Source organism: Bubalus bubalis, chromosome 14, assembly GCF_019923935.1.
Source record: "Bubalus bubalis isolate 160015118507 breed Murrah chromosome 14, NDDB_SH_1, whole genome shotgun sequence".
Lineage (NCBI taxonomy): Eukaryota > Metazoa > Chordata > Mammalia > Artiodactyla > Bovidae > Bubalus > Bubalus bubalis.
In genome coordinates, this window is record NC_059170.1 from 52,939,547 (window position 1) to 53,083,725 (window position 144,179).

Genomic DNA, 144,179 nt, shown 5'->3' on the forward strand with positions numbered 1-144,179 from the left:
AGCTAGAAGTTCTCTCAAATATCAGATACTGAAGATGTATTTTTTTAACAGCCAATTTTCCATCTTGTATGTTTTTTTTTTAAAATATTAGTAATGTAACAGTACTATACATCAGTGAAAAGAATAAAATATCACTGCACACATCAATTTGGATGCATCTCAGAAGATATTATTAAGTGAAAAAATCAAGTTACAGAAGAATTCAGACAGTGATTCCATTTATATCAACTCAGAACATTCGAGACTAAATCACCCACTGTGTGAGAATATCAACATGTGTGTCAAAGCATGGTAAGGATAATTCAAAATTCAGGGTGATGGTTCCTTCTAAGAACAGTATGACATCATGGAGTGATACATAGAGGCCCTTAAAAGTGCCCCAAACACTCCATGTTCCTTATTTTGAGTGGTGGGCACATGGTGATCAGTTTTATTGTAACTCACTCTACCTTATGCACATATTGTAATTAAATTTTTGTATCCATTCAGTGTTTAATAAAAACAGCTAAAACTAAGTTGAGAACATGCATATCTGTGTAGAGTAAAATTTTCTCCATTGTATGGTGTTTCCATGTTCTTTCACTATTTCTTAACAGACTTTCATGTTTAAGTAAACAGATATTTCATGAGAAACATGAAACAGAACCTTGTACTTTGGGAGTCCTTCATAAAAAACAAAACAGCATCAACAACACAAGGTAAGAAAGCATCAACAAATATGTAATAGGCACCTTGGCCAAACCAGAACTGTATAAAGGTGGATTGTGGAAGGTATGCATTTCTGCAAACACAGAAATTTGGTGCCAGATTTCTAAAGCATCACTCTCTAGAGATATTATTAGCATCTTACCTTGGAGTAACACACATTCCTTTGATTTACAAATACTGAAAATTAGGGTTATTCTTTCCTATCTCCTTGATAATAAGTACAATTACTCATTTTTAAAATATCATTTTCCAGGCCCTGCCTTTTGAGAATTACTCTTCCAAAGAACACCAGGTTGTATGAGCGTTGAATCTGGATTTCTTGGCCTCACTGTTGAACCCAGGAGTCTATAGCTAGTTGATAGGTGACTTTTCAGGCTTTTGTTGTTGTTGTTTAGTAGCTAAATTGTGTCTGACTCTTTTGCTACCCTATGGACTACAGCCCACCAGGCTCCTCTGTCCATGGGATTTCCCAGGCCAAAGTACTGGAGTGGGTTGTCATTTTCTTCTCCAGGGGATCTTTTCAACCCATGGATCGAACCCACATCTCCTCATTCACAGGTGGATTCTTTACCACTGAGCCACCAGAGAAGCCCTTTCAGGCTTTAGAAAATGTTTAATTAGTCACTATCCCCTTCCTATAGTTGGTGAGGATTCTCAGCTCATAGGATATAAAATGTCTAATGAGGGAGGGAAAATAACCCAATAGCAGCAAAGTCTGAGATTTTAGAATTTGTGATCTTTATCCCAGCATGGGAAATCAACTTGGCTCATCAACAGTGGCCTCTATTTTCCCTGACATACACACACTCTACCTCACTGCTTCCTTTACTCACCAAATTACAGAATGATTCAAATCCTGGGGGTCATATAGGTGTACGTATAAGAGAGAGACAGAGAAACTGAGACAGAGAGAGAGAGAGATTAGCTTCCTTAATCACATTTCATTCCTCTAAGTATTGGAGCTTCAACTTCAGCATCAGTCCTTCCAGTGAATATTCAGGGTTGATTTCCTTTAGGATTGACTGGTTAGATCTCCTTGCAGTCTAACACTGGTCATAATTAAAATATGGTTTGAAAATAAAAATAATTGACTCAGTTGATTTAGAGGCAGACACAATAAATTTGGGGTATTGTCTCATCTGTGATTGTTGCAGGGGTGCATTTAAAAGGCCAGAATCCAAGTAGCTCATATGCATTTAGCCTAGAAAATGCAAAAGAAAGCTACACCCTTTCTTATATCTTGTTGTTATGGAAAGCTTCCCAGTCGGGATATGTACCCTAAACTGTTTTTAACAGCTGAAGAGACAGTGCAGTAAAAGTAAAATTCATCTTTGTTCTAAACATTTAAAACAGAGGTAGCATATGATAGGAAAAGTCATAGGATTTCTCTTCTACTCAGATGGAAAATATGTTGTCCCCATTTGTAATTTTTATAGAGGAAAGATTTCTTTCAGGGCCTTTGAAAAGGTCCATCTAGTCAAAGCTCTGGTTTTTCCAGTAGTCATGTATGGATGTGAGAGTTGGGCTATAAAGAAAGCTGAGCACTGAAGAATTGATGCTTTTGAACTCTGGAGTTGGAGAAGACTCTTGAGAGTCCCTTGGACTGCAAAGAGATCCAAGCAGTTAATCCTAAAGGAAATCAGTCCTGAATATAAATTGGAAGGACTGATGCTGAAGCTGAAGCTCCAATACTTTGGCCACCTGATGCAAAGAACCAAGTCATTAGAAAAGACCCTGAGGCTGTGAAAGGTTGAAGCAGGAGAAGGGGACAACAGAGGATGAAATTGTTGGATGTTATCACTGACTCAATGGACATGAGTCTGAGCAAGCTCCAGGAGATGGTGAAGGACAGGGAAGCCTGATGCTGCAGTCCATGGAGTTGCAAAGAGTTGGACAGGACTGAGTGACCGAACAAGAACAACAGCAATAACATACATGACACCTAAAAATGGATACAGAGATACATACATAGTAACTGAAAAGACATGCCTGAAAAGAGATGCACAGAATACCAACTTGAGGAACCCTGTTATTTCATTGGTTTCTTGCTGGATGTGCATTTGTTTAGACTGAAATAAAAGCATAGAATCATTGAAGTATGTATAGAACCAAAATAATACCTGGTAGGAATCCAACCTCTGTGCAAGTCAAATTAAAGGACCCCATGATCAACATGGTCAAAAGCAACTGATGATTCTAACACAAATAAGATCTGAACAGTTTGGTGGAACTGTTTATGTTTCTATTCAGACTCCTTGAAACAGACCCTATTAAGTCACACTAAATTGTACCAAGTGCCTTAAAGAGGTACCTGTCTGTTTTAATTTTCCTGACACTGCTAGCTAGGGCTTGGTCTAATAGTGGTTGTATACAGAGCTATTAGGACTGTATCTGGTAGAAAAATGCAATTGTCAGCTACTGCTGTATTTTTTTTGATCCTATACAATAATCTCTCTCATGACTATTGTTACCTAAAAGGAAATATTGGCCTACCAGCTCAGCCTCTAATTGAGCAACAGTGAAATTTTCTACTTATATTGGATTTAAAGGGAAGATTGTGAATGCATTTATCTTCAAACCTTCCTAATTATTGCTAGTGTATTATTCGGTACATAAAGAAACTACTAATGAGGTTTACAGTGCAATTCATTTTATGTTATTTTTCTGAAATTTTTCTAACTAGTTGGGGTTTTGAAACTTACTTTCCTTTTAAAATTAAGACTCCCAATGCTGGGGACCTGGGTTCAATCCCTATTGGGGAACTAGACCCCACAAGGCACAACTGAAAGATCCCACATGCCACAACTAAGATCTGGTGCAGCCAAATAAATATTTTTTAAATAAAAAATATAGACTAGAATTACTTTATTTGCAAGTAAGGCATTTTCAGGCACTTTTTTGCCATGTATTAGAAAAGTAGGTTCTATAGAAATGTCATATTTCATGAATAACATGTTTTGATTTTGATGTGATGAATCAATCAGAGAAACACTGAGCAGGTAAAAATTAATCTAAGGGAAATAGGGATTTCTTTTACAGACAGGTAACAACTTCCAAATTATCTGGAAAATCAGTGAGATGAAAATAGTTGACTAGTGAAACACAAGGAAACAAACCAAAAAAAGGGACCGATCACCTTGATTTGTTTGTATCAATTTTAGGCATGTGTAGTATTTTCTCTCCACAACAGCTATTTTCATTTCCATGTTTGTACACCATAATTTTATACTTCCTGGCCCTGACCTTCATAATCATTAAGTTGCTTGCAAATGCCCAGGTGATCTGTACCCATCTGTGTCCCTATTATTCTGACCACTCCTTCATTCCCAAGACACTGATGTTCATTCTTACGCTGTGTATGTGTGCTCAGCTGTGTCCAACTCTTTGTTATCCCATGGATTGTAGCCCCCATGGACTGTAGCCCACCAGGCTCCTCTATTATGGGATTTCTCAGGCAAGAATAGTGGAGTGGGTTGCCATTTCCTTCCCCAGGGCATCTTCCCGGCCCAGGGATCAAATCCGAATCTCTTGCACTGGTAGGCAGATTCTTTACCACTATGCTACCTGGGAAGTTAAAATACTGTGTCAGCTCCAGCTGGCCTCCTATTGTTACCCTCAAATTGTTTCTTTATGTCTAAGCAATGTATTTCCAGTTTTGTAAGCTATCATAAGATAAGTACATCCAGATGCTGATGGGGGCTTCACATAGAATATCATTTAATCAGCAGCATTGCTATCAGGTAGATATAATTTTGTTCTGAGTATGTGTGTGTGTGTGTGTGTGTGTATAAATATATATGGAGAGAGAGAGAGTGCCAAGATTCAGAAGACAAAATGACTTGTCAAAGGTTCCACAGCTTCTAAGTGGCAGAGGCAGACTTTGAACCCACTGCTCACCAGCTTTGCAACAAGTGCCTTTAAAGGCCTTAAAACAATTTAGCCCAGTGCCTAAGAAGGCAGTGAGGTCTGCACAAGGGCCCTCTAAAGAGGAAATAAAGGGTAGAGAGCTAAGTATAGAGTGGGCTAGCACATTTTGAATGAGGCCTGTGTCTACTTGAAAAATATTCACAGATTTCATTCTAAAAGTTGAGAGCTTATTCTGCAACAATTTTTAGGACTTCAAGCCGGGGAGACAACATCTCAGGTAACCCTGAGAGAACTGCTCCGAGGAGGTGAGAGGTTGGGGTGGGGAGCCAGGTTATATAGAAGTTTATATAACAACAAGGAGCAGGTAGTCTGAACATCAAAAGATTACTGTTAATGAAAGGAAAACCAGATATCTCAAGTTAGGAATTTAGCACTTTTCTATGTAGAAAGATGCAAGAGTCTGAGCTCACTGAAGTCCTTCCTTCGATGTGCACCTCAGCTGTCTGAGGCCAGTGTCCTGTGTTTTCACATCCAGAGTTTCCTCAGGGCTCACTCTAGGGAGTGGCTGCAGTCTGTTGGCTGCTAGATGGCAGGTATTCCTTTCTTCCTGAATTCCCTCAGGCTTACCAGCTCACCAGCCATTTGTGGTGACTCAATCGCTGATGACTGTAACATCCTTTTTTTTTTTTTTTTTTAAACTGATATGGCAGGGAATATTCCACTTCTCACCTGTGATGATTGGGAAATTGGTAATGATGTCAGATGAGTCTTATGTGGATATCTGAGTGGAGAGAAAACTATGGATCAATTAAAAAACAGACTGGGTTTAGGGCAGTGGTTTTCTACTGGGATGATTTGCCTTGCTGTGTTCCCCCTGCCCTGGGACCACTTGGCAAATGTCTAGAGATGTGGAGTTGGGGGGCTTCCTTCTTGCACTTACTGGTTAGAGGCCAGGCTTGCAGCCGAGCATCCCATGGCACACAGGGAAGCCCCCGAAAACAAAGAATTATCTGGTCCCAAATCTCACTAGTGAGAACCTTGGGCTGGGGCACTTTGAAGGTAACAGAGTGGGAGATACAGCTTCACTAGCTCATTTCTTACACTGGTTTTTCTTTGTGAAGCCAACAGTTTTCACTGAATTACTTCCAGTGAGTTTGATTTCAATTATTTCAAACTGAATGAAACAATTTTCAGCTTGTTCATTTCTGACAGGTTGATAGCTGATTCACTATTATGCTATAGGTGCAAAGTCTCTAGTCATCTCTCTTCCCTGGATGTCCTTCGACTCTAATGACTTTGAACTAACTACAACTTAAACATAGCCCTTGGCTACGTGATGGTGGAAACACTCTTTCCATTGTTTTTCAACCAGAGGTAAAACAGGGGGTGCTTTCTCTGCAAACCCCGCCCGCCCCCCCCTCCGCTTTGTGTCAAACCCTATAGAAATCTGGGATTTTATTCTAGCTAGTGACAGGAGACAAGTTCTCAGAATCTGATACACACCATTCAGTCTTTGAGTGGAGACACCTCCTCTTCATTCTCTGTATGTTTCTTTTCAAAACACCACAATGAAATCATTCTTCTTCCCTCCAAGATAGAAACTCAGATATAGTGAAGTATTAGCAGCTTACATATTCATCAGGCTCTTTTGGGGGGAAGATAAGATTTCTTCTGTGCCAAATACGAAAAGGCATTTAATGCTATCTCTCTGACTGTTCTCCCATGCTTTTCCCTTTACGTGTCCCCATTATTCATAGCAATGCCTGCTCTTCTTTCTTTTTAAATAGTGCAGCTTTGAAGCTGGGCAGACCCTGGTGGAAATAATCAGGGAGGATTTCATAGAAATATTGCTTCTATGGCAGCGTCTTAGTTCCCTTCCTAACAGACTGAAGGAGAGCAGTGTTTGTTGAGAATGTTTACCACTCTTCTTTATCAAAATCCCCTCCACTGCAGTTCTTGAGAGATGAATCAGGAATAAAGTTCTTTTTTTTTCCTCTCCATTTCAGCCATGGATAGGCTATTCACTGCTAAAGGATATTGATTATGATCTTGGATGGAGAATAGAGCAGAAGGACGGAGGGGAGCTGCCTTCACAAGACACACGTCTCACGGGACAGCGGGGTAGGGGGCTCAGTGCCCTCATTTGCCAGAAAGAACGTTAGGCACCCTCTGACCGCCACCATCTCCATACAAGGTACTTGATACTCTGCTTTAACAGTGCAGAACAGTTACAAGGTTATCAGGAAAATCAGCTACTCAACAAACATCTGTTAAGTGCTCACTAATAGCCAGAGTAAGGAGAATTTTAAGAGCGACTGAGCAACTGAACTGAACTGAAGGAGGATTGTGCCCAATGGTTCACATGCAAAGGGTGTGGTCTGCTCTGGATATATAGCCATTGTTATTGTCATCGTAATTAAGTTCAAAAGGCCAGAAGCAGTCAACAACATTTTAAGGATCAAAGGTCAAAGAGGAAGTGCAAGGCATTTAAGTCAAGATCAAACCCCAGGAACTGTAATTGACAAGAAGGAGCCAGAATTCACTGGTGAGGTGTGCTCTTCCTTTCAACTACTGAAAAGTCACCTCTCTGTACACTCTTAAAGACTTGCTCTAATCCAAACAAACCCCTCTCACTTTTTTTGTGGGGGTGGGGGGCAGGGCAGGCATGCTTTGCAGCATGTGGTATCTTAGTTTTGCTGGCCCAGGTTGTAGAATCTCATGCCCCAGCAGTGGAAGTGTGGAGTATTAACCACTAGAACACCAAGGAAGTCCCAGGCACTCTCTTCCTATATAATGTCTCCCCTTTGCTTCATTTTTCTCTAGCAGTGTTTCACCTTTGTTGTTTTATTTAATGAGCACTAATTGCACACCTGGCTTAAACATTCTGACATTTCCAGAAAGTAGGTACTGTGATTAGCTCTCATCAGCTGGCACTAGTGGTAAAGAACCTATCTGCCAATGCAGGAGACGTAAGGGATATGGGTTAGATCCCTGAGTCAGGGAGATCCTTTGGAAGTAGGCATGGCAACTCACCCCAGTATTCTTGCCTGGAGAATCCCATGGACAGAGGAAACTGGCAGGCTGTAGTCCATAGGGTCACAGAGTCGGACACGACTGAAGCTACTTAGCAGCCACCCATGCACACAGATAAGAGACTGATTTGGACAGTTAACCACCTGCACAGGGTCACACAGGGAATAAGTGGTGGTAGGTGGTACTCCACTTTGAATCCCTGTAGTTTAACTTCAGACTCAGTTGTGTCTACTGGCAGCCTGGCTTATGTGCTGCCCAACCAGAGATGTGAGTCAGTCTTTGATGGACATCTTGCTTCCGAACCATCCTGGTCATTTTTGCTATGGGGACCTAGAATTTAGTATAAGACACATCCCTACCTTCATGGATTGTTGACCTATTACCCTACCTATTAGAGTCAATGGCTAGTTCTTTGGTTTTTTTATTAAAAAAGAACTGAGCCCTGATTTAGAGTAAGGAGTCATGAAATTGGAATCAGAGTCAAAATTTAGGAAAAACACTAGTTTCTTTCTTTTTAAATATTTACTTTTATTTAGTTTATTTTTTGACTGCACCAGATATTAGTTACAGCACATGGGATCATCAGTCGTGGTTGTGGCACACGGGATCTTCAGCTGTAGCATGCAAAATATTAGTTGCGGCATGCAGGATCTAGTTCCCCGACCAAGGATGGAACCCAGGTCCTCTGCATTGGGAGTGGGAGTCTAAGCCACTGGACCATCAGGGAGGTCCCATGAGGTTCTTTTCTAAAACAGAGTCCACCATTAATAAATTAGGGATAATTCCATTTATTTACAAATTCACATTTAACGTTAGGTGTAAAAGAGGAACACAGAAGCAGTTAACAGAAGCTCAACTCCTCTGCTATTCCCATCTCTAAGAAAGAGTACAAGACAGCTTTCTTCCCTGCTCCCTAAGATGCCTTTCCAGTGGTTTCAACTTGTTATTTTCCAGGAATTTTATTGGAAACGCCTATTGTTTTTTTATACATGTTAGTTTCCCCATGGTGCTTAAATTAAATGAGTTTTTTTTTCCTTTCTTTGGTCCCTGGATAAGCCCTCATTGTGTTTAAAGAAAATTGAAGGCCCCTGTTGCTAAAAATAAGAGAGATGAATCGATAGTTAAACATATTAAGTAAAAACATTATACTTGGCTGAATGTGAGAATAGCAAAACATAAAAAGCACCATTATAATATATTCCACTTCCCATAATTTGACACTAAGCTGCTTCCTTGCCTTTATCCATAGTCAACATCAGCTTACCAGAAGGTTGGTAGTTAAGAAACAAGCTGTTAAATATTAAAGCTGTATCTATGTAATTGAATGTTTTGGTATGGCTGCGTTCTAAATATATGCTATTAAGATACTGTTCAGCAAAGATATTTAATTACTGACATCTAATCATGTTACTGCTGTTTCTTTAACTGAGAAAAAATATGAAGTGCTGGAAAGAAAACAGTTTCATTTTAAACAACAACATTTTATTAATCTCAACAATAAAACCAAACTCAAATCTCCAAATGAAATCACCCCATTTTTAAAGATAGCACTTCTCAGCTTGGTAATCCTTGGGTAATGCTGAGATAGATGGCTATACTTAACGTGTTAAAACATTCCCACAAATAATGTGCACAATAAAAGTTAATTATGCTAGTTTATTACATCAAAATAAAATCTAAACTATGAAATTCACAAGAAGAATTATTTCATAGTCAACTGTGGAGCACCGTTATAGATGTTTATGACCACAACATTTTTACTATCAGAGACAGTTTGGGAAGATGTTAAGGTGATAATCAGATAATGATAATATCTTTCATTTGTATAGAGTTTGTGCAAATTCACCAACATTACCTCATTTTATCATAACAGCAGTGCTATGAATTAAGTGAGGAAGATATTTTTATAATGATTTTGCATACAGGAAAGCTGAGGCCATGGAAATGTATGTGACTTGTAGTTTGCATGGCAAGTTAACGGCAAAACTGAAATCATGACCTAAGACTCCCAATTTCAGTTCCTGAGAATGAGAAAGTAGGGTAAATATTAGTAGTTTTATAATAGTGCTTGTTGATGTTCAATCTTAATTTTTTTTAATTAAAATTAAAGGGTTATCATTTAAAATGATACGGTAAAAATGGCCAATAAATATATTTTCTCAGACCAAATATATGAAAAATTCTAATTTCATACAAATACCACAAATAGTGGCTTGTTTATTCATTTGTTTAAAACTACAAAGCCATCTTTGTTAAAAGGTAATATTTTAGAAAAATATTTTTTTAGCTTCCTGAGTTTTCTTCTCATCCTCATTCTTTTTCTTTTGAAACAGGTTAATTTTTATCAAAGAGAATTGAGTGGCTATTTCTCCTTATTGCCTGTGAATGCATTCAAAAGAGGCAAGTAGGAAGTAGAAATGATGCATATTAAATATTTAATTTTCTAAGAGTGCCTCTGTTAAGCATGGGTAAGACAATTTAATCCACATTTATATAAGGATGGAAGTTTGATCATTGGATAAAAAATTGGATATAACACTATCTTATCTTGGCTATCATTAAGATATTCAAAATATATCAACTGACCAGCTTTATAATGTCATGACTGGATTAGAATGTCAGCCTACTAATCTAAGCAATAAGATGGAGTCCAGCTAAACAGTGGGATGTTCAACTGCCATGGTAGTTGAATGGGTGAATCTGGCTTTCAAAATTCCAACCTGCCTAGAACAAAATTCTGACTTAACCTTTCTCATTATCTAGCTCAGAAGTCAGCAAACATTTTCAATAAAGGGCCAAATACTAAATCTTTTCAGCTTGCAGGGCATGTAGTGTCTGTAGCAACTGCTCAACTCTGCCCCTGACTCACAAAATCAGCCTCAACCAATATATAAACAAGTGGACACAGCTGTGTCCCAATAAAACTTTATTTACAAATAAAAGGTAGCCATGAGCTGTTGTTTGCGTACCCCTGATTGAGGCCTTTTGGGTTTTGTTCTGTGATTACCTATGAGACACTATGCCAAAATACTGAATTGATTGTGTTTTCCCAACCATTTATTTTGGCATCCTGTCAATGCAAAAATTCGCTTATTATATTTTCTTGTCAAATAATAACCTTACAGTTAAATTGTCCTTACTATTTTTTCCACTGAGTTTCTTCTCTACAAACATTCAATTCGATTTATTGAACAACTGCTAAGTAATAAGCAAAATTCTAGGCATTGGAGAAACAACTTAAAAGACCAAGCACCCTCCAGGAGACTGTTAGGGTGACTTTTATCAACAAAATACGCTGGAATATAATGCAGCTAATGTGGACATTTTGAACCGGAGAGTGAGGCTTTAAAAGGATGTGCTGTATGCAGAATAACTGCACCCCCAAAGATGTCTAAGTCCTGATCCCCAGGACTTAGAGAATGGGGTGGAATGTGTGTGGAGGAGAAGAGGATACTTTTGTAATATATCCCCAGAACCTGGGAATATATTGTTGTTGTTGTTCACTCAGTCATGTCTGACTCTTTGCAACCCCATCTACTGCAGCATGCCAGGCTTCCTTGCCCATCACCATCTCCTGGAGCTTGCTCAAACTCGTGTCCATTGAATCAGTGAAGCCACCTAACCATCTCGGCCTCTGTTTGCATGTAAGGGAGTACATTACCTTATATGCAAAAGGGTCTTTGCAGTCATGATTATATTAAGGATCTTTTTCATTATGGTTTATCTCAGGATATTGAATATAGTTCCCTGTGCTACACAGCAGGACATTGTTGTTAATCCAGCCTATACCATACTAGTTCGCATCTGCTAATGCCACACGCCCAGGAACAACATTGTAAATCAACTACAATTAAAAAAAAATTTTTTTTAATATTAAGGATCCTGAGCTGAGGAGAGTAGACTAGCTTATCTAGGTGGGTTGCATGTAATTAGATCCTAATGAGAATCAGGTGCCTTAAGAGTTCTCCTGAGAGAGATGGGGATGGGAGGAAAGACGAGAGTAGAGTGCTTGGGGGAGGGGCCACGAGCCAGAAAGTGCAAGCAACTCTAGAAGATGGAGAAAGCAAAGAAACGAATTCTCCCCTCTGGTCTGCAGAAGGAAGGTAGTCTGGCTGACACCTTGATGTTTAGGACTTCTGACCTGCAGAACGGTAAGATCATCAGTTTGAATTAAGTCCCTCCAATGATGGTAATTGGTTTCAGCAACAATTGGCAACTAACAGGAGGGAAGAGTTCATTCCTCTGTGGTTAGAAAGATGGTAGAAAGGAGCTTGAGGAAGTGGTTCCTGAACTGGGTTTTTTAATTTTGTTTACTTTTGGTTGTGCTGGGTCCTTGTCACTGTGCAGGCTTTCTGTAGTTGTAGCGAATAGGGATCACTCTCTAGTTGTAGAGTGGCTTCTCATTGTGGTGGCTTGTCTTGTGGTGGAGCACGGACTCTAGTTGTGGCAGACGGACTTAGTTGCTCCATGGCATGTGGGATCTTCCCCGACCAGGGATTGAACCCATATTTCCTGCATGGGCAGGTGGAGTCTTATCCACTATGCCACCAGGGAAGTCCCTGAACTGGGTTTATGAAGGATAAATTGGTATTCTGGAGGCAGGAGAGGGTTAGGGAAGGAAGGGCCAGGCCAGGCAGAGAGAGGAGTCAGGAACCGACTCAGAGGCGCAGAAGTGCTTGATGCATTTTGGGCAATGTTGAGAATTTGCTGATTCACTTGTTAATCCAACGTGGAGGTTCTGTTGAAGCAGGGTAATGGAGAGAATGGGGTGGAATGTGTGTGGAGGAGAAGAGGATACATTTGTAAGCCACTACCATCACTAGAAGGCTTCCTTGGTGGCTCAGGCAGTAAAAGCATCTGACTGCAATGAGGGAGGGAGAAGGCAATGGCAGCCCACTCCAGTACTCTTGCCTGGAGAATCCCATGGACAGAGGAGCCTGGTAGGCTGCAGTCCATGGGGTCACTAAGAGTCAGACACGACTGAAGTGACTTAGCAGCAGCAGCAGCAATGAGGGAGACCCAGGTTCGATCCCTGGGTCAGGAAGATCCCCTGGAGAAGGAAATGGCAACCCACTTCAGTACTTTTGCCTGGAAAATTCCATGGACAGAGGAGCCTGGTAGGCTACAGTCCATGGGGTCACAAAAAGTTGGACATGACTGAGCGACTTCACTTTCTCTCACCGTCCCTAGAAGAGGGGACTAGCCCAACACCTCTGCTCACTGTTGCCAAAATTTGGTAGCTCATGGCAGCACTGGGTCCCTTGGTTTTCGCACCTTGGTTGTCTCTCAGGTGTGGCTTGCAAAAAAGTGGGGATTCAGAGAAAGGTTGCCAAAAAATGTATCTTTTTTTAACGTGGACCATTAAGGTCCCCTGTGGCTCAGCGGTGAAAGATTCTACTTGCAAGGCAGGAGACTCGGGCTCAATCCCAGGGTTGGGAAGATCCCCTGGGGGAGGAAATGGAAATCCACTCCAGTATTCTTGCCTGGAGAATCCCATGGACAGAGGAGCCTGGAGGGCTACAGTCCAAAGGGTGCAAAGAGTCAAATGTGACTGAGAAACTGAGCACATTTTTAAAGTCTTTATTGAATTTGTTATAATGTTGCTTCTGTTTCATATTTTGGTGTTTTTGGTCACAAGGCATGTGGGATCTTAGCACCCTGACCAGGGATCAAACCCACACTCCCTGCATTGGAAGGCAGGGAAGTGCCCCCAAAATGTATTCTGATGTTAGTGTTAGTTTATTTAACAAACTCTTTTGGACCAGAAAATGAAGCCTGGGAGCTAACTCTGAAAGAAGAGCCAGATACCAGGTGAGGAGGATGCACACAGGTGAACTGCTACTCTCATTCCAAGCAGAAAATGCAAAAGGGACAGGTGTTTTAGATCAAGCACATGATCAGAAATCGCTCTGTACCTTACCCTGCTCATTGGTGAGAGATATCCCACCAAAAATAAAAAGTTTTAAGTCTGATTGATTATTTGAGAAATGGCTTTGTTCTGATTATCTTATTTAGGAAATACAAGTGTATTTGAACTTTTGCTTTTCAAACCAGGGACCTGGTTCCAGGAGAAAACTTTTCAAGAGTGGGAAGCTCTGGTTTAGGCACACGTACTCAGTCACTTAGTCGTGTTCAACTCTGCAACCATATGGACTGTAGCCCGCCAGGCTCCTCTGTCCATGGGATTTTCCAGGAAAGAATACTGGAGTGGGTTGTCATTTTCTTCTCCAGGGGAGCTTCCCAAACCAGGGATTGAACCCATGCCTCCTGCATGGTCAGACAGGTTCTTTACCGTTCATCTACCTGGCAAGTCTCTGGTTTAGACAGTTACCATCAAAATAGAAGGATGATGAAAAAGATAATATATTAGTATTTAGTTCAGAAATAGACTCACTTCTTCTTTATAAAGGTGGAGTTCTGCTTCCCACAAGGGTTATTGTGGGAATGTTGTATCTTGAGTCTAAAGTACTTGAAAGTGAGAATCATATCTATTCTTTACTGTTACCTCTTCCATGATTCTTATTAATATTACAGTATCTTGCACAGTCTAAAGTGTTTAAGAAAGTGAATGAATGCTTGAAGAAATGAATTAATAAAGGTAAACTTGGAATGAAGAATGGAAACCACTATAGCATCTTAGCATTAATACTTAGTGCTATATTTTATCTATTCCAGATTATCTTGTTTAGTTGAATTTCTTTTTTTCCCTTGTTTTAAGACTAGCACCCTCATTTCTAGGGACCAGTGAAAACAAGATGAACCAGGTTCACACCAGGTTCGTAGGGCTTTAAACAAGAATTCCATCTGACCCTGGCCCACACTATTGAAATTCTGCTCTCTTTCTCTATCCATGTCTGTGCTGTCTGGGAGGATATCATATTGCTGAACTTGTAATAAGATTCAGTCATTCTGATAAATATAAATTATTTATCACTTCCCATTTTATGGCCTTGATGGTATTTAGAATTATATTACTTGGCATCAAAATGCTCCCTTTTCCACCGCTGACAGTATTGAGCCCCTCTGCTAAAGGGACAAGCTGGTACATGCAGCAGAAGAGTGACAGGGCTTTTGAACAGATAGATGACATGATTATATAATTTAATCCCGGCCACTTATTGCATAGAAGCCTTCGGGAAGGAGAGAATCACATTTAGCTACTCCCCCCCCTTCAAGGATAGAAGCAAAGAGACATTCATCTTGCATGATGGAGGTATTGGGTGGATTGGTCGGTCAGGTTGCAGCAGTTCCCTAGGAGTGCAGCAGTAGCATGAGCTATGTGGGTTGTTACTCTCCCTGAACAGCTTGATGAGGAGTCTTCGGATAGTTCAAATCTGAGACCGTCTGGCAAGAGGCACCCTGGCAGACAGCTGAGGGTCTAATTCCAGGGAGAGAAATATGAGTGCACTCGGAGGCTGCAGATCAATGCATCGTGGCTTGCTGAGGTTATTAACTCAAACACCCTCACCATTGACCTCCAGGGCCCAATAACTAACACTGTTCCTGAAGGTGAACAGAACTGAGCAGACACCAGAAACCAAAGCAGAGAGCAAATAGGGGGTTAATCTCATCATGGAAGGCTCTAAGAATTCAAGTCATTCACTGCCAGTGATGCCTGTGGGTCGTGAAGAGAGACTCTACCATAGAAGATAGGCAGGTACACTGAAGCAATCCTGGATTTGGAATTAGATAAGATGCAAGGCAAACAGAGCCAGGCAAGAAGATCACTAAGCCGGAGATAGAGAAATGGCAGTTATAAGAATGAAGCATCTGGTGATGCAGGTAGCCAATAGGGTCTTGGGGACATCAAATATGTGCACACTGATGGAACCAAGAATACATTAATTAGAAGGGAGGTTCTGACCAAAAGACAAGAAAAATGAAATAGCCAATATGTCAAGGGGAACTTGTTTGTAGTGATGGATGTAATATCTGGTAGGTGGTGACCTCCTGTAAAGAAATCAATATTGATAGAGTCAGATGGTCGTTTGGGGATGTTTAAAAGGCGAGTGCGGGCAGCCAGTGTGCCCTCTCTAAATGAACAGACTACAGTGCTTCAGAGAAGCCAATAAAATCTTAATATGGGATAGATTTCATTGATAAGCAATCTTGGGATTTATTTAGAATGAAAAGCATTCATTCAAGTAAGTCCCTCTTAGCACAATTATGCTCCCCAGTCCTTTTTACTGTATTTGGTGTTCTCATAGCAGGAGGAAATTGCCGAACACCTCTCATACATATATTCTATTCTTAATAGAGTATACGCTCTATGAGGACAGAAATTGAGGTTGGAATGTTTCTCCTGCTGTATCCCCATTGCCTGGAATAAGGTATGGCACTTAGTATGTGCTCCATACACACTTACTGAATGTCTGTATTCCGTTGTTGTTGTTGTTGTTGTTTTTTAATTTCCCTTGCTCCTAGTTGTTTTCTGCTCATTCTCCAGTCTCAGCTTGTAGCCCAAACACTGAGCTAGCTAAGATAAAGCAAATCATAGAAACTTTGCTATGGAGTTGGAAGCCTCTCAGATTTATCCACTCTCCTTTCCAAACAGTATCAAGAGAAAGAAACCATTTTTTTTTTTTAAACCAGTTCTGGCTCAGTCGTTGCTTAGTCTGTTTTTTGACTACCTTCACAACAGGGAGCTTACCTCCATTCTGGATTCTCCATTGAGTTTTTGGGAGATACTTAACTGTTTCACTGTATTTTCCTAAACTTAATACGTCTTCTTTTTTAAAAAGAATAATTTTATTTATCTATCTATTTATTTATTTTTGCTGTCCTGGGTCTTCCTTGCTGCATGGGCTTTTCTCTAGTTGCAGCAAGTGGGGGCTACTCTCTAGTTTGGTGCACAGACTTCTCATTGCGGTGACTTCTCTTGTGGAGCCTAGGTTCTAGGCATGAGCCTTCAGTGGGCTCTAGAGCATAGGTTCAATAGCTGTGGCATGTGAGCTTAGTTCTGTAGTACTTGGGATCTTCCCAGACCAGAGATAGAACTCATGTCTCCTGAATTGGCAGATGGATTCTTAACCACTGAGTTAGCACAGAAGTCCTATTAATATGCCTTCTTACATCCATCACAGAGTCATGATTTTGGAAGCACCAACAGCGTAAGTCTGCAGAAGGGAATGGCAACCCACTCCAGTATTCTTGCCTGAAGAATCCCATGGACATGGGAGCCTGGTGGGTTTCAGTCCGCGGGGTTGCAAAGAGTCAGACACAACAGAGCGACTAAAAGAGTAAGTCTACAGACAGTACATTATTTGAAGAAAGACAGGCCATTTTCCCTTCAAATTATCACATGGAGTATACATTAGGTGCTAGACTTCACCATCCTAGCCAACCCCCTTCTGCCTGCATAGTAATTTGAAAATTTCTCCTCCTAAAATATTATGCCCAGAAATGAATCTGTTCCAAAAAACAGTCTGACCAGCACAGAATAGAGTAGAACTATTTTCTTCCAAATACTAAAAATACATGCACATAGAAGAGTAGCAGCAACAGCATTAAATTAACAGCATTTTCCTGTTGACTTGAACAGAACTTGTATTCAAAATACCCTCCTGAGACAGTCCTGGTTTTCTTTTCTTTTCACTCATGCTGGCATCCGTTCCATGATCTGATTTGTTTTTGTTTCACATTCCGTCCTGTTTGGATTGTTCTGTAGCTTGATCATTATCCCCTCCCAGGCATTTATTCCTTCCATATTTTTTGTGTTGTCTAACTATTTGTAAGCATGCTTCTTAGGTTTCCATCTGTTATTGATAGCAAGGTTGAAACAGAACAACCCCAGAGAGCAGGCATTTTGTCCATCTACTAGAAACTTTGTTTCAGGCTTTTGTGGCTGTTAATCTACCATCTTCAGGAAGATTCTATTCCTCTGGACAGTAGATCCATATTTCAGCTAACATTAAACCATCTTAGTATATAGATACCTAATCTTACAAAAATCATGATTTATATCTGGATGGCATGCTCTTTAAAAAAAAACTCTTGATTTCAGTTTATTTCAGGGAAAACAGCTTTGACATCCTGTTAGATTATGGAGTTAGGAAAGTTTCGCTTTTAACATGATGTCTTTCAGCAATGACAAATTCAGGGCCACGTCCTCTAGGAGCTAAAACCAGAGTTTCTCAGCTTTGGCACTGTTATCATTTCAGACTGATAGTTTCTTTGGGGAAGGGTCCTCTTAGCAACATCCCTGTCCTCTACCTGTTGCTAGATGCCAATGGCAAACTTCCCATGCTCTTTATCTACAATTGCCGTAGACCTGTCAAGAGAGAGGGCTTCCCAGGTGGCTCAGTGGTAAACAGTCTGTCTGCCAATGTAGGAGCCACAGGAGACACAGGTTCAATCTCTGAGTTGGGAAGATCCTCTGGAGGAGGAAATGGCAACCCACTCCAGTATTCTTGCCTGGAAAATGCCATGGACAGAGGAGCCTGGCAAGCTACAGTCCATGGGGTCACAAAGAGTGGGACAGGACTGAGCACACACAAAGGCAATGCATCAAGAGACAAAATGTACAAACCACTCGCCTCTTACTGTGGAAGAGAAGGATTATACTGGCGGTAGAAAATTTCTTGTCTTCTGGGCCAGGCAGAAACATATACAGATTCCTGAAAAATATCCATCAGTTATCTATTTCATGTTTAATCTGTAAGCAAGTGTTGTCAAACTAACTGGAATTCAGAATCACCGGGGTGCGGTAGCTGGTTAAGAAAAGCAGACTCCTGACGAAGAACTGATACCTGCCACACGGTGAATGAACCTTTAAACATTATGTTAAGTAAGAGAAGCTAGACACTAAAGGCCACATATTGTATGTTTCCATTTACACAAAGTATCTAGAATATGCAAGTCCACAAAGACAGAGCAGTTGAGCGATGGTGCGAGATAGGAGAGGAGGCGGAGGGACAAAATGCTTACTGGGTAAAGGGTTTTACTTTAAAGTGATGGAAATGGTCTAGAACAATATAGAAGTGACTGTGAATGGACTAAATGCCACTGAATTGTTCACTTTTAAAATGGTTAATTTGGGGACTTCCCTGGCAGTCCATTGGCTAAGACTCCCCCTTCCAGTGCAAGGGGCACAGGTTTGATCCCTGGTCAAGGAGCTAAGATCCCACATGTTTCACAGTGGGGGCAAAAATTTTAAAAAGAAACGAAAAGGCAGAATCCTGAACTTCTCCTGCAGAGGTCCTGATTTCATGGGCAATGCTGGGGTCAAGGGAGTTGTGTTTTGATTGAGATTCCGTAGAATGTTATGATGCAGATGGAAGACAGACCATGTGTGGACAAACCATATCATACTGAGTCTCTGGAGAGGCATAGCCTGGGCTTCCCCACCTAGAACACTGTGAATCATTTACTCAAGACTTTTTTATGTTTGCTTCCTCATCATTTAAATTGACCATACTCCAGTATTGTTGCCTGGAGAATCCCATGGACAGAGGAGCCTTGTGGGTCGAAAAGAATCAGGCGCAACTTAAGTGACTTAGCACATACATCCTGGAATGTATTAGCTTAAAGCCTGACTTCCTAATATACCCAAATATGGTTACACATTTAATATTAGTGTTTAACCCAAGCATGTCACTAGAGCTTGGTTCTAGCATCTCGCCAAGTTTGGTGTGACATATTTTAAGATGAGTTAAATTTTTGTTTTAAGTTTTGTTTTATTTTGTATTTGCTTTTATTGTACTAAATCTTCGTACCCAGTAAAAGTTTGGGAAATGACTCTTAAATCAATGAACATTCTTTTGAATTTACTGATTCTTTTTAAATTTTATACCCCTTTATATTATACCCCTTTATATTTAAAACTATACCCCTTTACATTGGGGTATAGTTGATGAACAATGTTGTGTTTCAGATGTACAGCAAAGTGATTCAGTTATGCATATACATGTATCTATTCTTTTTCCAATTCTTTTCCCATTTATGTTATTAGGTTAAACTTTGTGTAACCTGTAAGCAATATCATTATGTGATAACCTATGCATTGGCTTAATATCAAATCCAGTCACTTGGCCTGTGAATCTGATGACAATAATACCATTTATTGGATAATTGCAAAGGACCAGTTATCGCATGTTTATTATCCTGTTTAACCATCATGCAAGTGTAGATCCAGGATTTGTGGAGCCTGATGTTTACACAAATTGAGAAGATCTGCTTAAGAAAAGGAATAAAAAGTAGAAATACATTATTAGCTAGAGGGCCTTGAAGACATCCATGCATGTGAACCGTCCTGAAAGTTGAGCTTAATTAGCTCTACCATAAATCCACCCAAGTCTTTGACAACACTTAAAGATAGCTGGGTATCGCTCATGGCATCAGTGAGGAAACTGAGACTTAGCAAGTTGGAACACTTTGCTGATGATCAACCAGCCAAATACAGTAGAACTGGAATTTGAACCAGCTCTGGCCCATGCCAAAGGTTACACCCCCGGCCCCTAAGGAACTAAGTAACAGTGGACCTCTTCAAATGAGATGCACCCCTGGCTCCAAGTTTGGTTTTGGTGAAATCTTATTTTAGGAGGTCTCTGCACACCCTGAATTGAGGATTATAAAAAGAATGAAGGCATTTGAAGTGAGAAAGGACACTTAGTTGATTAGAAAGAAATTTATGATGAGGTTTACGTATGGGTATGTTATGCCTTGGCTCCTCTAATTAATTTCACTAAACTATGCTTCAGAGGTTTTAAAATATACTTTTATAATTTTCTTTTTATGAAATAGCAAGTAGAATGAACATAGAACTTTATTATTTAAGGATATTTAACACAAAGTCTTCCCTAGTAGCTCAGATGGTAGTCTGCCTGCAATGTGGGAGACCTGGGTTTCATCCCTGGGTCAGGAAGGTCCCCTGGAGGAGGGCATGGCAACCCACTTCAGTATTCTTGCCTGGAAAAGCCCACGGATGGAGAAGCCTGGCAGGCTACAGTCCATGGGGTCACAAAAAGTCAGACACGACTGAGCTACTAACACTTTCACTTTCAACATAAAGTCTTGACAAAAAGATGGTTAGTAAATGGCAGAGAATAGTAACTTGTTATTCTGAGAAACTCTTACATGCCAAGAATGTAATCTTCATCACAAACCCAAGGGATATACACAGAAATCTCAATTTTTTCACCAATTGAGGAAACTGAGACTCAGAGATCAATAGGTTAACTCTTTACTACTGTCCCAGCAAAGAAGAGGCTGCTATTTATTTTAAATGGCAGCAATTTAAAGAAACTTTGTACAAAACGCCATGTCAAATCTACATTTATTTTAACATAGATTAATGCAAGATATTGGTTTCTTGAACAAGAAAAAAAAATGAGTTTTCACAGATCTGAAATATGATTTATCCTATATGGTATGGCATCACTGAGATTCTTTAATTGCAGCCTATTTAAGGGATTAGTCAAAAAGAGTATGAAGGACCTATTAACACCCAGTTGAAAAATGTGACAGAAAAGTAGGAGAACAGACAATTCCAACTTCTAATTGTGGAATCCTTTGGTGTTTGGGTTCAGTGCGATTTTCAGGAAGCTCATTAAAGTCCTGCAAAGGCCCATCTTTCTCCCCAGAGCTGATTGCAGGCAGTCCCCCGAGAAGCAGTCTGACTGCTAGCTCACATCTTCCTTGTCATAGGGAGCTAGGTGTCAGCCTCTGACCCCACAAAGAGGGGAACTTTCCATGAGGGCTTCACAAGTATTTCTCTTGCTCGATTATCTTCAGAGAACTGTCCCTAGATTGTTCTCAACACTAAAGAAAATAAAGGTTGTGCATGCATGTTTTGAAGGCCTTGGAATGCACAGAGTAATAAGGAAAAGTACATATGAGCCTTACAATAGGTAATTTTAAAAATGCATACATTAGCTTCTTTTTAAACTTTCCATTTTGTGTTGGGGTATAGTCGATTAACAATATTATGATAGTTTCAAGTGAACAGTGAAGGGACTCAGCCATGCATATACATGTATCCATTCTCCCGCAAACTCCTCTCCTATCCAGGGTGCCACATAACACTGAGCAGAGTTCCCTGTGCTACACAATAGGTCCATGTTGGTTATCCATTTTAAGTACAGCAATGTGTACCTGGGTACATGTCCATCCCAAACTCCCTAACTATCCCTTCCCCTCATCCTTCCGCCACCACGACTATAATTCTACATACATTAACTTCTCCTTGGAACAGTTTTTTTCCCAGCTTTGTGCAGTGCAAACATGCCAATTTCACATAAGAGTAGGAAACTAGATTTTTGGTCTTGTTTGGCCCACTAGGCATTTGTTACACTAGAGTGGCCAAAAAATTCATTTGAGTTCATCTGTAACATTTTATGGAAAGACCTGAACAAATTTTTGGCCAAACCCATATAACAGAATTTATGCAGTACTTGTGTATACTTTCTTTTACACTTTTCTCCTCATTTATACTTCAGCAACCATTCTTTTCAGAGGATGTCTCCACCAAAGATGCAAATCTATTTGAAGGCAATATAGCAGAAAAAGTATTGAATTTAGATGTAGTTCCTCTTGTAGTAATTATAGTCTCGGCAAAGGACTTGTAAAATCAAACAGTTTTTAATTATCAGAGGGTTTTGGTGTAGGCTTGTGTTACTTTTTCAAACGTTCTCATGGGTTCACATTTCCTGACTGTTTCTCCTCCTCCTGTATGGTTGGTGCAGTGGTTTCCGGATTCAGTCCAGTTCTATTTCTGCAAATATCTATCAGAGCTCTTTCCTGGGGCTGAGCAGGTCTTATGCACAGAGAGCTGACCCAGACCTCCTGAACAGAGGATGCTGGGCTGCATCAGAAGTTGGCGTGTTTCCCCCACTCAGTTTACAACCATATGCCTGCTTCCACATTTTGGCAGGGGTTGTGTGTATGTGTGTGAGTGTGAGTGTGTGTGTGTGTGTAGTGTAATTGGCAGCAGCAGCCTACTCCAAGGAGGCAGCCTTTCTGAAATAATCAGGTCTGCCTCCTCCATGACACTGTGGATTTTTACCTTGCCCTGCTATAGGGTGAGAGCCTCTGATTATTGCCATGGTGATCAATTTGTCCCCCAGGAATCAGCCAGAGACCATCCAACTGATTCTATGCAGGCCATTAGGTAATGCTGAGACTCTGGGAGAGAATTGCATTTTTGTATGAAAGGAATCCCTGTGGACAACCAGCGCGAGGTTTAATTGGACTGTATCGTTAATACTGACTGAGAGGGGACAAAGGGGCTGCAGAAATAGTCACAGAAGTGACCTGACGGATGGGTTAGTCACACTCTGCTCCATTGTCCTCTTCCTGCCTTTTGAGATATTCAGCAGGAAGGGGGTGAATCGCAGGGTTTTAGGCCAAAAGCGATAGGCTCTTTGCCAGTAATGGATTTGCAGATAACACATAGTTGGGACATTTTTAGAGTGCAGCATGTATTTAGGGCTTCATTGACAGGACACCTGAAAAGTAATTGTTGCTTCTTAGAGACCAATTATGGGACATCAGCCCAGCTGGAGAGCATATTCCCTCCCTCCCTCAGTTCTGCCGGTGGGAACACACCATTCATGAGGCTCATTGTGGGCCTTTGGAAACTGGGCCCTTTCTTTGCAGACCATTACCTAATCAGCCCTGTTCCAGAAAGTTCGTTGTGGATTTGGGCACCACAGCCCTCCTTGAGCTCCTACAGCAATCTTCAGAGAGTGATATTAGTGTGGATTCAAGACCTGATTGATTGATTAATTTCTCTGCTGTTAGAGTGCACGCTGTTCTGTGCTGAACGTAAGGGCCCTGAAGGAAAAGTTGTCAGTGACTTGCCCTGAATGGTCTTATTAGAGTTGGGGCAGGGGGGTAAGTAAGTAATACTCAGGTTTTTTGGCTTCACCCAAATGTACTTGATGATCAGCAGTGGTTTCTATTCTTTTCTGCTCAGATTTTCAGAATGCAATGTGGATTGGGCTAGTCTTAACATAGTTCTACCTATGCTGATTTCTATGTTCACATTTTTTTTTTTTCTATCACTGAAAGGAACTATGACTGTCAGCAAGGAAGAAGAGCATCATATTCAAAATATTTTAACCTACCATGCCACAGTATCCTTTCTCCTCATTGTGGATTTTTGCAGTCATCTTATCTCCATCTTACCTAATAGCTTTCCTTTTTTTATACATTCTTTTTTATTGATTTGCAATGTTGTGCCAATTTCCACTATACAGCAAAGTGCGCTGATGACTTTTCTACACTTCAGCCCATGCATCAGATCAGTTGCTCAGTTGTGTCCAACTCTTTGCGACCCCATGAATCGCAGCATGCCAGGCCTCCCTGTCCATCACCAACTCCCGGAGTTCACTCAGACTCACGTCCATCGAGTCAGTGATGCCATCCAGCCATCTCATCCTCTGTCGTCCCCTTCTCCTCTTGCCCCCAATCCCTCCCAGCATCAGAGTTTTTTCCAATGAGTCAACTCTGCGCATGAGGTGGCCACAGTACTGGAGTTTCAGCTTTAGCATCATTCCTTCCAAAGAAGTCCCAGGGCTGATCTCCTTCAGAATGGACTGGTTGGATCTCCTTGCAGTCCAAGGGACTCTCAAGAGTCTTCTCCAACACCACAGTTCAAAGCAGCAATTCTTTGGCCCATGCATGGCTTCTGCTTATCTCAGACCCATATCAATACATACATCAGGAGTCGGTCATTCACACAGCTACTTAAACTGGCCAAGGCTCTGCCTAGAGCCTGCCCTCCCGACTAGCCCCCTCTCCTGGACACTGAGCTGTTTCATCCATCACTAGAAATGCTCTTTAATTCCCTCCTGTCTTCAGGCCTCCCAGAGATAAGAACTGAACTCACCATTTCATCTCAAACTCAGTGGCTGCTTGATGCTGTCTTGATTATATATGCTAAAATTCTTGTTGCCAAGATGCAGTGACATTTGGACCATTTCTAATTTTTTCCCTATTCTATATTATACATGACCATTTTTGTCAGCATAACACAACAACCAGCAAACTTTTGTGTACTTAATGTGCTCCAAAGGGACTTGGTAGGTTAAAAACTAAGAATATGAAATTTTCTTGCCAAAAAACCCCAAGTCATGCACAATTTACATTTACTAGATGCTTGTGGAAGATGATGGTGATGGTTTATGACATTTGTGATTAATAAATCACAGCTGCTCACATATGATTGAGAAATTACCTAATTTTAGTTGATGGCCTAAAAACTCTTTGAGTTGTGGATTCTATTCCCTTTTACCCAGAAAATTATTCTCATTTTGTTTCATGTCTGTAAAGTTTTATTCTTTCTCCTAAAGGTCCAGATTTCTTGAGTTTTCCCTCTCCTTTCATTCTGTTTCATTTTTTTCCTTCCCAAGACTTCATTTCTGTTTCATATTCATTTACCCAGCTTCAGTACTTCTAGCAAAATGCTTTTCTTATTACTCGGCAACATCCTTCCATCACTTCTCTGTGTTCTGGTTGCCATAGCATTCCATCTAGGTGCAGACACTGTAAGTAGCAGAGGGAAAAACGTTTTTCACTCATTAGTCATTTGCTCAGTCTCTAAGTCAACTGAGCCCATAGCAGAGGTTAATCATGAATCTGGGGTCTGTCCATATGGGACAGTGCTTGTGGACTGTGGACACCAGTGAGTCATTTCTGAATCAAGAACTTCTGTAGATGATTATTTACTTTTCAAATAAAGGTCAACCGTGTGATCTGGGTTAAATGACTGGTTGTGTCAAATTGCAGAAAGTGGTGTACAGGTCAAAAAATGGATCAACAATTAAGTCAAATTAGTTTGCTGTGGTCTTGCAAGTTTCCACTTCCCAGTAAAGTTTTTTCCTTTCAGTGTGATTTTCTATTTATTTGCAAAGGATTCTTTGGACGAGGGTAATTTCAGATAGCCCTGAAGTTTCACTTCTAATAATTCATTAAATCATATTTGTTTGTTTTACACCTTATGAGAATCTCCATTTGATGAAAATTTCATTACTTTAAAGTGAATTCCATTACTCTTCCAAGTCATTCCTTGGCTTTCTTAGGATGTGAACTATTGTTATGAGTGCTTTTCTGTAGAGAAATATGTTTACACCTCTGTTTTAAATTCTTGGCTAATTTCCATTGGTGTATGCTGAAAATGTTAGGATGTAGAAAGAGACCATTATCTTATTTATTTTGAAAGAGCAGTCTATATCAGACAGAAAGCTATATTTGTTTGAACATACAGGCTTAAACATTGTAGTCAAATTAAAAATGACAAAAAATAATCTGAATGGATGAAGAATTGAAATAGAAATGGAACTAATAGAAACTTTGAGTAGAAAACAGAAGGGTCGTATAAGTCCAACAAGCAAAAAAAAAAAAAAAAAAAAAAAAGTGGGTGGGGTGGCCAAAGATTGAGCTCTGGAATCTAGCAGATATGATCTGGAGTCTTGGTGAAGCCGTTGACTAGCTGTGTGACCCTGGGCAGTTGACTGAACTGGTCCTTGTCTCTGTCTGGTCCTTCTCCCTTGTGAAACGGAGGTGACGGTCACAATGCTCATAGGCTGTGTAGGGTGGTTCTGAGAAATTACACAGTAGGACATTTTAGCAGTATGCTTGGCACGTGCCATTACTAAATACTTCATTTTGGAGAGTGGTTATTATTCACTGTCTGCTTTTGTTGATATTTAAAATCTAGATGAAAGCCTCTTGATTGTTTAGGGTGCTTATTAGCTGTCAAGGATATGACTCAAGATCTTCTCAGAGGTGGGGGGAAAAATGGAATAGGTACAACTCAGTCTCAAGCTGTAGCAGAAACACCATTTTCATCAACACTGAGTGAAATTTAATCTAAGCTAAACCTTGATTATCCTTGAATAAAGAAGTTTCAAAGTAAATCAGAAAAGGAATTTCCCCCTATGTCTGGAAATATAAACAGGATCAATACAAGCAGAACTTGCTAAGAGCCCAAAAATATATTTTTTAGTTTAAATTTTAGCCTAAATAGTGCCTTATACTATGTTAGATGAACTGAGGGTCATTGAAATTCCAAAAGATCTTATATTTGCTCTGTTGTGCTGTTTGGAACATGGGGTCCTAAGCTGGACGTTATTGCCCACCTGATAGTAACCTTCCTGAATTTCAGGGACAGTGACTATGAGAGGTAATAGACCCTGGGTAATGCCCTTAAAGTCAAATATACCAAATGATTTAAAAGATCCACTGGGTTGTTTTTTTTTTTCATTTTTCTGGAGTTAATTATCTAGATATACAATTTATAAATTATATGTGTATATAATTAGTTCCAGAAAAAAAGTAAATCTCTGTGTGTGATATATATAAACAGATCTGTTGAGACAAAGAAGGAAACTCTTATCTCAAAATTCAAGCTTCAGGGTTTACTTGAACTGTGTTTTTTCAGTTGGAATTGGGTGGGGGCTGGAAGACATTTCCTGAGTAGCTCCTATAAGCATTATGTCTATAACATACATATTTGTTGTTGTAGAACAAATTATTTGGTATAATTTGCTGTAGTCTCATAGGATGGATCACAGTGGTTTCAAATTTGGCCCCAAATTCTGTGTTTCTAGCTTTATTGAGTTACGATTGACAGATTAAAAAGTATATATATTTAGCATGTACAATGTGGTTTTTTTATAAGGTGCACAATGTGATGATTTTAAAAAAGTATACATTGTGAAATGCTTGTCACAATCAAGTTTATTACACATCTGTAATCTCACATAGGGCTTCCCAGGTGGTTCAGACAGTAAAGAATCCACCCGCAATGTGGGAAACCTGGGTTTGATCCCTGTGTCAGGAAGATTCCCTGGAGAAGGGAACAGCTACCAACTCCAGGATTCTTGTCTGGAAAATTCCATGGAAAGAGGAGCCTAGTGGGCTACAATCCATGGGGTTTCAAAAGAGTCAGACATGACTTAGCGGCTAAACAATAACAACAACAAATCTCAATAGTGACCTTGTGTGTGTGTTTGTGGGTGTCTGTTGGTGTGTGTTGAGAATACTTTAGAGTAAACCTTAAGTGTTCACAAATTGCCTTTGAGTTTGAATACGTACTTTAGGTAGTCCTGACCTTTCTAGTTTCTCACAGGCTCCACCTTTCCTACTGGATTAGCCTTTACCCAACACCCAGGTTTCTCCGACCTCTGATCTTTCATACAAAAATAAGTTGTGAATTTAGTGAAACAAAATGGTTTCAGCTTTTCTGGTGGGGTAGTGGGATAGAGTCCTCTAGTCTCTAGTCCTCTAGTCAAGGATTAAGCTTGCCCTGAGCTTTAGGGGGCCTCATACAATCACAAAAACCTACCATAAATGAACGCTGGTGCTTGGCATCCCCACAGCTACATTTATGGTCCTAAACATCCAGAGTGGTGATCAACAAACTTGAGGCCCCAGGGAAGGTTTAGCCGGGTTTCCTGCTCTCCCACTTTGAAAGAAAAGAGATCATCGATTTTGAATGTCTTGAAGGTTTGCTGACTTTGGAGTGGGTTGGAGAAAGCTGGGGCCTGGGAATGGACTTTTAATGTCCGAGACATTTAATAAAGTGGGCTTCCCTGGTAGCTCAGATGGTAAAAAACAAACAAACAAACAAAAAAAAACCTGCCTCCAATGCTGGAGACCCTGGTTGGATTCCTGAGTTGGGAAGATTCCCCTCAAGAAGGGAATGGCAACCCACTCCAGTATTCTTGCCCAGAGAATTCCATAGACAACCATGGGGTCACAAAAGAGTCGGACACGACTGAGCAACTCACACTAAAAGTGAAGACAAGTTACATCTTTCTTCTAAGATGGAAATAGATTTTGTGTAATATGAATTTCCCAGTAGAACCTGCACTCATTTTGATGCCAAAAACTTGACTTCTGTGTATCAGTGCCGAATTAAATCTCAGAGACAAAATTTGGGGTCAAGTAGAAAAGAGCTTTATTGCTTTGCCAGGTAAAGGAGGACACAGGTGGCTCATGCCCTGAGAAACTGTTTGTCCCAACCTGGGGAAATTTGGTGAGGAATTTTATAGCAGTGGTTCAAGGGCAGGCTTGCTGATAAGGCTCAGGATGTGTAAAGGGGCTTTAAGGAGAAGAGAACAACAGGAGTTGAGATGGTTGGATGGCATCACCGACTCGATGGACAGGAGTTAGAGCAAGCTCCAGGAGTTGGTGATGGACAGGGAAGCCTGGGGTGCTGCAGGCCATGGGTCGCAAAGAATTGGACACAACTGAATTGAACTGAACAGGTGATCTCCTGATGAGCTTTGAGGTTATCAAACTGTGACCTTCTCTCTAGGTCTTCTCTTTGGTGGGAGTTTTATTTTTGCAGAAGAATTTAAAGACATTGTGTATATCCTTTGAGGGGGACTTTGCCCCAAGGCTATAGTGTTGTTCTCGACTGCTCTTCCCTTATCTCTGCATCCCCTCCCTCTCCTGATTGGCAACTGTTTGAAAGACTTCCCTGCCTGGGAGCCCCAGGGTGTCCCGCTCAGTTTCAATTTTCCCCTTCCTTTTCCAGTCCCTGGTTTTTGAAGTACACAGTTTTGTAATATTCACAATAGCTATAGGTGTTGGCAGAGGAAAATTTGGTGACATCAAATAGTTCATGTGCGGTGCTTAGTTGCTCAGTTGTATCCGACTCTTTGGGACCCCGTGGACTATGGCCTACCAGGCTCCTCTGTCCATGGAATTCTCCTGGTAAGAACACTAGAGTGGGTTGCCATGCCAGATCCAGGGGATCTTCCCAACCCAGGGATCGAACCCACGTCTCCCAAGTTGCAGGTGGATTCTTTACTGTCTGAGTCACCATGGAAGACCACTCTTATTTGTAAATATGTAGGTCTAGGTGTGTGAAGTATGGTATCAATTCTTTATGTTGGAAATTAGATGAACATTGAGCCCTGGATTTACAAATAGTTTTATTTCTGTACTTAATTAAATTTTCAAAAAATAAATGGATGTCTAATTTTAGTTATAGTCAGCAACTTAAATTGATAAAAGTTTTGGTAAATCTTAAATGAAATTTGTATTTTACCTTTGTTTTAATTAATAACTCTATTATGGAAGAAAATATCTTTATAAAGTATATGAAATGATTTTGTATTTTTTGTGTAAACATTCATTTACATTTTGGATGAAATATAGTCACTTGATGTCTACTGTAAATAATTCTTTGGGTGATTACTGATATAATTGGGCAAATATATGTATATATATGTATCTTTATTATAACACCATAATTATTGATTTTGTGGAAAGGAACATATTAAAAATAAACTTCATGGAATTAATTATAATTTACAAATTATATGTCTTGTGACTTACTGATGCATCAACAAAACATCCTGATCTATACAAAAATTTAAATTTAGTCATTTGCTATTTTACTGATTTGCAATGTTATAAAAGCCACAGCTTTCTATACATTTTTCTACTTTGTCATTATAAAGGTAATTTGTTAGAGTGGTCAAACATATGTTTTCATAGTTTTTAGGCTGATTTTTAACGGGTAAATATTTCGACGCATGTAATACATGTTTGTACTTGTCATCTTAGCCCTCTGTCTCACAAATGTCAGAGTCAGGTCTACCCTGAATCAGAGTGAAGCACCCACAGGGAAATGATTACTTTCATTCCCCTCCTGAGTTCTAGAGATGACTTTATGGAAACATCCTTTATGGCCACATGACAGAAATTGCTTTCTCTGCATTGACCTCGTAGAAGCTGATCCACACATCTGTCTATGTCAGTTAATTATGGTCCCTTATTCAGGCTCCCTGGTCTCAGAAACTTCCACAGCTTCCCTTTGTAGCTTACAGTCTTTGTCTATGAGAAACAGTTCCTTTATAGTAGAACTATGTCAAATACTGATCAAAAAGAACGGAAAGAAATTAGAGAGTGGAATTAATAATACCGACGCTTCTAAAAAAAAAAAAAAGTGAAATTGATGTCTTATTGTTGGAAAAATTAGAAACACTTAAACATCATTTTATCCAAAGTCTTGCTTACATTTCATGTCATTGTGGGGATGAACGTATTTATGTACTCTTCCTAAACAAAAGCATTATGCGCCTATTTGCTGTGGTATTTAAATGAAAGGGAAGCATTGTAGCTGTGTTAGTAACGTCTTCTCATATGAGGTATGCATCATACTGTTATTACGTGAACTCAAGACAAAAATACATTCGAAGTGCATTCTTTACAGAATGTATATTGTAATTTCAGTTCTATTTTTTCCTTTTAAGTATTTTAAAAACACAGCTTTTTCTACTACAAAAAAAAAATCTGTAAAAATGTGTTTGTGTCTGTGCTGATGTTGAAGTTTGCTGTATTTTTCTCATCTTACTCTATTTTTTAAAAAAACTTTTATTTTATTTTTGTAGTATAGCCTATTAACAGTGTTGTGATAGTTTCAGGCGGACAGCAAAGGGACTCAGCCATACATATACATGTATCCATTTTCCCCCAAACTCCCCTCCCATCCAGACTGCCACATAACACTGAGCAGAATTTAGAGAAGGGATAGTTAGGGAGTTTCAAATCAACATGAACACACTGCTATGTTTAAAATGGATAACCAAAAAGGTCATCTTATTCTATTTTGTCAGTGAAATTAATCTGGAGAGTTCTGGTGCAGTCTCCATGACCTGCCATAAGGGAAAAGTCTTGAACTTTTTATCCTAACACCTGAGAGCAAGTACCTTTCTCCTCTCCTCTTTTGATTCTCATCTACGAAAAGGCTCCGCATAAAGAAAGGAACAATTGAACAACTCTGGGAAGTGAGTTGACCCCTCTTACTTATTCCTAGACCACCTCTTCCTTCTGCAGAAATAAGATAAAGTATGCCTGAGATTAACTGATCCCTTAAACCCAATAGCTGCTCCCTTTATGGGAAGATGCCCCTGCCCATGACTGATGACTCCGTCATCTTATTTGTTAAGCACTTGAGTACCTTGACCTTGCTGATTTCTTATGACCTTCAGGGCTCCCCTTGGGAATCTTCAAGGGTAACAACCAAGGTAGTAAAGCTTCTTAACTCTCAGAGAACAGGAAGTTGAATTCTTGTTCCTGTTCAAATAGTCACTGAAGTACCTTTGTAATGGCTTCCTTAGATTTCCAGAAAGCATATATTACAAATATTCAGTTTTTTGTTTTTTTAACATTCTTAGGTGAATGGAACCTACAAATAAGTATTAAAAAGTAATTACAAATAAAATCTCATAAAATTTGTGTCTGTGTCCATATTAAAATTTTACCTGTTGGTGATCAGTGCAGAGAGGTAGTTTTTATGCAGTGAACCAGTCACTTAAAGGTCATCAGGATTACCTGTACAGATTTTTTTTTAATTGGGGTAAAACTGCTTTTCAGTATTGTGTTAGTTTCTACTTTATAGCTAAGTGAATCAGCTATATGTATATACATATCTCCTTCCTCTTGAGCCTCCCCTCTACCCACCCCCATCCCACCCCTCTAGGTCATCACAGAGCACCTAGCTGAGCTCTCTGTGCTATACCACAGGTTCCCACTAGCTATCTATTTTACATATGATATTTTACACATACATGTCAATGCTACTCTCTCACCTGTACAGCTTTGAAAAATTCAAATACGGGGGGCAGTGAGAAGGATTGGAGGAATTAGAAGTTATGCTACATATATTCCACTTGCCTCTTGACATTTATGCTTCACTCTTTTCCAGTCTTTTCAGTGTTGTTATTGTTCAGTCGCTCAGTGGTTTCTGACTCTTTGCGACCCTATAATCTGCAGCATACCAGCTACCAGTCCTTCACTATCTCCCAGAGTTTGCTCACATTCATGCCCATTGAGTCAATGATGCCATCCAACCATCTCATCCTCTGTTGCCCCCTTCTCCTCAATCTTTCCTTGCATCAGGGTCTTTTCCAATGAGTCGTCTCTTCGCATCAGGTTGCCAAAGTATTAGAGCTTCAGCTTCAGTCCTTACAATGAATATGCAGGGTTGATTTCCTTTAGAATTGACTAGTTTGATCTCCTTGCTGTTCAAGGGGCTCTGAAGAGTCTTCTCCAGCACCACAGTTTCAAAGCATCAATTCTTTGGCACTCAGCCTTCTTTGTGGTCCAACTCTCACATCCATACATGAATACTGGAAAGACCATAGCTTTGATTAGATAGACCTTTGTCAGCAAACTGATGTCTCTGCTTTTTTCAAACACTGTTTAGGTTTGTCATAGCTTTTCTTCCAAGAAGCAAGCGTCTTTTAGTTTCATGGCTGCAGTCACCATCTGCAGTGATTTTGGAGCCAAAGAAAATAAAGTCTGTCACTGTTTCCTTTGTTTCCCCATCTATTTGCCATTAAGTGATGGGACTGAATGCCCTGATCCTAGTTTTTTGAAAGTTGAGTTTTAAACCAGCCTTTTCATTCTCCTCTTTCACCTTCATCAGGAGGCTCTTTAGTTCCCGTCTATCACTAGGGTGGTGTCATCTGCACAACTGAGGTTGTTGATATTTCTCCTGGCCATCTTGATTCCAGCTTGTGCTTTATCCAGCCCAGCATTTCACATGATGTACTCTGCATTGAAGTTAAATAAGCAGGATGACAATATACAGCTTTGACGTACTCCTTTCCCAATTTTGAACCAGTCCACTGTTCCATGTTTGATTCTAACGATTGGTTCTTGACCTGCATACTGGTTTCTCAGGAGGCAGTTAGGTTGTGTGGTATTCCCATCTCTTTAAGAATTTTCCACAGTTTGTGGTGATCCACACAGTCAAAAGCTTTAGTGTAGTCAAGGAAGCAGAGGTAGATGTTTTTCTGGAATCCCCTTTTTCTATGATCCAACAGATGTTAGCAAAGTCAGATTACAATGGAGTTTAAACAGAGACCTGAGTGAATCCCACAGAAACCTCCAAAACTGAGATGGTCTTAAGAGTCATCTTACCTTGAGGCAAAGGGTCAAGATTTTATACTCCTCTCAATCATACGGTATTTGCTACCTTCTGGAAGGATATGTGACCTGGACTAATGGCTATTCCTAGAGAGGGGCTGAGCTAAGAACTCAGTCTCCAAAATTTCAGGCCGTCAGGGAATGAGGGTGTTCATCCTGAAGGGGAGATTTGGACAACATACCATGGCAACTAGTACACTTCTGCATTTGAGAATATAGGCTGTGGAACCACATGATCTAAAATTGGGTTAATCCATTTTTTCCTGGTAATGTTTTGATTTTGTTTATATAGTGCCCTGCAATGCAGCTTCAACTGCATGATGATGAAAAGAGATGGATTTTGCAGAAAGAAGTCTGTTTTTAAGTTTCAGTTGGTGCTAGTGGTAAAGAACCTGCCTGCCAGTGCAGGAGACATAAGGTTTGCGGGTTCGATCCCTGGGTCTGGAAGATCTGCTGGAGGAGGGCGTGGCAACCCACTCTAGTATTCTTGCATGGAGAATCCCATGGACGGAGGAGACTGGCAGGCTGCAGTCCATAGGGTCTCTAAGAGTCAAACACAATTGAAATGACTTAGCATGCACTCTGCCATTTTGCAGCTCTTTGTATACTTTTAAGTAGTATCACAACTAATTTGCATCTCAGTTTCCTATTCTATTCAGAGAAAATTGTAGTTTACCATCAAGTTTAAAAGTATAAGAAATTAGTTGGTACACTGTTGCTTCATACATTCCTTTTGTGTTTTTGCTGAAAAACCTTCTATAGTCATTTGCAGCTTTATTTTAGCTATTCAGAAACCCAATCCCACGGAGTGACTTAAAATTATTTGATTGCACTATATTACAAATAGGGTAAAATGTCTGATTTGAAGGACTGCTGAATAAATTAATTAGTCTCACATAGACTTAACTTTCCCTAAAATAGATAGAACAATGGCCATTTCAATAGGACCCCATAAAGAGCTTGAACTTAATCCCCATAAAGAGCTCTGCCCTTATGATTAGCATTACATTGAGTTTCAAAGAAAAAGTGCATCTTGACTAAGAGAACAAATAGACTCTGAAAACTGATATTATTACTATTCAGTCAGGTATCTTTGTACTCAGACCCAAATGTTAATATAAACAAGGAGAAAAATGGTTAATACAAGCTAGTGAGTTACTAATTTCCAGAAAAAAAGTGCCCTCTAAAATTATCTTGTTGGAAACTTCATTGTCTCTCTTCTTTGAGCTGTCTTTTTCTTTGTTGCATGGATAATACAGTGATGGCGCTTTTCCAATAGGACATATATGGTCTTCTTTCTCTTCCTGTGACACAGATAATCAATTCATGAGCAGTGGTTGTTTGGAACTGAACTTTTATTTCCTCTGGACTAAGTTGGGTATTTTTCCTGTGTCTCATCCTTAAAGAAGACGCTGACTATGGAGACTCTAGCTGGATTCAGAGCAAGACATGCCATGAGGGAAACCTATCTGGAATTAAGTAACCGCTCATGGTCCAATGTGACGGCTGATGTTCTATGAGAGTGTAAGATGTGTTGTCTCCTAAAAACTTCACTATGCTGCATCTTTCTCATCCCCTCTCCCTGCCCGTGAAATGACATTATGTAATTTCCTCTTGTATGCAAGCTAGTTAATAGCTAAACTCAGTCAAAATCAATTTGCGAATAAGTAGACACCTCATAATTAATAACACACTTGCAAAGTACCTGTTTTGGGATTGATCTAACAATCATCTAGTGAGATCTGCCAGTATCATTTTCCATTAACTTCTGTCATGTTTAAATGCTTTTATAAGCTAATGGGGTGGTTTGTAATTGGGCCATACCTAGGCTGTTTCTCCGCTGTATGGCACGTGATGGATAAATAAGATGTCTGCAAAGGTATTTGTATCAAATGTTCACCGAGGGTTTCCTCTCATACTGCCCTCGCATGCGGAAGCCACCCTGGGAAATGAATGTGCCAGGATAAGTTATCTGGGACTCATAAAATCTTTTTCAGAAGATTGAAATAAAGTCAGTGCTTGCAGAAGACAAATCAATTGTGACATTTCTGAATAGAGTGCGATGCATTTAATTAGCACAAGACATACTGGCAAATGCTGAATTACCCAATAAATCACTAGATGCTGAAACCCATACCGAGCGGGGAATCAGCTGTCTGGTGAGATGTACAGCAAGTGATAATACAGAGATCTGGACATTTGTATTGTCACTTTGCCCCATTTTCTGCTATATTTTTTCTATTTTGACATTTGCCCACAGAGCCCCTTTAATTATTCTAAACTATCAGCGAACTCCGTGCCCATCCACTCGGAGAATATTTTACAAATATTTGCATTTGCAGAGAATATCCACCATGGTTGGTGTGATTCCACAGATGTGGCTTAAAAGGTCCTGTGTGGAGGGGGGTAAGTGCAGATAAAAACCCTCAACACAAGACATTCTGAAAGAGCTACAAACAGGGTCATTGTATTGCAGTTCATTGAAAATATGGGAGGTGTTACTTCAGTCATTTTTAAGTCTCACAAAGATATCAGTTTAGGCAGGAAAAATGAGTTACTTTAATGTTTGACACCTTTGGTTAAATTTTTTTTTAACCTGTAACTTAGTCTCTACTTCAATTCATCTTTGAAATGCTGCTAAAGAGCACCGGGGCTTAAATCCAGTGTTCTGGCTATTGACAACCTGAGAAAAAAATTTTAAAACGAATTTGAAATGAGTCTTGCTGGCTCTAAAAGACAAGACAGAACATCCCTTTCAGATGAGGGATATTTTATCCATAAATTGGTGGTTCTGCTAGTCAGCCTTTTTTTGACTGGCTTTCTGTGATACAGATAGCAAGGTAGCTTCCCAAATAAACACAAGATCATATGAAAGACACCTTTGCTTCTCCTCCAATACAGTGTTAGCAGTGACATTTCCAGCCCTTGATGGGAGATAGGTGCATTGTAAAGAAACAAATAGGTTTTTGTTGTTGTTGTTTTCTTTAAATTGTTTTATTTTTGGTTGTTCTGGGTCTCCATTGCTACGTGGGATTTTCTCTAGTGGTGAGTGGGGGGATACTTTCTAGTTGCAGTGCACAGACTTCCCATTGTGGTGGCTTCTCTTATTGCGGAGCATGTGCTCTAGAGCACTTGGGCTTCAGCAGTTGTGGCGCATGGGCTTAGTTGCCCTGTGGCATGTGGTGTATTCCTGATCCAGGGATTGAACAGTGTCCCCTTCATTGACAGGCAAATTCTTATAAACATTGGACCACAAGACAAGTCCACGGATAAATTTTTAGTGGTAAAGAATCTCAGGTCTGCAAAGCTGGAGTCCAATTTTCCTGGAGGATGGAAACTCTAGAAATATCAGCATTACTTGTCTGAGGTCATGGAAACCTAGCTTGTATTGCTATGGCTTATGATCACAGTGCAGAGAGGAGAGAAGGCATATCTGTCACCTGGGATGGTCTGACTCTTCCCATTTCCCGACATCCTAAAATGTGGATGGGGACAAGGGGACAAGATACCCTTTCCCCCAAGGAACCTATAGGAGCAGGGAGACAAACATACATTACAAAATAAAACCCACAAGCATCCAGCAATATCTGCTACATGGATGCTATTCGAATCTATCACCCCCCAGTACCCTTCTGCCTTGTTTGCCTCATGACTGTACTTAGGGAAGATGACTTTCCAACCTCAAGGGGCTGAGTCTAGATTGGGCTAAGCCTGTCATGCCAATTCCATTTCCTTTGCCAATGACTAGTTGGGGGGATGTGATGTTGTACAGTCCTGGCTGGTGGGATGTTGGGGAAGTCTGGAAGGACAATTTATTTGCTCTGATGTGGAGACATGGGAAGAGTCATAGCCTGTCCTGTCTCTGAATGTGTTAGAATGAGGACAACTAGAGCTGATGAAATTTTTAGCAACAAGAGCACAACCTGAGGAATAGGCTAACACTCTAAAGATATAAGAGTTAATAGGTAACCAGTCATCCCAGTTGTCTGGACCATGGGTGTTTCCATGACTTTGGACTTTAAATCCTGCAACCAGAAATGTTCCAGCCACATGGGGACAAGGCAGTTACCCTAGAAAAGAAAAGCCTGAGTGTTTAGAAATATCATCAAGCTGCTGAGCTAACCAACTTTGTGAAAGGTCTCTGGACTTTGATCATTTTGCTAAATGTACTTATTGCTCATGCTGTTTTGAATTGTGCTCTGTTTCATGTGGCTGAAAGTTCCTGAATGATCAGTATGGAAGAAATTTTATTCTAAATCAAACCTAACAAAAATGAGTGATGCTGTATCATAGGAAGACATGCTCTTTTTAAATGTGCTCTTCTTAGTCGAAAACCTTTCACTTGTAGTTAGTTGTTAACTAAGTCATGTGACATTAACATCCATTTAATAGGAATTAATCAGTTTATAACTAGCCATGTCATTAAAAGATTTGTTTTGCTTTCTTTATAATAAGAACATGAGAGTTTTATTCCAGCCAAACTGTAATTAATTGATAGCCCAGGAAGAATCCTCTCAGTATCTCTGAGGGGACTGATTTGAAAAGTCGAAGAAGAGTCAGCATTTATGAACTTTTTTTGGCCAGGGAAATACATGTAGCCAAGCATATGTCTTGGTAAAACATTACTGCTAATCACAAACAACAGATATCTCCAGTTAATGATTTTAGTGCCTTTCTTTTTTATTATTACTATTAAAGTTTTTATTTTGTGTTAGAGTATAGCCGATTAACAATTTGTGATAGTTTCAGTGGACAGCAAAGGGACTCAACCATACATATACATGTATCCATTCTCCCCAAATTCCCCTCCCATCCAGGCTGCCCTGCAACATTGAGCAGAGTTCCCCTGCTATACAGTAGGATCTTGTTGGTTATTCATTTTCATTAGAGCAATGTGTACATGACTTGGAGAAGGCAATGGCACCCCACTCCAGTACTGTTGCCTGGAAAATTCCATGGACAGAGGAGCCTGGTGGGCTGCAGTCCATGGGGTCGCTAAGAGTTGGACACGACTGAGTGACTTCACTTTTACTTTTCACTTCCATGCATTGGAGAAGGAAATGGCAACCCACTCCAGTGTTCTTGCCTGGAGAATCCCAGAGACAGGGGAGCCTGGTGGGCTGCTGTCTCTGGGGTTGCACAGAGTCAAACATGACTGAAGTGACTTAGCAGTAGCAGTAGCAGTACATGGCTTGATGTGGAGCATTTTTCAAGTCTTTATTGAATGTGTTACAATACTACTTTTTGTAGTTTCATGTTTTGGTGTTTTGGCCACGAGGTATGTGGAATCTTAGATCCCTGATCAGAAGTCAGACCCGAACTCCCTGCATTGCAAGGCAAAGTCTTAACCCCTGGACCATCAGGGAAGTCGCCCAGCCATGTCATTTTGACTTATCATTTTACATGGCCACTCCTTGCTGTTACAGTAAAGTGAATTCTTAGAAATATAAATAACTAGAAAACAGACCAACCATGGATTATTGTTCAAATGTCTTTTACATCAATAGCACTAAAAATTGAACAAGTGGATAAGAATTCAGCTACTGAAACAAAGTCTTGATTCAGTTCAGTTCAGTCACGCAGTCGTGTGCAGCTTCAAATGACCAAGATAGCAAATAGCAAAAACCCACCAAAAAGGGGGCCTTAATATTATCATTTTAAATTAATTAATTTATTTTTAACTAACTGTAGATTCACTATCATTTTTATCATCTGGAGCTATATTTATCATTCTGTGCTTCAGGAAGAAAGTTACATTAGAAATCTATCTCAAGTTTAAGCAAAACGTTAGACAAACAGAGGCCTGTATTCTTCAATTTGCTCCTTACTTGGCTTTACATTGAGTATTTGTGGAGTGATTGTTGAATGTTGACCTCAGACAATCAATTCTGTCATCTATTTAAGCACAAGAAGTATGGTAGGACCTCATATCACTAGAATTGCTTAATTGCCTAAGCATCATGGCAGTAGCAACTGAAGAAAGTGCCAGGGGTAATTGGACATCATAACATTTGGCAATGGCAATGCTGGTCTGGAGGGCTTTCTCTCAGTGAGTGCCTTGGGGATCTGTCCCCAGCCATCTCTCCTGTTATATGTGCTGTGATCCCACTCAAGAAATGAGGAAATGCTCTTGGCAACAGAATCATCTGCTCACTGACCACACTCGGCTATTTATCTCCCTTTGTCAGTGCTGGATGGTGGCAGATTTCAGTGTCTGGTCAATGGAGGCTCTGAATCACTGAACTGGCAGGACTTGTGATGGCCCATCAGCAATGATAGCCGTCTGGGGGAAATCCTCAGCAGACTTAAGGAGGCCTCACACTTAGTGGACAGAAATATAATTGCATATTGTAATTTGCACAACTTGAATGGATAGTTCTCCTTTGAAAGACACAAGAGGTTTTTTTTTTTTTTTTTTTTTTTTTGTTTGTTTGTTTGTTTTTTTTAAGAAATTCAAAGTAAGCCCTTCTTCTTGCTCCTTTTTTCCCCCCCTCTCCAGGCCAAGTTTTAAAAATCTAGTGAGAATATCTGATTTCCAAAATAATGTGTTTTCAAAAATTTCTCTTTCACAGTTGTGTTTCAATTAGTCTTTCCTTGCCTTCTAGTGTTGCATTTTTCTCTTACAAAAAGTTTTCTCTGATGAAAAGATATGGGTATAAATGTTTGATTTTTATCAGCTTGTCATTACTCACTTAACTTGCCCAAAGAATCTTCACTCTGCCTTTCTAACTACTCAAAAGAAAGTCCCCATCAAGCACTCTGGATATGCCCTATGATAAGGTTCCTATTTCTATAAAACAATTAGAAGTTACAAAGCAAGTATCAAATCAGATATTGCTTCAGGGAGCAATTAGGGAAGAATCATATAAATCATTTATAATTTTCTCCAAACAAAATTAGAGGAATCCTAAATTTCCATCTAAATCATAGGCTAGATATCTTATTCCACCCCCCCCCCAACCCTTGAAATGAAGTAGTGGAGCACAGAATCTTCAAACTAAAACTTAGAGATTTTTATGGCCCTATGGACTTGAAATTCAAATATTTGTTTTGCAATTTGCCTGTGTGACGTGCATCAAGTTAAACTTTCAGGGCTTCAGTTTTTCTCATTTGAATATTGGGATCATAATAACCTATTGTATAGAGTTGCTTTATATTACATGATGTAAAGCAATGAGCGGAGTGTAGTACAGTTCTCAATGAATGGTATCATTAAAATTCCTAGTAATTTAGATTTGTGTTACTTCTAGCTACACAGAGTTTTTTCACTTCATGTTGCTCTCTCAAGCATGGCACATTCATCAATCTGCTAATCCCCTTGTCCAGATATTCTGCAACATTTTATTATTGTCACTATTCTTTCAACCAAAGCACTTTGGTATCACCTTTGACTTTTCATTATTTATTTTTGTTTTGATAGTTAGATATTAGTTTATTCTGTGTAGATACATGTGATAAACATGCAAACAAAAAATCTTTTCTCCATACTATGTCATGATCAATATCAAAGAGAAAAAGAAAAGAACAGAGACACATTTTCTTGCTTTTCTTCCACTGGGTTGTCTTCAAGGCAAGAATTAAATCTTGCCTAAGTTTCCTGGGACTACCTTCACAACTTACAATCAACTGGGTGGCTTAAAACAACAGCAGTGTATTCTCTTACAGTTCTAGAAGCCAGAAGACCAAAATCAAGGTGCTGGTAGGGTTGGTGCCTTCTGGTGGCACTCAGGGAGAATCTGTTCCATGTCTCTCTTCTTACTTCTGGTGGTTCCTGAATGGGAATGACGGGCATCCCTTGGCTTGTATCTGCATCACTCAAGTCACTGTCATCGTCTTCATGTGACTTTCTAAAGTTGAGTTTTCACTCTTCTAAAGAATCTGCCATGAAAGAAGTCTTTTGTATTTGCCTTCATTTGGAAAAAAATCCTCATTGTTACTACCCTAAATGAGGTTGTAGCGTAGAACTAATATTTTAAAATTATGTAGCCTAATCTATATTGCTTTCTCAAGCCTGGGAACTTGGCCTTAATTGGTTTGGGATATCCATATTGTGGGTGTGGGACTTGAGGGTGGAGAGAAGGATTTTTACTTGCACAGAAATAATGTCAGTTTTTGACATTCAAAATATGTCTTTACAGCCAAGATAATTCCCTTGTAAGCCTATCTGTTTAGTTCAAAAGGAATTTAATACATTCTTTTGGCATATCCCTACATTTCAGCAGATTAATTGCTAAAACAGGGATTTAGGTCATAGAGTACCTTCAAAATATATAGCAAATGCCAATAATTGTGATTAATGCTTAGCTAGTTATCTGGGACTAGAAAGGAGGAGGTGTATATAAAAACCCTCTTATTTCCTGGGTTTGGAAAAGGAAATTGGAAGATAAAAAGGAAAAGAGTTAAATAAAGATACATGGGTCAACATTTATCTTCTGCTGGGATGAAAAAGTTCACGACAGACCATCACTTCTGCTTTAATATTATCAGATCAGATCAGATCAGTCGCTCAGTCGTGTCTGACTCTTTGCGACCCCATGAATCGCAGCACACCAGGCCTCACTGTCCATCACCAACTGCTGGAGTTCACTCAGACTCATGTCCATCGAGTCAGTGATGCCATCCAGCCATCTCATCCTCTGTCGTCCCCTTCTCCTCTTGCCCCCAATCCCTCCAGCATCAGAGTCTTTTCCAATGAGTCAACTCTGCGCATGAGGTGGCCAAAGTACTGGACTTTCAGCTTTAGCATCATTCCTTCCAAAGAAATCCCAGGGCTGATCTCCTTCAGAATGGACTGGTTGGATCTCCTTGCAGTCCAAGGGACTCTCAAGAGTCTTCTCCAACACCACAGTTCAAAAGCATCAATTCTTCGGCACTCAGCTTTCTTCACAGTCCAACTCTCACATCCATACATGACTACTGGTAAAACCATAGCCTTGACTAGATGGACCTTTGCTGGCAAAGTAATGTCTCTGCTTTTGAATATGCTATCTATCTACATATATTTTAAAGCTAGCAAGCACTATCGGTGCACAGAAATATAAAGGAACTGCATCCCAGAGAAGGAAAAGCCTTTACTAAGTGAGCAAAGACTGGTAGCCAGTTCCAACCAGTGGCAGATTATCCTGGTTGAACATGGATAGGACAATGATTAGGTATGCCATAGGCAGAAGGACTTTCTAGGGTAAAGAGATACCAGCAAAACTTAAAACTATCTGGTCATAGATCGGAATGTGGAATAGCCTCACATTTTAGAGGTTTTCCCTAATTCCTGTTTATCTTGCTATAATCTTCCTAGAATTTAGCTGAGTACAAGGAGATGTGGGAAGCTGAAGGTGGAGCTGAAAATCAGAGAGAGGTCAGTATACATAGTGCAGATCTTGCCTTCAAGCCATTTGAAATCAAGAAGTGACCAAAACTAACTGATGGGGCAACCTAGCCTCAACCCAGTGCAATTCCTGATTGGATCAAAGTAATCAGTCACTCACCCTAGTTGCCAGAAGAAGAAAAGGATATGTCCTCTCCCAGGGGAAAATACTCCTTTCTCCAATTTCTAAAGTGGTGTTTTTTTGTTTTGGTTTGGTTTTTGTTTGGTTGGATTTTTTTAAGCCATGCCACAATTTTTTGAGCCATCCCATGCTTATGGGATCTTAGTTCTCCAACCAGTGATTGAACCTGGGCCCCCAGCAGTGAAAGCCCAGAATCCTTAACCACTAGAGTGCCAGGGAACTCCCTCTATAGTTCTTAACCAGAGTAGCTTACATAGAGTAAGTACAGCACAGACATGGAAGCAATCATGAGCTAATAATGAGTAGTTAAAGGATGATTCTGTGGGCCAGTGCTTAATATGGAAAATGAAGAGTTAAGAGTTGTGGGAAAGTTTCAGTGACTCTGTCAGATTGCTGAGGATTGTAGGTTTTCCATAAAGTTATCCTTGTCTGGGAGCAATGCTATCTTTATGGGCTTGATAAAGGACAGAAATGGTATGGACCTAACAGAAGCAGAAGATAAAGAGGTGGCAGGAATACACAGAAGAACTATACAAAAAAGATCTTCATGACCTATGGTGTGATCACTGACCTAGAGCCAGACATCCTGGAATGTGAAGTCAAGTGGGCCTTAGAAAGCATCACTACGAACAAAGCTAGTGGAGGTGATGGAATTCCAGTTGCGCTATTTCAAATCCTGAGAGATGATGCTGTGAAAGTGCTGCACTCAATATGCCAGCACATTTGGAAAACTCAGCAGTGGCCACAGGACTGGAAAAGGTCAGTTTTCATTCCAATCCCAAAGAAAGGCAATGCCAAAGAATGCGCAAACTACCGCACAATTGCACTCATCTCACACGCTAGTAAAGTAATGCTCAAAATTCTCCAAGCCAGGCTTCAGCAATACACAAACCGTGAACTTCCAGATGTTCAAGCTGGTTTTAGAAAAGGTGGAGGAACCAGAGACCAAATTGCCAACATCTTCTGGATCATGGAAAAAGCAAGAGAGTTCCAGAAAAACATCTATTTTTGCTTTATTGACTATGCCAAAGCCTTTGACTGTGTGGATCAATAAATAAACTGTGGAAAATTCTGAAAGAGCTGGGAATACCAGACTACCTGACCTGCCTCTTGAGAAACCTATATGAAGGTCAGGAAGCAACAGTTAGAACTGGACATGGAACAACAGACTGGTTCCAAATAGGAAAAGGAGTACATCAAGGCTGTATATTGTCACCCTTCTTATTTAAATTCTATACAGAGTACATCATGAGAAACGCTGGGCTGGAAGAAGCACAAGCTGGAATCAAGATTGCTGGGAGAAGTATCAGTAACCTCAGATATGCAGATGACACCACCCTTATGGCAGAAAGTGAAGAGGAACTAAAAAGCCTCTTGATGAAAGTGAAAGTGGAGAGTGAAAAAGTTGGCTTAAAGCTCAACATTCAGAAAATGAAGATCATGGCATCCGGTCCCATCACTTCATGGGAAATAGATGGGGAAACAGTGTCAGACTTTATTTTTTTGGGCTCCAAAATCACTGCGGATGGTGACTGCAGCCATGAAATTAAAAGATGCTTACTCCTTGGAAGAAAAGTTATGACCAACCTGGATAGCATATTCAAAAGCAGAGACATTACTTTGCCAACAAAGGTCCGTCTAGTCAAGGCTATGGTTTTACCAGTAGTCATGTATGGATGTGAGAGTTGGACTGTGAAGAAAGCTGAGTGCCGAAGAATTGATGCTTTTGAACTGTGGTGTTGGGGAAGACTCTTGAGAGTCCCTTGGACTGCAAGGAGATCCAACCAGTCCATTCTAAAGGAGATCAGCCCTGGGATTTCTTTGGAAGGAATGATGCTAAAGCTGAAAGTCCAGTACTTTGGCCACCTCATGTGAAGAGTTGACTCATTGAAAAAGACCCTGATGCTGGGAGGGATTGGGGGCAGGAGGAAAAGGGGACGACAGAGGATGAGATGGCTGGATGGCATCACTGACTCGATGGACGTGAGTCTGGGTGAGCTCCGGGAGTTGGTGATGGACAGGGAGACCTGGTGTGCTGCGATTCATGGGGTCACAAAGAGTCGGACATGACTGAGCGACTGAACTGAACTGAACTGAACTGACCAGCTACCCATTTGCTTTGTCACTTCTTCCGAAAACCAGGAACAGTAATAATTATCATGTTTATCGTAATAGAAAAAACCAGAAATTTTTGTATAAAATGGCTATTTTTGCAACTTTTCCTTCTGTGATGATATTTTTCTGCTAGCAAGGCACCCTTCCTTTTGTACTTTGAAGTTCATATTGTAGCAGTGCTTTACCTGTTCACGTGGCAGTGACTATGTAAAAACATGGATGAAAAACAAATTAGAATTTGGGAGTGAGACTCAAGAAAATAGATTCTTAGCCAAGTTCCAAAACGAAGAAGTTAGGCAACCTGTATAACTTCTAGATCTCTGCAGAATTAGGATATTAGAGCAAGTGTTTTCCATTCTAGTACATTTTAAATTATTTTTGTCATATACATGTTCAAATATAAAAACAGACACAAATATAAAGACAATTTATACTATGGAGATAATTTAAGAATCATCAACACAGAAGTAATAATCTAATTATAGCAGAGAAGACAGAGATGGATTTGCTCCGCATTTCCGAGTGGTTTCATTGCTCTCTGCAAAGACAGTGTTCCAATTTTCAGTCCAGAGTTCTAGTCACCATATCCTTGAGCATCCTTTCTCATGTCATTAGCAGTTGATCATTCTTCTAGTTTTCGATCAGGTTTCTATTTATCAGAAAGCCCAGCTCTTCACCTCTTTAAAAAATATATTTATTTATTTATTTGGCTGCATGTGGCACCAGGTCTTACTTGCAGCAGGTAGAATCTATTTCCCTGACCCCGTTGGATGGCGAAGTCTTAGCCACTCTTAATTGCATTTCCTATTTCTCTGTCTTTGAGGATATATTGCTCATTCCCTATTCTCTGTTTTTTCCTGTTTCCTACTCCACTTGTCTTCCCAAACATTCTCTTCTTCTATTCTTGGGGAGTAGCTCCTTTTGAGTTCTACAGCTGCAGTCCTTGGAGTGTCATGGAAGGACTGAGAAGTCAGCGTGAATCAGTAGAGTTCATCTCCCTTCAGTGCGTCATCCATCAGCTTGCATTTCTGGACATGTTCTCACTCTCCATCCCCCTCCTCTCCATTTTACTTTTTTTAATTTTAAAAAATTTTTGTCGGAGTCTTGTTGCTTTATGGTGTTGTGTTAGTTTCTGTAGCTCAGCAAAGTGAATCAGCTGTACATATACCCCCTCTTTTGTGAATTTCCTTCCCATTTAGGTCAGAGTCTGCCTGAAATGCAGGAGACCCTGGTTTAATCCCTGGGTCAGAGAGAAGGGAAGGGCAACTTCCTCCAGTGTTCTTGCCTGAAGAATTCCACAGACAGAGGAGCATGGCAGGCCACAGTCCATGGGATCACAAAAAGCTGAACAGTACTGAGTGACTAACACATTTACTTTTAAAGGCAGATTGGACAGACCAAAGATAGAAATGATCCAAACTGAAACAGAGGGTAAAAAAAAAAAAAAAAGAATGGGGAAAAATAGCATTGGAGACATGAAGGAAAATAAAGCATGGTCTAATACCTGAGGGAGAAGAGAGAAAATGGCTGACATTTTTCTAAAATTGATGATAAATATCAACTCACAGATTCAAGAAGCTCATCATACTCAAATCTGGGTTCAGTTCAGTTCAGTTGCTCAGTCATGTCCGACTCTCTGCAACCCCATGAACCGTAGCACGCCAGGCCTCCCTGTCCATCACTAACTCCCGAAGTCCACCCACACCCAAGTCCATTGTATCAGTGATGCCATCCAACCATCTCATCCTCTGTCATCCCCTTCTCCTCCTGCCCCCAGTCCCTCCCAGCATCAGGGTCTTTTCCAATGAGTCAGCTCCCTGCATCAGGTGGCCAAAGTATTGGAGTTTCAGCTTCAACATCAGTCCTTCCAATGAACACCCAGGACTGATCTCCTTTAGGATGGACTAGTTGGATCTCATTGCAGTCCAAGGGACTCTCAAGAGTATTCTCCAACACCACAGTTCAAAAGCATCAATTCTTTGGTGCTCAGTTTTCTTTATTGTCCAACTCTCACATCCATACATGACCACAGGAAAAACCATAGCCTTGACTAGACGGACCTTTGTTGACAAAGTAATGTCTCTGCTTTTTAATATGCTATCTAGTTTGGTCATAACTTTCCTTCCAAGGAGTAAGCGTCTTTTAATTTCATGGCTGCAATCACCACCCACAGTGATTTTGGAGCCCAGAAAAATAAAGTCAACCACTGTTTTCCCATCTATTTGCCATGAAGTGATGGGACTGGATACCATGATCTCAATTTTCTGAATGTTGAACTTTAAGCCAACTTTTTCACTCTCCTCTTTCACTTTCACCAAGAGGCTCTTTAGTTCTTCACTTTCTGCCATAAGGGTGGTGTCATTGCATATCTGAGGTTACTGATATTTCTCCCAGCAATCTTGATTCCAGCTTGTGCTTTCTCCAGCCCAGCATTTCTCATGATGTACTCTGCATAGAAGTTAAATAAGCAAGGTGACAATATACAGCCTTGACGTACTCCTTTTCCTATTTGGAACCAGTCTGTTGTTTCATGTCCAGTTCTAACTGTTGCTTCCTGACCTGCATATGGGTTTCTCAAGAGGCAGGTCAGGTGGTCTGGTATTCCCATCTCTTGAAGAATTTTCCACAGTTTATTGTGATGCACACAGTCAAAGGCTTTGGTATAGTCAATAAAGCAGAAATAGATGTTTTTCTGGAACTCTCTTGCTTTTTCCATGATCCAGAAGATGGTGGCAATTTGATCTCTGGTTCCTCTGCCCTTTCTAAAAGTACAAGGAAAATGACACACTGGCACATCATAGTCAAATTGTTGGAAAGCAAATTAAAAAATAGTCTTAAAAGCAGCCAGAGGGAAAAAGACAGTATATCCAGGGGAACAAGAATGAGATTGACTTTGTGTCAAAACAATAGGGTTTAGAGCATTATGTTATGACTTCTTTAGAGTACTTTAGAGTAAAAAATGCCTATTTAGAATTTTATACCCAGCAAAAGTAAACTTCAAAATAAAATTAACATAAAGATATTTTCAGATGAACATAAACTGAGAGAGTTCTTTGTCTGATGATCTAATGCTGTAATAAGTAAGATGGAAAAATTTTCAAGCTAATAGAGAAATATTCCCAAGTTGAGCTGTAGACTGATAGGAATGAATGAAAAATGTCATAAGAAGTGATTTTAAATATTTTTTATTGACTGTTTATGTGCTTTATAACATACATAAAGTAAAATATATGGTAAAAGTAGTGCAAAGTGCAGGAGGGGCTAGTGAAAATCCCATATTTTGGCCACCTGATGTGAAGAGGTGACTCATTTGAAAAGACCCTGATGCTGGGAAAGATTGAGGGCCGGAGAAGAAGTGGATGACAGAGGATGAGATGGTTGGATGGCATCACCGACACAATGGACATGGGTTTGGGTGGACTCCGGCAGTTGGTGATGGACAGAGGCCTGGCGTGCTGCAGTTTACGGGGTCACAGAGAGTTGGACACGACTGAGCAACTGAACTGAAACTGAAATCGTATTGGTAGTTGCATAAAGTACAAAAAGAACATATATTTCTTTGTCCACATCTATTAGTCTGAATAATAAAACAAGATCCAACTATGTATTGTTGTGAAGAGACACACTTTAAATACGATACTGTTAGCATGAAAGTAAAAGGATTTTAAAAGTTCTACTATGAAAAATAAATAAAAGTTCTATGAAAATACTATATAAAAGCCCATGTAGCTATATTAATATCAGACAGTACACTTCAATACAAGGAATCATAAAAAATAAAGAACATTTCAAAATGAAGAAATGGTAATTTTCTAAAAAACAACCACTTTAAGTGGGTTTGCATTTCATAATGTAGCTCCAAAAATTTGTCTCTTATGTGGGATACCAACATGGTTTGACACAAATTATCACACATTCCTCCTTGATATCTTTTCTTCGTATAGCTTCCAGGACAGATATTCTTCTTGGTTTTCCACTGGTTAATGTTCCTCCTCACTATCTAATACTCTTCAGTACCTTTTGGGGACCATCTCCTCTCATACTAAAGATGGATGTGTCCCAGGGCTCAGTCCATATCCCTCTTTTTTTCTGTATCTATATTTACTTCCCTGATGTTCTCATCCTGTATAACAATTTTTTTTTAATAACTTAACTACCAACTTTCAAGTCTCTTATCTGCAGCCTAAATTTCTGTCCCAGATTCTAGACTTGTCTATCCAAATGCCTATTCAAATCTCTATTGGGCTTCCCTGGTAGCTTAGGCAGTAAAAAAAAATCTGCCTGCAATGCGGGAGACCCGGGTTCAATTCCTGGTTCTGGAAGATCCCCTGGAGAAGGAAATGGAAATCCACTCCAATTTTTTCGCCTGGAGAATCCCATGGACAGAGGAGCCTGGTAGGCTACACAGTCCAGGGGGCTGCAAAGAGAAGGACACAACTGAGTCACTTTCACTTTCATTCAAATCTCTACTCTGTTATCTTACAATTGTCTTAAACTCAACTAGGCCTGAACTAAACTCTGATTATTCAGTTTGTGCTTCAGTCTTTCTATATTATTGAAGGCAACAATATTCTTTCAGTTGCTAGGTGCAGAATTCTTGAAATTATTAGTGATTCCATTCTTTCTCATACCTTACATACAATCCCTAAAGAATTCTTGTGGCTCTGCCATCAAAATACGTACAGAATCCAACTACTTCTTACTGCCTTTGCTGCTACCACTCTGGTCCAATAAACCAGGTGCTAGAACTGACTTTCTGCAGTAGAGTTCTAACTTAAGTCTACATTTATACCCCACTCTACAGAATGTTTTCAATATAGCAGCAGCAGTTATCCCTCCCCCCACCCCAAGAATGAGAGGCTTTGTGTGTGTGTGTGTGTGTGTGTGTGTGTGTGTATTTTTTAAGACATTTTTTGATGTAGACCATTTTTTAATGTCTTAAATTTGTTACAATATTTCTTCTAAACATTCACAGTAGTCTATAACTACCACCAAGAACTCTTTATCATCCCAGAAGAAAGCCCCAAACCCATTAAGCAGTTACTCTGTATTCTGCACTCCCATCACCCACTGGAAACCATCCACGGTCTTTGTAGATTTACCTGTTCTGGATATTTCATACACGTGGAATCCTGTAATATGTGACCTGTGACTATTTCGCTTATAATGTTTACAAGGTTCACCCGTGTTGTAACATCTATCAGTATTTCATTCCTTTTTATGGCAGAATACTATCTCAGTGTTTGTATATACTACATTTTATGTACCTACCTATCTACTGACAGTACCTGGTTTGTTACTAGCTTTTGGCCATTGTCATTAGTTCTTTATGAGATTTGATGTATAAGTGTTTGAGTCCCTAGTTTTAATTATTTTTTAAATCAATTTTTATATAGTTGCTTTACAATGTTGTGTTAGTTTCTACAGTGTAGCAAAATGAATCAGCTATATGAGTGTGTGTGTGTGTGTGTGTGTGTGTACACCCTCTTTTTTGGATTTCCTTCCCATTTAGGTCACCACAGGGTATTGAATAGAATTCCCTGTGCTATACAGTAGGTTCTCATTGCTGCTGCTAAGTCGCTTCAGTCATGTCTGACTCTGTGTGACCCCATAGACGGCAGCCCACCAGGCTCCCCCGTCCCTGGGATTCTCCAGGCAAGAATACTGGAGTGGGTTGCCATTTCCTTCTCCAATGCATGAAAGTGAAAAGTGAAAGTGAAGTTGCTCAGTCGTGTCCTACTCTTTGGGACCCCATGGACTGCAGCCTACCAGGCTCCTCCATCCATGGGATTTTCCAGGCAAGAGTACTGGAGTTGGGTGCCATCGCCTTCTCCGAGGTTCTCATTAGTTATATATTTTATATATCAGTCAGTTCAGTTCAGTCGCTCAGTCATGTCCGACTCTTTGTGACCCCGTGAATTGCAGCACGCCAGGCCTCCCTGTCCATCACCAACTCCTGGAGTTCACACAAACTCATGTCCACTGAGTCGGTGATGCCATCCAGCCATCTCATCCTCTGTCGTTTCCTTCTCCTCCTGCCCCAATCCCTCCCAGCATCAGAGTCTTTTCCAATGAGTCAACTCTTCACATGAGGTGGCCAAAGTACTGGAGTTTCAGCTTTAGCATCATTCCTTCCAAAGAACACCCAGGACTGATCTCCATTAGAATGGATTTTATACATAGTAGTGTGTATATCCCTGGGTTGGGAAGATCCCCTGGAGAAGGGAAAGGCTACCCACTCCAGTATTCTGGCCTGGAGAATTTCAGGGACTGTATAGTCCATGGGGTCACAAAGAGTTGGACACGACTGAGCAACTTTCACTTTCAGTGTGTATGTCAGTCCCAGTCTCCCAATTCATCGCACCCCTGCCCTTCCTGTTTTTTCCCATATGTTTGATCTCTACATCTGTGTCTATATTCCTGCTTTGCACTTAAGTTCATCTATACTATTTTTCTGTATTCCATATATATGAAATTAAAAGATGCTTACTCCTTGAAAGGAAAGTTATGATCAACCTAGACAGCATATTAAAAAGCAGAGACATTACTTTGCCAACAAAGGTCTGTCTAGTCAAGGCTATGGTTTTTCTAGTAGTCATGTATGGATGTGAGAGTTGGACTGTGAAGAAAGCTGAGCACTGAAGAATTGATGCTTTTGAACTGTGGTATTGGAGAAGACTCCTGAGAGTCCCGAAACTCCAATACTTTGGCCACCTTATGCGAAGAGCTGACTCATTTGAAAAGACCCTCATGCTGGGAAAGATTGAGGGCGGGAGGAGAAGGGGAAGACAGAGGATGAGATGGTTGGATGACATCACTGATGCAATGGACATGAGTTTGGGTAGGCTCCGGCAGTTGGTGATGGACAGGGAGTCCTGGCGTGCTGCCGTCCATGGGGTCACAAAGAGTCGGACATGACTGAGCGACTGAACTGAACTGATAAGATATTTATTTTTCTCTTTCTGACTTCAATCTGTAGGACAGTCTCTAAGACCATCCACAGTGGGACCCAATTTTGTTCTTTTATATGGCTGAGTAATATTCTATCTTATATATATGTACCACTTCTTTATCCATTCCTCTGTTGATGGACATTTAGGTTGCTTCCATGTCCTGGCTATTGTAAATAGTGCTGCTATGAACATCTGGGTGCATGTGTCTATTTGAACCATGGTTTTCTCAGGGTATATGCCCAGGAGTAGAATTGCTAGGTCATATGGTAGTTCTCTTTTTAATTTTTAGGGAACCTCCATACTGTTCTCCATAGTGGCTACCAATTTACATTCCCACCAACAGTGCAAGAGGGTTCCCTTTTATTAACTTTAAAAATTTTGAAACAAAAACTTATAGAAAAGTTTAAGAACAGTACAAAGAACATTTATTTTCCTGCATCATTTGAGAATATGTTGCTGTCCTTATTTCCCAACTTTCCGTAGTACCTTAGGAAGTATTTCTTACAAACAAGCACACTCTTCTGTGTAACTGTAACACAACCACTAGAATTAATATATTACAATCATTCAGTCTGCAGATCTCATATACATGTTGCCAGTTATCCTAATAATGTTATTTGTGGCAAAGGAATTCTGTGTAGAATCACATGTTGCATTCAGTTGTTAGGTCATTTTTAGTTCTTCAATATTAAAAAGTTTATCTGTCTTTGATTTGCGCTGTGTTGACATGCTTCAAGATTGCAGGTAGTGATTTTGTAGAATGTCCCTCTGTTTGGAGTATCTGATGATTCCTCATGATTAGATTCAGAGTATATATCTTGGTCAAGGATGTCATAGGAATGATGCTGTGTTCTCGCAGGTGATACATGATGCCAGCCACTGGAAATATACATGCTTTTCCTATTTGTAATTTTTAAGAAATATTTATTTATTTATTATTCATCTTCACTGGGTCTTAGTTGTAGCATGCAGGATCTTTCAGCTGTGACATGTGGGATATAGTTCCCTAACTAGAGATTGAACCTGGGCCCCCTTCCCTGGGAGTGCAGAGTCATAGCCACTGGACCACCAGGGAAGTCCTCCCATTTGTAATTAATAACAGTTTTACAGGGGCTGGTAATTTAAGCTGTACCCATACCTCATTTAAAATCAAACTTTCCATTTATTTTTATGGACCTATCGTTTCTTATTTTATTCAATTAGTTATAACAGGCTCCTAATATTACTTATTGTAGTGCTCAAATGGCCCATATTTGGTCAATGGGAACTTTTAAGCTAGCTTCTGTATCCTCTTAAAATGTCATTCTTCAAATACTTCTGTGATTTCTAGTACAAGAAGATATTCCAGATTCATCTTATATATTCCCTGTACCAACTTTGGAATCATACTATACTGAAATGTAGTACTTAGAAGCCATGATCCGGGTGCTAAGAGTGCTCACTGTTATTGGGGTGTCACTGTTCCCCTCTAAGTGGATATAGTTAAGGAGCATGTGTGCGTGTTTGTGTGTGTATATACACCCAGAAACCCACACTAAGATTATAGGTATACCTCGGAGATATTGCAGGTTTAGTTCCAGGCTACTACAGTGAAGTGAATATTGCAATAAAGTGAGTCATGTGAACTCTTTTGTTTTCTAGTACATTTAAAAGTTATGTTTACACTATACTATAGTCTGTCAAATGTACAGTAGCATTATGTCTTTTAAAAAATGTACATAACAATTAAAAATACAGTATTGCAAAGAAATGCTGTCACCTGAACCTTCGGTGAACTGTAAATGTTTTTGCAACACTAATATCAAACATCACTGATCACACATCATCATAAGTGAAAAATATATAGAGATATATAAAGAGAATGAGAGAGTTTGAAATATTGTGAGAATTACCAAAATGTGACACAGAGACTCAGAGTGGGCAAGTGTTGTTGGTGAAATGGCACCGATAAGCTTGTTCTATGCCACAAACGTTCAGTGTGTAAAAACAAAAAAAAATTATCTCTGAAGCACAATAAAGCAAAACACACTACAATGAGATGTGCCTGATTTTTATAACCATGTATTATAAAAACCAAGAGTTTTTACCAAGTGGTTTCCAACACCATAGGGTTTATTCTAATTTTCTTCCTCTCCTTCCTGTAACTATGAGAAACTTGGCTCCCATTATCCTAATACATTTCACTATTTGTAACCACTTTTCCATCTGCACCACTGCCTGCTTCCTTGCATGGGCGTCCTCCTTTCCCAGCTTGGGCTGTAATGTAATGGCACTTTCCAGGCTGTATGTGCCTTCTACACCCAGATGTTCTCCTCACCCAGTTTGGGCTCTGGTTCCCCACACAGACCACCCCTCTGTAGAGATGCCTTCTACAGAAACTTCAGACTTTGATTCTTCATGTTGGGCAATCTGTGTGGTGGCCTCTTCACCTCATCATCCTGCTCTGGCTCCAGTTTCCCACCTCAGAGCAGTCCTCCTCACCCTGGTTGGTCTCTGATACCCTGTGCTCATCAGGCTTCCTATGTGGATGCCCTCCTTGTCTCCCCTGGGCTCTGACTCCTGTCCTGGCCCACCAGGAACTCATCCCTCTGTTCTGCTGGCATGGATACCTACCCTGCTTGGTGCTACCTCATGGCTTTTGGACTAAGTTGTTCAGGAAGAGAAAGAAAGAAGAAAAAACCAGAATGATTCTTTTAAAACCTAAATCAGATAGAAATAGTTGTAGCAATTTGAATAGCCACTGGCAGTTCATGAAGAAACTCATTCCTCCATAGCCTCCTGAAGTGGCTCCCCATTTTAGGCAAGCAAAAGCCAAAGTTTTCATAATAGTATTCTCAGCCCGGTATGACTGTTACTTGTTCCTCAACTCTTTTCTAACTCCTCGCTTCATTCCCATATTCAAACTCTCCTCACACACCTGCCTTACCTGCTGTTCCTCAAATATGGAAGGCGAGCTCCTGACTCATGGTTCTTTGTTATAACTGTTTCCGCTGCTTTGAACATCCTGCCCCCAGATTTCCCTTCAAATATCTGTGCAAATCTCATATTCTTAGTCAGGTCTAACCTGATATATCAGTTTGGTCAGTCTGCCATAGTGAATGATATATGACAGACTGGGTGATTTTTAATAATGAGAAATGTATTTGCTCATAGTTCTGGAAGTCAGAAGTTCAAGATCAAGGTGTTTGCAGGTTTGCTTTCCTCTTGCCTTGTGGATGGCCACCTTCTCCTTGTGTCCTCGTAGAGCCTTTACTTTGTGTACACGTCAACCCTGGGTTTGTACACCTTTGGTGTCTCTCTCTAGCCTAGTCTTCTCATATAAGGCCACAAGTTAGAACAGCTTCATTTTAAATTTACCTCTTTAAAGGCTGTATCTCCAAATACACATTATCACAGAGTCTCACATTCTGAGATACTGAGGGTTAGGACTTCAACATATGAAGAAAAGTAGGACAAAGGGACCCCATCTCAAAGATGGAGCACCATTGTCCAGAGATACTGAACAGTAGCTATAAGGACTGTTCAAATGATTGGCTAGTACTAAGTTTAAACCACATTAGGCATTTAGGTTTTCTTTTCTCCACTAACCTGTGGGTGCAGGAGAAAGGCCAAATTGAATAAAGACCAAATTTAGAAGTACATTTTCTGTGCAGACATGAGTCATGATGTAAGTTAAAAAATTGTCTCTCCACTACTAAATCTTCCCACTTGCTGCCTCTTTTTCACTACTCCATTCTGCATTTGGAGAATTCTTAAAACATTTTGATTGTTCTCTCATTCCACCCAAGTGTCCGGGGGGCCCCTATTCTTAATGAATGGGGCATCAGATGCAAGCACACAGTATTCTTTGTGGCACTAACCCACTTAACTAAGTGTGATCCCCACAACCTTACAACAGTTTGTACAATCTACATCCTGTCAGACTCGCCCCCCCCCCCCCAGTGTCCCAAAATGTTCCATGTTGGTGTTTCTGCCCAAGTTTATGGTCATAATGTTGTTCTTGCTAAATATACTCCTCTCTTGTTAAAGCACTCTGATTTCATTCATGGCCAAGTTTAAAACCCACAAGCCCTTATCAGTTAGTGTAATTTGTGTTCTGAATCTTAGCCGCTTTATTGTGGGTACAGTTTTTGTCTTGTAGTTTGTGTACCAGCCTTATCTTCTTTTGGGAGGAAATCCTACCTTATACCACTTTCTATTTCCCTGTTACAGTTAGCATGGCAGCAGGGTATAGTATAAACATTTATTATATAACTGATAATGGCATAGAGTATTTGAAAAGTAGAAGAAAAAGGAACCCTACTTCCAATTATTAGTTGCAGTTTTAATTTTCCTATTGTTGCTGACTTTAACTTGTACTGATGCAGCATGTAATTATTCTGGCTCACCTAGAAACAACTCTGTAGACATGTACTCAGATAGGAACAAAAGTATCCTTGACTTACTCTCCATTGTCCTAATAATATTTAGATTGTTTGTGCTTGTGGCCCTTAGCTAAGGGATATTAATATTAAATTATTTATTGTGTAATCACGGTACTCCTACGGGGTGTTAGCAGCCTCATTTAAAGTATGAGGAAAGTTAGGTTTCAATTGGTCATTTGTCTAAAGCAGAGGTCCCCAACCTCCAGGATCTAATGCCTGGTGATCTGAGGTGGAGCTGATGTAATAATAATAGAAATGTGCTTAAATCATCCTGAAACCAACCATCCTTCCCACACACTGTGGTCCAGGGTAAAATTGTCTTCCACGAAACTGGCCCTGGTGCCAAAAATGTTGGGGACCACCAAAAGGTCATACAGGTGAGTGATGAGGAATACAGATTTGAGCATGGATTAGCTAACTTGAAAGCTTAAACCATAGAGCTTCCTCTGTGTAATACAGTGAAATCAAGAACTTAAACATTAGGATCAGATGGAAAGAACATAGTCAGATTTCTGAAAGTTGAAGAGAGTGGGAGGTGGGTTAATTGTACAGAAGTTCAGCTTAATTTGCTATACTATGCAGCCCCTCACCTTCCTTGGCCATGAGGCCATGATGTGCTTTTCAGAGGAACAAAGTAGTTCAGTTGAGAAGCTTTCCCTGGAAGCTCTGTTTTAAGTTAAGTCTTCCTAGACTCGGTGGACGTGAGTTTGAGTGAACTCCGGGAGTTGGTGATGGACAGGGAGGCCTGGCATGCTGCAGTTGATGGGGTCACAAAGAGTCAGGCATGACGGAGCGACTGAACTGAACTGAGACTACCCCTTAGGAAAAGGCAATGGCATCCCACTCCAGTACTCTTGCCTGGAAAATCCCATGGATGGAGGAGCCCGGTAGGCTGCAGTCCATGGGGTCACCAAGAGTCAGACACGACTGAGCGACTTCACTTTCACTTTTCACTTTCATGCATTGGAGAAGGAAATGGCAACCCACTCCAGTGTTCTTGCCTGGAGAATCCCAGGGACGGGGGAACCTGGTGGGCTGCTGTCTATGGGGTGGCACAGAGTTGGACACGACTGAAGTGACTTAGCAGCAGTAGCAGCAGACTACCCCTTGGGCTTCCCTGGCAGCTCAGCAGTAAAGAATCCACCTGCCAATGCAGGAGATGCAGGTTTGATCCCTGGGTTGAGAAGATGCTCTGGAGAAGGAAATGGCAAACCACTCCAGTATTCTCGCCTGGAGAATCCCATAGACAGGGGAGCCTGGTGGGCTACAGTCCCTGGGGTTGCAGAGTCCAACAGGACTTAGAGACTAAACAACAGCAACAATCTTATTTTCATTGACAGGTAGTAAGACATATGCAAAGGAATGCAATGATTTTATGATATGCTGTTTCACAGTGAACAGTTAAAAGGAAGAAATAACAAAAGCAGCTAAGACTCCCTACACCATGAGTCCAAAAATGGTCCTGGATTCCTAATAGTTTCTTACTTCAAACTAACAGATATTGTAATATTTTTTGTTTACTGATAAAGCTTTTTTAAAAATTAAAGCAACATATACTTATGAAATAACTACACAATTTTGGCTAATGAAGTTACATTCAGAAAGGCATCAAAAAAGAAATCATTTGTAGCAGTAAATGGGTCTCTAGGACACAAAAGAATGGAAACAATTAAATGTCTGGAATTGATCATGGCTTTTGTTGTGCTAAGATTCATAATAAGCATTCTGCCTGTTCAATATATGGGATTTAAGTCTGCTAAGCACGTGAAGCAAATGTTCCTGCTGACATGGTAGTGACTTGAGTTTCTTTTTAGAAGGATCCTGGGTTTCTGTCCTCACTGAGTGCAACTTTAGGGACCCTGTGGAGCCACCCCTTCCATCACCCCTGCAAGAGGGATTCCAGAGTCATAGATCAGCAGTGTGGTGCTGCCTGCTTATGGCAAAATCTCTCATCTGGGGAGGAGAGAGCGCCTAGTCATCCCTAAGTCTTTAGGATCCCACAGAAACCTAGAGATTTCACTTCAGATACCAGAGATTAGATACTAATTGTTTGTATCAGTGAGTTGCTAGATTATGCATGTTCAATTAGATATATGTGTATGTTACATATAATATAGTGATTCTTAAAAAACTTTATTTCTTTTTGGCTGTGCTGGGTCTTTGCTCCTGCGTGTGGCCTTTCCCTAGTTGCCGTGAGCAGAGGCTACTCTCTAGTTTGGTGGGCAGGCTTCTCATTTCAGTGCCTTCTCTCGCTGTAGAGCGTGGGCCCTAGAGCAGCTGGGTTTTAGTGGTTGCAGCACAGAGGCTCAGTATTTCTGGCTCCCGGGCTCTAGAGTGTGGGCTCAATAGTTGTGGTGTATGGGCTAACCTGCTCCGTGGCACGTGGGATCTTCCCAGACAAGGGATCAAACCTGTGTCCTCGGCATTGGCCAGCAGATTCATAACCACTGAACCACCAGGGAAGCCCATGTTGTGATTTTTTATCAAGTACTACACAACAGTGTAGGGCTTCCCTGGTGGCTCAGTGGTTAAGAATATGCCCACCAAAGCAGGAGATGTGGGTTTGATCCCTGGGCCAGGAAGATCCCCTGGAGAAGGAAATGGCAACCCACTACAGTGTTCTTGCCTGGGAAATCCCATGGACAGAGGAGCCTGGCAAGCAATAGTCCATGGGGTCCCAAAGCGTCAGACATGACTTAGCAACTAAATAATAACAGTATGATAGTGTACTATACTAATACCCAATATTATTTTTTTTTAAGTTTACCAAATGCTAATCAAATTTTTTGATCAATCTTTTTGATTTCCTTTATGAATCTCAATTTAGAAACAGATTACTCTCAATTTATAAACAGGGTCATTAAAAATGAGGCAGTAAGATGATAGACTCAAGAGGCCATTTCACTCACACACACAAAAACCCAAATTTGTAATCTTCAAGAGATAGGAAATAGAAGTTATCTTCTCACTGACTAACCAGGAGGGGAGAGTGAAATACATACCAGCTCATTCATGTGTACATTCATTCACTCCTTCATTTGTGCAGCATGTAAGTACCGAACATCTATTCCATTCAAGATGTTGAAGGTTCAGAGGTGAGGATGACTGTGTGGTTTAGGGTGTAGTGGATCAATCCTTCAGTTCAGTTCAGTCGCTCAGAGAAGGCAGTGGCACCCCACTCCAGTATTCTTGCCTGGAAAATCCCATGGATGGAGGAGCCTGGTAGGCTGCAGTCCATGGGGTCGCTAAGAGTCGGATACGACTGAAAGACTTCACTTTCACTTTTCACTCTCATGCATTGGAGAAGGAAATGGCAACCCACTCCAGTGTTCTTGCCTGGAGAGTCCCAGGGACGGGGGAGCCTGGTGGGCTGCCGTCTATGGGGTCGCACAGAGTCGGACACGACTGAAGTGACTTAGCAGTAGCAGCAGTTCAGTCGCTCAGCCGTGTCCGACTCTTTGCGACCCCATGAATCGCAGCACACCAGGCCTCCCTGTGCATCACCAACTCCCCGAGTTCACTCAAACTCATATCCATCGAGTCAGTGATGCCATCCAGCCATCTCATCCTCTGTCGTCCCCTTCTCCTCGTGCCCCCAATCCCTCCCAGCATCAGAGTCTTTTCCAATGAGTCAACTCTTTGCATGAGGTGGCCAAAGTATTGAAGTTTCAGCCTCAGCATTAGTCCTTCCAATGAACACCCAGGACTGCTCTCCTTTAGGATGGACTGGTTGGATCTCCTTGCAATCCAAGGAACAATCCTTACAAAACCCCAAATAACCAACTGAGAGATTTATAGCTAAGCCAACCCATTGAATAGACTCCTTTATTTCATAAAAAGAAGTTATAATTTTGGAATAAAAAATTCTCTTTAATTTTATGTAGTTGTTTTAGATGTTTGGCCAAAACTCAGGGCCAGTGTTCACTTTGCTATGTTTTGATTTTTGTACCTTGGCAAGGCAGGGATTATTGTGGGTGATTATTATTCTGAATATTTTTTCTGGATTAGACATGCCACCTACATTGTCCTTTCATAATCACCACGTTCTCCTATTTTTATTTTGAAATTCGTATTGTATATGTGTTTGTCGCAAAGAGTTGTGTATAACTCTTGGCGACCCCATGGTCTTTAGTCCACCAGGGTCCTTTATCCATGGAATTCTCCAGGTAAGTATACTGGAATGGGTTGTCATTCCCTTCTCCAAGGGATCTTTCCGACCCAGAGATCAAACCCTGGTCCACTACACTGCAGGGAGATTCTTTACCATCTGACCCCCCAGGGAAGCCCATAATAACATTATGTGAAGTATTCATAACTGAAAAATACCCTTTCCTTTCAAATGTAATTTGAATTTGCTAGTACAAATGTTTTGGCATAGGGAAAAGCATTTTTAACAAGCAGGTGGCATTTAAACTAATTTATTGAGATGGCACAAGCCTAGGAAGCATGTTGAAATTTACAAATATGATCTGACCAAAATTTATAGTTTGGTCCTTTGTAAATTAGAGCCAGAAGAAATAATTACAGCCATGACTCCAAGTTATAAAGAGTACTTACTGATCTGGATCATGAGAAGACCAGAATGATCAAAAGCAAACATTCAGTTCCCTCTTCATCTGGTGCTCAGGGAGTTAAGTGCTATTTGTTTCAAATCCTTGGCATTAACTCCATCTTTGTAATGAAGAGGACAATTAACATCTTTATCCATTCACTGTTAGGATGTGGTATGTTAATTAGGAAAATCACTCAATTAACAGCACTCGGTGAAACATACCACTTGTTTGTCACCTTTCCGCATCTACTTGAACATACAAAGAATTGTCACATTGGAGAAAATGTCTAAAGGTCCTAGAATCCTCGTATTTCAGCTGTACTAGGAACAAGTATCCTGGTATTTATAACAAGGGCTGGTACAGTGTGCATGTGTAGACATGATCCGCTCTTCTTTTGAAAACATTTATTTATTGTTTTTTTATTTGTTAGGATGCCTTGGGTCTTAGTTGCGGCACGTGCAGTCTTCGTTGCATCATGCAGAATCTTTTGTTGCGGTGCACAGACTCTAGTGAAACACAGGCTCAGTCGTTGCATCATGTGGGCTTAGTTGCTCCACGGTGTGTGGGATCTTAGTTCCCTGACCAAGGATCAAACCCACATCCCCTGAATAGCAAGGCAGATTCTTAACCACTGGACCACCAGGAAATCCCCATTCACTCTTTTATTTCATTATGTCACACAATTATAAATATGAATATGTAGAAATGTTCTGTCCTCTTACACGTTTCTGAGACTCAGAAAGGTTAATCACTCCCTGAGGACACATAGCTGTTGTCAGTAGTAAAACCTAACTTTTAACTTCGAGTGGGATATATTCAGAATTTGGATTTTTTTTTTCCCGATATGGTAGATGGCCTCCTGACAATGCATCAATGTCGCAGAGTAATCAGAACTGTGGTTAAATATGTACGAGGTTAGTCATCTTGCTGCTGCTGCTAAGTTGCTTCAGTCGTGTCCGACTCCGTGCGACCCCATAGATGGCAGCCCACTAGGCTCCCCCATCCCTGGGATTCTTCAGGCAACAACACTGGAGTGGGTTGCCATTTCCTTCTCCAATGCATGAAAGTGAAAATTGAAAGTGAAATCACTCAGTCGTGTCCGACTGTTAGCGACCCCATGGATTGCAGCCTACCAGGCTCCTCCGTCCACCTTCGCATTACTTAAAATAATGAAAAATTGGAAGTAGCATAAATGTCCAACAGTTGAAAATAGTAAAGAATTTATGCTACAAGGAAATATTATTCCACCACTAAAAATCATGTTTTTGAAATACAAAGCTATTTGAAGATCTTATAATGCAAAGCAGAGAAGTAGAATCAAGTTACAATCCAGTAGGGAGAATGAGTCTTTTTTTTTTTTTAAGAAAAAATGTACACACACATAAAATGTATAGGAAAATAAGACTGGAAATAAATGGACTAAAACATTTTCAGATATTCTATTCCTTGATTTGGGACAATGAGTAATTTTAATTCTCTTCTGCATATTTATCTGTATTTTTAAATTTTTATACAAGGATCATAGTTTTATGATTAAATGATGGAAAATTATATTTTCTAAAAGTGAAAGAAAGAGAAATTTGCTCAGTTGTGGCCGACTCTTTGTGACCCCGTGAACTGTAGCCTGCCAGGCTCCTCTGTCCATGGTATTCTCCAGGCCAGAATACTGGAATGGGTAGCCATTCCCTTCTCAGGGGATCTTCCCAACACACGGATCAAACCCAGGTCTCCCACATCGTAGGTGGATTCTTTACCATCTAGTTTTGGGCTGCAAAATCACTGCAGACGGTGACTGCAGCCATGAAACTAAAAGACGCTTACTCCTTGGAAGGAAAGCTATGACCAACCTAGCTGCTGCTGCTGCCAAGTCGCTTCAGTCGTATCCGACTCTGTGCGACCCCATAGATGGCAGCTGACCAGGCTCCCCCGTCCCTGGGATTCTCCAGGCAAGAACACTGGAGTGGGTTGCCATTTCCTTCTCCAATGCATGGAAGTGAAAAGTGAAAGTGAAGTCAGTCAATTGTGTCTGACTCTTAGCTACCCCATGGACTGCAGCCTACCGGGCTCCTCCATCCATGGGATTTTCCAGGCAAGAGTACTGGAGTGGTGTGCCATTGCCTTCTCCGTGACAAACCTAGACAGCATATTAAAAAGCAGAAACATTGCTTTGCCAACAAAGGTCCATCTAGTCAAAGCTATAGTTTTTCCAGTAGTCATGTATGGATGTAAGAGTTGGACTATAAACAAAGCTGAGTGCTGAAGAATTGATGCTTTTGAGCTGTGGTGTTGGAGAAGACTCTTGAGAGTCCCTTGGACTGCAAGGAGATCCATCTAGTCCATCCTAAAGGAGATCAGTCCTGAGTGTTCATTGAAAGGACTGATGCTGAAGCTGAAACTCCAATACTTTGGCCACCTGATGCGAAGAGCTGACTCATTGGAAAAGACCCTGATGCTGGGGAAGATTGAAGGCAGGAGAAGGGGACGACAGAGGATGAGATGGTTGGATGGCATCACTGACTCAATGGACATGAGTTTGGGCAGACTCCAGGAGTTGGTGATGAACAGGGAGGCCTGGCATGCTGTGGTCCATGGCATCCCAAAGAGTCGGACATGACTGAGCGAATGAACTGAACTAGGTTTGTCATAACTTTTCTTCCAAGGAGTAAGCATCTTTTAATTTCATGGCTTCAGTCACCATCTGCAGTGATTTTGGAGCCCCAAGAAATAAAGTCTGCAACTGTTTCCCTATCTATTTCCCATGAAGTGATGGGACTGGATGCCATGATCTTTGTTTTCTGAATATTGAGCTGTAAGCCAACTTTTTCACTCTTTCACTTTCACCAAGAGGCTCTTAAGTTCTTCTTCACTTTCTGCCACAAGGGTGGTTTCATCTGCATATCTGAGATTATTGATATTTCTCCCGGCTATCTTGATTCCAGCTTGTGCTTCTTCCAGCCCAGCGTTTCTCATGATGTACTCTGCATAGAAGTTAAATAAGCAGGGTGACAATATACAGCCTTGACGAACTCCTTTTCCTATTTGGAACCAGTCTGTTGTTCCATGTCCAGTTCTAACTGTTGCTTCCTGACCTGCATACAGGTTTCTCAAGAGGCAGGTCAGGTGATCTGGTATTCCCATCTCTTTCAGAATTTTCCACAGTTGATTGTGATCCACACAGTCAAAGGCTTTGGCATAGTCAATAAAGCAGAAATAGATGTTTTTCTGGAACTCTCTTGCTTTTTCCATGATCCAGCAGATGTTGGCAATTTGGTCGCTGGTTCCTCTGCCTTTTCTAAAACCAGCTTGAACATCTGGAAGTTCATGGTTCATGTATCGCTGAAGCCTGGCTTGGAGAATTTTGAGCATTGCTTTACTAGTGTGTGAGATGAGTGTAATTGTGCAGTAGTTTGAGCATTATTTGTATTTGAGATAGAATACCAAGTTGTAATACATGGGCTCTGCCTTCAAGGAGCTTCCCATGGAGTTCAGAAATGGAAAAGGGCATGTATGTTGGGTATCTTAATTGTATGCACTAAATTTATATTCAGCATCTGTTTTGGGTTCTGTGTTAATCATAGTCTCCTTTAATCTGGACCACAGTTCTTGACGCTGATGTTTTTATCCTCATTTTACTTAAAATATGAGGTGCAGAGAAAGCTGCATGATGTAAGTGGTGGGGCTGCTGTTCAGAACCCAGTCCAGTGTCTCCAAAACATCTGCCCCGGTGGCTTCTCAGGATAAGAAACTGGAGCCCAGAGAGATTTACCTACTGGTGAATCTAGAAGAGCAGTTTAAATGGAGATATTGATCAACTTTGATAAGTTTGATTAACTGATTCCCCCACCTCCTACCCTGCCTTCCACAGGATTAAGTGACTTAACAGATTTTTTATTGTTGTTTAGTCTCTAAGTTGTGTCCAACTCTTTGTGACCCCATGGACTGTAGTGGGCCGGGCTCCTCTGTCTGTGGAATTTCCCAGTAAGAATACTGGAGTGGGTTGCCATTTCCTTCTCCAGGGATCTTCCCAACCCAGCGTTCAAAACTGGTCTTCTGCATTGGCAGGTGGGTTCTTTACCACTAAGCCACGAGGGAAGCTCCCAACAGGGTATTTTATTGACACCTAAAAGCCAGAGATTGATAGAAAATGAGTGAGTTTTTTGTGCATCCTCTTTATGACATCTGTAGAATGACCATGGAGTCATATTTAATCATTTGCTTGTCCATTTATTCATCCCATATGTAGCTTCCATCTTGTAAAGGGCAGCAACCAGGCTTGGCACTGGGAATACAATGTATATAAGATAGAATTACCACCCTCTTGATGCTCACAGCGGGGTGATCTTCTGCACAATGAGTTCTATAATGTATGTGAGAAGTGCTGTAACAGAGGAGGGCACATGGGCTGAGTGCCCGCCCAGAATGAAGCCACTGACTCTTGCTGGGGAAACCAACCAGATTATAAACATGGAGTTTATAATCCCCCTACTGTCATGGTCTGTGTGTTTGAGTTGGAAAAGAATTTCTGGACACAAAGTATTTCAGAAGAGTGAGTTTCTTAAGAACAAAGAGAAAAGAGAGTGATGGTGGTCTGCCTTCCTGGCAGATAAGGGCGAGCCGACCCTTTCAAGAGGGTCAGCAGCCAGTTTTTATAGCTTCAAGGCAAAGAAAATTCCTGCGGATGGGTGGTATTAGGTGATTGATTGGTCAGGAAGCTATATGATGAATATTTTACCTAATATGGAGCTGTGGAGCCGGCTTAGGTCAGAAGAGCCCATGGTAACAGTTGCTATGGGGCTTGGTTAATTTCGGAAATGTGTCCCGTGACCTCAGTATAGGGTTCTGCACCTACCTTTGGAACTATCAGTTCTGCAACAGAAGCCCAGGACATGTGTGTTAAGCTGTTGATGTTGATTGAGAAATCAGGAGTTAAGATAGGTCATCATTTAAGTTTCATGTGACTAATGTAAGCATTTTCCAGTTGGTTTTCGACTCACAACAATTTCCATTTCTGCCCCCCCCCACTACCTTCACGGCCCACATCTTCTGAAGAAAAAGTCTTAAGCAAAGCATCAGATGATCCAAACAAACCATGACTGCTTCTTCCCTCTTCATCTTAGATCAATGGCAGAAACAAGGAATGTGAGAACACTATGGTCATCCACCTTACTCCATTTGAACTGGGTCCACGGATGGGACCTTGTTCAGGTTCTGTAAACCAATGTTACCTGTCTTATGCCTATTCCTAACTAAATAACACACTTTCTCATCTCTGGCTGACCCAGGACTGGCACTCTTCCATGTGTATGTTAAAGAGGTTCTTCTCCTGGCCTTAGCTTGCATCTTTTTTTTTTAACTCAAATGCCCTCTTCTTTCCCACCTCCCAATATTTTCCGTAACACTTACTTTACTATCAAACTTAAAAAATATTCTATCAAAAAATATTCTAAACTGAAAATAGTATTTGACCCACTGTCAGGAATTTACCTTAATGATGTACTTTCAAAAGTTTGTCCAAATACTTATGTGGTGGTTTGATAGAGGCTTTGTCTGTAAATTAGAAAATCTGGAATCCATTGAAGACTGCTAAAATAAATTAGAAAGCATTAACATGATGAAGTTCCATGCCACCACCAAGGATTGCCACTGTCTATCTTGTGTATTTTGAATTGAATGGTCTCATCACGCTCACATCTAGTTTGCACTATTTAGTTCCTTCCCCCTTTTATCTCTGAACTCTTGACCCTGTCTGTTCTCTAGCTACGTTGCTTTCTTTTTCCACTTCTACCACAAGATAGACTTTTTTCTTCCCACATCATCCTGTGACTGACTTTCTTGCCATTTGCATCTCAGTTTGAGCATCTCCTCCACAGAAAGTCCTCTCTTGGCCACCCAATCCAGGAGACTGCCAACTTTTCTGGGAAAGAGCCAGATAATGAAGAATTTAGGCTTTACAAGCTAAGAGGCCATATCTTGAGCACATTGACTGTTTTCATGGAAAACTAATGATTTTTTACATTTAAACCTGTGAAACACATTTTCAGCTCTTGGGTCATATAAAAACAAGATGGCAGGGAGGACTTGGCAGAGACTGTAGTTTGCCTGGTTGCTGATATCATTTCAAGAAACTTCTCCAGTTATTTTTAATTACAATACTCTGTTACATTTGTATCGTAACAAAAATTACTAGCCAGTACTGTTTGTTTATTTTTCTGTATCCTTGCAGTAGAGCAGGGTGTTTTCAGGGCCTGTGAGAGTGGTTCAGGACTGATATGCTAACATGGCAGTTGTTGAACAAACATTTGTTGAATGAATGGTAAAATTTCAAGGCAGACAATATACTCTTTGGGAGCAGGAGTCATGGGAGATTCATGATACCTAGGGGTTATCTTGAGTTTGTGTTCAATGAATGGAAGAGCTCTTCAAATTTAGCTTGTGTTAATATAATTTTGTGTAACCTCACTTCAAATAAGTTGTGCTATTTTCAAAGGAACCAAGAGTAAAACCTTCGTCTTCATGAATTTAACACTTGTAGTTGTCGTTTTGCAGGTGACATGAACGTTCATGACGTGAAATCATTTGTGATTTTGCTGAGAAACTAATGTGAATCCTAGAGGCTGGTGAACAGGTCTCAGTCTTTTGGACACTAATGTGACCAGAAGCCAGTGTGCAGCCTAGGGTGGGTGCATTTGGGGGTGGGCTCAACTTATGATCTTGTGTGTGTGTGTGTGTGTGAACATTTTTTCTTCTGCCAGAAAAGAGATAAATGATGTCTGAAATGAAGACAACTTTTAGAATGATGAGGTAAGTGAAGGAGACTAAAAAAGCATTATTTCTTAGCCAGAAAATAGACCTTTGGATAAGAGTGGAATGTTAATTTCATTGCTGACTAGGATCTATGATATAAACAAGCCAGCCATATGTTCTTTATGAAAATTAGAAAAAGCAAAATTTTATGAAATGAATTCAGTACGTGTTTCAGCCAGGACAGAAGCTGATCATCAAGTGAGAGCTGGATAATTTGCATATTATTTTGCACTTATATGAAACTACATTGTATCAGGAAAATGATATATTAGCATGATGTTTATGAATCTGAGAAATTTCAAGGGTTCTAGGAACTCTCCCTCATGAGTTGAAGAATCTGCAGTTATTTAATGAGCTCACAGGGAATTAGCATCTTCATGAACAAGAGATGGAGATTAACCTATAAAAAAGAATTAATTAGATAGGGTATTAATGCTGGCAGAATTCAAAAGTAGAGGATGCTTGGTCCTATTGTTGAAATAACCATTTCTCTGCTCTTTCCCCAGAAACCCCTTCACATTTCATTCTTATCACTGTGTTATGTTGATCCTTTCCCCCTCAATTCTCATGCCAGCCATTTTTCCCCTGAAAATGTTCTGCCATTAACAAATGCCTTACTGTTTAATGTTCTCTTTGAAAGTTCAGAAAATGACATAGACAATGTCTAATTATTAGCTTGCACAGTATGACCAGTGTCAACATTGTTATAGTTTGTATAATTTCATGGACAGAATCTGTTTTACTTAAATATCATTAGACTAATTTACTGTGGATCAATGGGCAAGCTGATAACAATTAGAAGATTGTGTAGAAAGAGCCTATTCCAGGGGCAAAGCTGTTTCATCAGAATGATCAAAAAGTAGCAGCATAATATTTGATAGATTAACTGGTGTGTTTCATTCCTGGCATTCCTTTTCACCTCTCCCCTTGCCCTAATTCAGCCACTACTATGCTGCTGGTTAATAAATTAAAATAGTATCTTGCCACATTTAAATCAACTGGTCTAAGAGTACAATTATGTTTGGCATTATGAAAGCTGAAAACCAAGCATAAAACCTTTTGATTTGAAAAAATATAGAATTAGGCAGTTTTTCTTATTCTTGGAAACAGATCAAGATGATCTGGACTGGGGGATGGAAGAAGATAATTGGAGAGGAAAACAAGAGAGCTTCCGCTTCTGCTCTGAGAATGGAGACGTTACTCTATCACTACACTGAGTGAAAATTCCTGGATGGAAATGATTTAGGATGAGAGAAACTCAGATAGTTTTGGGGGATCTGCAAGCAGAGAGGACTTTTGCCCTGTGCTTCCTGGGTAGAACCCAAGGAAATAGCAAGACCTCAGGTTGCCTTCCTCTGGGGATTGTGTTTAATTATCTGCTCACTCATTTGTCCACTCAGTGTGTATTTTCTCCCTACCTGGTAGGCACTGTACTTGGTATTGGAAATACTGATGTGTAGAAACATGACCTCAGGGTAAAAGCATAGGACCTGATGTTTTTCAGCAAACCTCTTTGCCCAGAGTCAGCCCTGTCAAGCTGATGCCAGCTGCATTCCTCCAGTGTTCAAGACAAAACCTTGGGGTCATCTTCGACCCATCTTTCTCTCACACTGTCTCTCTAATCCAACAGGAGATTCTGTAGGCTCTGCCAGCTGAACCTATTTGCAAAGCAGAACTAGAGACACAGATGTAGAGAAGAAACGTATGGATACCAAGGAGGGAAAGGAAGAGTGGGATGAATTGGGACATTGGGATTGACATGTATACACGACTATGTATCAAATAACTAATGAGAACCTGGGCTTCCCTGGTGGTTCAGTCAATCAAGAATTCTCCTGCAGTGTGGGAGACCTGGGTTGGATTCCTGGGTTGGAAAGATCCCCTGGAGGAGGGCATGGCAACCCACTCCAGTATTCTTGCCTGGAGAATCCCCATGGACAGAGGAGCCTGGTGGGCTGCAGTCCATGGGGTTGCAAAGAGTCAGACACGACTGAGCGACCAAGTACACAATGAGAACCTACTGTATAGCACAGAGAACTCAATGCTCTGTGGTGACAAAGAGGGGTTATATGTATATGCACAGCTGATTTACTTTGCTTTATAGCAGAAACTGACACAACACTGTAAAGCAACCAAACTCCGATTTAAAAAATACGTATATGTAGAATGCAAACCGGAGAAGGCAATGGCAACCCACTCCAGTACTCTTGCCTGGAAAATTCCATGGACAGAGGAGCCTGGTAGGCTGCAGTCCATGGGGTCGCTGAGAGTCAGACATGACGGAGCGACTTCACTTTCACTTTTCACTTTCATGCATTGGAGAAGGAAATGGCAACCCACTCCAGTATTCCTGCCTGGAGAATTCCAGGGACAGAGGAGCCTAGTGGGCTGCCGTCTATGGGGTCGCACAGAGTTGGACACGACTGAAGCGACTTAGCAGCAGCAGAATCCAAACACTCCTCTCTACCTCCACTGGTACTGAAATAGCTTCCTCATGGGTCATCTTGCTCCAACCTTCTCAACATAACAACCAGAGTGGTCCCTCTATGATCTAGGTCAGATGACCTCACTCGTCTGCACAACACACTCCATGAATTCTCCATTAGAGGGAAAGTCCAGCCTGATCAGCCCCTCCCCATGGCCTTTCTGAAGGCATCGCTGGCTTCTCTCACCCCTGCCCACTCTACTCGGCCACAGCTGGCCTTCCTGCTATTCCTGGAACAGGCTCATTCCAGCCCTCTGTCCCTCAGGTCTGCTGATCCCTCTGCCTGAAATGCCCTTCTCCCTGTTACCACTTGGTGAGCTCCGTCACCTCTCTCAGGTCTGCTCAAACAATGCCTTCTGAGTGAGCTCTCTTCTGACATAGAATCAAACCACTGTCTGCGGCCTGCACTCCTAACTCCTCTACCCTGCTGTACTTTATTCCATAACACTTATCAACTTCTAACATACAATGCAATTAGACTTTTTTTTTATTATGTTTATTATTTATTTCCTCATCCCAGAATCCATGCTTCATGAACTTAGGAATTTGTGTCTCTTTGTTTATTGGAGTTTCCCAAGAGGCTAGAACAGGTCCTGGAACATAATGGATATCCAGAAGATATTTGCTGGCAGAGATGATTGAAGAAGTCACCTCACAGTGTCATGTCAGAACCAGTGGAATGATTTCTCAAGCACTGAGAAGTAGCCCACTAAGAGTGGAGGTCTTAGGCCCATGGAGTTCCCTGATCAGGGAGGCATGAAGGAGGGCTCAGAAATGGCTGCAAAGAGTTCATTTTTCCTTTATGCAGAAGTCAACTTTCATGTCATGCCTTGTTTTAAAAATCCACCTATTCAGATTTTCTAATGCTTTTGAATTGTGGTACTGGAGAAGACTCCTGGGAGTCCCTTGGACAGCAAGGAAATCAAACCAGTCAATCCTAAAGGAAATCAACCCTTAATATTCATTGGAAGGACTGATGCTGAAGCTGATGCTCCAATACTTTGGCCAACCTGATGCCAAGAGCCAACTCACAGGAAAAGATGCCCTGATGCTGGGAAAGATGGAAGGCAATGGGAGAAGGGGGCAGCAAAGAATAAGATGGCTACATAGTAACACCAACTCAGTGGACATGAATTTGAGCAAACTCTGGGAGACAGTGGAGGACAAAGGAGGCTGGCATGCTGCAGTCCATGGGGTCGCAGAGTTGGATATGACTTAGTGAACAATAACAAATTCAGATTTTCAGATTATGGTGTAATTTCTCAGATGTCTGAGGGGATATTATTAGATATTTACCTTAATATCCTGTCATTGCTTGCTCCAATAGTCCCAGTGTACTTACCTTGCAGACAATTGAATAGGTTTGCTTCCATTTTTGCTTTTAAAAACCTTACTAAATACCTCCCTATGTGAGACATTCTCTACAAAGGAAATGCACACAGGCTGAACTGCCAGCAGCCTCATGGATTTCTCCATCTGTGTTCCCTGGGACATTTAAGAATAACATGTCCAAAATGGAACTCGTCTTCAACCTCTCAGTGCACTGCTTTGTTCCTTACCTTGGCTAAAGTCATCTCCATCCATCTAGTGATCCAAGTCAGAAGCTCTGATTCCTTCTAGAACAGTGGTACTCAAAGTGTGGTCTGCAGATGAGTTAGACCACAGATAACCATCATAACAAGTTAAGGTTATTGAAAATACAGAAATTGGAAATTGAAACGTATAGAAATTGAAAATAAGCATTAAGGTTTTTATAGTAAGTGGACATTTCTGGAACATCCAAGTACGTGATCACTTTATCTTACAAAAGAAATGGTCCACGATGGATTGGAAATCTATAACTTAGACTTCACCAAAACACATTGAGGGGACTCCCCCGGTTAGGACTCTGTGCTTCCCACTGAAGGGGGCCTGAGTTCAATCCCTGGTCAGAGAACTAAGATCCCACAAAGACACACAATGAAGCCTGAAAATAAATAAGACACATTGAGAAGTGCTATTCTGGACTGCTGCTTTCCCCTCTCCACTATCCAAGGTGACATTAATTTTAGAATATCTCCTAAATATACATCAAATCTGTTCTCTTCTCTACTTTAAGTCTAGTCTCTTGTTTCTTACCTGGCAGGTAACTGCTTTCTTCCTCCTCAATCCTTTCCACTCCTCCGACCATGACCATATTGCCTCCAGAGAATATTTTAGGATGCAGATACAATCACATGCCTCCCTGTTTGAAACCTAACATTGGTTTTCCACTAACAACAGAATAAAATATACGTTCCTTTGCATGATTTGCAAGGCCCAATCTGGCCCTTTTCTATTCTTTAGTTTACTCTTCACCACTCTCTGCTCTGTAGTCTATATAATAATCATCAAATCTGGATTGCTAAAGACACTTTACTTTTTCAGATCTCTCCAATTTTAAGCACTCTGTTCCATGCAACTAGAATAACTGTGTTGGCTCCTTGGAAAAATTCTTTTCTGTAACATTCCACTCAACAGAATCAAATTGGAATTGGGGTCATGGAAGCAGGACAAAATTCATTGGCTCAACTGAGTCAGAAGTAAGTAAGAGAATGAGCACATCAGGGTTAGGATAAGAAGGTTTAAAGCTTGGGTGAGGGTTTCTTAGCCAAATGGAAGAGCCGGCATTGTTCTGGGAAAGTCCAGATCTAGGAAACAAGAACCAACTCAGTTTGATAAAAACAAGTTGTGGTGTTCTTGAGCAGCAAACTCCAAGATCAAGAGAAATGGGTGCCAAGGTATTCTGCAGAAGTGAAAGCTGTAAATCAAGCAGGATCCAGACCAGGGTCCCATCTGGAATCTCAGACAAGAGCAGGGAGCATGCACTCTCCACTTGCCCTGAGGTCTGCTTAGACCTTGTTGATGTTCTAGCTAGTTTTTGCTTCCACATTCCCATACATAGAGTTTCTTACCCTGGGGTGCTTTATGTCAGGGAATCTGATATATCTGCCTCATATAGCATCTCTCCTCAACTTCTTGCTATGGTTTGCATATGTGTGTATGCTTCTATATTTATTAGCTGTTACCTCACTTTATTACAATTTTTTTTTATTTACGCATTTACCAACTCTTCTGCTAGCCTACAAGCTTCTAGAGTACAATACCTTACCTTTCTTATCTTCACATCCTGGGTGCTCAGCACAATTCATTGGCACGTAGCTGGCATTTAAACAAATGTTTGTGGAATGAGTTATTAAATGAATATACAAGTGCTCATTTAGGGCATTCAAAAAGTAGACTAGAACAACCTTTTATTTTATAATTTTTATTTTATATTGGAGTATATAGTAGTCCTAAAGGGAATCAGCCCTGAATATTCATTGGAAGGACTGAGGCCAAAGCTCCAATACCGTGACCATTTGATGTGAAGAGTTGACTCACTGGAAAAGACCCTGATGCTGGGAAAGATTGAGGGCAGGAGGAGAAGAGGGTGACAGAGGATGAGATGGCTGGATGGCATCATTGACTCAATGAACATGAGTCTGGGCAAACTCCAGGAGATAGTGAGGGACAAGGAAGCCTGGCATGCTGCCGTCCATGGGGTCACAAAGAGCTGGACATGACTGACTGACTGAATAGCAACAACAAATAGGTGATTAAAAATGCTATGTTAGTTGCAGGTGTACAGCTAGGTGATTCAGTTATACATATACATATATCTCTTCTTTTTCAAATTCTTTTCCCATTTAGGTTGTTAGAGTATTGAGTAGAGCTCGCTGTGCAATCCTGCTCCTTGGTAGTTATCATTTTTAATGTAGGAGTGAGTATATGTTAATCTCAAACCCCCAAATTTATCCCTCCCTCTCATCTTTTTCCTTTGGTATTGATAATCTATTCTCTAAGGCTGTGAGTCTGTTTCTGTTTTGTAAATAAGTTCATTTGTATAATTTTTTTTTTTTAGATTCCACAAATAAGCAGTATCATATATTTGTATAGAGCAACCTTTTAAATGGTTCTTTAATATGTTTCATAGTTCACTGTAAAATTTTAGGTGATGTCACCCAAGCAGTGATCATTTGACCTCAAGTTTCCAATTAGCATTGTTCAGGGGAAAAATGCCCTACAACTAAGTATGCAAAACAGTATTGACCTGTTCTGGGAAAGTAAGTCCATGGCTAGATTCATATGAGACATTGAATGGTTTGAGTTATGAATGAATCTTGTCCAAGGTCAGCCAACTTTGCTGAAATATTTTAGTAAATATTTTAGACTTTGAGGGCTGTACAGGTTTCAACTGCACCTACTCAACTCTGCATTTGTAGCATGAAAGAACCCATAGACTATTCATAAATGAATGAATATTGTAGTGTCTCAATAAAACTTTATTTACAAAAATAGACTGTGAGCTAAATTTGCCCTGTGCTCTGTAACTTGTTCACCCCTGATGTCATCAGTTCTTCTGGTACATTGTTATCAGAAGGAATCAGAGTACGAAAACAAACAAACAAAAAAAAGACACTGATCCTGAACTAACTATTTGAGGTTCAGTTTAGTTCAGTAGCTCAGTCGTGTCTGACTCTTTGTGACCCCATGGACTGCAACATGCCAGGCTTCCCTGTCCATCACCAACTCCAGAAGCTTGCTCAAACTCATGTCTATCGAGTTGGTGATGTCATCCAACCATCTCATCCTCTGTGTCCCCTTCTCTTCTTGCCTTCCATCTTTCACAGCATCAGGGTCATTTCCAGTGAGTCAGTTCTTCGCATCAGGTGGCCAAAGTATTGGAGTTTAAGCTTTAGCATCAGTCCTTCCAATGAATATTCAGGACTGATTTTCTTTAGGACTGACTGGTTTGATCTTGAAGTCCAAGGGACTCTCAAGAGTCTTCTCCAACACCACAGTTCAAAAGCATCGATTTTTTGGCGCTCAGCTTTATTTATAGTCTACCTTTCACATTCATACATGACTACTGGAAAAACCATAGCTTTGACTAGACGGACCTTTGTCAGCAAAGTTATGTCTCTGCTTTTTAATCTGTTAGAGCCTCTTGATGAAAGTGAAAGAAGTGAGTGAAAAAGTTGGCTTAAAACTCAGCTCTCAGAAAATTAAGATCATGGCATCTGGTCCCATCACTTCATGGCAGATAAATGGGGAAACAATGGAAACAGTGAGAGACTTTATCTTTTGGGGCTCTAAAATCACTGCAGATGGTGACTGCAGCCATGAAATTAAAAGATGCCTGCTCCTTGAAAGAAAAGTGACCAACCTAGACAGCATATTAAAAAAAAAAGAGACATAACTTTGCCAACAAAGGTCTGTTTAGTCAAAGCTATGATTTTTCCATTAGACATCTATGGATGTGAGAGTTGGACTATAAAGAAAGCTGAGCACTGAAGAATCAATGCTTTTGAACCGTGGTCTTGGAGAAGACTCTTGAGAGTCCCTTGGACAGCAAGGAGATACAACCAGTTCATCCTAAAAGAAATCAGTCCTGAATATTCATTGGAAGGACTGATGCTGAAGCTCAAATTCCAATACTTTGGCCACCTGATGTAAAGAACTGACTCATTTGAAAAGATCCTGATGCTGGAAAAGATTGAAGGCAGGAGAAAGGGATGACAGAGGATGAGATGGTTGGATGGCATCACCGACTCGATGGACATGTGTTTGAGTAAGCTCTGGGAGTTGTGATGGACAGGGAAGCCTGGTGTGGTGCAGTCCATGGGGTCACAAAGAGTCAGACATGACTGAGCTACTGAACTGAAGTGAGGTTGGTCATAGCTTTTCTTCCAAAAAGCAACCGTCTTTTACTTTCATGGCTGCAGTCACCATCTACAGTGATTTTGGAGCATCATTTTTTTTTAATATTTGAGGTTAGTTGTCTCATTTATTCCTCTTAGCAGTCTGTAAAACATATGGCATTATCCCATTTCCTGGATGAATTAAGTAAACTTCAAACTCTCTAAGTGACTTGATAAGGACACATAAGCAACAAGTCATAAACCTTTGATTTCAAGGTGACTTCAGAATTCGTTCTTCCTTCACTAAAATGCACTGTCTCCACTTTGCTGTCAATTGAACCTTTGTTGTGAGAGATGTAAGTTGTGCAAGTTTAAAGATTTCTTTGGTCTACCTGGAGAGACCTGGCTGTGCTGTGGTTATAAGCTCAGTCATCTCAATTATCTTAAGTTGCCAGTGTAGGCTATGAGAGGTTGCTTAGATCTTTGGGCCCTGCAGTCTTTTTTTTTTTTTTTTTGGTGTGGTTCTGAGGGTTTAGTCATTTCCCAGGAAGAGCAGAGAGAGAAGGCTGGGTGCAGATAGGGCAACTGCCACTCATTCTGTGTGTTCATCGCAGGTCAGCAGAGGCCCCTGCTGCACATAGTCCTCATTCTGAGACCCAGATGGGGGGAGAGTCCACCCACTGGAGCATCACTGGGACCTGTGGCGGGGGATGGAAATAAAGCAGATGATGCATATATTTTATAGGTTTCTTCCCAAACTCGACTCTCTACACATTTGTTCTGCTCACCCTTCATTGGCTAAAGTAAGTCAGATGGTTTTTTAAAAAGCAATTATTTCCTTTTGGTTACACTGGGTCTTTGTTGCTGTGCACTGGCTTTCTCTAGCTGGCATGAGCAGAGGCTACTCTTCGTTGAAGTACTTGGACTTCTTATTGCCATGGCTTCTCTTCTGGAGCACAGGTTCTAGGCACTCAGTCTTCAGTAGCTGCAGCACATGGGCTCGGTAGTTGCAGCTTGCAGGCTTGGTAATTATGGCTCATGGGCTTAGTTGCTCTGGGGTATGTGGAATCTTCCTGGATCAGGGATCAAACCCATGTCCCCTGCCAATGCAGATGGATTCCCATCCACTGTTCCACCAGGGAAGTCCAAGTCAGATGGTTTTATCTAACTTCAAGGGAGCACATAGCCTGCTATGTACCCAGGAGGAAGAAAACTATAAATATAAATGAATAACACTAACGGCTACCAACATTTTAGCAGCAAAATTAAGACTTCTGCTAAGTAGATTAAATGTCAAAAGTTTTTATATCTGAAATGATGCCAATGTGTGTGGGAGAAAGCAGAGGTCCAGACGCCTTCAGAACATATTAATGTTAATATTACCTTATGTGTTAATTACAAAACATTCTTTTCTGGCTCATTTACTCCATTGTATATTTAGATAGTGAGTACCTTCTTCTTGGCAGTGGGAAATGGAGGCATTCTACAAAGTATTGGATATTATTTAATATCTTGGGGTTCTCAAAGTTTAAAGAAAATTTAGTAATGTTGAAGTAGTGTTTATATGACAATCCTGTCAGTGTCCTTACATGGAAAGATAGCATGGAAATAATACAGCCAGTTTGGAAACTAATGACAGATATTGAATTTGGGCAAACTTGGCTTTTTGCATGCATTTGATACAAAGTCAAATTCTGTCCTCTATGACCCTTACACAATTTTCACCACAACTGAGTTTTCTGTTACTATGTGTAAATCTTGTTTAGTTATGAAGTTGTATCTGACTCTGCCACCCCATGGACTGTAGCCCTTCAGGCTCCTCTGTCCATAGGATTTCCCAGGCAAGAATACTGGAGTGGGTTGTCATTTCCTCCTCCAGAGAACCTTCTCAACCCAGGAATCAAACCTGTGTCTCTTGCATCTCCTGTGTTGGCAGGTGTGTTCTTTACCACTGAGCCATGGGGAAGCCCATGCGTAAATGTACCTGATGCTCTATCACCTCAACCCTAAGGACATGAGTGATGCTAGAAAACTGGAGGGTAATTTGCACAGGCTCTATACCCATGACCCTTTTTCACTGGCTACCATCCCCAGAGGGCTTTTCACATATCACACAACCTGGCTTCACTCACCACTATGGCCACTGGATTGCTAAAGGCTTCCAAGACTTCTGGGCTTATGTTAATATTAATGCTGCTTCTCTTTGGTGTCTATTAACACTTAGGAAGGGATGGTTGGGGATGCTGAAGATGGCAGAACTTTCTGCCTCCATCCAGAAGTTGAAAAGGAAAGGACTACATTCTGGGGTTCATGTATTAGCATGATGGTGTTACATACAGTGACATTCAGTTACATACAGTTACATACAGTGACATTTCACATTCTCGCCTCTTGAGCTTCTCTTTGTACAGGTCATTAATGCTAAAAGGATCCAAGGTATTCAAAGAGGGTAGACGTCTGAGATTATTCAAGTTTAGTATATGCCTCCCTCTGCTGCTGCTGTTGCTGCTGCTAAGTTGCTTCAGTCGTGTCCAATTCTGTGTGATCCCATAGACGGCAGCCCACCAAGCTCCCCTGTCCCTGGGATTCTCCAGGCAAGAACACTGGAGTGGGTTGCCATGTCCTTCTCCAATGCATGAAAGTGAGAAGTGAAAGTGAAGTTGCTCAGTTGTGTCTGACTGCCTCCCTCTACTGTGGTACAGTCTACTATATTGGACCCAGGGTTCTGTTCAGTCACTTAGTCGTGTCTGACTCTTTTTGACCCCATGGACTGCAGCACGCCAGGCTTCCCTGTCCATCACCAGCTCCCAGAGCTTGTTCAAACCCATGTCTATTGAGTTGGTGATGCTATCCAACCATCTCATTCTCTGTCATCCCCTTCTCCTCCTGCCTTCAATGTTTCCCAGTATCAGGTCTTTTCCAGTGATTCATTTCTTTGCATCGGGTGGCCAAAGTATTGGAGTTTCAGCTTCAGCATCAGCCCTTCCAATGAATATTCAGGACTGATTTCCTTTAGGATGGACTGGTTGGACCTCCTTGCAGTCCAAGGGACTCTCAAGAGTCTTCTCCAACACCACAGTTCAGAAGCATCAATTCTTTGGTGCTCAGCCTTCTTTATAGTCCAACTCTCACATCCATACATAACTACTGGAAAAACCAGACCTTTGACTAAACAGACCTTTGTTGGCAAAGTGATGTCTCTGCTTTTTAATAAGCTGTCTAGGTTGGTCATAGCTTTTCTTCCAAGGAGCAAGCATCATTTAATTTCATGGCTGCAGTCACCATCTGCAGTGATTTTGGAACCCAAGAAAATAAAATCTGTCACTGTTTCCATTGTTTCCCCATTTATTTGCCATGAAGTGATGGGACCAGATGCCATGATCTTAGTTTTTTTTAATGTTGAGCCTTCCTAAGTGATCAATCTCATTGTTAGGGAAAATAAGTAAATAGTCTTGTTTAGGCCTTAGAGATAAAGCAGAGCAGGCCTCTGACCTTGCTTCTAACCTGCCTGGACACTGCCCTGACTGGGAGTGGCTGCTGCTGTGAGTGCAGGACTTGTAGGTAAGATGGGGAAAGAATTTTGAGATTGTTGAACTGCTGGGGCCAACCAAGGCCCAGGCTTAATAACATTCCAGGTTTTACAAGACAAAACAAACAGCATTAACATAAAACCAGGCTTGTAATTTGGTCATAGAATGATGATATCAGTTTGCATCCTGAGTTTATAAGCAGGAACCCCAAACTGCAGTCTTTTAAAGTCTCATCCAGGGTTGCACTGCCTGGGACCTTTTCCCATTTGGGACGCCAGATGAGCTGTTACACGGGACTTCCCAGAGCTGTTTGAGTCTGGATGTTGGTCAAAACCTAATTTGGTGATGCGTTTTCTGCTGTTTCTATTTCTCTTTTCTTTTAACATTAGTACGTTGAAAATAAGCTAGATAATTCTTTAATAAATATTGGTATTACTTATTTGTATAGAACAATTGGCTTATTTTGTTAATGAATCCTTTGAGCCTGAGACAAAAGTGAAAACTTTTGGCAAAACACCTATAAATCATAGCACCATAAGAAATGCCATGTTGGGACCAATGGAGCAGCCAGCCAGTATCTTATTCTTGCCTGCCATTCTAACTAATAATTTTCGAGAAGAGTGTACATTAGTTATCCTTATGAAGTCAATCTCAAATGTACCAACATTTTTTTTTTTTTATGTAAGGAGGTTTCGTTATTTTCTACTTTTTCTGAAACCATTTTATGGGTATAATTGTGAAAAGAGCTTTATCTAAATTCTGTAGTATTTTTTCATTTTATCATCACCCATTATCTTGTACAAGATAAAGCCTATTTGACTTCTAATTTGACCTCTAATAGTCTTGGAGACTTTCCTGGTGGCTCAAATGGTAAAGAATCTGCCTGCAATGCAGGAGACCCTGGTTTGGTCCCTGGGTAAAGAAGATCCCCTGGAGAAGGGAATGGCAACCCACTCCAGTATTTTTGCCTGGAGAATCCCATGGACAGAAGAGCTTGGTAGGCTGGACAGAAGAGCTTGGTAGGCTACAGTCCATGGGGTCACACAGACTCAGACACAACTGAGTGACTAACACTCTTACTTTCACTTTTCACTCTTGGAGAAGGGAAGAAGGCTCTTTTGAGTTGGAAAGTTGATATATATTTTCTCTAGATTCATGCCTCTCCCTTCTCCTGGTTTATGCCCTGGGAGGCTGACCTTTGTAGATTACATAAACACCACTTGCTTACCATCTGACTTCTTTTAGGTTTTAGCCTATGGGAGACACTGGCAGAAAATCAGGTAGGAAAAGAAAAAGGTTAAGGCATTTATTTCCCCGCCTCCTTCTCAGTGTGGACCGAGGTCTGCCTGGGTCCTATCAATATTTCTGCATCAAAGACAGAAGATGAGATGGTTGAAATCATCACTAGCTCAATAGACATGAGTTTGAGCATGCTCTGGGTGATAGAGAAGTACAGGGAAGCCTGGCATGCTGCAGTGCATGGGTTCACAAAGAGTCTGGCATGACCGTGACTGAACACATCAAAGACCACAGCTCCTGCTGGACAGTCTTCTCTACAGTGGCGGCTCTCACTGAGTTCCAGTATCTGCTCCCACACCTTCCCTCTTTAGTCTCGAGCTCAATTTCCCTCTGTCACTTGTCCTGTGCTTCATCAGCCCTTCTTTGTTACTCTTAACAATAACCTTTTGTAGGTAGTCACTTTCATCAGCTCCCTTCAACTGCCCTTTTCCAGTAAGCCATATGTTCCCTGCTAGGTTCCTGACTGATGCAGGATGGTTTGTACCTTTTGTCTGGATGCTCTCTTGCTCCAGGTGGTTTCAGAGAGACTGAGTGACTCTGATGGAGCTAGAATGGTCTTGTATCCTAAGGATTGATTTTGTTGAGTTCTATAAAGGATTTGCTAGTGGGAATAATTGGGATTTTTTTCCCTTCCTCTGTGCCTACAGGAAAAAGCATATGCCTTCCTATATACCAAAGAGGAAATTGAACTGAATACAGTCTTGGACAGTATATTAGTTTTCTGTTGCTGCTGTAGCAAACGACTGCAAACTTAAGTGCCTTAGAACAACAAATTATCATCTTATAGTTCTGAAAGTCAAAAACTGTAAGTTGGTCTCACTGGGCTGAAATTAATATGTCAGGGACTTGCTGGGTGGTCCAGATGCTAAGAGTCCACACTCCCAAAGCAAGAAGCCTGGGTTGCATCCCTGGTCATGGAACTAGATCCTGCAGGTCAAAACTAAGACAAGGTGCAGCCAAATAAATAAATGTTTTTTAAAAATAGAAAATAAAACAAACATGTCAGCATAGCTGCATCCTTCAGGGATTCTAGGGGAAAAACTGTTTTTCCTGCCTTTTCCTGCTCCTAGAGTCTGTTGCATTGCTTGGTTCATGGCCCCCTTCCACCTTCAAGGCCAGTTATAGCTCACTGACTCTTTCCACACAGCATCGCTCTGACTCTCTCTTGCCTCCTGCTTGGTGGCTCAGACAGTGAAGAATCTGCCTGCAATGCGGGAGACCTGGGTTAGCTACCCACCCATTACAGTATTCTTGCCTGGAGTATTCCATGGACAGAGGAGCCTGGCAGACTACAGTCCATGGGGTCACAAAGAGTCAGACATGACTGAATGCCTAACATTTTCATTTTCACTTTGAAGGACACTTATGATTACACGGGGCTCACCCAGATCATCCAGAATAGGTTCCCAGTACAAGTCTTCAGTTAGTTAGCAACTTTAATTGCATCTTCAACGTTAATTTGCCCTTGCCATGCAACATATCGTATTTGCAGGTTCCAGGGACTAAAACTTAAAAAAATTTTTTTATTGTTTATATGTTTTTGGCTGTGCTAGGTCTTCATTGCTGTGTATGAACTTTCTCTAGTTGTGGTGAGCGATGGGTACTCTCTAGTTACAGTGTGTGGACTTCTCATCGTGGTGGCTTCTCTTGTTGCAGAGCATGGGCTCTCAGTGAGTGGGTTTGGCTGCATGGGGTCTTAGTTGCAGCATATTGGATCTTTAGTTGAGGCATGTGAGATTTAGTTCCCTGATCAGGGATCAAACTCAGGCCCTCTGCATTGGGAGCACAGCGTCTTAGCTGCTGGACCACCAGAGAAATCTCCAAGGACTGAGACTTTGGCATCTTTGGGACCATTATTCTTCTAACTGCATAGAAAGGATAACAGTTCAGTTCAGTTCAGTCACTCAGTCGTGTCTGACTCTTTGTGACCCGCAGCACGCCAGGCCTCCCTGTCCATCACCAACTGTCCTCCCTGTCCATCACCAACTGTCCTCCCTGTCCATCACCAAGAGTTTACTTAAACTCATGTCCATCGAGTCAGTGATGCCATCCAGCCATCTCATCCTTTGTCGTCCCCTTCTCCTCCTGCCCCCAATCTGTCCCAGCATCAGGGTCTTTTCCAATGAGTCAACTCTTTGCATGAGGTGGCCAAAGTATTGGAGTTTCAGCTTTAGCATCAGTCCTTCCAATGAACACCCAGGACTGATCTCCTTTAGAATGGACTGGTTGGATTTCCTTGTGGTCCAAGGGACTCTCAAGAGTCTTCTCCAACACCACAGTTCAAAAGCATCAATTCTTCGGCACTCAGCTTTCTTCACAGTCCAACTCTCACACCATACATGACCCCTGGAAAAACCATAGCCTGGACTAGACGGACCTTTATTGGCAAAGTAATGTCTCTGCTTTTGAATATGCTGTCTAGGTTGGTCATAACTTTCCTTCCAAGGAGTAAGCATCTTTTAATTTCATGGCTGCAGTCACCATCTGCAGTGATTTTGGAGCCCCCCAAAATAAAGTCTGACACTGTTTCCACTGTTTCCCCATCTATTTCCCTTGAAGTGATGGGACCAGATGCCATGATCTTCATTTTCTGAATGTTGAGCTTTAAGCCAACTTTCACCAAGAGGCTTTTTAGTTCCTCTTCACTTTCTGCCATAAGGGTGGTGTCATCTGCATATCTGAGGTTATTGATATTTCTCCTAGTTCTATGCAAATCAGACATTATGTGTCTGTCATTATTGGGTGGCAAGTATTTAGGGACTTTAAATTAGAGACTATGGATTCTGACAGCTTACCTACCACCAACTAGCCATGAGACCTTGAGAAAGCAAGAACTATACTGGGGAAATTGAATTTTCTTCTAACTCCCACAGACAGTGGTTTGTTTTAATAGAGAAGGGAAACACATTGTAAATTCTAGTACTCTGAAAGTAGGCTAGAATTTCTGTTATTTACTTAGTGTTTCAGTGGAAAAGATTCAAAATCTCTGACCCATGTGTACCAACATCTTTGCAACAGTCAAGTCACGAATTATGATGATATATTAATGGGCCCACATGTCATGTTCACTTTGACTCTGGCCTGTGAGTTTTTCCTATGCAGTCTGCCTATGGACCTACATTGACTTTGCTACAAACTTGGTCTGCATTTATTCAGTGAGATCATTAGCTTTTCTTAAAACCAGAATGTGCTTTTGAAATAGGAGTTGGCGTGTGTGTATGCCATAATAAAAGATTTTCCCGAAGCTTTGGAGTCAGTTCTCACCTCTAGCCTCTCCAAGAGGCACCAAAAAGCAATGTGAAAGTGTGAAAATAATAAAACAGAAACAATCCTAGAGCATCCCAAGAAGACGTGGAAAGGATTTTCTAGTTCTCTTAACACATCATATGTGGGTTGGATGATGTGAGGTTAAGGCTGCTGATACACAGAGAGCTGGGGCCCTTGTTCAAAATACATTAAAATTCAGAGCCATATTTTCTGTGTTAAGATACCTGTTGGGAGTTTGGAGCATATATATATATGTTTTTTTTTTTTTAATGATATCAGACCACTTTTCCCAATTGTTTATTTTTCCCTTCCAAAAATCATAGTAATAACCTTTTCTAACTACATTAAAAACTGCATCCATGCCAAAACCATTACAACAACATATGCTAATTCAGTCCTGTAGTAACTTCGTGACTTGGTATTGCCTTAGAAATGACATCAACCTAGAAACAGGGATTGAATTTGACTCTCTGAACAAATTCTAACAAGGGATGTAAGTAGCACTGCCTGTGTCAGAGCCCAGGACTCCACCTCCTGGCCAAGGATGGATGACATCCTTTAGAAGCACCTTGTTGAACTGGAGTGAAAGAAGAGACCACCGGGAACGTTGAAGATACCTGTCCTTGGAATGCGTTTCGCTGTTGGCACACAGATGTGATGGTGACTGAGTGTTTTAGGGTTTGAGGGTAACTGTATGACCCCTGGGGTAGGTGCTCGGACTTACAGGGTGTTGGAGAGTTTCCTTCCCTGGATCTCGGAAAACACAATCGATTCTCACCTTCAAGTATTCTTTGAATCAGGCTTGTCTAATCTGGACTTAACATGTAACCTCTCAGTACATGTCCAGTAAGTTCCCTACATACGAGCCTTTAGGATGCAAACTTTCATGTGACTGGCATGCATCTTCGACAAGTGGTAGCACTCTTATGGACTTAACTCTACAGCACTGTATACAGTACAATAGTACAGTATCTTTATTTCAAATTCAAGATGTCCAGAAGCAAGGCTAAAAGCAGCAGTGATGTGGCAATGAATAATACAGTACTACCCAGACATCACTGGATCGGTTTTTCAAGAGGCAGAAAGAATTGAATCCAGCAAGGAACCATATCCTGTGTCATCAGCATCAGGCGTGAGTGAAATCGCAGCTTGCCCACTGTCTTCTATTGCTGATGATCCTTCAGCTCTACCATCGCCCACCTCCTCTCCCTCCTCCAGTCAGTAACTCTTCTTGCCTGTTTACTCAATGCCAGCTCCTGGAGGCCAGCTGTTGTACTGTACTACTGTATTTTTCAAAGTACTATATTGTAAGTTTACAAATATTTTAATTTTTTGTGTGTTTGTTTCTTATGTGTTTGCGTGAAAAGTATTATAAACCTTTAATACTTTTATAGGACTATATAGCCGATTGTGTTGGTTGGGTACCTAGGGTAACTTTGTTGGGTTTATGAACAAATTGGACTTACAAATGTGGTCTTGGAACAAAACTCGTTTGTACGTAGGGGACTTAATATGGCCCTGTGTGTTATGGGAAGGTAGCAGAGAAGAGTCATGCCCAGGCTCTGTGGTGTCAAGGAGATGCAGAGATAAGATGAGAGCCTGAATAGATGATGAGCACCACAAGACCGTACTCAATAAGTGTTTGTTGAGACCAAAAAAATCAATCTTCTGCTTTTCTATCTCTTATGTTGTTCCATTTATTGACATATCATCCATGCTTTAAAGTTCTTATTCCAAGAATCCATCTTGGATCCTACTGAGATGTGACCTTTTTTCTTTTTGTAGTTTCATGGCCTTATTTACTGCTGCTCTGGAATTCAAATATTTATTTATCTTTATATCTTAATTTTCCTACTCAGTGGTAACTTCTGGAAGGCAGGAGGCAATGTTAGGTGTGCTGTTTCTTCCTGGTGTCTGTGTCATGGTTCACTTAGAGTAGGAGTCTGTGAAAACTGTATCAAATGAAAAAATTAATACAGTTTTTCTTGTTAGATGAATAAGGGAGAAGTGTTGTAAGAAAGATGTAGATTTTTCTCTCTTTAAAGTTAGTGTTGGAGTCTAAGGAGATCACTTCCACTTGGGATGATGAAGTAAAGGTTTATGGGAAAAATAATATTTGATTTCCTTTTGAGATTATTGTAAGAGTGGAGTCTTTGCTAATGTGGTAAATTCATGGCATAGAAACGTACAAGATTTATAAATCTCTGAAAAAGCATCCATGGATAGTATTATGTTTTCTCTTCACCAACATCCCTCCTTATAACCACCCCCCTCAACACACAAGGATCAAGGATTTTCTAGAAGATTTAGCACAATAACTACCACACAGAAGATGGTCAGTAAAATTTAAATAAATGATTGAAATGCTTTGATGAGAAAGATTCATCTCAAATGCATATTGATAGTCAATAATTTCATTTTAGAAAGAACAAAATTAAGATTTATTAAGACCTCTGTTGTAGGAAATTTCACATATATTTTCTTTAAAAAGTTCTTAAAATTGAAATATAGTTGATTTACAGTGTTTTATTAGTTTCTGCTGTGCAGCAAACTGAGTCAGTTTTTGATGTATATGCGTATCTGCTCTTTTGTAGATTCTTTTCCCATATAGGTCATTACAGAGTTTTGAGTAGAGTTCCCAGTGCTATATAGTAGGTCATTATTAGTTACCTATTTTTTAATTAACTTATTTTAAATTGGAAAATAATTGCTTTGCTGTATATTGTGTTGGTTTCTGCCACACATCAACATGTATCAGCCATAGGTTATACATATGTTCCCTCCCTCTTGAAGTTATCTATTTTATATGTAGTAGTATGGGCTTATGGAGACGGCAATGGCACCCCACTCCAGTACTTCTGCCTGGAAAATCCCGTGGACGGAGGAGCCTGGTAGGCTGCAGTCCATGGGGTCGCTCAGAGTCGGACAGAACTGAGTGACTTCACTTTCACTTTTCACTTTCATGCATTGGAGAAGGAAATGGCAACCCACTCCAGTGTTCTTGCCTGGAGAATCCCGGGAACGGCAGAGCCTGGTGGGCTGCCATCTATGGGGTCGCACAGAGTCGGATACAACTAAAGCAACCTAACAGCAGCAGCAGCAGCAGTATGGGCTTCCCAGGTGGAGCTAGTGGTAAAGAATCCACCTGCCAATGCAGGAGACACGAGAGACTCAGGTTCAACTCCTGAGTCAAAAGATCCCCTGGAGAAGGGATTGGTACCCACTCCAGTATTCTTGCCTATAAAATCCCAGGGACATAGGAGTCTGGCAGGCTACAGACCATGGGATCACAAGGAGTTGGACACAACTGAACATCTGAACACTCAGACATGTTTCTGAGTCTGATGTATATGTCAATCCCAGTCTCCCAGTTTATCACTCCCTCCCATCTCTAGCCCACCATAACCATAAGATTGTTTTCAACATCTGTGACTGTATTTCTGTTTTGTAGATAAGTTCATTTGTACCCATTAGTTTTAGATCCACATAAAAGTGATATCATACAATATTTGTCCTTCTCCTTCTGACTTGACTTCATTCAGTATCACATGTATTTTCTAATTTTAATCTTTGAAACAATGCAGTGAAACTACTATTCCCACCATTTTTATAGATAAAACCTTGGGCTCAGTAAGATCAAATAACTTGCCTGTGTCACATGATAAATAAAGGAGTGACAGTTAAAATCCTAGTCTTACTCCTCATAATCTTTCCATTATGTAGAGGATGTGGGTAAAGCAGATAATGTAGGTATCTCTCCTTATCTAGTTGGCTCCTGCTTTAAAGCAGCATCATTGTTCCTATTTTTAACTTGGCCTGCCACTAAGTAAACCTTTCTTAGGCATAACCTTAAGAGGCTATTATGGGGGTCTTCCCTGGTGGTCCAGTGGTTAAGACTTCACCTCCTAATGAAGGGGTTATGGGTTTGATCCCTGGTTGGGGATGTAAGATCCCAAATGCCTTATGGCCAAATAAACCAAAACATAATACAGAAGTAACATGGCAACAAATTCAATAAAGACTTTAAAAATGGCCCCCATAAAAAAAAAAATCTATTGTGGCTTTTCTTTTGAAGATGCTTGAGTCTCCCATCTTCCTCAAACCCTCTGGGCTTAGAGAAGTGTTCATGAAATCATTCCATCTTTTCCCTTGCATTATTTCAAACCTTGTCTCATTTTTACATTAACACATCCTCTGGTATTATATATATAAATAAACTAAATTCAGGGCTTCTTGTGCATCCTGATTGGCCAGACCAGATGGAGTGATTTCTGAACTAGAACTGAAAATCAAAACACAAGTGCTTTTTAAAGAGGTGGAAGTTGAGAAACAACTTCTCATGGCATACTTCGCTTTAATCCTCAGCAGGGTTGGGTTCGTTTTCAAGCTGTGTTTGATGATGGAATATTGGAATCTCCGCCCTTGAGCTACTATATATGTAACACACATCTTTATTACTCTTGTCAAAGAGGGGAGCCTAGCTAGAGCTGAGCTGTAGAGTTTTCCTGGGCAATGTGACTGTTCTTATTATAGTTATGGACAGTGGGTTTGGCTTTTGATTTTTAAGAACCTATGTGCAGAACCTAAGTGATGAGAAGTCCCTGTGTTTAATAGGTTCTGGGAGGTTCCAAATTTGCAAGTGCTTGCTATGAGCTAGATTTTTTGCACTATCTCACTTGATCCCCAGGCTAATCCTATGGAACTAGCATTACAATGACTGTTTTACAGAGGATAGTGAGAATGTTTGGTTTACACAGCTAGCATAGAGAGGAGCTGATTTAAAAGCCAAAGTGGTCACTCCAAACTCTCTAATGCAGGGGTCCCCAACCCCCAGGCCATGGACCAGTAGAGGTCCGTGGCCTGTTAGGTATCAGGACACGCAGCAGGCGGTGAGTGGCAGGCTGGCAAGGGACACTTCATCTGTATTAACAGCCACACCCCATCTCTCGCATTACTGCCCGAACTCAGGAAAACAAGCACAGGGCTCCACTGATTCTGCATTATGGTGAGCTGTATAATTATTTTGTTATATATCACAGTGTAATAATAACAGAAATAAAGTGCACAATAAATGTAACGTGCCTGAGTCATCTTGAAATCATTCTCCAACCCCCCACCCCACCCCTACCTCGCTGGTCCATGGAAAAATTGTCTTTCACAAAACTGGCCCTGGTGCCAAAAAGGTTGTGGACTATGGCTCTAATTCATTTCAACATGAATTCTGAATTTACTAGCAGTTTAGATTCATCAGAAGACAGGTTTCTTCTGCCATGTAGACAAGGAAGGGCATCAAATGCATGTTTAAGTGAAGAAATCAGTGTTCCATGGTACATAAACTGGGAATATCCAATACTTATTTTCACCTTTCCGAAGACCAGGCAAAAGATGTCACCCATTAGGACACTGCAAAAGTCATAGGAAAAATGCTGTGGCATATTAGTTTATATATAGGATCTGGGTCCAGAAAGTTAAGCAAATTATTTACTCTGTCTACCTCTATTTCTTCATCCATCCAATGAAAATGATGTCCTCATTAGTCATGGATTCTAAATTTACAAATTAATTTATTCCCTGCTGCTGCTGCTAAGTCGCTTCAGTCTTGTCCAACTCTGTGCGACCCCATAGATGGCAGCCCACCAGGCTTCCCCGTCCCTGGGATTCTCCAGGCAAGAACACTGGAGAGGGTTGCCATTTCCTTCTCCAATAATTTGTTCACTAAAAGGTTTTTTTTTTTTTTTAACCATTTTGAGGTATGATTAATGTACAAAAAGCTGTCCGTATTTAAGTTATACATTTAGATGAGTTTGGGGATGAATATGTGCCTGTGAAATCACCACCATCAAGGTATCTATCACCTCCCATAGTTTCTTCCTGCCCTCTTTGTAATTGTTGTTGCTGCTTCTTGTAAGAACACTTCACATAAGGTCTACTCCATGAGCACTTTGTGTATACAGTACAGCATCGTTAGCCATAGGCACTGTGCTGTATGGTAGATGCCCAGAACTGATCTTGTATAAGTGAAACTTTCTACCCTTCAACCATTACCTCCCCATTGCCCATTCACCCCAGCCCATGGCGACCACTGATTCTATTCTCTGTTTCTATGAATGTCTGTTTTAGGTTCCATATATAAGTGAGATCATACATTATATCTGTCTAATTTATTTACTTTACATAATGCCCTCCACATTTATCCATGTTGTTGCAGGTGGCAAGATGTCTTTCTTTCTCATGACTGAGTAATACTCCATTGCATATATATACCAATTCTTTATTCATCTATTGATGGATACTTTCTGTATCTTTGACTATTTATAATAATACTGCAAGGAACATGGTGTGTAGATCTCTCTTCAAGACCTTGCTTTCATTCCTTTGGATATATACCCAGAAGTGGGGTTGCTTGATCATACAATATTTCTATTTTTAATTTATTGAGGCAACTCCATACCATTTTTTGTGATGGCTGTATCAGTTTACATTCCTACCAATAGTCCCTTAGAGCTCCCTTTACTCCATATACTTGCCAACACTTGTCATCTCTTGTTTTTTGCTTGTGTTTTTAAATAATGGCCATCTTAACAGGTATAAAGTAATATCTTATTGTGGTTTTGCTTTACATTTTCTGGATGATTACTGACATCAAGCACCTTTTTGTATACTTGTTGGCTTTTTTATGTATTCTTTGGAGAAATGTCTGTTCAGGTCTTTTGTCTATTTTAAAATCAGATTATTTATATGTCTTTTGCTGTTGAGTCACATGAGTTCCTTGCATGTTTTGGATATTAACCTCTTATCAGATACACAGTTTGCAAATATCTTCTCCCATTCTGTGAATTGCCTGTTCTTTTTCCTGACTATTTCTTTTGGCATGCAGAAGCTTTTTAGTTTGATGTAATTCTGATTGTTTGGTTTTGCTTTTGTCTCCTGTGCCTTTGGTGACACATCCAAAAAAATCATTGTCAAGACCAACACCAAAGAGCTTTCCCCTTATGTTTTATTCTAAGAATTTCATAGTTTCAGGTTTTAAGTCTTTGATCCATTTTGAGCTGATTTTTGTGTTTAGTGTAAGATAAAGATCCCCTTCATTCTCATCAAGTGCATATCCAGTTTTGTTGAAGACACTAACTATCCTTTCCCCATTGTGCATTCTTGGCACTCGTGTCAAAAATTAGATGACCATATGTACATAGCTTTGTTTTGGGGCTCTCTATTTTTTTCCATAAGTCTACATGTCTGTTTGTGTGCCAGTACCATACTGTTTTGATTTCTATAGCTTTGTAATATAATTTGAAATCAGGAACTATAATGCCTTGAGATTTGTTCCTCTTGGTCAAGATTGTTTGAGGATTGCTTTTTCTATTTCTGTGAAAAATACCTTGGAATTTTGATAGGGATTGCACTAGCTGTACAGATCACTTTGCATAGTATGGACATTTTAATACTACTAACTCTTTTAATCCATGCACACTGAGTATCTTTCTGTATATTTGTATCTATTTTAATTTATTTCCTCAGTGTTTCATAGTTTTTGTGTACATCTCTTCTACCTATTTGGTTAAATTTTTACCTAAACATTTTGTCATTTTTGATTCGTATTACCAAAATAATGCTTGTAAGATGTTTTTGTTTGTTTGTTGCCTGTGATAACTCTTTGTTACTTTGTGTGGGCTTTCTCTAGTTGTGGCAAATAGAGACTACTCTTCTTTGCAGTGTGCAGGCTTCTCATTGCAGTGGCTTCTCTTGTGCAGCACAGGCTCTAGGCACATGGGCTTCAGTAGTTGCAGCTCATGAGCTCTAGAGCATAGGCTCAGTACTTGTGGCATGTGGGTTTAATTGCTCTTGGTATATGGAATCTTTCCAGACCAAAGATCTAACTTGTCCCCTGCATTGGACAGGCTGATTCTTATCCACTGCGCCACCAGGGAAGTCTGCTTGTGAGATTTTGAGGTTGTAGAACTACAAGTAATGTGAGTTGTCCAATGTGCTTGTCCCCTCTCAGCTGACACTGAGCAAAGCAATACTCTCTACTCTTCCTTCCTGTTTCAGCTCTCATAAAATAAACATGTGTTTTTATTGGTGGTCTATTTGGAGGCAAGTTTTATCATGCTTTTGTGACTTCAAAGTTAACGAATAAATGATACAAAACACCCAGCAGAAGGAAGAGGAAATTTTCCTATTTGTATGTAAGTCCACTCTGGACAGTGCTAGGTGATGCCCATAATGGGTGATGAAACCATGGAGAACATGGACATGCAGATAAATTTGTGGATTCATGATATGAGTTTTAAAAACCCTAGCACCCAATACTTTGTCAACAAAGGTCTGTCTGGTCAAGGCTATGGTTTTTCCAGTGGTCATGTATGGATGTGAGAGTTGGACTATAAAGAAAGCTGAGCACCAAAGAATTGATGCTTTTGAACTGTGGTGTTGGAGAAGACGCTTGAGAGTCCCTTGGACTGCAAGGAGATCCAACCAGTCCATCCTAAAGGAGATCAGTCCTGGGTGTTCATTGGAAAGACTGATGCTGAAGCTAAAACTCCAATACTTTGGCTACCTCATGCAAAGAGTTAACTCATTGGAAAAGACCCTGATGTGGGAGGGATTGGGGGCAGGAGGAGAAGGGGACGACAGAGGATGAGATGGCTGGATGGCATCACTGACTCAGTGGACATGGTTTGGGTGGACTCCAGGAGTTGGTGATGGACAGGGAAGCCTGGTGTGCTGTGATTCATGGGGTCTCAAAGAGTCAGACACGACTGAGTGACTGAACTGAACTGAAGCACCCAGTATTCCTTTTAATGATCAAAGGATTCCCCCATCATTAAAATTACTCTCTCAGATTATTGTATTTTCTCCTAAAGCATTTAAAAGTCACTGGAGGGCTTCTTCGGAGAAGGCAATGGCACCTTACTCCAGTACTCTTGCCTGGAAAATCCCATGGATGGAGGAGCCTGGTGGGCTGCAGTCCATGGGGTCGCAAAAAGTCGGATACGACTGAACGACTTCCCTTTCACTTTTCACTTTCATTCATTGGAGAAGGATATGGCACCCCACTCCAGTGTTCTTGCCTGGAGAATCCCGGGGACGGCGGAGCCTGGTGGGCTGCCGTCTGTGGGGTCGCACAGAGTCGGACACGACTGAAGCGACTTAGCAGCAGCAGCAGCAGGAGGGCTTCTTTGGTGGCTCACTGGTACAGAATACACCTGCCAGTGTGGGTGACATGGTTTGATCCTGGTCCAGGAAGATCCCACATACTGTGGAGCAGCTAAGCCTGTCTGCCACAACTATCGAGTCAGTGCTCTAGAGCCCACAAGCCACAGCTACTGGAGCCCACGCACCCTAGAGTCTGTGCTCTGAGACAAGAGAAGCCACCGCAGTGAGAAGCCCGCACACCACAACTAGAGAGTAGCCCCCACTTGCTGCAACTAGAGAACCGCCTGCATGGCAACTAAGACCCAGCACAGTCAAATATAAATAAATAAAATTTAGAAAAGGGAAATAAACGTCCTTGGAGCTGGTGAATTTATTGGACTAGTACTTCAACACCTGGTAGAGAAGAGCTTGGGAGAAAAGATTTTAGGAAAGGTCGATTTGGGGCAGATATCTGAGTCACTGTCCCAGGGTAGACCTTATTAGTCATGGGGTGGTGATAGTTTAGAGATTGATGATGCAGTTAGAGGGGCACCTAGGTAGCCAGAGGGGAACTCTGGCTGCCTATTATGGGTTGGAGGGCACAGTTCAGGGGGTGAGGGGAGAACGCATAGGTGGGTAATAAGAGTCTAAAGGAGCTGTTTACCTGCTTGCTTTATGTTACAAGTTTTCCCAGAGTCTTCCTGAAGCTTCCCAGAAATTATTTTATTGACATGCCTCCTATCATGAACATTCAGTGCATTTGGCTCAGAGTAACAGTCATGATTATTTAGAATGAGTGCTAAATGCTATTTGTGTTTCACCAAATTGCTTTATACTCATTAATTAAACAATTACTCAAATTGAGAATGTGTCTCTTAGGAGAACGTTTTTCTTTAAAAAAAAGCGTAAAGAACATAATCCTCATTAAGAACTATTAGTCTGAGTGTGACAAGCTTCGTTTTGTCTTATAGAAAACAGAGATGTGATGTGGTATTTAGTCCAAATAAATGGGTTATGACACATTCCACCCTTTAAAACGTTCCAAAGCTGGTGGGATAAAAGGAGGAGATTTGCAGATGGTACAGCGAGCAAAGGCATCTAATGAACCCAGCGTTGCTACATAGCAACAGCATTAGCATTTCATTTGTTGGAATGAATTATTTGAGTTTTTCACTCTTTCAAAGGGTTTATGCAGTGATCTTTATGCAACGGTGTAACTAATGATTAAAAAATGAACAAAGGCTTGAAAAATGGGACTTATTAATAAAGGTTACAAGACCTGAAATGATTAAATCTGCGAGAAGGCTGATGGAGTTCTTTGGTTAGGATGTTTCAGTGCCTGAATGAGGACTGTCCATCAGAGAATAACTAACCCTTCTTTCTCTCCATGGACTATATTAATAGATCTCAAAAGATGTCAACCTGAACTACAATAGGAGTTATCAGGGTGAGTTATAAGAAAGAACATCCTACTTACTTTGGCAGGAAAGACTAAAATAATTTAGCAAAGAAGACGTACAGTCTCATTCCCCTAAGAATTTTTCCTGTCCCTCCCCCCAAATTAGAATCAATTCTCTCTGGCCTGAGTGAGACAGGCATCATCTTGTTTGAAGATGGGGAACCCCTGATGCTTTGATGTCTCTGTTTTCAGCAGGACTGGCTGTTGCACTCAGTGTACTATGCTCAATGCTATATAAGCCTACCACCATTCTGACCGTATGGCTTTATTCTTGTTATAAGAAAGATCTCAAATTAGAGGTTGAAAATGTAAAACTAACAATTGCCTTAGCCCCGAGGAATTCTTAAAGCATATCCATTTTCCTCACCGTGTATAACTATGAGTTCATTATTAGCAAGAGCAATTTTATTCATATTTCCTCGCTGGCTTCCTCCTCCTCCTCTGCCCCCCTCTTTTTCTCTGTCTCCCTTAATCTAACCCATGCAGAGTGGCTACTTGAGGGAATGGTTTTATGAATAAAGACTATATCCTTTACTCAAGAGCCTTGGTGTGCAATTATAGATTAAAGCTTTCATTTTGAAAGTCAGAGCAATATACAGTTATAAAAATAGCAGTAGCAGCATTATTTTAATTATCGTACGTAGAAGCAGAAGAAAGATTTCAGACAAATACGGCATGGTAGCTTGTAGATTTCAAGGGCTGCACTCTGACTAATTGCACCAGTGTTCATGCTGGGGCCAAACAGCCACCTCTTGGGGAAAGTACAGATGTTATTCCCGTATCAGACATTGGTTGCACTGATTCTGTGTTTCTTGTGGTTCCTCTGTTCTGTTTTCTTTTTGCTTCAGATCCCACAGCTAATTCACTTCCCACTACACATAGTCACTATAGCCTTCTAGTCCTCACTACAAGAATTTACTATGTGCTCCTGAACTGCTGTTTCCAGGTGATGTCAAATATATACATCCCATGCAACATTTGGACATGCCTACACTAAAAAATTGTTGACAAAGTAATGTCTCTGCTTTTTAATATGCTGTCTAGGTTAGTCATAAATTTCCTTCAAAGGAGTAAGGATATTAAATCTTTTAATTTCATGCTGTAATCTCCATCTGCAGTGATTTTGGAGCCCAAAAAAATAAAGTCTGACACTGTTTCCACATCTATTTGCCATGAAGTGATGGGACTGGATGCTATGATCGTAATTTTCTGAATGTTGAGCTTTAAGCCAATTTTTTCACTCTCCTCTTTCACCTTCATCAAGAGGCTCTTTAGTTCTTCTTCACTTTCTGCCATAAGGGTGGTGTCATCTGCATACCTGAGGTCATTGATAATTTTCCCAGCAATCTTGATTCCAGCTTGTGCTTCCTTCAGCCCAGTGTTTCTCATGATGTACTCTGCATATAAGTTAAATAAGCAGGGTGACAATATAGCCTTGATGTACTCCTTTTCCTATTTGGGACCAATCTGTTCCATGTCCAGTTCTAACTGTTGCTTCCTGACCTGCATACAGATTTCTCAAGAGACAGGTCAGGTGGTCTGGTATTCTCACCTTTTCAGAATTTTCCACAGTTTACTGTGATCCACACAGTGAAAGGCTTTGGCATAGTCAATAAAGCAGAAATAGATGTTTTCTGCAACTTTCTTGCTTTTTCGATGATCCAGCGGATGTTGGCAATTTGATCTCTGGTACCTCTGCCTTTTCTAAAACCAGCTTGAACATCTGGAATTTCACAGTTCACATACTGCTGAAGCCTGGCTTGGAGAATTTTGAGCCTTACTTTACTAGCGTGTGAGACATTACTTTGTCAACAAAGGTCCGTCTAGTCAAGGCTATGGTTTTCCCAGTGGTCATGTATGGATGTGAGAATTGGACTATAAAGAAAGCTGAGCACCGAAGAATTGATGTTTTTGAACTGTGGTGTTGGAGAAGACTCTTGAGAGTCCCTTGGACTGAAAGGAGATCCAACCAGTCCATCCCAGAGGAGATCAGTCCTGGGTGTTCATTGGAAGGACTGATGCTGAAGCTGAAACTCCAGATCTTTGGCCACCTGATGCAAAGAGATGACTCATTTGAAAAGACCCTGATACTGGGAAAGATTGAGGGCAGGAGGAGAAGGGGACAACAGAGGATGAGATGGTTGGATGGCATCACTGACTCAATGGACTTGGGTTTGGGTGGACTCCAGGAGTTGGTGATGGACAGGGAGGCCTGGCGTGTTTTGGTTCATGGGGTCGCAAAAAGTCGGACATGACTGAGCGACTGAACTGAACTGACACTAAAAAATTATGTGTTTCTCTGAAATTAAAATTTAACTGTGTTTCTGTTCTGTGTTTTCATGTGCTAAATCTGGCAGTCCTACAACTAGATGGCATTTTCATTACCTTAATGATGTAAATATGATTATTTCAAATGGGTGGTTGTCAGCTGCAACCCCATGGTAGTGAATACTAAAAATTCCTTAAGTGTAGCAATTTGTGCAGACTCAAGAGTTTGACGTGGGAGTTGATTTAAGATGAACAGAATACCTTAGAGTGGAGAAGCCAAGTGAGCTAAGTTTTGTTGGTCTGGTCCATGGATTTTTCTTAGCAGAATAGAAATTTCGTGGTTGTTTTTATCCATGAAACTAAAAAGAAATGAAGATGTCAGAAGGCAGATGGCTCACGGTGGACCAGAGTTGAAAGGGTACCATGTTGATCATTGAATGCTTTTGCAAGTAATGCAAGTGAGGTATACAGCCAGTGTTGTAAATGTTCTGTATGTAATTAAGAAGAATGTGGATTCTGTTGTTTTCATGTAGAGCATCTCTCAATGTCAGTTAGGTCAAGTTAGTTGACATTATCCAACTCTACTGTATTCGTGCTCAATTTGTACTTGTTCCAACAGTTTTTGTGAGAGAGAGATTAAAATATCTGATTGCACTGTGGATCTCTCTATATATTCCTGCAGTTTTATTATCAGTTTGTTTTTGCTTCATGGATTTTGAAACTCTGTTATTAGAGGTTTAAATCAAGATTACTGTGTCTTCCTGATCAACAGATCTCTTGTTCTTTACTCTTTATGAAATGACTGTCTTTGTCCTGCAAAATAATCTTTGTTCTGGAGTGTACTTCATCTGATAATAATGAAGCCACTCCAGCTTTCTTTTTATTAAATTTCAGGCTATATATTTTCCCATTTGTTTTCTTTTCATCAATTTGTGTCTTTATATTTAAAATATGTTTCTTATAGGCAGACCATTGTTGTATCTTGTTCAATATGACTATGCTGCTGCTGCTGCTGCTGCTACTGCTGCTAAGTTGCTTCAGTCGTGTCCGACCCTGTGCGACCCCATAGACGGCAGCCCACCAGGCTCCTCCGTCCCTGGGATTCTCCAGGCAAGAGCACTGGAGTGGGTTGCCATTTCCTTCTCCAATGCATGAAAGTGAAAAGTGAAAGTGAAGTCACTCAGTCATGTCCGACTCTCAGCGACCCCATGGACTGTAGCCCACCAGGCTCCTCCGTCCATGAGATTTTCCAGGCAAGAGTACTGGAGTGGGTTGTCAGTGCCTTCTCCACAATATGACTATCCCTGCCTTTTAATCCGGTGTTTAGACCATTTATACTTAATGTGATTACTGATATGATTATGTTTGAGCTTTTTATCTTGCTACAGGTTTTCTCTATGATCCAAAAGTAGAGCATTCCTGTGAAAACTTTTGTAAACCAAAATGATATGAAGCAAGGAAGCAACTACCTTTCTTTGTAACATTGAAAATCCTTTTTGGATTTCTTTTGGTTAGCAAAAAGAGATACTAATACAGGTCTTCAAAAAAGTGAAGTGGCATAAAATAAAATTGCGAAAAGCAGGGGATATTGTATTTGCTGTCTGTGTCATTTTTCTTGGTTCCCATTTTACTCTCATCTGCCTTTTTTGGATGTGTGCATTTTTTATGATTCCATTTTTTCTCCTCTGTTGGCTTATTAACTAGAATTCTTTGTTTTTCTGTTTTGGTGGTTGCTTTAAGTATTATCCAATTTAATATGTCTCCTTGGTATTGCCCAGACCACTAACCATGCTACCAGTTCAGTGCCTTTGTTCTCTCTGGTTCGTCTGCTGGAAATATTCTCCTTATACAGGAAACTCTGAGGCTCACTCCCCCATTTCACTTGCCTCTGCTCAAACACCACTTCATCAGAGAAATCCCTTCCTGACCTCCTAATCTAAGGTAGCTCCCTAATCCTAGTCTGACACTTTACCTTTTAATCTTGCTCAGCTTTTCTTCATAGCCCATATCATCTCATGGTGCATATTTGTTTGTTTGTTGTCTCTTTCTCCTCACTGTGCTTGTTTCACTAAAGCACTGTTGAATTTCCAGTATGTAGAAAAGTACCCTGGAGAAGGCAATGGCAACCCACTCCAGTATTCTTGCCTGGAGAATCCCATGGACGGAGGAGCCTGGTGGGCTACAAAAAAAGTACCTGATATATTAAGCCATTACTACTTGTTTTGTTTTTTGTGGGGTTTTTTTTGTTGTTGTTGTTTGTTTTGCTTTTTGTTTTGGCTCATTGGGCCTTCATTGCAGTGCTTAGACTTTTTCTAGTTGTGGCGTGCAGGGGCTTTTCCAGTTGAGGCGACCCGTTCAGTAGCTGCAGTGTATGGGCTCAGTAGTGTGGCACGTGGGCTCAGTAGTGCAGTGTGTGGGTTTTTCTAGTTGTGGTGCGTGAGTTCTCTGGTTGTGGTGTGCACATCCCACAGTCAACCAGAGAACTAGTTGCCCTGTGGCATCTTAGTTCCCTGACCAAGGATTGAACCCTTGTCCTCTATATTGGAAAGAAAGAAAAAAAGTGAAGTCACTCAGTCACGTCCAACTCTGTGCGACCCCATGTACTGTAGCCTACCAGGCTCCTTCATCCATGGAATTTTTCAGGCAAGAGTACTGGAGTGGGTCGCCATTTCCTTCTTCCCTGTATTGGAAGTCAGATTCTTAACCACTGGATCACCAGGAAGTCCCTCCTTACTACTTGTTGAGTGAAAAAATGAATGAAAGATTTGGAACAGTGAGAGAGAGAGAGAATAATATCTACTTTTCAGTTCAGTTCAGTTGCTCAGTCATGTCCAACTCTTTGCGACCCCATGAATCGCAGCACACCAGGCCTCCTTGTCCATCACCAACTCCTGGAGTTCACCCAGACTCACGTCCATCGAGTTGGTGATGCTATCCAGACATCTCATCCTCTGTTGTCCCCTTCTCCTCCTGCCCCCAATCCCTCCCAGCATCAGGGTCTTTTCCAATGAGTCAACTCTTCGCATGAGGTGGCCAAAGTACTGGAGTTTCAGCTTTAGCATCATTCCTTCCAAAGAAATCCCAGGGCTGATCTCCTTCAGAATGGACTGGTTGGATCTCCTTGCAGTATCTAGTTTAGTGTCTTGTTTCATGTGCTGCAGCATCTGACCACCAGAATGCATTTGGCTGAACCAACTGGAGAGATGAGTGCTGCTTCATCCAAGTCACCGCTCTGGCCATGGCCCTGTCAAAATTGTACACTTGATAGAAAGGGACAGCCTTTATCATCAGAGGAACACCTAATGGAGAGGTGAACACAAGGAAAAGGCTTGCAGGGCATTTTTGTGTTCATTTCTTTGCATTGTATGATTCCCAGCACACCCTGACTTCCCTTTTTCATACTTGCACTCTAGCTCACTTTTTGTCACAAGGTTCACAATACCAGAAAGCTCAGAACTTCGGTATTTAGAGGTCAGGATTTTTTTTTTAATTTATTTTGGGCTGTGCTGGGTCTTGGTTGCTGTGCAGGCTTTCCCAAGTTGCAGTGAGTAGGGCTACTCTTTTGTTGCGGTGCACTGGCTTCTTCCTTCGGTGGCCTCTCATTGAGCACAGGCTCTAGGCATGTGAGCTTTCGTAGTTGTAGCATGTGGGCTCAGTAGGTGCAGCTTCTGGGCTCCACAGCACAGGCTCAATAGCTGTGGCCCATATGCCTGTGACATGTGGGATCTTCCTGGACCAGAGACTGAACTCATGTCTCCTACACTGGCAGGTGGATTCTTTACCAATGAGCCACCAGGGAAGCTAGGAATTTTTTTTTTTTTCAAGAAAACAAATGATATGTTTAAGGAGATAAAGAGGGAGAGAGTGAATGAGAAAATGCTGCATTTGAGAACTCTTTGTGAGGAGCCTTAGGAATTTTTTTTTAAGTTAATTTATTTGACTGTTGGGCTTCCCAGGCGGCTCAGTGGTAAAAGATTCGCCTGCCAATATAGGAGACACGAGTTCGATCCCTGGGTCGAGAAGATTCCCTGAAAGGAAATGGCAACCCACTCCAGTATTCTTGCCTGGAAAACTCCATGGACAGAGGAGCTTGGTGAGCTACAGTCCATGGGGTTGCAAAGAATCAGACACGACTGAGCACAGAACACATATTTGACTGTGCTGGGTCTTGGTTACAGCATGCAGGATGTAATTGCTTCGTTTTAACCTGTGGTATTTAGTCAAACCTGGTCCCCCTGCCTTGGGAGCATGCAGTCTTAAGCACCAGACCACCAGGGAAGTCCTAAGAATTCTTTGCACCGTTTTTTTTTTTTTTTTTAAACAACTTTTCTCTAAGTCTGTAATCACTTCCAAATATGACATAAAGAGAATAAATTCAGGCATCTTCACTTCCACCCCTTCCTCTTATTCCTATAGTAACAAGGTCTTCAAGCCCTGTTGTTTCTTTATCATCTGACTCTGTACCCATTGCCTCACTTCATTTCCCTCTGGCCATACCCCACTTCCTGTTCCCACTGCTCTCGTATCCTCTTACCTAGACTCTGGTAGCAATTTCTGGAACTGGCCTCCTGAGGCAAGTCACTCCTGGCTGCCATCCACCCCACATATGGCTTCTTGAATGCTTGGCCTGATAAACAGATCTAATCACATCATTCTTCTTCTGGAAAGCCTGAGATGTCCCCTTGTTGCCCACAGAACAGAGTGCTGGCCCCTGGCTTTTAGAGCTTGATGGCCCTACACAATGAGCCCCACATGTTCTTCTCAGACTTATTTCCCGCCGGGCCCCTCTGTGTCCATCCCATTTCATTCCCTGCCGTTCCAAGAACACACTCACGCTTTCTGTTCTCTTTGCTCTCTCTCTTGCTTCGCTTTCCATCAAGGGACTTCTTCAACTGCTCTCTCCTCTGGAAGTCTTCTCCCCAAGGGTTCCCGGTCACTGAGAATTTTCTCTGGAGAAGTGCACATCTATAGCACTGTGGTTTATAGCTTTGTTATGGCATTTACATTCTTGGCTTTACCTCTGGGCTGTAAAGACTTTGACAGAAACAAATGTATCTTATTCATCTCTATCTCCCCAAATAGGTTTGCTGAATTGAAATGACTTAATTTTTTGACCAAGGGAATTAGTATGCCATTTTTATTTTTATTTTAAAATTTACTTTATTATAATTTTAAAAATTTTTGGCTGTACCATGCAGCATGCAGAATCCTTATTTCCCAACCAAGGATTGAACCTATGCTCTCTGCATTGAAAGCATGGAGTCTTAACCACTGGACTACCAGAGGAAGTCCCTATTTTTTAATTAAAAAAAAAATTAAAATTAAAAAAAAATTGAGAGTAATGAATGCACAGCTTATGGGATCTCAGTTCCCCAGTCTGGAAGGGCAGAGTCCCAGCCACTGGACCACCATGGAATTCCCTGATTTAGTTTCAAGTCTCATGCTGCTGCTGCTGCTGCTGCTGCTAAGTCGCTTCAGTTGTGTCCGACTCTGTGCGACCACATAGACGGCAGTCCACCAGGCTCCCCCGTCCCTGGGATTCTCCAGGCAAGAACACTGGAGTGGGTTGCCAATTCCTTCTCCAATACATGAAAGTGAAAAGTGAAAGTGAAGTCGCGCAGTCATGTCCGACTTGTAGCGACCCCATGGACTGAAGCCTACCAGGCTCCTCCATCCATGGGATGTTCCAGGCAAGAGTACTGGAGTGGGGTGCCATTGCCTTCTCCTCAAGTCTCATGATCACCACCCAAATGGCTATTTCCACAGAGCCCTTGTCCATAAAACAGTTTCATTTGAATCATACTTATTTTCACTATAACTTTCAAAAGACCCAATCAGCTAAATTCTTCTGCAGAGTAAGTACTCTGATGTGTGAAGGCACATAAACGACCAAATGTCTTGACTGCTCCAAGAAAACCATGTGACTGTATAATTTGGTGAGCAGTTATGTTCTGAACAGTTCAGAAAGATTTTACCATAGTTGAAATCATGCTTTGTCTTGTATTCTTAAATACAGGTGCTTATGCAGGTTTGTGTCTTAAAAAAATGCTTACTATAAAGTATTATGACAAGCACCTTTTCAATAGGAACACATGCACACCTGCATAGGTGGGGACCACCCAGTTTCAATGTCTAAAAAAAAATCAACAAAACCTTTTATGAAATTCCTGTTTATTCACTATCTTATTTTAGCATAATTTTATTTATTTTTGCCACAGATGACTATCACTGGAATCAGGTATTGAATTATGTCTTTTTTGAAAAAGAAAATGGGTGAAAAAGAAGTGAGTACAGAGATTTCCAAATTTTTTAAATCAATTTTATTGGCTGTCAAGATTTTCTGTTCCCTAAAATATGTCTAAATGGTATTAATTTAAAGAGACTCAAAGCAGTACAACATGGTAAAATTGCTGACATTTGTGCTATGTGGTTAAGAGCTCCAGTATTTCAAGGCTGGTAATATTCTAGAATATTTTTTTACAAGCAAATAATGGGTGGCTTGGTTTTGTGAATTCTCCTATACAAGTAGAAGTTAGGGTTTCCCTCAGTTGTTCCTTTAATCTGTTTTTTTAACCTGGGTCCATAGGTTTTAAGAAATAAAAAATTACGGTGTTTTCAGTTCAGTTCAGTTCAGTCGCTCAGTCGTGTCCGACTCTTTGCGACCCCATGAATACAGCATGCCAGGCCTCCCTGTCCATCACAAACTCCCGGAGTTCACTCAGACTCACGTCCATCGAGTCAGTGATGCCATCCAGCCATCTCATCCTCTGTCGTCCCCTTCTCCTCCTGCCCCCAATCCCTCCCAGCATCAGAGTCTTTTCCAATGAGTCAACTCTTCACATGAGGTGGCCAAAGTACTGGAGTTTCAGCTTTAGCATCATTCCCTCCAAAGAAATCCCAGGGCTGATCTCCTTCAGAATGGACTGGTTGGATCTCCTTGCAGTCCAAGGGACTCTCAAGAGTCTTCTCCAACACCACAGTTCAAAAGCATCAATTCTTCGGCGCTCAGCCTTCCTCACAGTCCAACTCTCACATCCATACATGACCACAGGAAAAACCATAGCCTTGACTAGACGGACCTTTGTTGGCCAAGTAGTGTCTCTGCTTTTGAATATGCTGTCTAGGTTGGTCATAACTTTCCTTCCAAGGAGTAAGCATCTTTTAATTTCATGGCTGCAGTCACCATCTGCAGTGATTTTGGAGCCCCCCAAATAAAGTCTGCCACTGTTTCCACTGTTTCCCCATCTATTTCCCATGAAGTGATGGGACCAGATGCCATGATCTTCGTTTTCTGAATGTTGAGCTTTAAGCCAACTTTTTCACTCTCCATCTTCACTTTCATCAAGAGGCTTTATAGTTCCTCTTCACTTTCTGCCATAAGGGTGGTGTCATCTGCGTATCTGAGATTATTGATATTTCTCCCAGCAATCTTGATTCCAGCTTGTGTTTCTTCCAGCCCAGCGTTTCTCATGATGTACTCTGCATAGAAGTTAAATAAGCAGGGTGACAATATACAGCCTTGACGTACTCCTTTTCCTATTTGGAGCCAGTCTGTTGTTCCATGTCCAGTTCTAGATCCATTTTACTATTTACCAAAGATCCATTGTTTTTAGTCTTCCTTCTTGAGTTTACTATTTTTTTCTTGAAATTAGTGGTATTTTTCTAACACATTTATGAGATGGTCATTGAATTCCAGGGAAATCACATTTTTGTATTCATTTTACTCCCAGGGGCCTAAGATTTAATTTTTCCACTTCTTTGGTCTCTATTTTAATTTTCAAACTATGAGGGATCATTTAATCTAATTTTGCTTTTGGATTTGTCACAGATAACTAGATGCATAGGTATTTTTAATTCCTCACAAAGTGTGATTCTCTTCAGTCCTCCAGAATTCTGAGAGATTACAGAAGTCTTTTAACTGATTTCCGTATATACTCCTAATCATAATTGTCTGTGAATGCTCAGATCTATTCACCCCGCTTTGTTTCTTCTTACAGAAGGGGTCAGCACGACTCCACAGAGAGGACCAAGAACTTTGCACAGGGTAGCAGAGGCATTTTGTTCAAGCCTCTGAATGCTGAGACAGCCCAGCTTGGACTGACCATAGATTCTTGACTTGTTCAATGGCTGTTGACAGTTTCACTGGATTCTTACAGTCTAGGGAATTTTTCTGCTTTCTGAGTCCTTGAATTACAGAGTTATGTCAAGGACATTTTTGGGGTTTAGAACACACATCTATTACAGACCTTATGTGCTCAGTTGCTCATTCATATCCGACTCTTTGTGAACAGCCTGGACTGTAGCCCACCAGTCTCCTCTGTCCATGGAAATCTCTAGACAAGAATAGGGGAGTGGGTTGCCATTTCCCCCTCCAGGAGGGGAAAACCCATGTCTCCTGCGTCTCCTGCATCAGCAGGCAAGTTCTTTACCACTGTGCTACCTTCTAATTACTCCCTTATCATCACCTTGTCTTCCTCCTCAGCCCACCCCACCCCCAGTGCCTTCCTGTCTTTCTCAGTTATGCTTTGAACCAGTTTTGGTGGAGGATTTGAATAATTTAGTAGATACATTGCAGTTGATGGGAAAGGACCTCATACCTATTCAAACCCCTTCAGTTCTTATCTGCCTGCCCTTATGGGATCATATCTTGCATGTGTTGATCATCTCACCTTGTAACTCTTGCCATGACAATAATTGATTTCTGCTAATGATCCAGAAGTATGTTTTAATAGCAAAATGTTTGATTTGCTGGTACAAAAATTTCCAAAGTATTGCTTTATGTCCCACAAATGACACAGAACCATTCTTGTTACATATTGCACACACACCATCATGTTCTCAGCAGCACGTTTCACTCTGATTCTTTCACAGGCTTTACTCATTACAGAAAAGTCTAATCGTTCCTGTGTATCCTTTGTCCTGTGGGCTCCCTACTACCAGCACAGGCTTGTGCACAGACATTCCAGCAATCCCTACACTCTGATATGTGAACTTTTAAGCCAGCTTGGCTGTCCAAAACTAGCTTGCCCCTGGCACAGACAAATCACTTCTCTGAGGCCTGAGCTGCTTACTCCCTAAGCAAAGCTAACCCTTCTCACCAAGGAGCTCCAAGGACTTCCTCCTGATATTCATAATTATGACAGCAATACCACCCTTTTTTCCAGTCTCAAGTCTCAGAGTCACCTTTGATTTTTCTTTCTTCGCAGAGTCCATATCCAGCCATTCACTAAACCCGACTTCAAAGATGTGACTGAAACAATGCTGTGATGGAAGTTGGGGACTTAGGTTTGAATCTGGACTCTAATAACTGGGAACCTCTGCTATAGACCGATGAACCTGTGGATTCCTGGCCTATTTCTTCCAGGCTCTGTCCTTCCCCATTGACCACCCATGCCTTCTGTTAGACTAGCACATTGCTGGTCAAGGGCACAGAACAGCATTACTCAAGTGTGGGCGATTTCCAGGACAGCCGCTCTATGTAAGTGCTGCAGAGCACAGGTACAATTTCATTTTACTCAGTTCTAATCCTGAGATGCCCTTTAGTAAAACTCAGAATTCTTATGAAAGAAATTTTCCCTCATTTTCAGGAAAGAGTATTACCACCTGCTGTGCTTTAGCTGAGTGGCCTATGATTTTCCTTAAATTACATACGATGTTTTGGGCTTATTAGCCAAAAGTTAAATCAACTGCTGGGTTAGAACTTGCCATGTTGTATTTGCAAATTGACTCTGGTATTTTTGTTTTCTTTACTGAAGTACTGATGGGAATTACTCTCCCTTCTTGGTTATCTTATAAGTATTCTTTCCTATTTGTTCGTATATTTTCTCTCTCCACACAATTGTTGTGGAAATTTCAGCTTTTGTCTTCAGTTTTTGTTGAATGTAAGAGTAAAGTGAGTAATGTGAGAAGACTACATATATATAGAAATATATGTAATATATATATAGTAGTCAATAAGTTCTGATATTAATGAGTTGTGACAGATTCAACAAGAAAACATATGGGTTTTAGTATTTTTCAGTTATTCTTGTTCAATTGAGTTATGCTGGACACTGACATATTTTCATTTCTGATGGAAAAGAACAGTTAGTCTAACTTTCTCTGTTCAAAAATTATGTTTAAATAGAGGGTTTCATTACAGTATTTTTTAATGCCTAGCATAGTACAAAATGTTTCTCACTTTTTGGAGTAATCTTGAAAATTAGTGTTTGAGTGGATTTGTTTAAAATACATAAAGAATGTTAATTAACAAACCATTTGGCAATACGTGGTAAAATTGAAAATGTGTGTTGGCCTCTGGCCCATCAATTCCTCTTCCAGCCACACAGAGGCATTCTCCAAATGAGCACTATGGCAGCAGGTAAACACACATCTTAGTAGCTAAGGAGATAACATTAAAAACTGATAAACACTGAGCATTGCTATTTGTTCCAAGTATTTTACATCCGTAATCTTATATAATCTTACTGCCTTTTACCACTCTACAAAACTCTTGTATTAGGTATAAATTTGAGTTGATTTTCTTTAACATAGGATTCTAAGAATCTGCTCATCATTATACATTTACTTGATCATTTTAAATATTTGTGTTTATGCTGCTTTATAGAAGTGTTAGCTTATTAGATAATATTTCTAATACAAAGTTCACTATAAAGGTGGTGAGGTCATCATGACATTAACATGAATAACCCTAATGTTTCACCTTTAAGGGAGTTTTGTTTTAGGGTCCTAAATAAAAGGTAAACACCTGCAGTACATTGGGATTAATTTCATTGAAATGTATCAGGGCTACCTGAAAAAGGGACAAAAAAATGAGGCTTAAATCGAAATACATACTGAGTGGCAAATAAATACAGAAGTTCTCTTCAAATTTAATTATTAATATTTTGCTCCTACAAAATTGCTAGTGGTGTTTTTCTTTGATCTTAAAACATTTTATCAAAGGGAGATAATATGAAAATATCTTTAAGTGTCAAAAAAAAAGAATATTGAAAGATGAATAACTCAATCAGATATTAAAGCTTATTCTAAAGTCATAATATCTGTAATGTCTTATGGAAAAACTTAAACAGACTTTCTGGTCAACAAAATAATTGAAGGTGTGATATTGATTCAGTCATGAAGTTCAGTGTTTTTTGCTGCCTTCTGGCCTATGACTCAAGCTCATTCTCCACATCATCTTCTTTACTTGTTTGATTCTGCTTCCTTTTAATTTCTACCTGTTTCACAAGTATTATCCCCCTTACCCTCTACTATTATATTATAATTGTATTTGTTGCTCATATTTTACAATCATTGCTTTTTTCTCTTGAACGGACACATTAAATGCTGGTTTAATTATATGCTTCCAAATCATAAATCTTTGAATGTCTTTTTTTTCTTTTCATCTCAGTGCAATATTCTGATTTTTTGATATCACAGATTCTTTTCATTAATTCCATTTTTTTCTGTTTCCTCAATTGCAATGGAAGACTGTAAACAGAGTATTACTGCTCACAGATTGTTTCTGATTGTGAGACTCTTCCTAAAACATCTTATAGCTGGTGACATACTGAGACACACTTTCAGTGACAGAAAAAAAAAAAGCTGGGGAAGATCCAGAGCTAAGCTACAGGAATTCTGGAAAAGAAAACTTAGTGTTTGTTTTGTGTTTTGCTAGAAATCCCCTTTTTATACCAGTTTTCAGTTTTGCCTGGTTTCCATGCTAGGTATGAAGTGTAACTATGTTCAACCGAATAAGTCCTATTGAGAGTTCTTTTGAAGCACTGAAGAGTTTTATCCCATGGATGATCTTTTATGTCCTATCTGTCAAAAATTACTACTATACAAACATAAGAGTCAAGGAAAGTCAACTAAAATTTTTTCCACCCATTTCCCTGATCGTTGTCTCTGGCAACTACCAATTTATTCTCTGTATATATGAGCCTGACTTTTTGCTTTTTTGTTTTAGATTGTACACATAGAATAGGTCATTATGGTATTTGTCTTTTTCTCTCTGACTTATTTCACTTAGCATAATACCTTCAAGATCCATTATGTTGTTACAAATGGCAAGACTGCCTTCTTTTTTATGGCTGAATAATATTCCAGTGTGCACATGTGCCATGATTTCTTTATCCATTTATCTACTGATAACACTTATGTTGTTGCCATATCTTGGCTATTGTAAATAATGTTGCATTTTCAAGTTAGTATTTTGGGATTTTTTGGATAAATACTCAGAATTTGAATTTCTGGGTCATCTGGTAGTTCTATTTTTAATTTTTTGAGAAACTTCCATACTGTTTTCCATATTGACTGCACCACTCTGTATCCCTACCAACAGTGCACAGTGGTCTGCTGTTTCCACATCCTCACCAAAAGTTCTGTCAGGTGTGAGATGGTACCTCACTGCAGCCAACAATTATTGTTCATAATGGACTCTGTTCTAAGCAATTTATCATTAATCCATATAATAACCTGTGAGATAAGTATTATATTCCCAATCCACAGGTAAGACAGTGGATATTCAAGAAGATAAAAGAATAAGTTCTTCATATACTAACTTATAGGATCTTCCTGACCCAGACTCAGATTATAAAGAATCTGCCTGCAATGCAGGATACATAGGTTCTATCCCTGGGTCAGGAAGATCCTCTAGAGAAGGGAATGGCTACCCACTCCAGTATTCTTGCCTGGAGAATTCCATGGACAGGGGAGCCTGGCTACAGTCCATGGGGTCACAGAGAGTCAGACACAGCTGACTGACTAACTATCATACCACGCTAACTTACCTAGATTTTATCTGTAAAAGCAGGAAAAACTGAATTTTTGATGTTAAGACTATTGTTCTTGAATTTCCTAGAGAAACCTTACTTTCCAAGGCATGTATCTCTTCCATAGCATTCCCATCAAACGATCATGTCACAAGTCCTTGAAAACTTCCACTAATGGAGCATTTTACCTTCTAAGATATCCCATTAATCTGTGAGCAGCTCAGAGTTCTCATTCTTATGAAATTCCACTCCACAGTCTTTAGAAATTAAGTCTAGATTCTCCCTCAAGTAACTACTCTGCAGTTATTAATTTGAATAATTATGTCATCTCCTTCTCCAAAAACTGGATCACTATTAAACTCCAGTTTGTGCTTGCATTGAGGCCATGTAGGAAGAAGGGAATTTATAAGGGCAAGTTATGATCTGATAGGTCCTAGTGGCCCCTACAAGCTAATTACAGTGAACACTCACTCTCCTTGGTAGAGCCTCTGAAGACTTGGGATGAGTAGCATTCAGGAATTATAACCAGGTGCTCTCGTTTCATCAAATCGAGTTACCCAAAGCCTGTACACTTATAAATCTTGAGCCTTCTATGTCCTAAGTCAGTAGATTTTGCTCTCTTTTCTACAACTCTCTGGTCTGCTTTTTATTTTTCAGATTTCTTTTTTTTTTAATGCTTTTTAAATTTCTTTTTTTTATTGAAGTATAATTTCTTTACAGTGTTGTGTTGGTTTCTGCTATGCAACAGTGTGAATCAGCTGTAGCCTGCCAGGCTCCTCTCTCTGTGGAATTCTCCAGGCAAGAATACTGGAGTGGGTTGCCATTCCCTTCTCTAGAGGATCTTCCCAACCCAGAGATGGAACATAGGTCTCCTGCATTGCAGGCAGATTCTTGACTGTCTGAGGCACCAGGGAAGCCCAATCACTATATATACACATAAGTCCCTTCCCACGTAAGCCTCCCTCCCACCCGCTATATGTTATACAGCAGCTTCCCACTAGCTATCTATTTTACACATGGTAGTATATATGTCAGTACTACTCTCTTAATTTGTCCCACCTTCTCATTCTCCCTCCATGTCCATAAGTCCATTCTCTATATCTGCATCTCTATTCCTACCCTGCAAGTATGTTTTAGTTTTTTTTTTTTTTAATTTTTTTTATTGTTATTCTAAAAGCTGTATTCTCTCTCCATAGCATTCTACTTGGATACATTTTACTTCTTTCCTTTTCAGTCTACAGAGACTTCATGCAGGGATCCATAACATGTTTCATCTTTAATGAGAACTCCAAGTTGCCCAGGGAAGTTCCCTTTGGCCTAACTATTTTAACATTCAAAGGGCAAATTAAGACAGAAATCTCAGCCCTCTTGACTAGTAAGCCCTCTCAATTTCAGATACATTGGGGCAATCCCATTTAATTTGTGATTTTATGGTTTCTATAGAAGCAGAGAGTTTCTTGAGGGTAGGTATCAAGCCTGATAGTTTTCTTTTTCCAAAGATGGAATTAGAGTTCAGTGCTCTACTCAACAAATATTTGTTAAAGAAGAAGTAGGTTCTAGTTGATTCTGGATCTTCATATTTGATTTGTAGTTTGAGGGGGTTTTGTTTTCACTGAGGTGGTAAATAAACAGTCTGTTCTTATAAACATGACTGAAACATTCTCCTGGCAGGGGAGAGATGAGAATGAGGTGTAAAATGGCATGGGTTTGGATTAGAGGAAAAGAGGAGAGATGAAAGTTTAATTGAAGAATTGGAGTCAGAATGAAGGATTTATGTATTCGATGCTAGGATGTAAGTAAGCTGACTGAGAAAATGATGATGAGGAATATGGAGGTGACGGTGGTTCTGTGTGTATGTGTCTGTGTGTACAAGTGAGGGTGTTAAGATAACAGCAAAGGGGTCTTGAAAAGAAATCAACAGAACAGGGACTTCCCTGGATGTCCAGTGGTTAAGACTCCGAGCTTCCAATGCAGGAGCTGTCCTCGGGTTTGACCCCAGGTTGGGAACTAAGATCCCACATGCCAAGTGGCATGGCCAAGTTAAAAAAAAAAAAAAGGGAAATCAATAGAATAAACCCATATGAGATGAAAAATTCATGAGAAAAGTAGTGTGACACAGAAAGATAGAGAAGTGTGACAGATCCTAAAGTAGCCAATGGCATCAGCAACAGAACAGACTTCCCACACTGAACGCTTATCACAGTAAGGAAGGAATGAGAAAGATTGTTTCAGGTGAATGACAAAGTAAGAAGCAGATGGAGTCCACATTCATTTAAGGGAATGTCAGAAATGCACAGGACAGAAGATGAACATAATAAAAAGGAAATTGGAAATACTGCTAGAAATGAAGCTGATATAGAAATCCAGTAAAGCCTGGCAAAATGGATAGACAGGAGTGCCCTAATTAGAAGAACAGATATGGATTTTCATTATTCATTTGTCTTGGAATGAAAGATCCAGTATAAACCAACGTCTCAGAAATGAGGGTAGATAGCTTGGTGAAACCAGCAATATATATATATATATATATATTGCAAAATAGATGTATTAAGACCAAAAAGGTAAAACTCATTCCCTCTATTTTCCAGTAACGAGAACAAAAATCATAGTAACCCAGGTCAGTATGCATGTTTCATGAAAATTGAAAATGGCAGCATTGTGAAACAGTGGTCTCGCTCTGCAAGCATCAACATCCTCTTCTCGTAGCCCAGCGGCCAAGTCCTCTGAAGGTGACACTGTAGATTCTTTGATGAATTTAGCGGCAGCTAGTCCATTTTGGGATCCTTGCGACCAATTTGAAGTATTTTCCCTTTTTTTAAAAAAACATTTAAAATTGCCCACCAAAAAACCCCCACAAAAAAACAACTTACTTTTGGAGTTTAGTTGCCATTATCCATCACAGAACTTTGTAACTACCTCTTACACATCTTTGTTTTTTGCTGTCTTTTCCTCTTTTGGATTATTACTCTTTTTCAGTAGAATTTCCTTAAGTCTCTTTGCCAAAAAAGGATATTCCTCCTGTTATAAACTTTTAAAAGATAATCCTACCTGGTGAAACCTTTTTAGACACCACCCAAGTCTAATAATCTCCACCCTTCAGCAGTCTCTTCCTTCCTTTACATGCTTCCCAGGGTTCCTCATATTCAAATCATGCGAGGATGTAACAGTTCACCAAGAACTGCTTTATGTTCACCGTATCTGCTTGTGATATTTGAGTTCTCTAGAAATTAGGGAAATTAATGTACCACTTATAAAATCATAGAGTGTTGGAATAGGGAAGAAATTTTAGAGATCATCTAGTCCAGCTTATTATGAGTCATTTGTTACAGCTCCAAGGGAGACATTCATAACAAAAATATTAACAATTAGGGCCTCTTTAAAACTCTAGGATAAGAAAAATCACAGGATTCCCCCAAGGAAGGAAATGAAGCTAAGTGCGCTAATTTGCACAGATGCTTGAACAGCATCTCCAACACATGCAGGCACAAATGCAGGGCTATGTTGATTCAATAGAGTAGATGAGACTTCAAATAAAACAGAGACATTTATTAAGCATAGCCTCATGATTAAGAGATGCCCAAGGTACCAGAGAAAGGAAATTCTGTTCAAGAAATAGGAACGAGACAGGATCTAACTCATGGTGAAAAACCACGGTTCACGTGGATAGTCAGTCATATTTCCACTTCTGAATCTGTAACCTGATACGCTTGGACTGCAAGGAGATCAGACCAGTCAATAACTAAAAGAAATCAACCTTGAATATTTACTGGAAAGACTGATCAGTTCAGTTCAGTTCAGTTCAGTCACTCAGTCGTGTCCGACTCTTTGCGACCCCATGAATCGCAGCACGCCAGGCCTCCCTGTGCATCACCAACTCCTGGAGTTCACTCAGACTCACGTCCATTGAGTCAGTGATGCCATCCAGCCATCTCATCCTCTGTTATCCCCTTCTCCTCCTGCCCCCAATCCCTCCCAGCATCAGAGTCTTTTCCAATGAGTCAACTCTTCGCATGAGGTGGCCAAAGTACTGGAGTTTCAGCTTTAGCATCATTCCTTCCAAAGAAATCCCAGGGCTGATCTCCTTCAGAATGGACTGGTTGGATCTCCTTGCAGTCCAAGGGACTCTCAAGAGTCTTCTCCAACACCACAGTTCAAAAGCATCAATTCTTCGGTGCTCAGCTTTCTTCACAGTCCAACTCTCACATCCATACATGACCACAGGAAAAACCATAGCCTTGACTAGACGGACCTTTGTTGGCAAAGTAATGTCTCTGCTTTTGAATATGCTATCTAGATTGGTCATAATGAAGTTGAAATTCCAATACTCTGGCCACCTGATGCAAAGAGCTGACTCATTGGAAAAGACCCTGATCCTGGGAAAGAGTGAAGGCAAAAGGATAAGGAGGTGGCAGAGGATGAGATGGTTAGATAGCATCACTGACGCAATGGACATCAATTTGTGCAAACTCTGTGAGATAGTGGAAGACAAAGGAGCCTGGGCATGCTGAAGTCCAATGGGGTTGCAAAGAGTTGTACACAACTTAGCAACTGAACAACGACAAATATGCTTGGAGTTCCAAATGCCACAGACAAACCATATTATTGAATAGCTTTATGGGGAGACTTTAAGAAAACAACACCGGTGTATATGGAATAACTTGCTAAAATCCTGGTAGAGATCTGGTATGAGAATTTGACTTTCCTAGTTCCTGTTGAAAAGTGAAAAGTGAAAGTGAAATCTCTCAGCCGTGTCCGACTCTTTGCGACCCCGTGGACTGTAGCCTACCAGGCTCCTCTGTCCATGGGATTTTCCAGGCAAGGAAACTGGAATGGGTTGCCAGTTCCTGTTGAGATCATCGAAATTTCTTCAAATCAATAATTACATTTTCTCCACACAAATCTGACAATAGCTTGGAGCCTTATGACCTATTCTAGTTCTGATCAGTGAGGTTGGGTGTGGAGAAGGTCTGTCTAGACCTTTTCCTACAGGACTTCTTTAGGAAAAGTGCTCCCAGGGTCTGAGCATGGAGGTGATAAGTCCCAACTCACAGTCTGCCTTCACTGGGAAGCCTTTTATTGTTGCTTAGCTGCTCAATCATGTCTGGCTCTGTGACCCCATGGACTGTAGCCATCAGGCTCCATTGTCCATGGGATTCTCCAGGCAAGAATACTGGAGTGGGTTGCCCTTTCCTTCTCCATGGGATCTTCCCGACCCAGGGATCAAACCTGCACCTTCTGCATTGGCAAGCTGGTTTTTCACTACTGAGCCACCAGGAGAGCCTTTGCTGACTTCCAGACTGGAAAGGGTTGAATTACATTTTTCTCCTTGGAGAGTCACAGCTTTTTACTGAGGCCCCCTACGGAAGGGGCTCCCTGAGCAGTGGCACTGCTCTCTGTAGAGCATTTTGGAAATTTGTGAGGGTTTTTGTATATTGAATGAGATAATTCAGTTCTGGCATTTAGTGGGAGGGTGCTAGTTCTATCGGAGAAGGCAATGGCATCCCACTCCAGTACTCTTGCCTGGAAAATCCCATGGACGGAGGAGCCTGGAAGGCTGCGGTCCATGGGGTCACTGAGAGTCGGACACAACTGAGCAACTTCACTTTCACTTTTCACTTTCATGCATTGGAGAAGGAAATGGCAACCCACTCCAGTGTTCTTGCCTGGAGAATCCCAGGGGCGGGGGAGCCTGGTGGGCTAATGTCTATGGGGTGGCACAGAGTTGGACACACCTGAAGTGACTTAGCAGCAGCAGAGCTACTTCTATAGAATAAAGAATTGTGTGCGCAGTATTTTTACACATTAAAAACAAAATTTTATTGAAGTACAGTTGGTTTACAGTGTTGTGTTAATTTCAGGTTTACAACAGAGTGAATCTGTGATACATATATCTACCATTTTTTTCTATAAGAAAATATTATTTAAAAAATCAGAAACTGATCCAAAAATTATCAAGGGAGATTTACTCTAATCAAGTAAAATTTGAAGATTTTTGGAAGAAAATGCTATTATTTTTTTCCTTACTTATTTCAATTGACTTTTACAGGATTTCAGCTACCATATAAATTGAGAGAAGACTGCATATTGTTTTATTTGGAATGTTGCCAAGAATTAACGGTAGTACTACCTATGATGTTTGAACCCCAGTTTCTGTTGCCTGTCTCTTTATGCACTGATCATTTTTACAGTCATGAAGACTCTGCATTGAGGGAAGTGTCTGTATCACCATGTCTCTTCTTTAGTCATACCTGAGCACTTATGTTTGTGTTATTTTAACATGTTACTTTGCTTTTATTACTTCATTTTATAATCAAAACAATGCATTGATTTCTCTGAATTTATTTATGGAAATATATACTCACTGTCAATTTCATTGCAGAATAATAAAGAAGATTTTAAAAATATTTGTTATAGAAAGCATTGGGTCTAATGGGGATGTGGAGGTGCAGAGAGCATGAGCTTTGAGGTCACATCTGGGTTCTAGATTGATCTCTTCAACATACTAGTTTTTTTTTTTTTTTTTTTTATTCCCTCAGTTGGGGTATATTTGCTTTACAATGTTGTGTTAGTTTCTTAGGTACAACAAAGTGTATCAGTCTTTTTTGATTTCCTTCACCTCTTTTTTGATTTCCTTCCCTTTAGGAGAAGAGCACTGAATAGAGTTCTCTGTTCTAATCAGTAGGTGCTCATTAGTTATCTATTTTATACATAATATCAATAGTGTATATATCTTCCAATTTATCCCACCCATTTTACCAATTCTTTAATTGAGGGAAGTTACTTCTAGATATCACCTTTTCCTTGCCTGCAAAACAGAGATCATAGTAGCCCTTTCAGAGCCATTCTAATTTATGCAGTCGGTCAGTTCAGTTGCTCAGTCATGACTCTGTGATCCCTTAGAGTACAGCACACCAGGCTTCCCTGTGCATCACCAACTCCTGCAGCTTGCTCAAATTCATGTCCATTGAGTGGGTGATGCCTTCATGTCGATTTATGCAGGTTCCTGACATACAGCTAATATCCAGCTATTTCCCCTTCCTTCCTTCACTCAACAAATATTTACTGATGACTTAGTTTGGGCAAACATTATTATAGGGTCTGGTAGATAAAGCAATAAACAGAAGAAATAAAATCTCTGACCCAGGAGAGGTTCCATTCATGTGGTGGGACATTTAAATCAATCTGGACTGGATGAGGTCAGAGTTTGTGTCGAACCCGAGTTCACGGCCTCTGAGGAAGAGGAATTTCCTCAGGAGCCAGGCAGTTAGCAGTGACCACTGGAGGCTTGTAGCAAGGAAAAAGAGCTTATTGAAAAGAAACAGAAAGACTTCTGACATGAGCATCAGAAGCAGGTAGGAGAATACCTACTTTGTTAACTTGAAGGAAACATTATGTAGTTTTCAATTGGCTGCCAAGAGTAGATTAAAAGAATACCTCAAGGTTGTAAAAGTTTTACCAGACTCTTTCCCAAGGCATACATCCTGAGATAGCATCAGTACAAGATTAGCCAGAAGGAACGAGTTCCTGTGAAGAAGGAAAGAGTTCCTGTTAAGAAGGAAACCATGCCTTTAAGCATGATATATTGTTGCTATATAATCATTAACACAGAGCCTGCTAAGACAAAGAATGAGTTCTTCCTCTCTAAGGGGCCTTGGACTACTTATCAACCTGCCTAAAGTTAACTATATCAACAGCATGTACTGTCTCTATTTCATATGACTTCTTTTACTCATATCACACTGTATTATTGTTCACTGAATGTATATGACTGTCTCTCTGCCAGATTATATGCTCCTTGAAGCAGAAGTCATATTTATTCTTTTATATTCACTTCTGGCAACTAGTATCATCTTCTGCCCACAGGAGGCCTTCATAAATATTTTTCCAGTGGAGGTCACCAGACACTTTCCATATTAAAATTTTAACCATCAGAAATTTCCAAGTCCTCAAATGAAGTTTAATAGTGAGAAATAACCCTGACAGATGCAGTGAAGATCTAGAGCCTTCTGTGCATGGCGCCACGTTAATTGATGGCCCATTCTTTCTTCTGTTTAGTTCTACCTTAGATCAGGTAAGACAGTGCCCTGTTCCAGGTCTGCTGTGGTGATGACCTTCCAGTGAGGGGAGGAGTCTGTGGACCCAGGGCTGGGGTCGCCAGGCAGGTGTTCACTCTCAGCCAGCATAGCCCTCCTGTTGGATTGTTCTTGGCCTGATCTATGCCACGGCTGGTTTCAGAAACTGCAGACTTCTTTCCCAGGTCTGTCTTGTGGGTGTGCATACTCCAGGTGCAAGAGATACCCAAGGGGGAATTCTTTGAGAGGAGGTGGATTAAACCAGGGATCATTTGAGCTCAGGCATTTTCATGCTCAGACATGAGGCCCCCATGGTGCCAGATGGAGCTGGCAGTGACAAGTCAAGGATCCAGACCACAGGTGGGGTGTGCTCTGATTGCAGGTCTCAGGAAGCCTGAATCAAAATGTAATCTTGTTAATGGTTAAGGAATAGCAATAGCCTATTTAACAGTTTGTTATCATGATTTGTAACTTTTAAATATTTCCACATATGTTATAAAGCCTCTATATTTAATCTTGCCTTGGTTCCCACAAATGGTAAAGATGAATTTGCTTCCAATTCTTCTCTTCTAATTAGTTAGACCACATCCAAGTGTCTGTGTGGTGATTTTTCAAGGTGCTACTGACAGGATTTCTCTGATCTTTTTTATTCTAGCAGGAAGGAAGGAAAAAATTGTGTGTGTATATGTGTGTATGTATACACACATATATATATCTGTAGGAGGACTATTTCTTTCTGTGCCATTAATCTAAACTTTTGTTTTCCATTAGGAGGTATACAGGTTTCCAAATTTAAATAAAATTGTCATATCTATTTTTTTGTGTAATAGAGTATAATATATTTCCCCCTGAAAATGAAAATATCCCTATATATGTAGTAGCTCTATTCCTGGGTTCCAGCATGACAATATATTTTGTGGCTTAAGATATCCTTAATAGTACTGGGATTTTCTGTTTGAATTCCTTTGGGAGAATCTCAGAATTTCTTTAAAAGAAAGGTACATGCAATATCTCTTTTATGCAGAATCTAAAGAAAAATAATACAAATGAACTTATTTACAAAACAGGGATTCACAGACTTAGAGAAGGAACTTATGGTTACTAGGACAGGGGGAAGGATCTGGGAAAGGGATAGTTAGGGAGTTTGGGAGGAGCAGTACACACGGCTATATTTAAATTGGATAACCAACAAGGACCTACTGTATAGAACGGGGAATTCTGCTCAATGTTATTTGGCAGCCTGGATGGGAGGGGAGTTTGGGGAAAATGGATGCATGTATATGGTTGGCTGAGTCCTTAGCTGTTCATCTGAAACTGTCACATTGTTAGTTGGTTATTTATACTCCAGTGTAAAATAAAAAGTTAAAAAATGAAACATATGTGCATTTTTTATTTTTCCATATATCCTACCTGGAATATTTTCTACATGCAAACTAATTATGAAACAAAGTTCCTGCCTAGCTACTTGCTGTCACTGATGATTTTTATATAGCTCTTACAAATGTACTGGAATGTAATAGTATAATTTCTCCTGATTTTAATGTATTTTCTAAAGATACTTTTCTGTAATATATATTTTAATAGAATAATTTTCATTCCTTTCTATTTGTATGATAGATTTCCTTTTGATAGATGCCCAAAGTTTAAAAACTTATATTTCAGCTTGTTCATTTTTTATATTATATATGATAGTATGTTATTGCTGATGTTTTTCCTATGTATGCAGTTATCATGAATGCTTTATAATAGTCTATTTTAAGAGGTTATTTAGTTTTGTATATTTTAATAACTTTCTGTTAGTTCTAGCATATTATTTTAATATATTTAAATAATTGTACCCTGTTATCATTTTTAAAGGACTTTGTCTTTGGAATTCATGTTGAAAGCCATTTAATGTTGTGCATATTGATTCTTTCATATGAATTAATATACTCATCTGACTCTTCTCTGCCTAATGCAATCAAATTTATCCTTCAAGACACAGCTCACATATTAGCTCTGTCATCACTCTGACACTTATTCATTCATTTATTCAATAATTCAACAAAATCTATTGTGTGACTGTTAAGTTATATGCACAGCTCTAAGTGCTGGTAACACAGTAGTGAATAAAAATAAACAACCAGTCTCTGTTCCCAGGGAGGAGAGAGATTCACCTAATAGTCATACTTTCCAGTCTATAACTTCATACTGAGAAAGGAACTCTGAAAAAAAGAAAGAGGGCTCTATGAAGAAGATTCTGAGAAAACATGAATTGGAACAACCCTACACTGCCCAGGGTGGTAGTGTGGATGTGAAAGTATGTTAGTTGCTTAGTCATGTCTGACTCTTGTGACTCCATGGACTGTAGCTCTCCAGGCTTTTTTGTCCATAGAATTTTCCAGGCAAGAATACTGGAGTGGTTAGCCATTCCCTTCTCCAGGGGATCTTCCTGACCCAGGGAATGAACCCAGGTCTCCTGCATTTCAGTCGATTTTTACCATCTGAGCCACCAGGGAAGCCCACCCAGGGTAGTAACTGCACATCAAACCTAACAGTTGGACAATGAAGTCCAACTCACCTCTGATAGTTTGCTTGTGAAGATGGATGGCATAACCCCTGCAAGGCAGACTTCTTTGCACTGTGACTATACTTTTCTCCCCATGAAGAATGCAGTCTATTCTGTTCCATATGCCTACATATCCATTTTTTTGTCAGAGCTGTATGGCTTACTATAGTTTATAATATACTTTGAAATCAGGAAGTGTGATACCTTCCCCTTTGTTCTTGGTCAAGATTGCTTTGACTATTTGTGGTCTTCTGAGGTTCCACACAAATTTTAAGATTGTTTGTTTCATTTTTGTGAAAAATGCCACTGGAATTTTGATAGGGATGAAACTGAATCAGCATATTGCTTTGGGTAGTATGGATATTTTAGCAATATTAATGTTTCTAATCCATGAAAATGGAATATCTTTTCATTTTTTTTCTGTCTTTAATTTCTTTCATCAGTGTCATATATTTTTCCATGTACAGATCTTTAATTTCCATGGTTATATTTACTCATAAGTATTTATTCTTTTTGACACTTTGTGAATGGAATGATTAATTTATTTTTTAAGACAGTTTGTTGTTAGTATATATGTGTATGTGTGTGTGTGTGTGTGTATTGGAGAAGGCAATGGCACCCACTCCAGCGTTCTTGCCTGGAGAATCCCAGGGACTGGGGAGCCTGGTGGGCTGCTGTCTATGGGGCCTCATAGAGTCGGACACGACTGAAGCGACTTAGCAGTAGCAGTAGCAGTGTGTGTGTGTGTGTGTGTGTGTGTGTATAAAATAGACACACAAGTGATTTTTGTATGTTGATACTGTATCCTGCAACTTTACTGAAGTTATTTATCCTAATAGTTTTTGTGTGTGTGTGTGTGAAGTGTTTCAGATTTTCTATATTAGTTTATATCACCTGAAAATAGAGACAATTTTACTTCATTTGGATGCTTTTTATTTTTTTCCTAATTGCTCTGACTAGAACTTCAAGTACTGCGTTGAATAGGAGTGTCAATAGTGGGCATTCTTGTCTTGTTCCCGATCTTAGAGGAAACACTTTCAGCTTTCAACCATCAAATATGATGTTAGCTGTGGGCTTGTCATATATGTTGCCTGTGCTTGAAGTTCAATGAGCTGTTTTCAATATTTACCTACTGGCCTCCTCAGCAAACTTTGCCTTTCTTGATGATTCCATTATTCTTTTATTAAATAACAGATCTATTAATAGTTAAATCATATACCATACAATTTACTCCTTCAAAATGTAAAATTCGGTGGCTTTTGACATAGTCAGAGTTTTTCAAACATCACTAAAATTCATTTTAGAACACACCCTTTAGCAGCCACTTCCCAGTTCTCCCCAAATTGTTAGTTCTAAGTAACCACCATCCTACTCTCAGTCCCTGTGGATTTGCCTATGGGCATTGTATGTAAATAGAATCATATAATATGTGGTCCTTTGTGGCTAGCTTCTTTCAGTTAATTTTTTCAAGATTAATCCATGTTGCAGCATGTATCAGTACTTCATTTATTTTTATTGTTGAATAATATTTCATTGCGTGGACATAACAGACCTTATTTGTCCATTCAGCAGTTGATGGATAGTTGTTTCCATTTTTTTGGCTATTATTAATAATTCTGGATGAACATTTTCCCCCTCTGACCTGGCTGTGATGAACACTTCTATACAAGTTTTTCTGTTCAGTTCAGTTAAGTCACCCAGTGGTGTCCGACTCTTTGTGACCCCATGAAGCGCAGCCCAGCAGGCCTCCCTGTCCATCACCAACTCCCATGTCCATTATGTCGGTGATGCCATCTAACCATCTCATCCTCTGTCGTCCCCTTCTTCTCCTGCCCTCAATCTTTCCCAGCATGAGGGTCTTTTCCAGTGAGTCAGTTCTTCACATCAGGTGGCCAAAGTATTGAAGTTTCAGCTTCAACATCAGTCCCTCCAATGAACACCCAGGACTGATCTCCTTTAGGATGGACTGGTTGGATCTCCTTGCAGTCCAAGGGACTCTCAAGAGTATTCTCCAACACCACAATTCAAAAGCATCAATTCTTCCGCGCTCAGCTTTCTTATAGTCCAACTCTCACATCCATACATGACTACTGGAAAAACCAAAGCCTTGACTAGATGGACCTTTGTTGGCAAAGTAATGTCTCTGCTTTTTAATATGCTGTCTAGGTTGGTCATAACTTTCTTTCCAAGGAGTAAGCGTCTTTTAATTTCATGACTGCAGTCACCGTCTGCAGTGATTTTGGACCCCAGAAAAATAAAGTCAGCCACTGTTTCCACTGTTTCCCCATCTATGTGCCACGAAGTGATGGGACTGGATGCCATGATCTTCGTTTTCTGAATGTTCAGCTTTAAGCCAACTTTTTCACTCTCCTCTATCACTTTCATCAAGAGGCTCTTTAGTTCTTCTTCACTTTCTGCCATAAGGGTGGTGTCATCTGCATATCTGAGGTTATTGATATTTCTCCCGGCAATCTTGATTCCAGCCTCTGCTTCCTCCAGCCCAGCGATTCTCATGATGTAGCCTGCATATAAGCTAAATAAGCAGGGTGACAATATACAGCCTTGACATACTCCTTTTCCTATTTGGAACCAGTCTGTTGTTCCATTTCCAGTTCTAACTGTTGCTTCCTGACCTGTATACAGGTTTCTCACGAGGCAGGTCAGGTGGTCTGGTATTCTCATCTCTTTCAGAATTTTCCACAGTTTATTGTGATCCATACAGTCAAAGGCTTTGGCATAGTCAATAAAGCAGAAATAGATGTTTTTCTGGAATGCTCTTGCTTTTTTGATGATCCAGCGGATGTTGGCAATTTGATCTCTGGTTCCTCTGCCTTTTCTAAAACCAGCTTGAACATCTGGAATTTCACAGTTCATCTATTGCTGAAGCCTGGCTTGGAGAATTTTGAGCATTACTTTACTAGCGTGTGAGATGAGTGCAATTGTGCAGTAGTTTGAGCATTCTTTGGCATTGCCTTTCTTTGGGATTGGGATGAAAACTGACCTTTTCCAGTCCTGTGGCCACTGCTGAGTTTTCCAAATTTGCTGGCATATTTAGTGCAGCACTTTCACAGCATCATATTTTAGGGTTTGAAATAACTCAACTGGAATTCCATCACCTCCATTAGCTTTGTTCATAGTGATGCTTCCCAAGATCCACTTGACTTCACATTCCAGGATGTCTGGCTCTAGGTGAGTGTGAGTGATCACACCATCGTGATCATCTGGGTTGTGAAGATCTTTCTTGTACAGTTCTTCTGTGTATTCTTGCCACCTCTTCTTAATATCTTCTGTTTCTGTTAGGTCCCTACCATTTCTGTCCTTTATCAAGGCCATCTTCACATGAAATGTTCCCTTGGTATCTAATTTTCTTGAAGAGGTCTCTAGTCTTTCCTATTCTATTGTTTTCCTCTATTTCTTTGCATTGATCGCCAAGGAAGGCTTTCTTATCTCTCCTTGCTATTCTTTGGAACTCTGTATTCAAATAGGTATATCTATTTGACACTGTGTTTGAGTGTCTCCTGTGGAGGTGTGGGTCAGCAGCAGCCTGCCGCAGGGGCAAGACTTTGGGTGCAACAGACCTAAGTATGGCATAAGCCCTCTTGGAGGAGGTCACCATTAACCCCACCATAGAGCTGCCAGATCTTACACAAGACTGGGGAAACAGACTCTTAGAGGGCATAAACAGAACCTTGTGTGCACCAGGACCCAGGAGAAAGGAGCAGTGACCCCACAAGTGACTGACCCAGACTTGCCCATGAGTGGCCAGGAGTCTCCAGCAGAGGTGTGGGTTGACGGTGGCCTGCTGCAGGGTTGGGGGTACTGAGGGTAGCAGTGTGTGCAAGGGACTTTTTGAAAGAGGTAAGCATTGTCTTCATTACCTCCATCATAATTTGGCCTCAGGTCAAATAACAGGGAGGGAACATAGCCCTGCCCTTGAACAGAAAATTGGATTAAAAATTTACTGAGCTTGGTCCTGCCCATCAGAATAAGACCCAGTTTCCCCCAAAGTCAGTCTCTCCCATCAGGAAGCTTCCATAAACCTCTCATCCTTCTCCATCAAAGGGCAGATAGACTGAAAACCACAATCACAGAAAACTAACCAATCTGATCTCATGGACCACAGTCTTATCTAACTCAATGAAACTATGAGCTGTGCTGTGTAGAGTCACCCAAGACGGAGGCATCATGGAGGAGCATTCTGACAAAACGTGGTCCACTGGAGAAGGGAATGGCAAACCACTTCAGTATTCTTGCCTTGAGAACCCCATGAACAGTATGAAAAGGCAAAAAGATAGGACACTGAAAGATGAACTCCCCAGGTCAGTAGGTGCCCAATATGCTACTGGAGATCAGTGGAGAAATAACTCCAGAAAGAGTGAAGGGATGGAGCCAAAGCAAAAACAACAGCCACTTGTGGATGGGACGGGTGATAGAAGCCAAGATTTGATGCTATAAAGAGCAATATTGCATAGGAACCTGGAATGTTAGGTCCATGAATCAAGGCAAATTGGAAGTGGTCAAACAGGAGATGGCAAGAGTGAATGTCGACATTCTAGGAATCAGTGAATTAAAATGGACTGGATGGGTGAATTTATATCTACTACTGTGGGCACCAATCCCTTAGAAGAAATTGAGTAGCCATCATAGTCAACAAAAGAGTCCAAAATGAAGTACTTGGCTGCAATCTCAAAAACTACAGAATGATCTCTGTTTCCAAGGCAAACCATTCAGTATCACAATAATCCAAGTCTATGTCCCGACCAGAAATGCTGAAGAAGCTGAAGTTGAATGGTTCACGTTCAGTTCAGTTCAGTCATTCAGTCATGTCCGACTCTTTGCGACCCCATGAATCGCAGCACGCCAGGCCTCCCTGTCCATCACCAACTCCTAGAGTTCACTCAGACTCAAGTTCATCGAGTCAGTGATGCCATCCAGCCATCTCATCCTCTGTCGTCCCCTTCTCCTCCTGCCCCCAATCCCTCCCAGCATCAGAGTCTTTTCCAATGAGTCAACTCTTCGTATGAGGTGGCCAAAGCACTGGAGTTTCAGCTTTAGTATCATTCCTTCCAAAGGAATCCCAGGGCTGATCTCCTTCAGAATGGACTGGTTAGATCTCCTTGCAGTCCAAGGGACTCTCAAAAGTCTTCTCCAACACCACAGTTCAAAAGCATCAATTCTTTGGCACTCAGCTTTCTTCACAGTCCAATTCTCACATCCATACATGACCACTGGAAAAACCATAGCCTTGACTAGACGGACCTTTGTTGGCAAAGTAATGTCTCTGCTTTTCAATATGCCATCTAGGTGGTCATAACTTTTCTTCCAAGGAGTAATCATCTTTTAATTTCAGAATGGTTCTATGAAGACCTATAAGACCTTCTAGAACTAACACTGAAAAAAGATGTCTTTTTCATCATAGAGGACTGGAATGCAAAAGTAGGAAGTCAAGAGATACCTGAAATAACAGGCAAATTTAGCCTTGGAGCATAGAATGAAGCATGGTAAAGGCCAATAGAGTTTTGCCAAGAGAACACACTGGTCATAGCAAACACCCTCTTCCAATAACACAAGAGAAGACTCTACATATGGACATCACCAGATGATCAATACCGAGATCAAATTGATTATATCCTTTGCAGCCAAAGGAGGAGAAGCTCTATACAGTCAGCAGAAACAAGACTGGGAGCTGATTGTGGCTCAGATCATGAACTCCTTATTGCCAAATTTAGACTTAAGTTGAATAAAGTAGGGAAAACCACTAGACCATTCAGGTATGACCTAAATCAAATCCCTTGCGATTATACAGTGGAAGTGACGAATAGATTCAAGGGATTAGATTTGACAGACAGAGTGCCTTAGGAACTATGGACATGAGGCTTGTGACATTGTACAGGAGGCAGGGATCAAGACCATCCCCAAGAAAAAGAAATTCAAAAAAGCAAAATGGCTGTCTGAGGAGGCCTTACAAGTAGCTGTGAAAAGCAGAGAAGTGAAAGGCAAAGAAGAAAAGGAAAGATATACCTATTTGAATGCAGAGTTCCAAGGAATAGCAAGGAGAGATAAGAATGCTTTCCTTGGCGATCAATGCAAAGAAATAGAGGAAAACAACAGAATGGGAAAGACTAGAGATCTCTTCAAGAAAATTAGAGATATCAGGGGAACATTTCATGCAAAGATGGGCACAATAAAGGTCAGAAATGATATGGACCTAACAGAAGCAGAAGACATTAAAAAGAGGTGACAAAAATACACAGAAGAACTATACAAAAAGGATCTTCACAACCTAGATAATCACGATGGTGTGATCACTCACCTAGTATCAGACATCCTGGAAAGAGAAGTCAAGTGGGCCTTAGAAAGCATCACTACAAACAAAGCTAGTGGAGGAGATGGAATTCCATTTGAGCTATTTCAAATCCTGGAAGATGATGCTGTGAAAGTGCTGCACTCAATATGCCAGCAAATTTGGAAAACTCAGCAGTGGCCACAGGACTGGAAAAGATCAGTTTTCATTTCAATCCCAAAGAAAGGCAATGCCAAAGAATGCTCAAATTACTGCACAGTTGCACTCATCTCACATGCTAGCAAAGTAATGCTCAGAATTCTCCAAGCCACGTCTCAACAGTACGTGAACCGTGAACTTCCAGATGTTCCAGCTGGATTTAGAAAAAGCAGAGGAACCAGAAATCAAATTGCCAACATCCGTTAGCTCATCGGAAAAGCAAGAGAGTTCCAGAAAAACTCCTGCTTTATGGACTATGCCAAAGCCTTTGACTGCGTGGATCACAGCAAACTGGAAAATTCTTAAAGAGATGTGCTTATTGGTCACTTGTAAAACTCCTTTGAAGAAACATATATTCTGATTGTCTACTTTTTGGGTTATTTATGTTTTCATTTTTGAGTTATGGGACTTATTTATATATTCTAGTTAGAAGATCCTTACCAAATAAGTTTTAGTTTTTAGTTGTAAGTCATGTCCGACTCTTGCAACCACATGGACTGTAACCCGCTAGGCTCCTTTCTACATGGGATTTCCCAGGCAAGAATACTGGAATGGGTTGCCATTTCTTTCTCTAGGGAATCTTCCCAGCCCAGAAATTGAACCCACATCTCCTGCATTGACAGGCAGATCCTTTACCACTGAGCCACCAGGGAAACCCTATCAAATATGTGACATGCAAAACTTTCTCCCATTCTGTAGATTGCCTTTTACTTTCTGGATGGTGTCCTTTGCAGCAGAGAAATTTTTTATTTTGATAATGTCCAGTTTATTTATGGGCTTCCCATTTGGCACTGTTGGTAAAGAAACCACCTGCCAATGCAGGAGACATAAGAAATGAAAGAGACATAAGAAATGCAGGTTTGATCCCTGCATTGGGAAGATCCCCTGGAGGAAGGCATGGCAACCCTCTTCAGTATTCTTGCCTGCCCAATCCCATGGTCAGAGGAGCCTGGAGGGCTACAGTCCATAGGGTCGCACAGAGTCAGATACGACTGAAGTAAGTTAGCATGCAATTTTTTTGTTGTTGCTTATGCTTCTGATGCCATATCTAGAAATTATTGCCTAATTCAAGGTAACAAAGATTTACTCCTGTGTTTTCTTCTGGAGGTTTATGATTTTGGCTTTTACATTTAGATCTATTTTGAATTAATTTTTGTACATGATGTGAGATATTATTCTTGAAAAAATTTCATACCCTGACTTCCGTGAAACCACATCCTTCTCATTTTCTCCTGAGTCTGCACATGGCCCCTTTCAGCATTTATTAATTTTTTAAGAAGAGTTTCTTGTATTTTTAAATGTTGAGTTCCCCGCCCCCCCCCCCCCCTCCAAAGTTTTGTCTTAGCTTATCTTCTCTTCTTCTTAAGTACTCTTTCCTGGGGAATATCAACAAGAGCAGACCATATGCTGATGATTCCCAAATATATATAAATATCTGTTATAGACTTCTGTGAAACTTAGACCATCTTATCCAATTTCTAATTCTATGTCTACTATTTGTTCTCTCAGGAACACAGACATTCAAAATCTTCAAACAAAAGCACATTTTGGACATTCCCATTTCCCCAGTCTTGGGCCACTATTTAGCTGTGAAAGCTGAAAACTTAAGTGCCATCTTGACATTTCCTTCTCTTTTGCTCTCAAATCCAGTCATGACCAATCTCTCAGTGTTATCTCCTACATATTTCTAAATTTAATCCATTTTTTTCTGCCTCAACTTAAACCATCCTAATTATGTGACTTTTCATACTCTTCTAGATCTTAGAAGCTTTCTAACAGATTCCGACTCATTTATTCTAGACCACCTTAATATTCCTCTCCACTCTGCAGCCAGCATTTCCAAAATATAATCTTGACCCTGCCAATAAAATAGTTGCCACTATCAGTAAAAACTCCCGAACTCCAATTCCCAATGATTAAAAATAAAATCTTCTCCAGTGCTCTGAGGATTGGCCTTTCAGACTCGATCATCTTATTCTCCATGTATAGACAAACTGGCTTTTCCCTCTTATCTTCAAAAATGCCATAGTCCTTCTCTTAACACCATGAACGTAGATGCAAGCCATTCTATCAGTCTGGAACTCCCATCCCTACTTTGTCCATTTAATGTCTTCCCACTCTATAGATTTCAGATCAAATGGTATGCTCTGATTTTTAATTGGGATATAATTACATACAACATTGTATAAATTTAAGGTGTACAGTGTGTTGATTTTATTTATTGCAATATGATTGCCATCATAGCTTTCACTAACACCTCTATCATGTGACATAATTACCATTTCTATTCTGTGGTGAGAACATTTATGATCTAGTCCCCTAGAAATTTTGAATAGACACTTTCCCAAAGAAGTACAAATGGTCAATAGTCTATAAAAAGATGCTCAACATTACTAATCACTGCTGCTGCTAAGTTGCTTCAGTCGTGTCCGACTCTGTGAGACCCCATTGATGGAAGCCCACCAGGCTCCCCCATCCCTGGGATTCTCTAGGCAAGAACACTGGAGTGGGCCACCATTTCCTTCTCTAATGTGTGAAAGGGAAAAGTGAAAGTGAAGTCACTCAGTCGTGTCCGACTCTTAGCAACCCCATGGACTGCAGCCTACCAGGCTCCTCTGTCCATGGGATTTTCCAGGCAAGTGTACTGGAGTGGGGTGCCATTGCCTTCTCCAACTAATCACTAGGGAGGTACAAATCAAAGCCACATTGAAATGTCACTTCACCTCTGTCAGAATGGCTATCATCAGGAAAACAAGCCAGGAACTTCTCTCATGATCCAGTGGTTAAGAATCTGCCTTCCAAGGCAGAAGGCATTGGGGACACAGGTTTAATCCCTGGCCAGGGAACTAAGATCCCACATGCTGCAGGGCAATGAGGTCTGCACCCCACAACTAGAGAAATCCTGTGCACTGCAAGGAAATCCCAGCACAGCCAAAAGAAAAGAAGACAAGCAATAACAAGTGTTGGTGAAGACGTGGAGGAAAGGGAACCCTCATGCACCGTGGGTGGGGATGTAAATTTGTGCAGCCACTATGGAAAACGGAATGAAGTTTTCTAAAAAAAAATAATGAAATATAACTGCAATATCGTCCATCAATCTTACTACAGGGTCTATATACAAAAGAAATGAAAACAGGTATCAAAAATTTATCTTCAGTCCTGTGTTTATTGTAGCATTGTTCACAATAGTCAATGGAAACAAACTAAATGTCTATAAATGATGATGGATAAATGTGTGAGATACACATATATATGTATATATGAATATTATTTTTCAGCCATTAGAAAGGAAATCTTGACATCTGCAGCAAAATAGATGGATTTTGAGGGTATTATGCTTAGTGACATAAGCCAGAGTAATATTTTATGATATCCTTTATATGTGAAATCCAAAAAAGAGACTGGGAAGGTCATTACCTAATTACTAGGAGCTGAAGGGTGGGGGAATTGGAGTACAAATTTGCACCAAGAAGATAAATAAGTTCTGGAGATCTAATGTACAGCAAAGTGATTATGTCCTGTGTTACTCTTTAGTGACACTTTCTCTGATTCCCACCTGCTTCCATTTCAGGTCTTGTCCCCTTGTTTCATGATCCAACGAGCAAGCCTTTTGAATGCTTCTCTCAGTTTGTAGTTTTAGATTTGAAAGTGTGGCTAGAGGATTAGTCCCTGTGTGGAAACAAATACTGGATGGTTTTGATCACTGCCATATTGCCAGATGGGCTTCCCTGGTGGCTCAGATGGGAAAGAAGCTGCCTGCAAAGAAGGAGACATGGGTTTGATCCCTGGGTTGGGAAGATCCCCTGGAGGAGGGCATGGCAACCCACTCCAGTATTCTTGCCTAGAGAATTCCCATGGACAGAGAAACCTAGTGGGTTACAGTCCATGGGATCACAAAGAGTTCGACATGACTAAGCCACTAAGCACACACACATGCCAGAAATTAGCACTGAATACAGCAGGTGCTAACAAATGTTTTGTTTTGTTTTTCCTAAGTGAATTCAAAGAATGGATACAAGTAAGCCTAGTAGGAAAGAAGTGCTAGGACCCCCTAGAGGTTGGGTGTAGGTGACTAGATAAGAAACGCCTTGTGGCAAGGAGCGCCCTCAAGCCTAAGTTACTAACTAGGTCATTTGCTACACAGAGCCTGGATTTCTGTTAAGTTGGAGATGAGTATAAATAAGAAAGAAAAAAGAACACAAATCCATGAAGCACAACGTTGAATATTGAAGGATGGGATGGGGAGGGAGTTGGGATGGGGGTTCAGGATGGGGGACACATGTACACCCATGGCTGATTCATGCCAATGTATGGAAAAAACCTCTACAATATTGTAAAGTAATTAGCCTCCAATTAAATAAATTAATTAAAAATTATTTTAAACAACTATGTGCCATCCCCCTGAAGTTAAAGTTCACTTCTCTGAAATAAGGTGGTGGTGGTGGTTTAGTCACCAAGTTCTGTCTGACTCTTGTGACCTCACGGTCTGTAGCCCACCAGGCTCCTCTGTCTATGGCATTTCCCAGGTAAGGATACTGGAGTGGGTTGCCATTTCCTTCTCCAGGGGACCTTTCTGACTCAGGGATCATACTGATGTCTCCTGCAATGCAGGTGATCTCCAGCATTGCAAGTGGGTTCTTTACTGCTGAACCACAAGGTAAGCCCACCTGAAATAAGGTGGTACATTTCAAATGTTGAACCAGCTAACTCTTAGTGCCTAGCTCTGAAAATTTGCCCAATATCTCACTTTGGAATTATATTTTCACATTTTGCTTGTTAGGAAGTAAGGGAGAAAAACAAACAGAAAACAGAAAAGAGTACTTTTTAATTAAATTTTTTTTCTTTTCTTTTTTTTTTTTTTTTTTTTTGCTTTTTGGTTGCACTGCATGGCTTGTGGGATCTTTGTTCCCCAACCAAGGATTGAACCCACACCCCCTGGCAAGGAAAGCTCAGAATCTTAGCCATTGGACTACCAGGGAAGTCCTGAGATAAGAATACTTGAAATTATGACAAAGCTTTTAAGTTTTATTAGGTCCCATTTGTTTATTTTTATTTCCATTATTCTAAGAGATGGGTCATAAAGGACTTTGCTGTGATTTATGTCAGAGAGTGTTCTGCCTATGTTTTCCTCTAAGAGGTTTATAGTTTCTGGTGTTAGGTTTAGATTTTTAATCCATCTTGAGTTTATTTTTGTGTATTGTGTTAGAAAGTATTCTAATTCATTCTTTTCATGTAGAAGGAAATGGCAACCCACTCCAGTGTTCTTGCCTGGAGAATCCCAGGGATGGGGGAGCCTGGTGGGCTGCCGTCTTTGGGGTCGCACAGAGTCGGACACGACTGAAGTGACTTAGCAGCAGTAGCAGCAGCAACCAGTTTTCCCAGCACCAATTGTTGAAGAGACTCTCTTTTCTCCATTGTATATTTTTGCCTCCTTTGTCAAAGATGAGGTGTCCATAGGTATGTAGATTTATCTCCAGGCTTTCTATTTTGGTGCTCTGACAGTCTGGAGGGATGGGATGGGGAGGGAAGAGGGCTTCAGGAGAGAGGGCCGATTCATGTTGATAGATGGCAAAGCCATTACAATATTGTAAAGTAATTATCCTCCAATTAAAATAAATAAACTTTTAAAAGAAGAAAACTTGAAATCTCCACCTGATATAGTTCAGGCAAAGGAAAAAAGCGAGAGCCTGGCAAGGTGGTGATAGTGAAAGCCAGGGAGCCAAAAAGCAAGTGTCCCACAAGAAAATATGCTTAGAACAGAGGGTGCAGGTAGAAGACTGGAGAGAGAAATCACACACAGGAAAGGTAAGAAGAATATCTATAAATGTGGAGCGAATTTCACTGAACTGGGAAACACTTAATAGAGCTCTCCCAAAGGAAAGAATGGATTTCTTATTTTATGTCTGCCTCTAAGAATCTTTTCAATGGAAGTCCTAAAGGAATAAAAGAATGGCATATGTGAAAAGCATCCTGAGGTTTTTCTGAAGAATATTGCCAAATAAATCTGAGATGCTGTTCGAGTTCGCGCTGACACAGTTTACAAAACAGAGCAAGCGCCATAGGATACAGCCACGTGAACACAAGCAGCTGATTTGTAACCCGAGGATAACCACAGAATCAGCCGCATCCCCCACGTGTCACCATCGGGTTTGCCAAGGCGGTTACAAATCACTCTGCAAGTGAATTGTAGCTTAAAGGTGAGATTAGCAGGATCATTCATTCATAGGGCAGGTATAAGCCAAGTTCATGGACACGTCCTCTTTGCTCACCCTTATATTTTACAGACGTTGTGTTGGATTTTCATTTTTTAAACCTGCGGGAAGTTCTGTGCCTCTTATGGCAGAGTTTTCTGGGTTTAGGTTAAGCAGCAAATGTTAGATTAGAAGCAACAGCGGCTGTGAAGCCTTTAAACTTTCAGAGTGAAAAATTAAATAATGTGAACCCATGCTTGAGTTACTCTTCTGATGAAGTGGGGTGAGAAGTCTCTGAGAGGCACGGCTTGGGGCTCGGCAGAAGGCAGGGACAACCACAGAGCCCCCAGGTCCTGGGTCCAGGGTCTAAGATGGCAGGAACTCTTGACCAGCAAGTGGCAGGGGGCTCCAGGGCCTCACGGCGACCACTGTGCTGTGCAGTCGAGACTGGAGATCCAGGGTACTCAGGCATCTCACTGCCATTCCCGCAGCTCCCCCTCGGTGATCTCTTTCCATGCCTCCCACGCTCCCCAGCTGTAGCAACACAGCACAGCCCTCTTTCTCTGTGGATGTTCTTTCTCAAAGCCCAGAACCTTCCCCCACCCTCCTCCTTGCCAACCTGCCAACTTCTCACCCCCACCCCCACCCTGACAGTGTATCCCTCATCCCTGTTCAGCTCAGGGATCAACTCTGCAAATTTTGCCTCTTCTCATCCTTTAAATCAAGCCTTTGGACTGGGAGGCCACTGTGTGTATTTATGGAGCTAGAAGAAGGCTGGTGAGTCAGTTGCCAGGAGTTCCAGCTCATCTTCTTTTTAAAAACTTTTATTGGTGTATAGTTGGTTTACAATGTTGTTACTTTGTAACAACAAGTTTGCTGTTCAGCAAACTGAATCTGTTACACATATAAGTATATTCACTTTTTAAAGATTTTTTTTCCATACAGATCATTTTAGAATACTGAGTAGAGTTACCCATACTATACAGTAGGTCCTTATTAATTACATATTTTATATATAATAGTGTGTATGTCAATCCCAGTCTCCCAATTTATCCCCCTCCTTACCCCTAGTAACCATAAGTTTATTTTCTACATCTATAATTCTATTTCTGTTTTGTAAATAAGTGTATTTTTTTAGATCCCACATAAGTGATATCATATGATATTTATCTTTCTCTGACTTCATTCAGAGTGACAGTCTCTAGGTCCATCCTTGATGCTGCAGATGGCATTATTTCATTCTTTTTATGACTGAGTAATGTTCTATTGTATATATGGATCACATCTTCTTTATCTATTCCTCTGTTAATGGACATTATTTTAACATTCACATCTCTATTTGCTGCCACTGCTTCAGAGAATATGGCACTTAAAACCAGGAGCTGGGAGAACTGGATTCTCCCCTAGGTTGGCAGTAACCTGGCTTTGGAAGCATCCCAAAGTCAATAAGCTTATCTCCTAGCCCTTTCAATTAGAAAATTCTCTAATTGCCAGTTGTTCCTCAGGAGCAAGATCTCTCTCCCCAACACATCTGGTGTTACCGTGTTACTGGGGAGGACTTGTCACAGAATGGGGGTCTGCCCTGTGCTGGCCAGGCCACCAGCTGGTTTATTCACTGCCCTGTTACTCACTAGCTGTACTCGTTTTTTGTTTTCCTCCTTCTCTCCAGATCCTTCAGTTAATCATTTGTAATTTTTTTTTTTGAGTTCCAACTATGTCCTAGACTTAATTTGGGGATATTAATGTGGCTCAGTGGTAAAGAACCTGCCTGGGGCAGGAAGATCCCCTGGAGAAGGAAATAGCAATCCACTCCAGTATTCTTTCCTAGAGAAAATCCCCTGGACAGAGGAGCCTGGGGGGCTACAGTCTATGGGGCTTCAAAAAGAGTCAGAAATGACTCTGGGATTAAACAAAAGCAACAATATAAATTAATGGGCAAAAGAATTGTGTCTTCTGTCCTCACAGAACTTATAGTCCCATGGGAGGGAGGCAGATAATAAACAAGAAACATGTTAAAGATTATAAAATGCAAAAGTGCTACAGATGAAATTAGTATAGTAGAACTCTTTCCTTACTTTCATATGGTGCTCTGAAGCTCAAGCCACAGATTTTGTAATTTAATGGAAATTGGCTTTGATTTTGAGACCCAGAGATTCCTGGTTCTTTCAAACTACAGAATCTGTGTTTCCACAGCTATAACCTTTGAAAGGCTAAAGATCAGAAACTTATGAGAAGGGTTAGCAGGACTGTGGATGTCTCCTAGGCTTTCTGAACGTTCAAACCACGTGTAAGATACCATTTGGACATAGGTACAGGCCCATAATTCTCAGTCTCTCCTCTTTTTTTTCCTCTCTTCTCCCTTTTACTGTCTCCATCTCCTCGCCTCCCTCTCTATCTCCCTCCCTTCTCTTTCTCTCTCTGTAACATACTTCAAAATGCAATTTTGGGAATACTGTATCCCATTTATTTTGTCCTCATGCTGCTTATATTCAAGGTTTTCTATTTCTGAAACTTCTGAGATGTAAGTTACACGTTGGCACTTTAAGAGGCCCTGGTTAACCCCCAATTAAGGAGAAAGTAGAAAGAAGCAGGAGAACAGCTGAAACCAGGGAGTACTATCCACAGGGTACCCAAGGCCAGTTTGGGTTTGCACGCTCTCTGAGTAGCTTGTTCCTGTGTTACTCTTCAGTTTTTTCCCTATCATAAAGTTTGGTGCAAACTCTAGCTTGGTCTTGTGTCGCTGGATCGTTCGTGGCCGGCAGCAGTGGCGTGGGGGCAGTCATCCTGCAAGCCAACAGCAAGACACAAATTGAAGAGCCTTGAGGGAGTGGTTCCTGGGCTGCACTAGAGGCGATCCCTAGGAAGAGATACAGAAAGCTTTGGAGCTTTGAAGGTGGGCAAATTTCTAGAAATTAGGAGGTATAACCTTGTTTTGTTGTCACAGGCCATTGAGGCTGGAGATTTTTAGTCTAGATATTATTTCCTTCTTCTTCCTCAAATTCCTCTACTGTATATTTGGGAAAGAGTTTGTTATCAACTCCCTCTCGAATTTCACTAAACATGAGTTCGTAATTTCCCTGAGGTCACGATGCAGACCTTGGAAGGCAAACTTTCTTGCTTGAGGTGCCATGGGCTGGCTCTCACGCCTACAACTTTGGTAAATCCTTCCTAACAGTTAGAAGGGCGTTGGGAACGTGTGGACGGGTCCCATGGAATTGGGGCTACCATATGCTTTTCCAAATTCTCCCCCTGTGTTTTGCAATCACGTCAAACTGCTGTTCATTTCGGGACTGAGGATGCAATGTTCTGGGAGGCAGTGTCCTCAGCTCCCTGTGGATGAGTTGCCACGGATCACAAATAGCACAGCTGATGTTAATGGTTGTGTATCACCCTGTGGCTTCTCAAATAGCCTGCAAAGTTGGCAGGCGAGCTCTTGAGCACGCAGAGTTTCTGTGCTCCATTGTATTAAAACATTAAGAGCATATACTTCGGTGGTTTCAGACTGGTTCAAATATCTGAACACCTGAAAGTTTAGGGGCGTGGGAGGCCGTGAAATATTGACATGTAGTTCTGCCGAGAGGATTGGGAACAAAAATAGAACCACAGAACATGTGTGCTCTCTAAAAGCATTGCCCGAGTGCCCATGAAATAACAAGTTGAACCTGGTCTTTTTCCAAGGTTTTGGTTAACTTTCTTTCACTGCTTATTTATTGATTTAATTCTGGTCCCACTTGTTATCAGTAGTGGTTATGGGCACCAAGTGCTGAAGAAAGTTCATGAAAGAAAAACTCAAGTGAGAATTTTCTATACACATACATTTTTTTTTTTTCTTTCTGTGAATCAGGAGGAGGTTACCACTACTTGATTTTTCTGGAAAAATAGAACATTACAGTCTAGCTCTCAGAGGGTGTATTTTGTAGCCATTGCTGTTGGATCAAGTATAAGAAAATTTGACCTTAGGAGTGTGTGATAATACAGAGGTCAGTTTGAATTTTATAACCTTTTTCTTATAATCTAAATGGTTTGCTGCTGCTACTAAGTCGCGTCAGTCGTGTCTGACTCTGTGCGACCCCATAGATGGAAACCCACCAGGCTCCTCTCTCCCTGGGATTCTCCAGGCAAGAACACTGGAGTGGGTTGCCATTTCCTTCTCCAATGCATGAAAATGAAAAGTGAAAGTGAAATCACTCAGTCGTGTCCGACTCTTAGCGACCCCATGGACTGTAGCCTACAAGGCTCCTCCGTCCATGGGATTTCCCAGGCAAGAGTCCTGGAGTGGGGTGCCATGCCTTCTCCGAAAATGATTTGCTCAAGAGCCAAATGTTTGGCTAATTAATGGTGTTAATAGCAAGAGTGAAAGGGAAATTCTTGACCTGTTTAAGATATTAACTTTTCCAAGCACTTTAGCTTCTTTTTCTTCTTTAAGTATTTATTTGTTTGGCTTTAGTTGTGGTATGTGGGATCTAGTTCCCTGACCAGGAATCAAACCCAGGGCCCCTGCATTGGGAGTGCAGAGTCTTAGTCACTAAACCATCAGGGAAGTCCCTTTCAAGCCCTTGAGATGCCGTTACATACATCATTTGCAAGCTGTTTTCTCAAACATCTTATTTGTCAATTGCTAAGCTTTGGAAAGGCACGCTAAGTTCCACTGTCTCCTTGCAGAGTCCTCTTTCTCTGCCTCCTCTCCCCCTCCCCCTGCTCAGAAGAATCACTACTCAAAACCCAGGGCTTCTCAGAAACCCGTCTGAAAACCGCCCAGTAGTTACTAATTTTCTTGCGATACATTGCAGTTTGCATTGAAAGTGCAATTCATGCAATTCATGTTACAACCTACTGATCTTTTAACCAGAAAACACTAAAGACTGTTCAGTCTAATCTTTTCTGGTTGTTAGATTGCAAACTCTCAGAGGGAAGTTGGTTGTTGTTGTCTAGTTGCTAAGTTGTGTCCAACTCTTTGCGACCCCATGGACTGTCCTCTGCCAGGCTCCTCTGTCCATGGGATTTCCCAGGCAAGATTACTGGAGTGAGTTGCCATTTCCTTCTCCAGGGAGTCTTGAGTTTCCTGCATTGACAGGCAGGTTCTTTACCACTGAGCCACGAGGGAAGTCCTTCAGAGGGCAGGGGTCGTGGTAATCCCACTCCCCAGCCTGTTACCTGTGCCTCACACACACTCGTGGTAGGTCCTGATAATAATGGTATGACTAGCAGCAGTGACAGTAACAACTAAGACTTACAGAGTGTTTCATGCATCGTAGGCACTCTGTAAGTACTTGATACACTTGGAACATTCAGTTCTCTACAGCCAGTGAAGACAATGTTATGATTATTTCTATTTACACGTGAGAACATCCATGTACCATCAGGCTGAGTGACTGTAATGGAAGTCAGTAAAGGGCAGAGCAGGATTCAAGACCAGGCAGCCTGGCTGCTGGACTGGGGCCCTTGACTGTCACAATAAAGTGGCATACCTTATGAGAAAATTTGATTTGATCTCAGCCTTTTCCTGACTGCTCCCCTATTTGCATGACATTTTTTATGCCTTGCCTCGAACTTCTGCATATTTTACTTTGTAATCAAGTTTCCCAATAGCCAGGTTCTAAATCACTACAAACCTTGCCATTTTCCCAAGAGTCAGGCTTTGCATCACTCAGAAGTCAGACCCAGTTTTTACTTAAATGATTTGGATGTGGTTGATGCTAGCAGCTGGGAGATGAAAGTTTTATATACTACGCTGTGGAAAGCATCACTTGTAACTCTTCAGCCTGGTTATTCTCTATTTAAGGGGAAAAAAAAAGTGATCAGCTTTGATGGGCAATTGGTACAGCTACTCATTTGTTGTTCGGTCGCCAAGTCATGTCCGACTCTTTGCAACCCCATGGACTGCAGCACGCCAGGTCTCCTTGTCCCTCCCCATCTCCTGGAGTTTGCTCAACTTACTCATAGTCCTCTTTATTTAATTTTATAACTTTGCATTCTGAAGCTACTATGGCTACAGTTTTATGAAAACATATAACAATATTTTAGTTGGAAATCCTAAAAAAAGCAGAACTCAAGATTGCTCCTCTGTCACTGTGAGCCTTCACTTTCTGCTTCTTCCCCCAGTAATTATGGAAAAGTGTTTGAACAGCTCAGAAAAGTAGGTGGTGGGGTCACCAATTTACTCACACTGATCTTTCTCGTCAAGTGTCTACCTGGTTGCATAGAGAAGAAAACAAAACACACAAAGCAGCTTAGCCCAGTCTGATATAAAGCAAAGTGAGACAAAAATAATTTTATCTGTTCCTTTCTTTTTAAAAAATTTATATTGGAGTAGAGTAGAATTACAATGTTGCATTAGTTTCAGATATATGGCAAAGTGATTCAATTATACATATGCATATATCTATTATTTTTTAGATTCTTTTCCTATATAAGTTATTATAGAATATTGAGCACAGTTCCCTGTGCTATACAGTAGGTCCTTAATATCTATTTTATATATAGCAGTGTGTTATATGTTAATCCCAGTCTCCTGACTTATCCCTCCCCTCTCTTTCTCCTTTGAGAACCATGAGTTTGTTTTCTATGTCTGTGAGTCTGTTTTCTATTTTGTAAATAAGTTAGTCTGTACCATTATTTTAGATTCCACATGTAAGTGATATCATATATTTGTTTTTCTCTGTCTGACTTACTTCACTTAGTATGATATTCTCCAGATCCATCTGTGTTGCAGCACATGTATCTTTTTCTTTAGGTTTAATGTGCTTCTTTGGACAACTGTTCAGTGTTTCAGATGCTCTTATGTTGTTGTTACTCTTTTCCAAATGGCCACCAGGAATATGAGGCAGGACTCTGTGGAACCGGGAGTCTGGGTGACTATACTAGGTGATGTGAACTTAGCTTCCTTGCAGTTCAGCTTGCTCAGTTCTGACCCTGGGTAGCCTGAATATCTGTTATTGAAGTCTTTTCTGGGTAAACTCACGGTACAGGTGTAAGGTTTTTCAGGGTCCGAGGACTTGAGAAAACTCTTCGATGAGTCAACCTCTCCTTGCCCTTAGAGGGTTTGAAGGCTCCTTTGAGTCACTGCCACATCTCTGCTCTGGCCCGTGACTCATGCTGTCCACTCACAGTCTCTGCTGTGAGCTACCTGGCTCTGAACATGGTGGGCGAACAGTTTCCTCAAGGAGGAATGGTGTCCACTCAGCAATAAAATAATTATTTAAGCTGTCAAGCAGTAAAATGATTATCAAAGCCTTTTCTTCCCTTTAAAAACATATTCACTGGAAAGTTTCTAAGTATAGATTGATGATCACGTGAAGCAGTTATTGAAGAACAGTAACTATGACCCAGAGTCAATAGTAATTTGAATGTTTTATTTCTCAGCCAAACCCTATTACCTGTCTGTGGGCAGTGACTATTATACAGTTCTAATCTGTGTGCTTTTTGTTATAGGCCATATATAATTTTTAAGATTTATTAATTTTTAATAGGATAATTGCTTTATAGAATTTTGTTGTTTTCTGTCAAACATCAAGATGAATCAGTCATCAGTTCAGTTCAGTCACTCAGTCGTGTCCGACTCTTTGCGACCCCATGAATCGCAGCACACCAGGCCTCCCTGTCCATCACCAACTCCCGGAGTTCACCCAGACTCAAGTCCATCGAGCCAGTGATGCCATCCAGCCATCTCATCCTCTGGCGTCCCCTTCTCCTCCTGCCCCCAATCCCTCCCAGCATCAGAGTCTTTTCCAATGAGTCAACTCTTCCAATGAGGTGGCCAAAGTCCTGGAGTTTCAGCTTTAGCATCATTCCTTCCAAAGAAATCCTAGGGCTGATCTCCTTCAGAATGGACTGGTTGGATCTCCTTGCAGTCCAAGGGACTCTCAAGAGTCTTCTCCAACACCACAGTTCAAAATCATCAATTCTTCGGCGCTCAGCCTTCTTCACAGTCCAACTCTCACATCCATACATGACCACAGGAAAAACCATAGCCTTGACTAGACGAATCTTTGTTGGCAAAGTAATGTCTCTGCTTTTGAATATGCTATCTAGGTTGGTCATAACTTTCCTTCCAAGGAGTAAGTGTCTTTTAATTTCATGGCTGCAGTCACCATCTGTAGTGATTTTGGAGCCCAAAAAAGTAAAGTCTGACACTGTTTCCCCATCTATTTCCCATGAAGTGATGGGACCGGATGCCATGATCTTTGTTTTCTGAATGCTGAGCTTTAAGCCAACTTTTTCACTCTACACTTTCACTTTCATCAAGAAGCTTTTTAGTTCCTCTTCACTTTCTGCCATAAGGGTGGTGTCATCTGCATATCTGAGGTTATTGATATTTCTCCCAGGAATCTTGATTCCAGCTTGTGCTTCTTCCAGCCCAGCGTTTCTCATGATGTACTCTGCATAGAAGTTAAATAAACAAGGTGACAATATACAGCCTTGACATACTCCTTTTCCTATTTGGAACCAGTCTGTTGTTCCATGTCCAGTTCTAACTGTTGCTTCCTGACCTGTATACAGATTTCTCAAGAGGCAGATCAGGTGGTCTGGTACTCCCATCTCTTTCAGAATTTTCCACAGTTTATTGTGATCCATACAGTCAAAGGCTTTGGCATAGTCAGTAAAGCAGAAATAGATGTTTTTCTGGAACTCTCTTGCCTTTTCCATGACCCAGCGGATGTTGGCAATTTGATCTCTGGTTCCTCTGCCTTTTCTAAACCAGCTTGAACATCAGGAATTAGGTGTGTATATATCCCCTCCCTCTAAAACCTCCCTCCTGGTCATATATTATTTACTTAACTCTATATCTGGCTTGATAAATTCTATGCAATGCAAATAAATCTGGTTTTGAAATTCAGTAAATTAATAGGGAGATACAAATGATGCTATGTCTACTAATTCAACATGAACTTCATAAAAGCCACTATTCACATTTGTGATCAAATGTCTTTAGGCTGAACTTCGAGATAAAACTGATACTTCAAAATCAAATGTTAAAAAGAAGCTGTAATGATGGTTATTTCCAATTTTATTTTTCACTTTTGGGGAATTAAGACTCTCCCCACTCACAATATGTTATTTACAGAAATGTACTTGCAAACAGGAGTCTGAAACCTGTTGATTTTTTTTTTAAGCACAAAAATGAAAAATGAGTATTAGATCCTGGAAACAGTTTTTCCTTTTAAACTAGTATTTAAACTGTAGTTAAATTTTGTAGTACATTTTAATATATATTTCATTATCTAACCAAACATGTCATCATTAATTTTATATGTTGACAGATTGTTCTTGTGAAATTTAAAGTGAAATATTTGCAGCATGTGTTAAATGGAAAACAAGTCAAAATGTATCTGTACTTAGTTTTAATATTATTTTTTATTTGAAGTTTTTATTTTATACTGAAGTATAGTTGATTAACAATGTTGTGATAGTTTCAGGTGTACAACGAAGTGATTCAATTTTACGTATATGTCTCAATTCTTTATCATATTCCTTTCCCACTTGGATATTGAGCAGAGTTCCCTGTGCTATAGAATAGGTCCTTGTTGGTTATCCTTTCTTTAAACATTTTTATGTATTATTATTTTTAAAATATTTATTTACTTTTTGGTGGTGGTGGGTCTTTGTTGCTGATGTGGGCTTTCTCTAGTTGCGACGAGCAGGGCTACTCTCTGGTTGCAGTGCTCAGGATTCTCACTGCAGGGGCTTCCCTGTTGCAGAGTACAGGCTCTATATACACGAGGATTGGTAGTTGCAGCAAGTGGGCTCAGCAGTTTCAGTTCATGGGCTCTAGAGTGAGGGCTCAGCAGTTGTCATGCATGGCCTTAGCTATTGAGTGACATGTGAAATTCTCCCAGACCAGGGATTGAACCGGTGTCCCCTGTGTTGCAAGGCAGATTCTTAACCACTGGACCACCAAGGAAGCCCCTGGTTATCCATTTTAAATGTAGCCATGTGTACATTTCAATCCCCAACTCCTTAACTAGTTTTAATATTAACAGTGTTCTTTCTCATGCAGATAGCTGCATGATTCATGGTACCATTTGCGTTTTTACTCAAAAAGTCACATGTGCAGTAAGGCTTTTCCTGGCCGCTCAGAAAGAGCAAGACATTCCCTATCATCCTCCCCCTCTTTATCTTCCTTCTGTGATTTGGTTTCTCTTTAGCAATTTTCTCTTTCTTAAATACTATCAATTTTACTTTTTAAAAAATTTGTATTTTTTTCCTCCATCTCCCTCAGGGATCTTGTCTGCCGTATAGACTGCTGTAACCACAGAGCCTGGCACCATGCCTTTGGCAGGTGCTCAGTAAACATTTTGGAAAAAAAAAAAAAAAAAGAATTATAAGATAACTTTATAATAAATTTTTGTGAACATATTTTTAATTGCTTTTAATATGTAGTGTCAAAACTCATTAGTCATTTTATATATGTTTCCCCTGTTTAATGTAATTGCCATTAAAAAATCTATATGAGTCAGAGATGAAGGCTGAGATGGGAAGATAAAGAAATCATAATTTAAAACTTTAAATGTACCAAGCTAAAGGAAAAGATTTTCTACTCAAATATATTTGTATATCATTTGCCATTTTTAATATCTTTACATATACTTCATATTTGATCATTTTCATGGGGGGTTTGCTTCCCTGGTGGCTCAGTCTGTCAAGAATCTGCTTGCAGTGCAGGAGACCCAGGTTTGATCCCTGAGAAGGGCATGGCAACCCACTCCAGTATTCTTGCCTGGAGAATTCCAAGAACAGAGGAGCCTAGTGGGCTACAATCCAGGGGGTGCAAAGAGTCAGAGACGACTGAGTGACTAACACTTTCACTTTCTCAAAGTGTATTTTTTGTGTGTTTCATTCCTGTTTCTTTTAAAAATTTATTTATTTGTAATCAAAGGATAATTGCTTTACAATATTGGATGTGATTTCTGCCATACATCAACATGAATTAGCTATAGGTATACGTATGTCTCTTTGCTCTTGAACCTCTCTCTCACCTCTCACTGTTTCCCACCCCTCTGCTGCTACTGCTGCTAAGTCACTTCAGTCATGTCCGACTCTGTGCGACCCCATAGACAGCAGCCCACCAGGCTCCTCTGTCCCTGGGATTCTCCAGGCAAGAACACTGGAGTGG

At 40.6% G+C, this 144,179-nt stretch overlaps 2 long non-coding RNA genes across 3 annotated transcripts in view; both read left to right on the forward strand.

Annotated features, from left to right (window-relative positions):
* The window catches only part of LOC112578831, a 14,780-nt gene extending 14,253 nt beyond the window's left edge, over window positions 1-527 (forward strand). For both annotated transcript variants that reach the window (XR_006639991.1, XR_006544617.2), the window contains exon 3: window positions 1-527. This exon is cut by the window's left edge and continues 39 nt beyond it. This is a non-coding gene — a long non-coding RNA (uncharacterized LOC112578831).
* Window positions 528-11,586: 11,059 nt separating this feature from the next.
* On the forward strand, window positions 11,587-116,157 carry LOC123329244. The gene is made up of 3 exons (XR_006544618.2): window positions 11,587-11,759; window positions 106,205-106,476; window positions 115,800-116,157. It is a non-coding gene; the product is annotated as an uncharacterized LOC123329244 (long non-coding RNA).
* The last annotated feature ends 28,022 nt before the right edge of the window (window positions 116,158-144,179 follow it).